Source organism: Halichoerus grypus, chromosome 5 (assembly GCF_964656455.1).
Source record: "Halichoerus grypus chromosome 5, mHalGry1.hap1.1, whole genome shotgun sequence".
NCBI lineage: Eukaryota > Metazoa > Chordata > Mammalia > Carnivora > Phocidae > Halichoerus > Halichoerus grypus.
Window position 1 is genome coordinate 33,784,190 of NC_135716.1, and position 144,179 is coordinate 33,928,368.

The 144,179-nt window shown below is 45.8% G+C and overlaps 1 protein-coding gene and 1 long non-coding RNA gene across 4 annotated transcripts; both read right to left on the reverse strand.

Moving 5' to 3' along the window:
- Positions 1 to 20,324: 20,324 nt before the first annotated feature.
- BAALC (BAALC binder of MAP3K1 and KLF4) lies at positions 20,325 to 96,256 on the reverse strand. Of its 3 annotated transcripts, XR_004925863.2 has the most exons (5): positions 95,934 to 96,256; positions 92,067 to 92,120; positions 34,761 to 34,927; positions 33,543 to 33,709; positions 20,325 to 21,666 (listed from the first exon to the last, which is right to left on the reverse strand). XR_004925863.2 is itself a non-coding variant. In XM_036120145.2 (4 exons), exons 1-4 carry the CDS (start codon positions 96,091 to 96,093, stop codon positions 21,556 to 21,558), a joined length of 492 nt encoding a protein of 163 aa, XP_035976038.2. In that variant the 5' UTR covers positions 96,094 to 96,239; the 3' UTR covers positions 20,325 to 21,555. The 3 variants fall into 3 exon arrangements, 2 of the variants coding, with proteins under 2 accessions (XP_035976038.2, XP_035976041.2); XM_036120145.2 differs by lacking the exon at positions 34,761 to 34,927 and having other exon boundaries at positions 95,934 to 96,239; XM_036120148.2 differs by lacking the exons at positions 34,761 to 34,927; positions 92,067 to 92,120 and having other exon boundaries at positions 95,934 to 96,234.
- A 5,375-nt stretch (positions 96,257 to 101,631) lies between these two features.
- Positions 101,632 to 112,825, reverse strand: LOC118553158 (uncharacterized). Its single transcript, XR_004925864.2, has 2 exons — positions 112,569 to 112,825; positions 101,632 to 101,915 (listed from the first exon to the last, which is right to left on the reverse strand). It is a non-coding gene; the product is annotated as an uncharacterized LOC118553158 (long non-coding RNA).
- Between the last annotated feature and the right edge of the window lie 31,354 nt (positions 112,826 to 144,179).

Here is a 144,179-nt window from a genome sequence, read left to right on the forward strand (position 1 = left end):
TCTAGTAGCATAGCTTAATCCCAGCCATTTTAGAGAAAACCCAGTCAAATCAGAGTTTTTTCATTCAGATCCGGATTTTTTTTTCAGTCCATTCAGGATTTTCACCACCCTCCCCACCTCATTCCCTGGATTATGGCTAAATTCTGGAAGCTCTCACAGAGCCACAGTGCTTGAGGACCAGGAGGTGTATGTCCCAGCTGGCATCTATGGAGATGTGCGTCACCCTTCCTGGACATTTCTAGAACATCTGGGTTCTCCATCTGGTCTCTGGTAGTAGGTCCAGGAAGGTCACCCTGCCTCCCTCTTATCTCCATTTCAAAGTATCTTCAGGCCTGCTGACCTTTGTCAGCTACCTTTGAGCTCCTCCGAATGGAATGGGAAGGGCTTGCAGACATTGATTTTGGATGTTCTCCCAAACTACCCTAGGGTCATAGGCGATCTATTAATAGTTGTCTCAGGCTCTCCCTGCCTAGACACATCAGGCTGCCATTTCTATTACGGATAACTCACCACATAGGCCTGGGGCAATTCCATGAGGCTTGTCACCTCCTGGATTTTCACCTGGGAGCAAGGCACAGAACCTCTGCTCTTGCATCCCCCAGTCTATCTGAGGTTTTTTTGGAGGATTTGGTCATGAATCTTTGGGCATAGGAACCTGCTTGGGACCCACAACATCCATTTTCTCCTTACTTCCTTTCTGTTCCTCCCCCATCACCCAGTCTGAAGGATGGTTATCTCATCCTGAGTGAGAAAATTTGCCATTGCATGATCAAGGACTACTCTCAATTTGTATTTATGGTATCAACTTTATACCTTGACTTCTTCAGGGTTGTGGCAGAAACTGCTATTTGTGACCCTATATCCACTCTTTCTTTCTACTTTAGTAACAGAGTGCTGATTTTATTTGTAGTGTGTATGCCCTACAAAAGATTACGTTTTCTGGGCTCCCTTGCAGCTAAGCATAGCCATGTGACTAAGTTCTGGCAAATGAAATACAACATGAGTGTTTGTGGGACCTCTGTGGTGCCTTATGTAAGTGATCTGACTCTGTAGAAGGAATCCTTTTTCCCTTCCCTAGTTCCTATTGCCTCAGATGTGGATATAATGGTTGGAGCTCTAGCAACCATTTTTTACCAGGAGGTAATCCTAAGGCTGTAAACCAGTACTAGGAGGGAACTAAAATACAGATGGAATCTGGTATCTGGTGACAATGTCAGGTCTACATGACCAGGCTTTTTTTTTTAATAAGAAAGAGAAATAAACTTCTATATTTAAGTCTTTGCACTTTCTGTCTTACGCTGACTCTAACAAGGTTAACAAGGGCATTCCTGAAAACCCTTTTTTCTCAAGCCATTTTCTCTGCCCTAAGTTTACAAGATCTATGTTGAAGCCCAAAAGCTAAAATTGAACTCTTTCTGTTTCTTTGAGTTTATATTGCAACAATCCTTTTCTGAGAACCATGAGGAGGACATCTTCTTGCTACCTGAAAGAATAGAGCAGCTGCAAATAATATACTCCAAACTCTCTCTCCCGGCTCCTACTCAACGCCTGAGCATTCTCCCCTCAACGGCTGAGGAGTCGATGTCTGTATCCTATTTCTTTGTATCGCCTACTGAATTTCACAATGTGCCCTTAGTTAACATTTGCTTATTGGTCTGGGGCTTGCCGGGCTGCCCCTTTAATGAATGGCACAGGTAATCAACCTCATGAGTAACTTACTGCTCCTCTGTGTTGCAAATTCTATTCCTTGTTAAGGAAGTAATGGTTAGTCAACCATGGTTAACTAAATTAAGTTTCCTCAAATAGATATATAACATAGGGCAAGTCTGCCTTTCTTGATTTTATTTTTCTGCAAGGTTGTGAATGGAAGCACAACCTGCCACCCAAAAATATGCCACTTTGGCACATGATTTTAAACTAAAGTTACTTGAGAAACAGCTGGTGCAAGAAGGACACTCTGACTGTCCTTCGTTTCCCTGAAAGCAGGAAATAAATCTCCCATGTGAAGGTATCCTCCCTATACCAGGAGGACAGAAGGCATCCTTATGGCCAGAGATAGGGAATTCAAAGCCAAGAAGGTTGTATAAATAAACCTTGTTGCTTCATTAATTTGCCACCCGAGCCTAAACCCCATCGTTGTGTTAATTCTTCACAAATGTGTTGTTTCTTTGTCTAAAAGGTATAAAAGTTGCCTGCTTTGGTCACTTTTTTGAGCCTCATATCTTTGACGCTCCCATATGTAGGAAATTAAATGTGTTTTTCTCCTGTTAATTTCTCATGTCAACTTAATTATTAGACCAGCCAAAGGCCCTAGAAGGGAAGAAGGAAAAAGTTTCCCTCCCCTACAGTTGTGATTAATATGGTTGCCTAATTTGGTGGTATGGATGTTGAGTTAGCTCAGCAATCTAGTGAAGTAGAATTAGTTCTAATAAAAGTTCAATTTATATTAGAATATAGTCAAATAAAAGAAAAGGTATTTATGTTTCATCTCTAGGAATAGATGCCCCTGTGAAGACTTACTTCCCTCCTTTTATTAGATATTCATAAGACATAATTTCAATTATGTAGTATAATTTCAATTTTATAGTATCAATGCAAATGAATTAACTTGATTCCTTGATCAGGCATTACAGGGATGACCATGTTGACAAGGAGGCCATGTGACTTATATTTTTTCAAGACAGTCTTGATTCATGTTTGTTTATACTCCGCCCCATTCCACAAAGAATGTCATGTCACAAGAACATACACAATAATACCAATAAAATTCAAATACAGAATCAGGACCGAGGAAAATCAAGATCAGATAAAAGAAAACATAAATACGTAAAATCCAGGAACCTGAGCCAGCAATTGTTTCCCATTTGTCTCTGAGCTTCCGGAAAGCCAAAGCAGAAGAGAAGACACAGTAAGTCACATAATTCTCATTATTAGAAAAAAGGAAGCAGACAATTTCCTCAGGAGGTGTTTATTTCGTCCTGGCCCCAAATTCTCACAGAAACTGTTTTGCGATTACATAGGTTGCCCTGAGTTGTGTAGGGGACAAAATCCTCAAGAATATTCACAAAGTAGCAAATTGTTTGTGACTTACTTTCTTCTACTTTAAGACAACACTAAGGAAATAACTCTTAATTAAAATTCAGTGAACGACCTCCCAAATTGGTGTTCCAGGGAACAATGTTCTGAAGGAAACTCAAAGGATTGTCACTTTTTAAAAAAATGTGTTCCATAGGCAAATATGTTTGGGAACCTCTGAGTTAACCAGTCAGGCAGGTTTCTTTGTTGCAGAATTTTTCAGAAACTTTGATATATTGTGCATTGAGGTTCTCAAAAGCAAAAACAAAAACAGGACCATAGGATGAAGTGTTTCTTATTTTACCAGAGAAGTTTTTCTTCTGAGGTTCACCTATGAATAATCTCTGAATTCTGTGACACATAGTTTGGAAAGGATGAGCCACAACCCCCTGATGGAAATACGAGAATGAGAGGGCAGTGCAGTGGTTTTTGTGTTTACTAGCATGTGCGTCGGTCTTGGGCAGATTTGGGTATGAATCCTTTCTCTAACACCTACCAGTTGCATGACTTTGAAAAAGTTACCCAAACTCACAGAGCCTTAGTTTCCTCATCCATAACATGAAATGCATTAATTAGACATGTATTTGGCCCAAGGAACAGAAAATTTGTCAGAGTTACTTCATGGTTTATTTTTCTGATCTAATAATAAGTCCATATTTGGACCATTCGGGGCCCTTGTAGCTGCTCATGAATGTTGTGGGGCTCTTTCTGCTTTGACATCCTCAGCATGGAGGCATCCGTCTTCCTGCTTGCTGTCCCGTGGTTGCAAAATGGCTGCTGCACGCTCGTCCTCACATCAGCATTCCAGTCATGAAGAAGGAAAGGGATGTAAATGACTTTTGAGTAGCCAATCCACAGTGTCAGCCATAAGGGGTAGTAAGAGAAACTTCCTCAAAGAATTATTTTGAGAATTAAGTGAGATAATGAATGTGCTTGCATAAGTGCCTAGTACTGGTTAGTGGTCAAGAAACATCAGTTATTTTGGGGCGCCTGGGTGGCTCAGTTAAGCGTCTGCCTTCAGCTCAGGTTGTGATCCCAGGATGGAGCCTTGCATTGGGCTCTTTGCTCAGTGGGGAGCCTGCTTCTCCCTCTGCCTGTCACTCTGCCTACTTGTGCGCACACTCTCTCTGTCAAATAAATAAATAAAATTTTTTAAAAAAGAAAGAAATATTAACTACTGAATATGTATATTAAGTACCATGAGTCCAATATTGTCTCATGGTTGTGTGGAGCTGACTGACACCTTTGTGGGTCACTTTGGGAAATAGTGGGATAAATATCTATTTATATAGATTCACAACAGCCGTGTTTTGGTTTCAAATAGGAAAGAAAACTATTATTATTATTATTATTATAGAAACCTAATAGAAACAGAAGAAGAAAGGAATCTACACATAGACGAAGGGAATAATGGGCAATAAATGAGAACGAGGCAAAGTTACATCAAATCGGGTACTTACAACATCCCACCTCATCAGCTGGGGAAGCCCTGGGGAGACAGCCAGGCTGGAGTCCCATTGAGAGGAGCGTCCTCCCCGCAGGTGAGACTTCCAACTGACCATCCCCATAAGGGTCATATTTATAGGGCAAATAACAGGGTTTGAAATTAAACATTTGTTCGCCTACGTGCAATTTGGAGCGAGCTGCATTTTCATGTGATCATGTTTCTCTATTTTCAAGGAGCCTGGGCTATGTCTGCCTCCCCTCCCGGATTCCATTCCAGGGGGCCAGCCCCGCCTGCAGCACGAGGGGGATGTGAGAAGATTTGATTTGTAGCTCTTGGCGTCCAGAACAGAAGGGCCAGTTCTGACCTGGAGGCCAGATAATATATTTTAAACAATTAGGTTCCCAAGGTTATTCACACAGCAGGAGTCTCACAAACAACATTCTTTTAGCCTGCCTGTGTGCATGCAGGCCCGGGTGGTCGGTTATGCAGGACAAATCACAAATCTTTATCTATACAGAACAGTATCCTACGTATTAGGAGAAATGCATTGGCAATTAGAGGGAAAAGAAGAAAAGCATTCCAAAAGTAACTCGGAACTGAGTATCGTTACAGGTAATGAAATCAGCTACTAGGGTGATGAAGAAGAGGGGGGCAAAGGGGCGCCTGGGTGGCTCAGTCGTTATATGTCTGCCTTCGGCTCAGGTCATGATCCCAGGGTCCTGGGATCAAGCCCCGCATCGAGCCCCGCATCGGGCTCCCCGCTCACCGGGGAGCCTGCTTCTCCCTCTCCCACCCCTCCTGCTTGTGTTCCCTCTCTCCTGTCTCTCTCTCTGTCAAATAAATAAATAAAATATTAAAAAAAAAAAAAAAGAAGAGGAGGGCAGGGCTGCTGATGATAATGGCTGAGGTTCAATCAACACCATGCCAGACACTGTTCTAAGTGCTTTGCAGACCATGAATTCCAAATATGTAACCCCCCCCCATTTTTAGTATCGATAGCTCACTTGGAGTGACTGCTTTGTGTCCAGCACCAGCACCTCGTCCTCACAGCAGATCTCTGATAAGATTCGCACTACTATCATTCTCATTCCAAGGATGAGGAACCTGAGGCTTAGCAGGATAGCTACCTAGCTAGTAACTGGGAAGCTGAGATTGGATAGAGATCTGTCCTCCTGAGCCCAAGCACTTAGACTGCACCGTAGGACATAAAATATATACACTATGTATATATTGTATGTATGCTATGGGTGCACATAGCTTTTATAAGAAAATGTTAACTTCTTTTCTTTCAAGAAAAATATGAACTGGGGATTTATTTCTTATGAATTGAGCATTGTTTTGCTGATTGAACTGAACCACCCAGGTTCTCTTACGGCTACATGATTTTTTGTTTTCGTCATAGTATCTAATATCCATATCCTTTAAGTAGGGGTGGGAGAGCAATACAACATTGAGTCATCCCCTGGGCTAGGCAAGCTCCTCAGTCTTTGGGACCAAGAGGAAAAAGATCTCTTTGACCCTCTGCTCAGCTGACTTCCAAGAGTTTCTATAAGGTTATTCAAAGCCAATCGGCTGGGCCATGTTCCGCATTACCCGATTTATAACTAAATAAAGTTATCTTGTTCTATTGGGTATTTTCAAGTATTGTTTTGTTCTTTAATGTTGTGAACATCCAACTGATAGCCATCATTGGCGAACAAGCAAATAAAAAAAGTAAATGGAGCAGAAAACCCAAGTAATTCTTGATTTCTAAAAATACCTCAGAAAAAAGTTTGTTAGATGTTTAAAATATAAATTCTGAAAAAAAAATAAATTCTGTAGTATGGTACTGCAAAATTTAATTGAAAACAACAACAACAATAGAATATTCTGAGACCTGTGATTTGCAACCCTTATATGATTATCCATCACAGAGTAAAATGAGATTTGACCTCATCCTTCCTTTATCTACCCAGATCAATACCAATGTGCTCTTACTTCCATTCTTGACAGAAGGTCAATGGGGTTTGCCCCCTTTTCTGTAAGGATTATCACTTGAATCTGTTAAAAATGATTACGTATTAAAGGGAGAAAGAGCACAGATATTTATAAGATATTCATTCCGTGCCAGGCAATTTCATATTTTACCTATGTTAGTTATCTCATTTAATCTTTAATGCAAACCCATTAAGCTCTACTTCATCTTCCTCGACAAAGGAGAAAATTGAGGCTTTAAATCATTAATAAATCCACCTTAAGTCACACAACTAGAAAATGCAGACCCAGGGTTTGAACCAAAGTCTAACTCCACAGCCCGTGTCCTTTCCCCTCCACGAGCAGTTCTCAACCCCGGCTGCAGACCAGAGTCACCTGGGGAGCTTTTTAAAATATACTGACACCTCGGTCCCACTCCCACCCAAATTAGTACAGATCCAAATCTTATGTATGACTAGTGTGTGGCACACTCCTTAATTATGACAAAAACTTCTCTGACATAGCAAAAGAGCTTGACTTTCAAATGTATTCACTGCTGTTAGAAATGTAATTAGCATTGTTTTCTCCAACTTGAATCCAGAGGAGGAAACTGAGCACAAAGTCTCAAGCTATTTTCTCCAGATTACCTCAGTGGTAAATAAGAACTTGGCGGGAGAATGAGAATTTTCAGCCTTCTGTGTCATCCCTGGAGCCCTGAGCTTCTGCTGCCCACTGCCCATCATGGTACAGCAAATCGATTCTGAAGGACCAGGGGCAAATGCATCTTGAAACGGGAGCAAGTCAGATATTGCTTCCCTGTGAAAAGTAGAAAATATCTTCAGTGCTGTGTTTCAATACCCATATTTCTTCTTCTTCCTGAAGCCCCTGAGTGGTGCTTTCAAAGGCTGTACTTCCAAGAGGCACTTTGTGTTCAGGTCTCAAAAGGACCATTCTTTCCTGAGTTGTCACCTGGCATGTCTTACCTTTCCTGGTAGAATAGTTCCTCTAGATCTTATTGTCTCCAGGCCAAGTATCCCTGGTTCCTTTGACGTCTGGGTCTTCAGGGCAAGGGGCAAGTTCTCACAGCTCCCGATCAGTAGTTCCAGTCCCTAGAACAGACGCCTACACGACGTCTAGGCCACTCAGGAGCCTTCAGGTAGTGGTCTGACTGTTGACTGGAAAGGGATATCACAGGCCGAATGATATCAGAGAGTCCTGGGTTTAAAAGCTGCCTAAGAACTTCTAATTGTACGACCTTCTCCGAGTTACACAACAAATCTTAAACCAAGTTTCCTCATCTATAAAATGAAGATACTAATAATGTCCCCCAAGATCTCTGACAATGAGATAATGTTTATGCATTGCACGGCACTTAGTAGGCAATTGGAAGTAAAAATTCTTTGCTCCCTTTTCTAAGCTACCATGGCTAGGTGTATATATCTAGATGCTGGGATTTTACAAAGACTAAAATAGAGTCTTTTAAGGAGTTTTATTATGGTCAGCAATAATAAAGTCTTTATACTCGTGTTTATCTTCTGATTTCCTATTGTGTTTATCATTCTATATTTTAGCTGTCTGATTAGGCTATGAGATCATGAGGAGCTGGATCTCTGTTTAAAATTCTTTCTATGCCCACAGGACTTAAAAGCACTCAGTAAATGCTTGATAAATGACAAATGAATTCATGATTTCCTAAGTAAGCATTTAGGTCATGGACTTCGCTAATCCCTATGTCCCACTAGTGCTTTCAGTCTAATAAACATTTGCTGAGCATACAGAATGCTCAACACAGTACCTTCTATGGAGCTAAGGCCCTTACCATAAAGTGAAGTATCTTTATCACTTTATAGACGAGCATAAGAACATCTATGATATGGATAGATTGGTGCCAGAAGCTCTAGAGAGAGCCCTGGGGCGTTCAGGGGAAAGAGAGGTTACGTTTGGTTGAGGGGATTAAGAAATTTTCATTGAAGAATGAGTTATCACTGGCACTGAACCTCGGAAGATCAGTAAGATTCCCATCGCGGTGGGGAGAGGATGCTCCAGAGGAGACTTGAGCCAAAGGAAGAATGTGTAATGGGCACTCGGAGGGCTGCAAGGAGCCTGATTTGAAGCACAAAATATGTGCAGCTTGGTTAGAGCTGCAAGGACAAGGAGGGCTTTGAAAGACTGAGAAACTGGTTCTTAAGTCAGGCAATGAGAGCTACTGAAAATTTAGAGCAGGGAAGTTTCTGATTTACAGTAGCCCCCTCCTTATCCCCGGGGGATATGTTCCCAAACCCCCAACGGATTTCTGACACCGTGGAAAGTAGTGAACCCCATATACACTACGGTTTTTCCTATACCATATATACCTGTGAAAGAGTTTAATTTCCAAACTAGGCATAGTAAGAGATTAACAACAACAGTAATCAAATAGAAACAATTATAACAATATACTGTAATAAAAATTATCTGAATGTGGTTTCCCTCTCTCAAAATCTTCCTGTACCGTATTCACCCTTCTTGTGATGATAAAATGCCTATGGGATGAGATGAAGTGATGTGACTGACACATGACTCAGGCACTGGGACATCGCGTTAGGCTACCATTGACCTTCTGAGGACAGGTCAAAAGGATTATCTGCTTCCAGAAGCAGTGGAAAGTGAAACCACAGATAAGGGAGGACTACTATAATCAATGTTTATTGAGTGTCCTTGTTTTACAGATTAGATAAACGAGGCTCAGATAGATTAAAATACTTGGGCGGATTTGAAGGTGGCAGGGATGGAAATCTACAGGGGTCCCTTGATATTCCCACCACACCGAAACCCTTCCTTGGGAAGATTGCATCGTGGAGCTGGGTAGCTTGGGCTGGAGCCAGGGAGACAGAAGCTAGATGAGAGGACATGATTGATGTTTCCTTTACATGCATCCAGCGAATCGCTGCCACACATAAAGTGACCTCAAACATAAGATGGTCTTCTATTTTCCCCACGAGAAGATGCAAAAGGATTTTCTGATCCAAATGCAGACACTGGCTAAAGGTGGTAGAAGGAGCCAGAGTTCGAAGTGAATATTCAGTAAGCCAGTCTTACTGAGTCTGGATCTTGAGGGCAGTGAACAGTTCTAGAAAGGTCATTTTGTCAGCAGTGTGGAGTCTGGATTTCAGGCAAACAGGGAGGCAGAGAGGTAAGGAGAGGTCTGCAGAAACCCAGGAGGCGTGGTGGCCTGGGGGCGAAGGTGGTGGTTGGGAGGCATGCTGGAAAAGACGGGTGGGAAAGCCGTTGTCAAGGGTATGAGACAGGATTCCATGACAGAGGCGGAGGGAAGAGCCAAAGGCGACTCCAGAGTTTCTGTTTCGAGCACTCTGGTGGACAGAGGGCCACTGACTGTGAGATGTAAGGTACACGGATGAGGACACATTTACAGAGCTAGGCACGGGCATTAGGAAGGGAGAGATAAAGGCAAAGGATGGGAGAGAAAGGGTGTGACCAAAATATAAGCAGAAACTGAGTTGGGCAAGAGGCTGGGCTCGGGGGAGCTTCATTCTCTCCTGTGCCCCCCCTACCAGCTTACGTTTCCACATTGTCTGGAGGGTTAATCACGTGGTACCATCCAGAAGGATTCGCTTTCCTGCTCTGAGCATTCCAGAAGGTGCAGGAAAACATGGTAATTACTACTCATATTTTCCTCTCAGGAAAAGCTAAATCTCCTCCAAAATGAACATAATAGTTCATGGACATAGAACAAAAATGGACATAGAACAAGAATGAAAACAATCTTCCTTCGAAAACAAGAATAAACAGAGTCACGGACTATAATCACTCAAGTCTCAACTGCCGTCGCCAAAGGAGAAAATGGCCAGAAGATCATTGGTCTGGGACCAGGGTGATCAGATGTCTGGGTTGCCTGGGACTGCCATGATTTTAGCACTGAGAGTCTCCCATCCCAGAATCCTTCAGTGTCACCCTAGCCAGAAATTAGACTTGGGTCCTAGTCCTGATTCTGTTGCTGATTGGCTGTGAAAACTTGGCACACAGCTTCTCTGAGGGGAGTTTTCTCATCCATAAAATGAGAGGAAGGGCTTCTCTTTGTACATCCCCCACTCCAGGTGAGTTTATTCAGTCCCATGAATTTAAACATCGTGTATTGCTGATGTGATACTGCGATATTATAATGTGAAGTGTATATTTGGTCTTCATCCCCTTGCTTGGCTCAGAGGTCCTAAAACCCTTGGAATTTCTTAAATGACAGGAACCATAAAGGTGTCTTTTGTTAATGAGGTGACTTTTGGAAAGTCCTTAGTGATGTGGGAAAGAAAGGCTGAAGAAAAATTATTAAATTTCCTTACTACTTCCAGCCCATTGACATGGAAACAGGCAGAGTGACCTTCCTCTGGTCACTCAGCTGCCTTCGATGTTGACACTTTGCCAAGGGCAAAAGACAGTCTTAGCCTGACCCTCCAGGATCCTGTGAGTCTACTTTAAACATATAGAAATTCCCTTGGAAGCTCCCTTTTTCTCTATGCCACCCCCCCCAAAAAAAAACACATGTGAGGAATCATCCTCTAAGCATGTGACTCACTAATACACATCTGAAGGGTCTCCCAGTTGAGGGTTTACTAAACCAGTAATATAGTGAGTAAAATGTTTATCTCAGTTCTGGGAGCTGCTCTAGCAAATGAATGGAACCCAGGGATTGGGTCCTGGGAACCTCTGATCTATAGCACAGGTGACAACCTGGACTTTTGATTGGCATCTGAAGTGGGGTGGGGGCAGCAGTCTTGTGGAACTGAATCTGAATTCTGCAGGGACATAATGTCAGAATTGAATTGAACTGCGGAACACCCATATGGTGTCGAAGACTTGCTTGGTGGTGTGAGAAAAAGCCCACATTTTGGATCAAATGACCCTGAAATCTGTACCTCCGGGTGTGACCATCTCATCTCACCCTCAAGCTACAGAACTTGAATTTCCAGCTGCTACTCAATATCTTCACTGTGTAATAGCCTCCAGACACTGCAAGGGCAAAAAAACCTCTTGATTTTCTCTCCCAAACCTGTCCTTCCCCTAGTTTCTCTTTCTTAGGAAATGACGCCACCAAGCAGCCAATTGCTTGAACCCAAAATGTAGGGATCATCTTTATTTCCTCACTTGTTCTCTGTCTCGATTCTAAGCCAAAGAGCAAGTTCTGTGGCTCAACCTCTAAAATGTATCCCAAATCCATCTACTTCTCCAAATAGCAGCCAGAGGACCTTGTAAAAATAAAACTCCAACTCCTTGCCACGGCTCGTGAGGCCCTCCCGATCCGGCCTCTGCCTTGCTATCCCACCCGACCCCCGCCCCTCGCCCCGCTCTCCCTTGGCTCCAGCCACACTGGCCTTGCCCAGTCCCCAGCTGCACTCAGAGCCCTTGCACTTGCTTGTCACTTCGCCCGGACTCCTCTCTGCCCAGATGGCAGCTTTGTGCAGCAGGTTCCCTCTAGTCACTCAGCTCTCGGCTCAACTGTCCCCTTGGCAGAGGCCAGCTCTGACCACCCACCCTGTGCCAGGCCAGATGCTGTCCAGGGGGAGCCAGAGCTGGGCCTGAGTCACGTGGACTCCTGCCCAGACGGACAGCGTGGGGGGATGGGCTTCAACAGAGTGAGACTATATGGAGTGGATCCCCAGAACCGAGGCAGAGCGGGATCAACAGCCACAGGGCCCCAGCCCAGGAGGTGCGCTTGGAGGGGTCCAGCAAGGCAGTTTATGAGAACACAGAAATGCCCAGAAAACAAAACAAAACAAAAACACCAAAGCAGCAAAAATAAGAGCTTTAAGTATTACAAGAACTTGAGAGCTGGAAGCAAACCTTTTTTTTTTTTTTAAAAGATTTATTTATTTATTTGAGAGAGAGGGAGAGAAAGAGAGAGAGAGAGAAACTCGAAGCAGGCACGGAGCCTGACACGGGGCTCGATCTCACAACCCTGAGATCAGAGCCTGAGCCAAAACCAAGAGTCAGATGCTTCAACCAACTGCACCACCTGGATGCCCCTGAAAGCAAACTTCAAACTGTGAAATGAGAACTCTCCATTCCCTTCCCCCTCATCCTTTGGCAGACTCCGGAATGGAGGAGAGAGGAGGTGAGCAAATAAGGGGCAGGAGCTGACCTGGACTTCTCCCCGTGGCCGGTCAGCCACTTCCTCCAGGCCCTCCCTGCGGCCGCCAGCCCAGCGGGGCAGAGAGCTTACCTTTGAGTGAAGATCCACATCACTGTTGGTAACTTCCCTGGGACTTGCTATTCTGATTTCTGAATGGACATCACGTTTGTGACTCCCAGTGACTAGCTGGCTTTCTGATATCTAAGAGTGCCCAGAAAAGTCTCAGGGCTGCTGTAGGTGCCAAGGAAAAATCTTCCCTTTTAGGATACACTTTTAAGAGACAGAGAAAAATAAAGCCACATTGGGATCCCAGCCCACGAGCTGTGCTGCCGCACGGCGAGTAGCCCAGCCTGGAGCCAAGCCGGGGTCTGTCCTTATTCCAGGCCTTTGGCCCGAGGCTGTAAGAATGGAGTCAAGGCTACAGCAGTAAATGTAGGGTTACCAGAGTCTCTCTCCTCCACTCGGTCTTCTTTGTCCAGAGGCTTTTCTGCGTCTCACAAATTAGCCTTGATTTTACTCAAGAATTAGGTGAATTGCCACTATTCTTTGTCTTTCAGGGATGTCAAATAAATCTGTTCTAGAAGGATCTTTAAAAGAATTTAATTTTCCATGTCCACGTAAGTGATCTTTTTTGAATATACGTATTTACTTGGGTCTTTCCTGGGTCTGACAGCCAGGAAGGAAGCTAAGAGGCCTTAAACAGATGAGGAGAATCCAATGAGCTTACCCTGGGCCTGCAGGGGACATCACCAGCTTTGGCACACGGGCTGGAGCTGAGCATTCTCCCTTCCCAGAGAACAGCTTTGCATCTTTGATGCCAGGTTCCAGACATTTTATTGGTGCAAAACGAATATGTGAAAATCCCCAATCCACTGCCAGACAGCTCCTCACTAGGGACTCCTTTACATCTAAAATCATGTCTCACTTGCTAGTTACCAGTTTAACTCCAGAGAGCTTGCAAATGGAAGCTCAGACACCTTTAAAGGGAAACACCAACCCCTTACAGCCTAAAGCCAAGGAAGCAAGTTTTCTTCTGCATTATTCGGAGTCAGTTTTCCTGCCCAGAGCCAAGGACATGTTCCTTAGACGATCTCTTGAGGGTGGCTGCTCTCCTCATCCCATGGTGCCCAAGGTACATTTTGTATTGAATAATGACCAAGAAAGAATTCACTGAAAATTTAAGTAAACAGGCATTTATGTGGGCAATTAGAATTGCAATTCAGGAGGCACAGCTTCAGGTGGAAACTTGACTCCTGTTCCAAGGAAGACAAAGAGGAGGCAGAGTTAGAAAGACAGAGGTCATGCGTGCAGTTCTCATTTAGATCCTCTGTGCAGAACAGGGACTGAAGCTATGGTGTGGGATTGGTTGGGTTAATACGAAAATGAGGGAATGAAACTTGTCAAATCACGTGGGCTCTTTTCAAAGTGAGGAATGCGAATGAGTCAGGTGTCATGGTGAGGAGGGAGTTAGGTCCTTGCCAAGGGCTTGCAGCTGACAAAAAGTTCATAGTTTCTCTGATGAGGACGTCCATAAATTCTTCCTCCCTTATGGCCTCCCAACCCAATTTCAAAGAGATTTTTCTCAGCTATGCTTGCTAGCTCCATTTTGAAATCTCCTTTATAATAAGAAGTGCCTATCTTGAAAAAAGGTACATTTGTGGTGAATTGGAGGATACAACGTGCTCAAATAAGGGCCCAGCTCTCTGGTACATTTACCCTTGAGCTGAGTTTTATATGCCAGGCCTTGCCCATGTCCTGGAATTTCAGGGCTGTAGCACAGTTCAACAGTAATTGATAACCCTGTGTTTATCTTCATATGCTGGGCAGCGTGCTAAGGGCTTCACAGACAGAGGCTTACTAAATGCCCCCGCTACCTTGGGCTACCAATTAGCCCATTTTATGAATGTGCAGACCAGAGCATAAAGAAGTTAAATGACTTGCCTGAGGTCACAAAGCTAGTAAGTGGTGAAACTGGGATTCAAACCCAGGGATTCGGATTTAAGATCCCCTCACGGCGTTTTGGAGACACTAATTCTGTCTGTGATCAGCTCAGCCAGGTCCAGACATTTTATTGGTGCAAAACAAATATGTGAAAATCCCCAATCCACTGCCAGACAGCTCCTCACTAGGGACTCCTTTACATCTAAAATCATGTCTCACTTGCTAGTTACCAGTTTAACTCCAGAGAGCCCTCAGCCCTGGCTGTGCATGAGAACCCTCTAGGGAATTTTGAAACCTCTTCCCGTGCAGATCTGCACCCCAGACAAATTAAACCAGAATCTCTGGGGTGGGACCCAGGCATAAATTGTTTTCGAAAGCTCCCCAGGTGATTCCACTGTGCAGCCATATTGCAAACCATCCATGCCAAGCGATCCTAATTCTTTCCACCTGCTAAGTTTTTTTTTTAACGAGGAAAAAATTCGATTCCATTTTGTTCCTTTCCAGAAGCGGTGGCTGAGAGGTCTCCATGGCCCGGTGCTACCATCTGCATGCTACCTTTCTCCTTGACGACCCAGCTGTCTCAGGCCATCACTTCCCTATTCTGGAACAAAAAGGAAGGAGTGATCACTATGGTAGATCTATAATACTCAGGTTTGCAATACGTTTTAGAAAGATCCCCCAAATGTATTAGTATTACCTTCAAAGGAATTTTAATATTACAACACAATTCAAAAGACGGCCACTGCCTTTGTTGCTGTTAAGAAAAAAAAGAGAGAAAAGTTGAGAACAAACGAGGGTGAGATTTCACAGATTCGTATGTAGGGTGCAATCATCGATCCGGCGTTAGCGCTGGCGGCTTGGAAGTGCTGAGACACGGACGCTATAACTGGGGCTGCGAAGTCACTCGCCATCCACCGGGACAGGAGGGAAATTCACATTCATGGTGCAATGGACCGAGCACGGGGTTTCACAGGCAGGCATGTCCCAGCTCCCCGTTTGCGGGCGGTGGCCTCCTGCCTTCCAGTCTTGGTTTCTTCATCTGTGACGGGGGCCGGCGAGGCTCACCTGGCAGGACTGCTTTACTGACTAGAGAGAAGAGCGTGTGTGCGAGGAACCCAGCTCTACCTGGCGTGGGGCCATAATTATTATAAGGTGACCGACACCATGTGACCTACATTTGTTGTCTCACTGAACCCTCACAACACACCCTCAAAAGATGCTATTATTTCCGCTGAAGGGAAGTGAGCCTCTGAGAGGCTCCACAATTTGCAACGCCTCCCCCCGGGCGCACAGGTGGAAAATGACACGTTAGGATTTGTCTCCTGCACCTGAGGCCTGTGCTCTGTTTCTCCTGGCCGGCTGGCTGCCAGCCCCTACTTCACGGTCCATCCCATGGCTGAGGTAGCTATTAGAACAGAAGGACATAGTCTCTCTGGAGAATGAATGAAATAAAAAGGCCAACAAAAATTTTGGGCTCTCTCCCTGGCACATGGCCATGTTATGGAAAAGGATCAGAAAGGGCAATATTAGTCACCCCTTTTTCTTTTTTTTTAAGGTTTTTTTATTTATTCATTTGAGACACAGAGATACAGAGAGAGAGAGAGAGAATATGAGCAGGGAGGAGAAGCATGCACCCGGCCTAACAGGAAGCCCGATGCGGGGCTCGATCCCAGGACCCTGGGATCATGACCCGAGCCGAAGGCAGACGCTTAACCAACTGAGCCACCCAGGTGCCCCACCCCTTTTTCTTTTAAAGTGGAGTTCCACCTGGAGAAGGCCTAGCTAAGAAACTAAAACTGCAAAGCTCGGGCTGACAATAACACAGACATGCTCTCTGCTGGGTTAAAAAACCTGGGTGATCCGTTGTCTGATTGTGTCAGGATCTTCTAATAGGTCCCATATTCTTACGAGAATTAAGAATACACTCCAAAAAAAAAAAAAATACACTCCTTCTGATGCTAGTTTCTACAGTCTTCCCTGCGGGGTGGCTTGCGGGAACAATCCAAGGTAATCGAAGGAGACATAAAGTGCTGAAATAGTTTAGGAGCTCACTGCCAGAGAAATGGGGAAGGATAGCCCAGCTGTGTGAACCACTAACAACAACAAAATGTCTCTCACCCTGTCGTACCCTGTCTTACCAAGAACCATGTTGAACTTTGGAATCTTAGCAATCTTTGGATTCTTAGGAATAGCCCTGATTCCTTCCTTCTTTCCACCTCCTACACCCATTCCATCAGCAAATCTTAATGTTTCTATTTCCAAAATAGAAACTTCTATCCATCTACCCTCTTCCTTGCCACTAACATCCCTCCCCAGGGCCACTGTGGGAGTCTCCTAAATTGTCTCCTGCTTGCATTCCTGCCTCCTTCCAGTCCATTCTTCTGTTAATAGTCTTGTATTTATTTATTTAGTAAAAGATTTACTTATTTGAGAGAACATGTGCACGTGTGCACGTGGGGGAAGGGACAGACTCTTCAAGCAGACTCCCCGCTGAGCACAGAGGGGGGCCCCCCCCACTTCGCTGTCTGTCCAACAACCCATGATGAGATCACAACCTGAGCCGAAACCAAGAGCCTGACGCCCAAACGACTGGGCTACCCAGGTGCCCCTCCTGTTAATGTTCTTTTAGCAGTTATCACCATCTTAAATTATCATGATGATTTATTTCTTTTCGTCTGTTTTTATTGTGTTTCCTTCACTGGAATGCCAGCTTGATGAGGGCAGGGGGCCAGGTCTGTTTTATTCTTCACTCACATTGAAGCTTCGTGATAAATACACATGGAGTAAATGAAAGTGTGAGTGAATACATAACTTTAAATATTAAGTCACGTTTGGGTTTTTTTTTTAAGATTTTATTTATTTGACAGAGAGAGAGAGCGAGCACAGGCAGGGGGAGCTGCAGAGGGAGAGGGAGAAGCAGGCTTCCTGCTGAGGGACCCCGATGTGGGGCTCGATCCCAGGACCCTTGGATCATGACCTGAGCCAAAGGCAGACACTCAACCAACTGAGCCACCCAGGTGCCTCTTGAGTCACGTTTGTAATTTGCCTGCCCAGAAAATTCTTATGAGAATGGCTTCCCAGACTGCTGGGATGGGGAAAAGGACCTCCTATATTTTGATGACTCCTGAAAAGAACACGTTGGGAACACAATTTGGGGCAGGGGTTGCAAATGCCAATGTCTCAGGGCTCAGGCAGGTAACACCAATCTGGAAGCTGCTGTGTGTAAGCCACAATGAGTGGTGGGGGCCATGACAATCTAGAGACCTCGTAACTTAGCTAATGCACCCTTATCAGCTGCAGCCAACTGTAGCCGAGTGGCAGTAAGAGACCAGAGGTGTAAGATCTCCCAAATTTTCAAAAGAAGACGGAAAGTTTGTATATCAACTAGAATTGGGTTTGGCTGTGAGTAGTGACATGAAACAGTAGCTTAAATGAGGTAGAAGTATATTTCTCTCTCACAAAAAGAGGTCTGGGGTGTGCAATCCACGGAGACTCAGTGGAACGAGGAACCTAGGCTTCTTCTAATTTATTGCTCAGCTCAGCATGGCTTCCATTCTCAAGGTCACCTCATGACCCAGCAGACTGCTGTGGCTCCAGCCATTACCTCTTCATTCCAGGAAGCAGGAAGGAAAAGGAGAAAAGAAAGGAGACTTCCTGAAGGCTTCCATGCCCCACTATTATTTTTCATTGGCCGGAACTAAATCATATAGCTACTCCTAGCTGCAAAGGAGGCTGAAAAATATAATCTTTTTTCTAAGTGGATATGGGCCCAGCTAAGGAAGAACGGGAGGATGGATATTGGAGTTCTAAACTAGAAGTCCCTGCCAGAGCTGGCTTTTTCTGTGAAATTCTCGGGTTTTAACACCATGACAGACAAACAGCATGTCTGTCATCTGGTCCAGCAGAGATGCTGCTGGTTTGTGACCCTGCTTGGGGGAGCAAACATGGATGGGATACATTTCTGTGGCAGGTGGGATAGCCGGCGAGTGGGGCTGGTGAGGGTCATTAGCAGGTGAAGGTTAACAGGGAGTCCAAACAGGAGTGTGTTCAGGTAACCTGGGGTAGCGGGGAGCACTGTGGAGGTGATGGCGGGACAGGGCGAGGAGGTACAGTCCTTGGCCTGTGCACCCAAGGAGCGCTTGGGGCCTGGGCAGATCGGGGAGCTTCCTGGTGGCCCCTGTTCCTCTCAGCTTGAAGTCTTAGCAGCTCTTCTGACAGGTGCGATGTCAAGCTCCTCTAAATCGTGAGGTCTCTCCTCTTTCTGACCTTCACCAAAGATGCCCTCTTGAGCTAGGTCAGGGTCACCCTCTTTGGAGGGATAAGGAAGCCTGGGCCAGACCCAAACTCCCCAAGCTCCCCAGCCCTTCTCAGTCACTGCTGTCACCCTCTCAGACTGGGGCTCAGCTTCCTCTCAGACCTTGTGAAATGGCTCAGCCTCCCAGCCACATTAGACCTTCTTGTCAGGAAAGGCACCACGCTATACATCGGAAAAATCCCAGGATTTGCAGGCAGACTTCTCTCCCTTGAGTCTCTGCTCCATCGCTTACTAGTTAAGTGACTATAAATACTTTTGTAACTGTCAATTGGAGAATAGTGGTCTCCTTACCTACTTCATAAGGCTTTTTGAAGGGTTCACAGAGATCACTTATATAAAAGACATCTCTATCAAAGAAAAAAATCTAAATAGCCCTAAATATAAATTTAAGGTTCCAGTAAAGACTCTCTGTATTGTCCATATGGGCTTGAAACTGATGACTTTATCGACACAAACTTCACGATAGAAAGTGATGGTAATAGGATTGTGAGAATCAGTTCTTGTATCACACACACATGAAAAAATTGCCAGATGAATTTCCAGTAGCATGGTTTAACTTCTGATCACTATCTTTGTGAAATCCAGATTGTTCCAGGGAGAGGCAGATCATATATGCCCTTCATTCCCTTCTCCCCCAGAAGTGAGACCTTGTTTCTACACGAAACAGACGCTCTCTCGAGTTAAATCCAAACAGCGTGCAGCAGTGAGGCAAAAACAAGGATGTGAAGAGAAACTGGTGTTGTCCATGACTGATAGCACACGGGGCGGGGGGGGGGGCAGGAACACCCCACACAGAAACACGACGCATGTGCCCTGGGAGAACGAGCCCTTGAACTTGCAGGACCATTGCCAACCTTTGGCAGTTGGGGGCTCCTGAGTAATGCCGGTGGGGCCATAGAAGTCACAGGTTTTGCTTTTATTTTATCATTATTTTTTCATTTTCAAAACATGAAGTCCCCTAAAAGCCCTTTCTCAAAGAACCTCAAAATGATGGAGGTTTGGGAAAACTAGTTTTGTGCAGGGTAAAGGCTTGTGCAGTGATTAGGAGAACGCCCAGATCCAGGGTTTAAGAGAGAAACCTATTCTGAATGTAAAAGTGAGTTCCACTGCGGAACAATTCACAACATACCCTATACCTTAGGGTTGAATGTAGTCACCTAGTTATTAAGTCCACTGTTAGAGTCAGGATATACAAGTGTGACCGGCCAGACTCCAAATCTCTCAACATCTGCAAGGTGCCTGGTGCAGGGTTGGTATTTAATGTTAAATGGATAAATACACAGTCTACGGAAGGAAGGAAGGAAGGAAGAAAGGAAGGAAGGAAGGAAGGAAGGAAGGACGGACGGACGGGCACTATTTTCCTGTGTTTGAGGAATAACAAAATTGGCAGGTCATGAGGCTGTTTCTAAATTGTAATCTAGGCACGTCAATTCTCTGGACCATATTACATAAACACACCATCAGGCTGCCTATTTCTGCTAAACACGGAGTTTATTGGTACCGTCTGGTACATCTTTAGTCCTACCTTTCCCAATCCAGGCTATGTTAACAGTCCTTTAAAAATCATGTTACATTACTTTGGAGGGAGTACTTCCACCTGAACATGTTTAAAGAAATGTTAGATAAGAACATTTTCCCCACCTCCGATGTCTAACACAGGGCGCATCAGTCTCACGTCAACGTGAATGCACAGCAACCAGGTCCGGGCTTCCTAAAGCAGCTCCTTCAGAGACAGCACATGGCACAGTCCTGGCGCCGTGGTCGAGAGGCCAGAGCGAAGCCGTGTGTGCTGCTGGTGGGTTCTGGATCATCGCCCTCTTGTGAGCTATGTCCGCGCTTTGATCAACAATTGCAAACGACCCAACTGGAGAGAACAAACACCAAGAGCACAAGCAGAGAGACCTGGAAAGCTCTGTAAATGCGGTGTCTGGCTGAGCCCTGAAGGGCGTCCCAGGTTGGGTGCGTGGACCACGGTGACCGCGGTATTGTGGTACGGAGGCTGACGTGGACACCGGTATGGGGGGCGGACATGGAAGGCAGATGAGAAATGGGTGTGACTGCCTCATGGAGAGCTCCCAAAACACGCTGTGGGTGTCGGGGGGGTTAGTTTGTGTGACAGGGGATCTGAATCTGTCTCCTACTGAGCTAAGGAAACAAGTAGAGCCGGGAGTTTTCCTGGTTCGTGATTTCTCCTATATCTGGGTTTGCAGTTGGGTGAAAGACAGCTGTTAAGTGAACACGGTAAGCTTTCTGATGGCGGTATTGGCGGTATTCCGAAGGAACGAATGAAAGAACTAGCTGGCCCGCAACAGCGCACACGACCACGCGCAGGAGAGCTCAGAACCCACGTGAGCATCTCTCACCAGGGAACCTACTCCTATTGTCTCTGTTTCATCACCCACCTGTGGCTTTCGCTCACCACTTTTCCATCAGACCACACTGCAGGAGTTGCAAAGAGGCAAACTGCACATTTGCAGCTTATTACCCTATGCAAGTACTGTGCCAATTCATCAACGTGGTAAGTAGGAGGCAGAGAATGTCCCAAAAGCCCAGGCGGCCACTGGCCTGCCAGGTAAGAGTGTCTCAAGCAGCAGCATTCTTCACACCCAGCAAGGGCCACCCACTTCTTTGAGAGTCCTTAATGGGGTCCAGCATGTGGAGGGCACCAAAGAAGTCCGTCCGCCCTTCTAGTAGAACACTCTGCTAGTTAACACAGTTCTTCGCCATTCTTCGATTTCTGTCCACCTGTCGGATACTGTCTGTAACGTTAATGGTGACTTCTTTTGCAGACATTCGCTTAGCATCTCTTTTAGCCTGTTAAAGTTTAACATCATGAATTGAGTTAGTAGAAAATATTCAAATTTGCATTCATCTCTTGAGATTGTTACATAAACGTGCGCGTGTGCACACACACACACACACACACACACACAGAGGCAGGAAGAAGAACCCACGAGAACACATGCATATATACTCCTTTTCAGAGGTTTCTCTGCTGAAACTCTAATACTGACCTAGCACAGAGCCTGGCATAAGGCATGCTCAGTAAAACATTGCGGAATGAATGCATTAATCGCTAAGGTCCATCAAGGGGTAGTGTGGAAGGTTTCACAGTTAGCTTTAGTAAAGCAGTGAAGGAGTGGAGCTTTGGAGCCAGACAGACTTTGTGGTTCAAACGCTGACTAGATAATTCCACCATGAGCAAGTTTTTTTCTAACCTAACCCTCAGTTTTCTCATCCGTAAAATAGGGAATATTAATAGTACCTATCTCACCAGATTATTGTAAGGATTAAATAAGGTCATGCATTAAGGGACTCAGCATAATGCCTGTCACTAAAAAAAAATGACCAAGGGGGCCCTTGGTGGCTCAGTCGTTAAGCGTCTGCCTTTGGCTCAGGTCATGATCCCAGGGTCCTGGGATCGAGCCCCGCATCGGGCTCCCTGCTCAGAGGGGAGTCTGCTTCTCCCTCTCCCACTCCCCCTGCTTGTGTTCCCTCTCTGGCTGTCTCTCACTCTGTCAAATAAATAAACTCTAAAAAAAAAATGACCACAAAAAGATTTAGTAAGTATAATAAGCAGAAAGTAAGATAGATTATCCACTTCTAAGTAAAGATAAACCAATGATAAAAGTCCAGAGTTCATATTAAATACTAAAGCACTGACTAAACTGTAGGTTCTTCAACTACATGTGTCCCGCCTCAAGAGTAAACTTTAACTAGTGGGGAATGATTTTGTGCCCGTTCTGCTCCACTGCTTGGAGCGAGCGCGGGAGGGGTCACAGGAGTTGCCCCCACAGTGATGGACAGACAGGTGCCGCCCGATCCCCAGTCCAGGAGGACCTGGTACCTAGCTCCTGGGAGCGTAGTCAGTAAATAACTTCCAGGTATCCCCCTGGGGTGCTCAGCTGCAGAAAGCCACCTCCCCCGGGTCCTGCCCTTGCCAGGGTGGCCCAATGCGGGGGTACAAAGGCCTGGCCATTTGGACACAAAGCAGGCCAGCTCTGACAAGGCGCTAGGCTCTAGAGGTCCCCACGGGGCGGGGTCAGCTGCAGCTGCTGCTCAGCCTGCATCTGGCTGGCTCACCTCCTCCGTCTGGCCACTCCTGCTTCCATCCGTCCTCACCACAGTGGTTGATGCCCGATGAGCATCCTGTATAATGACATCTCAACGTCTGCCTCCTGGAAAACACGGTCCGCCTCAGATCTGAGGGAGCATCTCCCAGGGCGTGAGCATCTCCCCATGCTGGGTGTGAGTGTCGATAAATGCATATTCTTAATATAATATGACCCCCGAATACAAGACAACTACTTTATCTGTACTGCATCCAAAGACATGGTGGACTATGGGGCCACTGGAGAAAAAGAAATTGGCCTGTTTGATTTACTAACAAATGATCTGTAGTTTGTAACCTGTCACATAAATCCTGTGTAGTAGCTGCTGGGATGCCCCTTCCAGATTCTCTTACATGCCTGCTGCATCCATCCCCCAACTGCTGTGAGTTTTGGCAGCTAACTGCTCACAGCAGCACCCATGTTTTGAAAATTGCCCTCATCTGATCAGAGCCACCTTGCTCAGAAATGCGACAGAGGTCACACACTAATTCCTGGAGACAGCCCAAAGCCAATGTCTGATTGTTGCGGATACAAAAGGCTGGCCATTTTGCCTTGAGGGGATATAAATCTATGGCATCTTCATGCTCCAGAGCCCCTGTGGGATCAGGCTCCATGTGGGATTCAGCAGAGCTCATATAAGGCTGAACTGGGTCCTCTGCCCCTCCTGCTTCCCTTACTACCATATGGGCTTCACCTGAGACTACTCTTTCAATCAATTGCTTGCACAAGAATCCTCATCTTGGGCTCTGCTTCTAGGGAACCTGACCTAAGAATACTTTATGGGTGATCTGAGGGGCGTTTAGGGGATAATTTTGTCTATATGCAATGTTAGTCCTGTCCGTTGATGTCATGAGCTAGGACTTCACTGTTCTCCTCTTCATGTTCCCAGTGCCTGGCACCATCTGAGACAGAGCAGGCTCTCTATTGAAGTTTGGTTGAATTAGTGGATGAATGAATGAATGAGCACACTGCATTTGTCAATGCGCCCTTGTTTGAACAACCAGAAGTCGATGCTGTTTTAAGGACTTAGTCTTACTCTCAGCTCTTCCAAGCCTGAACTGGCACCAGGGTAAGCAGTGACTTTGATGGGTTTATTTTTCCCTAAAAGCAGAGAACTCCTAAAGTCCCACAACCAATTTTGTCTCCTAAAGAAAGAAAAGTGCGGCAATTAGGAGGCCGATTCCATCTGATTTGCGTTCCGGGTGTTGCTGCATACAGGCCTTGAGGACAGGGCATGGAATGGAGACACAGAGGCTTTATTTGAAATGAGCCAAGTTGACAGCAGCTTTCCCCTCAAACCGGTAGGCAGGAAGAGAGCTTTCCAGAATGGAAATGTAAACTTTCCAAACAGTATAACTGCTTTTCTTTAGAGTTCCTGGCAAGATTTCACAAAAGGTTATTAAAGATTATACACAGAAAATGCTCTGTTCTATATTTTAGTCTGCTTTTCTAAGCTTAAAAATATAAGCAAAAATTCAATAGTTGGATGATTCTTCATTTCCTTGCCTGTTTAAGCGTCCAAAGCTACACAATAGTCACTCCCAGAACAGCCACAGAATATGTATGGTTTTAATCTCAAGAACAACGGAGCAATTTCTGTTTTTTCTTTTTGCAGTTTCTTAAATCTGGATATCCAGAGCCCATCCAAAGTGGCATTATTTAGAGCACAAGCTTTGGGGCCAGACAGAGCTCGCCTTAGGGCAAGGCTTTGTCACCAGTTAGCTGCTGCAAGATACGCTGCTTTAGCCTCTCAGCCTCAGTTCCCTTACCTGAAACACGGGGCACTAATGCCTGATTCTTTGTGGGCCTTTTTGAGAGAATTAAGCATGTCACTCAGCATTAATAGGGTGACCAACTTTTCCCAGCTGGCCCAAGATTGGCCCGTTTTAAAACTGGAAGTCGTCCGTTCTGGGAACCTGCTCAGGCCCCCGCAAACCAGGATGGTCGGTCAGTCCAGTCAGAGCTGCCATTAATTCTATTTGCAAAATGATGATGTCAAACATTCTAAATTTCAACTGCAAACCTTCTTATTCTACCAGAACTATGGGTCTTGCTGCAGCTTCTTCTAAACAACACCCACGGTAAGCCTGCGCCGTGTGCATTTGGATAAAGGGCAACTGAAGTTCTGTACTCCCGTGGTGGCTACAGGCTCTAAGCCATAAACGAGTCCACTCTCAAATAATCACGCTGTATGAACTCTCTCAAGTTAAACAGAACAACAAGGCATTCTCTTGCAAGTGCCTTATGAAAGAGCAATGCAGACATTCGGGGGTGGGGGGGGTCGTTGCTGGAATCTAGGTACAACTTGGAAATCTCAGATTTCAAGCCCAAATGAGAGGGAGAAAGAGAACTACAATGCCACGTTATTTTCTCTAGAAGCCCTCTTGAGAAGTTGCGTTGCCCTCCTACAAGAGAAGAGCTATCGGGATACACGGAACAATTTTCCTATTTAGTTCCTCAGACAGTGTGTAGAAGAGGCCTTTTCCCCTATGATGTGCTTCTCAGCCAGCCAAACCTTTTTATTTCACAGCCCACTCCCTTTATTTAACTACAGGAAAAGAAAACATGTCCCATTTGCAATTACTGGCTTAAAAAAAAAAAAATCTCCTGGTTTGCAACTCAGTGATGAGAGAAACCTAGTTGGCACCTTTTTCTTCTGTGGCTCTCTGCTCATTCAATCCTTCTCCCACTTCTAAAATTCTTGCTTTGTGAGTTTTATCACCACTGACTCTTGTTAATGGGCCACCTCTTGTTTCTCACTCAGCTTTACAGCTTTTCTCTTCTTCCCTCTGCCTCATTTGCATTTCTGCAGGTTTAGAACTCTATGAATCATGGATTTTAGTCCTCTTGAGGCTGCCTCTTTAATTAAAAGTAATTTATCGGCTGCCGTTTCTCAAGGGTAACCAGATTGACCGTGATAACTTCCTGGCAGCCTCGAACCCAGATGAACCTGTTTCTCTTGGGGTTTTAGAAGTCGACGACCCAGCTCGTTCTCTATGGAAGTAAGGGCAGTGTGCCTGGACTCAGGGGTGCAGCTGAGTCTGCTCACCATTTCTCACGTCCCCCCAACATGGGAACACAGATGTTCTCAACTTTACTTTGACTCCACAAATACATCTATACCTAACACGGGATCATCTGAACCTTTTCACAGTTCCTCACACACAACAAAGATAAGCAAGGCTTACTGAGATTATGATTTAGCAGACATCGATTTTTCTATAACTGTATTTTTTATTTATAAAATCAATACAGAATTATAGTAAAAGAAATTCAAAGAGTAGAGAAGGCACAATGAAAGGCATTGTTATGCTCTGGCCACACTTGTGCTTTTCCCAGGGGTAACACAGCTAATGATTTCTCTCTCCCAGTATTCTTTACTTCCTTCCTGGCCTTAACCGTGGTTTGGATTATGTATTTGCTTTTTTACTTGCATATTTTCTACATCCTCATCAGATTATAAACTTCAAGAAGGTAGGGACCCAGTGTGTTGCATTCACCAGAATATATCCCCAGAATATAATTTAGTGCCTACCACATAATAGACACCCAACAAATAACTTGATGAGCACATGTATAAAAAGAAATCTTCAGAAAGAAGACAAAAAAATGTCCTGGGAATAGCACACCTGTTTGCCCTGCCCTAGAACTTTCATACAGTATTTACATTATGCTTACAATTGATTGTTTCTTGCACCATCCCTGAGAGACAGCCAGAAATAGTACTGCACTCCCTTTCCCAATGAGACAGGGGAATTCACTCAAGCCAACATAATTTGCCCAAGGCCAATGTCAATGAAGACGGTGGGTTGAACTAAAGATGGTGGACCCAGGTCCCACATCCAGCCTCCCACAACTCTGCCAAAGCTTACTCTGAATTCTCCACTGTTTTTTGGTAATGGGAAGGAAGAACATGGGGTTTGGAGGCAGACAGATCTGGGTTTTAAGTCTAACAGAGCCACATCACTATTCCTTGGGCCATGTTGGCCAAATACCTAACCTTCCTGAGCCTGTTTTCCCGAGTGGGAAACGCTGCTTCCCCCTTAGAGTGAGGGGTAAAGATGATGCCATATGCAGTGTGTTTGGCTCATGGCAGACACTGAAAATATCAGCTCCCCCCTCTTCCTTCCCAAAAGATTAAAGACTGAGCCTTGTCAGCTGCAACTCAAGACATTTTTCTTCTTTTCAGTCAAGCCCCATTAAAGGGAAACAGATAACAACTAACGTCTAGCTATTCCTGAATTCTGTGATTTTACTTGCTGCTGCTTCATGGCATTCATTCGAGGTCATCAGGAAACATTTGATCGTAGCAACTCCACCCAGGGCCAGGATGCTAGGCTCCCAAGGCAGGGGTCAGGTTATGCCTCAGGCAAAACTCTCCAGAACCCCCCAAGCCTGGAGCAAATCCTGTGCCGACCACAGCCTCGTGCATGGTACTCACTTAGGCTACTCAGCATAGGGGTTTAGATCTATCTGGTAGCAAGTGCCAAAAGGAGTTGTTGCTTTTCAACTTGAACCTCAGGTAGATCAAACACTAGGAAGGCAGCAGAACCTGCTTGAGAAAAGTACTGGGGATCCCACAGTACAGTCATCAATCATATGATGGTGGCGCTGGGTAGGAGTGGTGCTGTGGGAAAACTTTCTAATCCTAGTGAAGTTCTAGGCCAGCCTCATTCAATCAAGGAGACCCAGTCAAGGATTTCTCAGATGCTGAGATGTCAGGAAGGTCCCAAGGAGTTAGTGAGTACATACTAGATTCATAACCCTGAAGTAGGCTCAGGGGGCAAGGGAATAACGAATAAGGAGGTCTCTGCCCTGAGAGTCTTCCAGTAGGATTGGTGTTTCTACAGACCCTTAGATGAATAGTGAGTCTTGCAATTCTTCATGTATATAAGGTGGCAGCCAGCAGATAGATAGCTGCAAATATGGAGGTAGTGAAATCACCACACACACACACACACACACACACACCCCTCCACATCCCTATACTGCTAAATTCCCTCCTTTCCCAGGCTCAAACGAAAATGTGCATCAAAGTGCCCTTCTGACAGGTCTCCCTCTCTGGTTTTCCTTAATGGTTTCTTTTGTTCTCGCCCTCCTTTTTTTTTTTTTTTTAAAGATTTTATTTATTTATTTGAGAGAGAGAGAGAATGAGAGACAGAGAGCATGAGAGGGAGGAGGGTCAGAGGGAGAAGCAGACTCCGCGCTGAGCAGGGAGCCCGATATGGGACTCGATCCCAGGACTCCAGGATCATGGCCTGAGCCGAAGGCAATCGCTTAACCAACTGAGCCACCCAGGCGCCCCTCTCCCTCCTTCTAATGGCATGTTTTTGTTTTGCAAGGAGAAACTCATATTTACTTTCCAAACACTTCTCATATATCTCCTATTACCACCACCCCAGAGAAATTCTGGGCTTATCCTATCCTCCTTTCTGGAGCAGGCCTCCCTCTTTGGCCACAGCCATTTCTGGCCGAAGTCCATCTTTCCCGGACTGGACCGAGGCTGGCCACCGGTCAGACACTGGGTTGGGGCGGGGGGGGGTGGGGGCAGGAGCAGAAAGAGGAAGCTCCTCTGCTGAGAACCAGTCAGGACATCGGTGGAGTTCTTCGGCACGGTCTGGCCCCTTTGTCAAGAATAATAAAGTAACTCACAATGATGCAGCTTCCGAAGACATGCGGGCTCATTGGGAGGCCAGCCACACACTCAAGTTTCATCTGCTCAGAGCTGTATCCACACATACATTTCTACCTTAGCTGAATACCTGAGGAGATAGTTCTGGGGGAGAAAAACAGGAGTCCTAAGGCTGAGGAAACGGCACATTCAGCCTGGAGAGCAAATGTTTGGAGGCAGCCCAGAGTTTCCTGAACGATTAATTAGCAGGGCAGAAGAGCAGCTACAGGACTTGCTCCTGGGTTTTTGTCAAGCTCAGGGAAGAGGCTGGGGGAAGGAGACCCAGTCAAGGATTTCTCAGATGCTGAGACATCAGGAAGGTCCCGAGGGACTGGAAGGAATCCCAACACACAGTAGAGAAAGAGAAAGAGCTCTCCACCGAGACAGTTCCAACTTGCCGAATATCCTTACCGTCACATTCCTCTCGCTAGTTAGCACCTATTCACACCAGGCGGGAGACAGGGGCCGAGGGGATTGCAAGAAGGAAGCTATGGTCTGTCTGCTGGGACATGAAGTGGCGAGGGGCTCAGAGCAGGAGATGCTGCTACCCACAGCCATTAGCCCCACTAGCTGTCCCCAGCGCCCTCCAGAAAGCAGGGCGACGTGTGCGGAGGTGTCTACCTTAATGGGAGGAGTTGCCATCCCCTATTAATGGCCTTTTATTTCCTTGAAATAAACAGCACTGCTTCAAATCGGTGAAGCCCTTGTTCATGTATTCTGTAGTATCTGACCCCCCCCAGCCTCAGCCCCATTAAAATTGGCAGTCGCTTCAGAGCACAGGACACGTGTTCCTTTTCCACCCCTGGGTCCCTGGCATCAGAACAGTGCCTGGCACCTCGATGGCCCTCCATGGAAGAACATGACACGAATGAATCCAAGGAGTGCTTATAGGAACCGAGCAGAACTTTTCCAGGCCTAGCAAGGATTGCCTCTAACACGCAGACCTGTTTTCTACATCGGAATGTAGGCAGGTGCATAAAGATGCATGCTTCATGAATGGGTTCTTCTGGAGAAAGACAGCTCTTAGAAAGTGCCCAAAGCCATCAGCCCGGTGGCCGGATGCCATACAGGGGAACGCGGTGAAATGGTAATAGGTCATCTTGGGGGGGAGAGGAAGAGAGAAGAGGCGAGTGGATACTGCCTGAGCCAGTCACTGAAAAGGCAGGAAGCTTTGGCCCAGAGTATAGGGGAGCAGCGAGGAAGAGGTATGTCAAAGGCCCTGGAGGGTTTAGGAAGAAAATGATTTTCCTTGAGCAGATTCACCGCCGAGAGCTGTGTTGGGACGAGATAGCGCTGCTGACGGGAGCTTCAATCAGAGGTAAGCTTGGCTTGTGAACCACCACTGTGGGTAGAAGAACCTCTGCCATGGCTTTTGGGGGGGCGCAAGACGTCTGGCGGCTGGTGAGATCCCAGGACACAAAGACCACTGATGCCCTTGAGCAACTGTCTGAACACTCAGAACCGAAACCCGCTGCTCCCTGATCCTGTTTGGGAAGTGGCTACACCACAGCCATTGCTCCCCGGGTTGTGAAAACAACCTGCATGGATGGCCTATCAGCGGGTACCACCTGCTCCCAGGGATGTGCTGGTCAGGTGGGCTAGCTCCTCACCCCCCCCCCGCCTCCAGGGGGGCCCCACCGTGTGTGTGTGTGTGTGTGTGTGTGTGTGTGTGTGTGTGTGTATGTGGTGCGGGGGCTGCTTCCCTCGGCCATCGCTGAGTTTCCGTTCTCCTCTGTCAACTGGTGACAATATCAACATTTTACAGTCATTGTGAGCATTGGGTGAGATAATAGAACAAAGTGCTTAGTGCCCTATGCCTGCCTGCAAGGCTGCTGTCACGGGCCTAAGGAAGACTAAGCACAACTTACTGGCTTTATTTATGTATTTGTTAAAAGATTTTATTTATTTATCTATTTATTTATTTGAGAGAGAGAGAGAGCAAGGGAGGAGCAGAAGGAGAGAGACAAGCAGACTCCCTGATGAGTGCGGAGCCTGACGTGGGGCTCTATCCCAGGACTCTGAGATCATGACCTGAGCCAAAATCAAGAGTCGGTCCCTTAAGCAATTGAGCCACCCAGGGGCCCCAACTTCCTGGCTTTAAATTCTTATGTTCCATAACTGGAATTCATCTACGGCTCGTTAGCGTGTAAAGCTGGTTAGCGTGGAAAACTACTTGTCAGTATCTATAGAAGTTGAATATATCCCCATCCTATGAACCAGCAATTCTACTTCTAGGAATATACGGAAAAGAAATGAATGTCCACCAGCAGGCATGCACACAAAGGTTAACAGCTGTATTGTTCACAGAAGCCCCAGACCAGAAACAACCCAAGTGTCCTTCAATAGAATGGTTACGTTCACATAATGGGATACACATAACAATGAAAATGAGCAAATCTTTGCAACTCATAACAGCACAGATGAGTCTCACCAGGCCCATGTTGAACAAAAGAAGCCAGGCACAAAAGAGCACATACCATATGGTTCCATTTACAAACGTCTAAAAAATAAGCACAACTGGCCTAGAATCTAGCTAGCTGTCAGAAGAGTGGGTAGGCTGCAGGGGTGGACAGTGACGGGCACATCCCAGTCACCACGGTGAGGGGCACAAGGGAGATTTCTGGGGTACAGAAAATGTTCTGTGTTTTCACATGGATGACGGTTACATGGGTGTGTCGCCTTATAAAGATTCATTGCACTTACGCCCGATGTGGGCGTTTTTCTGAATGTACGTTCTATGTGGTAGATAGCATGATTGCCCTTAATCCTTTGCTGTCTCTCCACTGGGGACAGTGTGTACTTCCTTGCCCTCTTGATGTTGGGCTTGTCCATGTGACCCGCTTGGGCCAAGAGGAGGTTGACAGGCAGGATACGAGCAGAGACATGAAATGGGTTCGGATAGTTTGGGTTTGCCCTCTTGGGTCTCTACTGTAGTCATGAGAAGACATGCCTCAGAGATGCTGCTTTTCTGGCCTGATTCCCAAAATAATATACACGGAACAGCTGGAACTACACGTGGAGCCTGGGGTCGAAAGTCAGGCCTAGCCACTCAACTTGCAACTGATTGTGAGGGGAGAAACCAAAGCTGACTGCTCGAAGCCACTGAGCCTGGTGTGCTCTGGTATGCAGCATTACCGCGGCCATAAAGGACCAATCCCTTATTCTTCAGTAAAGAGTCCGTTCACATCTCTCTGCTCCATCTTTATAATAGCAGCCTGTTTCAAGTGCTGGAGGTGGGTGGCACCCGCCTCCAGCACTTACATGAACAACTCATGTCATAAGTCAAATGAATCGGTTTCCTTTTCTATAAATTGGGGATGATGCTTACTTTACAGCGCTCTTGGGGGGATTTAATGCCCCAGCAGACCTAAAAGCACTTTGTAAATTGCGGAGCACAATTTTAAAGGGCTGAATGCTGGGGGTGGGGGGGCAGGAAGCCAGTGTATGGATCATGCCACACACCGGGCAAAGCTGCCTCCTGCCTACCAGGACCCAGCCTGACTCAAAGGGTGAGGGCACATGCGTGGGAAGGAGGCTCCGGAACAAATGTCAGGCCTGCGCTAAAGCAGTCACCCAGCTTTTGAGCATAGTTCTGTGGGGCCTACCCTTGGGGGACAGGCAATGATGCTCACGTCTCTAGAAGGCCAGCTCATGCACAGGCCGAGTAGGTGATCCAGGACCCTCAGAGGGCCACCCTCAAGTTCAAGTCTATCCCCTCCCCTCCATGTCTTTCTTGAGTCTAAAGAGCTACCCCCAGTGCTTCATTCCATCCTGTTGGGTGCTGTGCGCCTAACCATCCCCTGCTAATCCCTACTGCCTGTCTCACAACACTTCTCAGTGTACACAGAGCAGGCCCATCTGTTCTCTCATTGTGCTATTATTTCCATTGTGTGGATAAGGAACCTGAGATTCCGAAAGATTAAGTGGTTCCTGCCAGGCCACTTAGTTAACAAGCATTAAAGCTGAATTGGCAACAAGTTTTCTAACCAAGGGTTAGGGAGGTAACTCACTCAACCTAGCAAGAATTCCATCATTAAAGAACCAGTTGTAGAATCAGGAAACAGGTGGCCCTGGCCTGAGGGGACAGGACCAGTAAATTTTGACAGGGGAGAGTTGGGGGGGGGGGTAGGTTTGGAAAATCAGCATCAGGTAAGCAGTGGACTTTGAGGAGGGTGGGGAAGGGGCAGATGAGGAGGTGGGGGAGGAAGGAAGAGGTAGGAGGCCGACCCCTGGTGGGCCTACTAAGGGCAGTCTCTCCCGCGGGAGGAGCTAGGGCCAGCAGGGGGAGCACTTCCCCACAACAGCTCTGGGAGAAAGGAAAGACTCCAAAGGAGGCCCCCTGGCTCTGTGATGCCACAGCCCTGCCTCTTCTTCAACACTAACAGTCTGAGGGTGATGCTGCCACCACATTCTGCAATGATAGCCCCCCCCTCCACCACCACCGTGGGGATGCTCCCACTGCCTGCCTCGGCGGAGGGTGTGAGGTAAAAACGCCTGGCCTGTCTCCTACCACACCTGTCTTCTCTCTCTCCTTCCCTGCCCACTGCCTGGCCCCAGACGGGTTCCTGTGCCCAGTACCATCCTCAGTATGAAGATGGTGAGAGCTGTGCTGAAGGGATCCTCGAACAAAGCTGTATTTAAGCAAACACACGCTTCCTTTAGAGAGCAGACAGCAAGGGCCCATCTCTGCTGATTCAACAAAACATGGCAACCCTCGAGGCAGGGATGGGAATAGGGTGGGGTCCTGCCTTTGCAACAGTTTTCCCATGGGTGGAGTAGAAGACTCTCCATTGGCATGGGGAGCCGTCACTGCTCCTTTCCTGGGCACCATCTCAGCGTGGCCCTGTTCTGAAGCAAGCTTCTCCCCGTTTCTCCAGAACCAAGTGGCTTCTGTGGCTGTGACCTACCTCCGTGGTCCGAAGGCCATTCTGTTTCTGGGTCAGAGGGCCTAAGCTGAGGCTCTGGGGATTCGGGCACTGGGTCCCACAGCTCATCTTCTTGTCTGGGTTGGAGATTCCACCTGGGGCTGTAGATCGGGGCACACCATTGGAGGAGAGTCCATCTTCCAGCACACCTTGGGGAAAGAAGCAGAGGATGGCACGGGAGTCTTGCACATGACAGTTGCTGCAAACAATCCCCAAGCGTGTGGGGGGGAAAGCCACAAAGAAATAAGTCACCACAATCCCACCATGCGAATTACCCTTTCCTAAAAGAACATGTGTGGGGGGTTTTAAATATATATATGTATGTATGTATGTATAGGCTCCACGCCCAGTGTGGAGCCTGATGTGGGGCTTGAACTCATGACCCTGAGATCAAGAGTCAGACGCTTAACTGACTGAGCCACCCAGGTGCCCCTTTGTGTGTATTTTTTTTTTTTTTAACAAAAATGAGACTTTAAAATAATTTTGTAACCTGAAACTTGACATTTTTCCATGCCTTTCAATATTCTGCCTTGTTAGTTTTCACACAATAAGTTTGCCATTGTACAGATGTGTCACCATTTATTTATTTTTAATTTTTTTTAAGTAAGCTCTATGCCCAATGTGGGGCTTGAACTCATGACCCCAAGATCAAGAGTTGGATGCTCTACCGACTGAGCCAGCCAGCCAACTAATCCCCTCTAGCTGGTTATTTGTTTTCACAATAAATGTCACTGTGGTTGAAACTCCTTAGGCTTTAAGCTTTCTTCTTCTCCTTTTTTTTTTTAAGATTTATTTATTTATTTGAGAGGGAGAGAGAGAGCAAGAGGAGGGGCAGGGCGAGAGGGAGAGAGAGAATCTCAAGCAGACTCCCCAATGAGCTTAAAGCCTGATGTGGGGCTTGATCTCACGACCCATGAGATCACCACCTGAGCTGAAATCAAGAGTTTGACGTCAATGGACTGAGCCACCCAGGTGCCCCTTAAAACTATATTCTTAATTACCTCCTTAGGATAAATTCCTGTAAGTGGAGTCACTGGTTTGAAGGTTATACAGTTTTTTACACCATTCCACCTGCAGGTGTTGGACTGAGCATATGTTCCTTCCATAACAAATGCCAAGAAATGATAGAATGAGGTTTAAATAAATAGCCTCACTGAAAAGCAAGAGGGCTACATCAAGGAATACTTGGTTGAAGAGTACCTGACTGGACAGAGCAAAGGCGGCCCAGGAAGCATGAGCGGGACGAGCAGGTGGGAGACCAGAAGCGGGCAGAAGCTCTGCAGCAGCTACAGGGGGCCAAGGGCAACCAGGTGGACCGGTCATTCTACTCCTCAGCAGCTGAGGCCGGTCAGCAGTCACAGAGCGGTCTGTGAGGTGGGATGTTGTGACAGAACAAGAAATACATAGGTGGTCTTTCCCCCCAGTTCCCAGCACAGATCTCCAAAAACCCTGGTAATTACCTGAGTGACAGGGGGATAGGAGCATCTTTTGTTATAACATTTGGTCTTTGCTCCAGTTCATGACACAGAGCTCCTAAATTCCTTGGAATTTTGTGAGTGACAGGAGAGATGGGAGCGCCATTTATTCTAATGAGGCAACTCTTGGAGGTCCCCTTGATAGCTTCAGGATAGGCGCCGGTTGCCAGAAAAACCTAATCTTGACTAAGAGCTTGGAACTTTCAGCCCCACCTCCCAAACTCTGGGGAGGAGGATGGGGCTGGAAATTGAGTCATTTGATTATGCCTACATGATGAAACTTCCAATTAAAAAAACCCTTAAATAACAATATTGGGGGAGCATCCAGGTTGGTAAAAGCATCCATGTGCCAAGAGGGTGACAAACCCCAACTCCACAGGAACAGAATGCACTTACGAATCTTCTAGACCACGCCCTATGTACCTCTTCACCTGGCTGTTCATTTGTATCCTTTATAATATCCTTTACAATAAACTGGCAAACATAAGTAAAGTGTCCCTGAGTTCTGTGAGCCATGCTAGCAAATTATTGAACCTGAGGAGGGGATATAAGAACCCCAACTTACAGCTGATTGGTCACACGTACAGGCGGCGACCTAGGACTTAGGACTGGCATCTGAAGTGGGGGACAGTCTTGTGGGACTGAGCCCTTCACCTGTGGGGGCTGTGCTGACTCCAGGTAGTTGGTGTCAGAATTGAGCTGAATTGTAGGACACCTAGTCAGTATCCGGAGAGTTGGAGAACTGGTTGATTTGGTGGGAAAAAAATCCCACACATTTGGTGTCAGAACTGTTGTAAGTAGAAACAGCACAGAGAGGGGCCTGCCTCAGAGAGAAGAGCAGTACTCTCAAGGGCTGGTGACCCCTGAGAGAAAGAGAAAGAGAAAATCCACACCATGAGGGCTGACTCTGGAAATAGTGCCAAGAGTTAGGCCAATAGTTTCCATCCCTGCCTTCCAAGTGGGCTTCTTAAAAGAAGTAGGTGCAGCTGACGTTCTACATGAAATTTCAGTTACAGAAATTAGCACAAAACAAGAATAAACAAACATTTGGAGAAGGCCAATACCATAGAAGAGAGACAGCAAACTTTACGGTGGAGACCCTAGGAAATGTAGCTAATAAGGTATGTAGCAGAAAATCTTAAATAAGTGTAGTTAATCTGCCCAGAAAAATGAGGGAAGATAAGGTAAGCACAAAACAAGGACAAGAGTGACTAAAGATATTTGAAATAATAATTTTAACTGTTGAAATGAATTTTTAAAAACTCAGTAGAGAAGCTGAATAGCAGGACAAACATAAAGAGCAAGTGAATGAGCTGCCCTAGGGATTCTCCTGGAAGGAGCAAGTGAAGGTATGAAAAACACGTTGGGAACACAGGATCAAAATCCAGACATTACAACCTCAATCGAAGATTGGTTCCAGAAGGAGAGAGTAGAGAAAAATGAAGGGAAGTGTTATTCACAGAAATAATAGTATTTCTCAGAACTGAATGAAGAAAGATGTGAAACCCCAAATTGAAATAGCCTACCAAAAACTTGACAAGACCAATGAAAAGAAAAGCCAACCTAGATAGAGCTTAGTGAAAATTCAAACCCTGTCAATAACGAGAAAAGCTTCAGAAGAGGAAAACAAAAACAAAAACAAAAAGCGGAATGAGACTGACATTAGACTTTTTATCAACAACCAATGGATGTAAGAAAATATGGAACAATGACTTCAAGATTTCAAAGGATAGGCACATTGTGAAGTCTTTTGCAATACTTCGCCAGATTTACCTCTCTAAATCTCCAATTACCCTACTGCCCTCTGCCAACAGTATATGAAATGGCAATATTCCCCAAACCTGCACAAACCCTGAATATTTTCTTTTTTGTTTCTCATCTTTGCCAATTTAAGAGGCAAAATAAAGTATCTCACTGCTTGGATTTACACTTCCTGATTTACTAGAGATACCATATAATTTATGTGCCTATTGGCTAATTGTGTGGGGCTTTTTTAAAACTGTCAAGTCATTTGCCTATCTTTCTTTTGGGGTGTTAGCCTGCGTTTGCTTTTAATCAAACTTAAGGAAAACAAACAAAATCCTTTCCCAGAGTGTTGAGAAATTATTTGCCATGAGGCACGCATCAGAAGCACAGCGTGTTTGATGTACAAAGAGAGGGAGGCTTGGCTGACTAGGCAGAGCTGGTAAGGCCACAACCCCAGCGCAGCCGAGGGAGCAGTGATCCAAAGAACACACACGTCCACCTAGGACAGTGTATGTAGCCTGCATGCCGGATATATTCCTTCTGTTCCTCCACACTCACTTTCCCCTCCTCCCTACCCTGTTCTATGTCCCAGGACACTGACCTGAAGAAACCATGTCAACAGGCTCCCCCATCCACTGGTTTCTGTTTGGGTTTGCCAATGGGTACCACTAGCTCCTGAGCAGAGGGGTCTAGAATAGCGTACTGAGGTCAGGTCTTTGTTCCCCTAGCTGCCTCCCCGCAGGGTCGCCATGGGTGCACTGTGTCCTCTATACACTCCTCCACCAAAAAAATGTACAGAACCAAGAAAAGCTAGAGAGACCATGCAATTAGGAGGCTCCTGGTGACTTCTGGGAAGGCTCAGAGTGGTAGGAACAGAGGACAGATGGCAAGTTGTTGAGTAGGAAGTTATAGATGCTGCATCGGTCAGGGTTCTCAGCTACAAGCAACAGAAATTGACTCTAGGGAACTAAAGTAGGAAAGCAATTCATTTAAATGCTCGGGGAGGCTCTCAGACTTTCTGGGAGGGCTGGATGTTGAGTCACAGAGGTTATCTATCCAAGCACAATGTCCCAAATCCCTCCATAGAGCTTGGTCTCCGAAGCCCTACACCCTGGAAACTGGCCTCAGCATTGCTGCCACGCTTGTATTAAAAAAATTATTGTTGTTTTTCTGAAATTCCTGAATTTTATCTGACAACCCTACTGGGTGCCAAGTGCCCCAGGCAGGGGGACATTGTTGTGAAAGCTGCATTGTGCTAGACCCTAAGCTGCACCTGCAATTCTACTCCATGCCAGCCCTCTCAAGTCTGAAAGATGGGAGAGTGACTCTTATTTTACAGCAGAAGAAACAAGTTTAATGCAGGTTCTGTATGTTTCCAAAGCTTGTGGTCTTAGCAAGTATTCACATAACCTTCAAAGAAAAAATCCGAAGTAGGCAGTTCTCAAATTTTAGTGGGCATGAGACCCACCTGGGGTGTCCGATAAAATGCAGATCCCTATGTCCAACCCCCAGAACTTCTGATTCAGTAGGGGCCCAGGAGTAGGCAGTTTAACAAGTTCCCTCCACCCCTACCCACTTCCAGTGATTCTGAGACATGGAATTCTAAAAACTGCACTTTTAGGCTCCTGACATGGAAACTGATGCTCATGCTAGTTTTGAGGGTTACATGCAAAATGCCCAACTATATTTCTTTCCACAGTGAACTCTGTAGTAGGAAATTGAGAGACATCTGTGTGCCCCTGGGGTATGTCTTTTTTTGACATCCTTCACAAAATTTTCATTCCATCCAGAAGACAAGCCAAATCACCGACTTTGCCAAAAGATAGGAAACAGCTGTGTCCAAAGCTTGCTGAGAACTTGCAACCGATGACTTCTTGCCAGTTTCTTGCTATTTTGGAAATGGAGCTGGGAGGGGGTCAGCACAGAGAAATTAAAAATGATAGTGGAAGCCATGTGGAGAGCAGGACAAGGGGCAACTCCTCTGTAACCCAAGCATCTGGCTTTCTTTGGTGAAGGTGATCTCAGTGTCCGAAGTCATTGAAACCACCTGCAAGTCAGACCCTCGATGACAGAAAACCAAAGTATAAGACACTAGCAGTCTATTTGGGAAGAATCTCCTAAAGCCACATCAGATGAAAACTCTGGCTCATCAGCGTCTGGGCTTAGGCCCTAAGCACGTGGCTGATGATAATTTTGCCCGAACTGAGGTATATACTAAATAAACTGCAACTACCCAGCCACTTAGAATTTGTCTCCTTATTTTTCAAAATGAACTAAAATGGAGAGGGAGCTGTCATTTCTTCAATGTAATGAGTAATTTCTGAGCACACACTATGTGTAAGAAGCTGGTATGCGGCTTTTTGTAAGGCTAATATCAGGAAGTCCTTTAAAAATGGTGAGCAACCCTTACATTTATTGTCAATTGATTTTGAACAAGGGTGCCAATGGAGAAAGAGTTTTTTCTTCTTTTTTTTTTTTTGGTGGAGGGGGAGATGGGGGAGAGTTTTTTCAACTAGTGTATGGGGCAACTGGATATCTACATTTGAAATAATGAAACTGGACCCCTATCTCATACCATATACAAAAGTTAACCCAAAATGGATAAAAAATGTAAATGTAATTGCTAAAACTATAAAACACTTAAAAGAAAACACAGGCATAAATCTTCATGATCTTGGATTAGGCAATGGTTTCTTAAAAATGATCCCACAAGCACAAACAACAATAGCAATTGGGCATCAAACCCCCAACCAAAATTTGGTTGGACACCAAAATTTAAAACTTTTGTGCCTCAAAGGACATCATAAAGAAAGTGAAAAGACAATCCACAAAACAGGAGAAAATTTTTGCAAATTTATATCTGATAAGGGACAATTAACCAAATGAAAACATAGGCAAAGGATATGAATAGACATTTCTTCAAACAAGAATGCAAATGGCCAATAAGCACATGAAAAGATGTTCAACATCACTAGCTATTGGGGAAATATAAATCAAAACCATGAGATACTACTTCACACCCACTAGAATGGCTTTAATAGAAAAAGGCAGATAATAACAAGTGCTGACGAATATACGTAGAATTCGGAACCCTCACTCACTGCTGGAAAAACAGTGCAGCCACTTTAGACATCGTCTGGCAGTTCCTCCAAAGGTTAGACGTAGAGTTACCATATGACCCAGAAATTCCACTCTACGTCTATGAAATGAAATGAAATGAAAACCCACGTCCACACAAAGACTTGTACATAAGTGTTCACAGAGCATTATTCATAGTAGCCCCAAAATGGAAACACCCCTAATATCCAACAATGACAGATGGATAAATAAAATGTGGTATACACATACAATAGAATATTATTTGGCAATAAAGAAAACAAAGTACTGATACATGTTACAACACTGATAAACCTTGAAAACATTATGCTAAGTGAAAGAAGCCAGTTACAGGTCACATAGTATACCATTCCATTTATATGAAATGTGCAGAAATAGGTAAATCTCTAGACAGAAAAAGAGATTAATGATTGCCTGGAGCTGGGGTTGTTGGGGGGGAAATAAGGAATGACTACTAACAAAGGATTTCTTTTTAAGGTGATGAACATGTTCTGAAATTGATTGTTCACAACTCTGAGAATATACTAAAAACCATTTAATTGTACACTTTAAGCAGGTCAATTGTATAGTATGTGAATTATAGCTCAATAAAGCTGTAATTTAAAAAAATGTCAGCAACGCATTTTGGAATATTATATTGACTAAAGAAAAGAAAGAAGCACATTTGGCTTTGAACAGCAATGGGCTGTTCCTGGTCAGGGAGAGAGACTGACCAATGGACTTGTACATCTACAGGGATAACGGCAATTCAAGTCTAACAGTTGCCAAAGGCCATGGGTCCTGGGTAGGAGGGTGTCGGAGGGCCCCTGTTCCCTGAGATGAGTTGCCAGCCTATCACATCTGCCCTTGGCAATGGGGATTGGTGGTGCAAATGGCTTCCCCCTGGTATTCCGCAGCGTGCAAGAAAGACTCCTGCTGAGAGCAACAGCTGAACTGAAAGGATCCCAAGAGAACCAAGGGGAGTCCCGTCTGTCCGCACTGAATTCAGGCAGGCCTGGATGCCTCTCTCCCCAGAGACACCCAAGGACAACAAACAAGCTAATGAACTGGGAGGCAGACAGAAGGAAAGATCAAGATCTCACTCTCCTTCTCCGTGCTGATACTGTTAGAATCTGTCAGTCTTGCTTTTCCCTCTCTCCCTTTGATCCCCTCCTTCACGTGCTTTGATCCCCTCCTTCACATGCTTCTTCCTCATCATCATAAGTGATCACTTATTTGTTCTTTTATCCTCTGTCTTAGAATTAGCCAGTCATTTGAAAAACAGTTGTTCCGTGCCTACGACGTGCCAGGCACTCTGCTGGGTGCTGGGTTACACCCGAGCTTATGGTGCAGGAGGATGGCAGTCTCTCAGCGAAATCTTCCCTCCACCCACTTTCCCTTTCTTCCTGCCTCTCCCAGTCTGCACTAAACCCTCCAGGTCCACACCAGAGAGGGTAATGGGAGATGGATGGCAAAGGCTGAATTCCCATTGGCGGGGGGGGGGGGAGACAGAAGACAAGAATTTGGACTGGTGTTGACAATTATCTGTGACAGGTAGAGGGCGAGGCGAGGCAGCAAACATTTAGAAGACAATGCATCATATCCATCCGTGCATCTAACTTTCCCTTCCTTTTCCATGAAACCCAGTCCGGATCCCACCTTCTTACTCAGGCTGAAACTGCCTCTCCAGGGAATTGTCTACCTGAGCAATCCCAGGCAATCCCCGACAAGTGGCGCCCTTAGCATGGCTGGGAAGGCAGTCCCGGGAATAGGGTGGAGTCCCAGGAGGCCCCTCCAGTGCCTGCTGCCATCCTTGGCCATGGCCCTGCCCATCATGGCCCCATTTCTGCTTGAATGGGGAGGCTTACTTTGATCTTTCATTCCTACCCCACTTCCTTATGTGTGCAGACAAGGTGTGCTGGCTTGTGGCCTGGCTTCTTCCCACAAAGTCAGCAGATCTAATCAGTTAGGGTTTTAAAAACACTCCAGGGTTGCACCCTAATGCTGCTCCCAAGATGCCTGGCCCCATGCTAGTCTTCATGGCCTGCCCTTCACTCTTTTACTTAGTGAAATTTTTCTTTAGGGAAAGAGTCACCCAATGAAATTTTCCTCTCTGTTTTCTTTTATTCCTTGGTTCATTTTGGGGGATGGTTAGCCCTTTAAGGAAGTGGCAGCTTGTTTCCTGGTGGTTGTTTTTTTTTTTTTACTCCTTGACACTTTCTGAGTTTAGTACAACTAGCTTTTTCAGCAGGCTCTTTCCAGGCTGGCTGTAGCTGCACTAAATCGTCCTCCTAGGTGGATGTTAGAAATTAGGCAAGACATCCTTATTAGACAGAAGAAGTATATGTGGCTCAATCAGAATTAGGAGATTTAAGTCAATTGTATTGTTTTAATTCTTGACATTTTAAAATGATCCAAAGCAATCAATCAATCCTCTAGCATCTATAAGTGCCTACCCTGTCTAGCACTGGGCTGCTATTAGTGGATATAAAGCATTTGCCTACCTGAATTCTTTATGCTTCTGTCCCTTAATTGGAAACTTCACAGTTTATTTAAAAATTACTGAAAAACAGAGCCGTGCAAAATTTAAAAAACAAAATACTGTTTCTTACCTATCAGAATGGCAAAAGTTAAGTCTGATAATATTCAATGTTGAAAGGGTGTGGGTCCATGGGTTCTCTCATAGGTTGCTGCTGGGAGTGTAAATCAAACTATTTTGGAGGACAATTAGCAGAATCTATTCAAGTTTAAAATGTGCACACCATCATGAGTCAGCGATTCCAGTCGTCAGTGTCCACTGTGGAAAAGCTCTTATCACTGCACAAAGAGGCCTGTTGAGGACACTCTTTATACCACTGAAACAGTGGAAAATGGAACCAGCAGACCAATCAGTTTACTAAGCCAATTTACTAAATAAACTGTGCTTTACCTATCCTACAGAATTCTGTACAATTTAAAACTATAAAGATTTATACAAAAAGAAGTCCAATATATAATAATGAGTGTAAGGCAAGTGGAGGATAAATATATTAAAAATGACAGCTTTTATGTAGGAAAAACACTGTTATATACGTTATTATATTTTTTCGCACAGCAATACACACGTGTGTGTATATATCTTTATGTGTATATATGTATTTATATGTATACATATATGTGTATGTATATATGTGTGTATGTGTACACCCAACAACCTGATAACGATGTTTGTCTCTGAGGAAAAGGCAGGGAACCAAGATCAGAGGGTGGTTAATGGGGCCTTATCTATAACATGTCTCCTTTTAAAATATATTACTTCTGAAATAAAAATGATTTTTTAAAAATAGAGCTATGTCATATTCTGCCTTTTCTCATTAGTAGTGGCTCTGGACCCACGTAGAATATCTGGCTATTTAACTTATAGTTATTAGATTATATTTGATCATCAAATACGCTATCAAAAATAGTAATCAAATATAACGACACACAAGAACAAGAACAGCCCACAAGCTGTTGCTTAACATGTTGCTATTAGTCCATTCTACAAAGAAAGGTCAACCATTTTAAAATCAAGAGATGAGATGTCTAAGTCTCTGTAGGGCCGTCAGACAATTCACTGGGGCATCCTAACAGTGAATGTGGATGGAACTAATTCTAGATGTTGGTTAGAACCTGGGGATCACTTACATGACTGAAATCAGGCATGGTTAGTCCCCACAGAGGAGAGGATTCTTGCACAATGTTTAGAAGGAAAGACTGGGCATTGCTGACATGAAGATAATAAAAGAAATGAAATGAAACTCACATTTGTGGGCTCCCATTGAGTGCCAGCCCATGCTAAGAACTGAGGATCTAAAGACAGGAGGACTCCTGAAAGGACTGGTAGCTAAGAGCATGGCATTGGAATTTGGTTCCCAACTCTATTTCTCTGTCACACCAACCATATAAGTAGGTCTTACAATCCCTTATTTTCCCAGAAGAGGAGACTGAGGCTCACGGAGCTTAAGTACTCTGCCTGAGGTCCTACAGCTGGGGCCAGAGCCAGGCTTCCACCCCAGGTCTGTCAGACTCTAAAACCTTTGCTTTCAATGCATTTGTGTTTACTCCCATCATTTAGAAGAAAAAAAAAAAAAAGAAAACCTACAATGAATCATGTTCTCCCTTTTCAAGGCTAGGCAATAACAGAGGTGTATGGTATCATCAAAATAAATGAAAGACTTTTTGTTTGTTGTTTAAAAGATAATTCCACAGCTCAAAGGTCTTACTCCTCAGGGTGGAGCTGGTCTTTAGAAAGACTTAGAATCTGGGCGCCTGGGTGGCTCAGGCAGTTAAGCGTCTGCCTTCAGCTCAGGTCATGATTCTAGGGTCCTGGGACGGAGTCTGCTTCTCCCTCTCCCTCTGCCTACAGCTCCCCCTGCTTGTGCTCTCTCTCTGTCAAATAAATAAATAAAATCTTCAAAAAAAAAAAAAAGAAGAAGAAGAAGAAGAATACTTAGAATTCAAGTAACTTGCCAACAGATTCAAGTGGGTGGCAATGAAGTACAGACAGGGAGAAGATGAGTGTATTTAATTAAACTACCTTGGTGCATTTTCTACCCCTCGGAACCCTGAAATGGTTCTGCCAGGTGCGCAGCCCTCTGGGTCACCCACTACACATTCATCACTTGTCCTCGAACACTCAGAAGCCACGGCCAAGGCTCATTTTCTGCACTCAACATCTCCCGTTTCAGGGGTGCAGCCAGCTGGCCTCGGGCAGTCTCTGCTCCAGGTGGGATCATGACTGCTTGATCCAGGATGGGAAAGAATTCCAGGGAAGCAAACAAAACCACAGCGTTGCAGACACTTGGTGATCCAATCAAGGGGACGAGAGAGGCTGCGGAACAAAGGGTAACGGCCTGGGGATTCCACTGCACAGCCAGGACAATCTTTTAGGACTAGGCATCAGATCCTAGCCCATCCCTTCACTGACTTCTCCATGCCTTTGGGATAAAGGTCCCAAATCCCCACATGTCCCGCAGGGCTCTATGTGAGCACTCTTGCCTCTCCTGGCTTCATGAGTGTATGCTGTCCCAACTGTTCCCTATGTTCCAGCCTTATAAGACATCGAAGGCACCTCACTGCCTTTATCATGCTGTCCCTTCTACTAGATTGCTCCTCCTTTGGCCTGGTTAGTTCTCTGCCTCAACTTAAACATGACTTCCTTGCAGGCGGAGGGCAAGGGGGCTTCCCAGACTCCTTCCTCCCACTAGGTCGCGTTCCCCTAGTTCTGTCCCATAGCACCTTGTACTTCTTGGGAGCAGCCAGCCCGGTTGGAATTTTTTGTTCTATGCCCGCCTGTCCCATTAGCCTGGTTGCTCCATGAAGACAAGGACCATGCCTGTCTTGTTCATTACCATGCTTGGCATATATTAGGCATTCAAGAAATGGTCCTGAAGCACTGAGGAGGATGCCAGAGCTAGTACCATCACTGCAAGGAGAAGCCGCCATACAGACCTCTATACGTTGAGTGTTTTCTCCCTCCTGTACCAAATGGCTGAAATTCCAAAGGAAGCAAGTGCAAATGTGAACCATGCTTGCTGTTCTGATTACTGTGCAATTATCAGGGAGTGAAGGAAAGTGCACGTAAACAGTGAAATCAGCCTCCGACAGCCCTGTCCTATGACGCAGATCACTCTCCCCACATCCTTTCCAGGTTGCTGTGGCTCCCAAGGGCCCCCAGTCAAGGCCGGCGTCTTTCCAGGACCCAGGGCTAAATACAAAGACAGTACTGTAGCTCTCCCCAGACTCCATTTTCACTTTAGGGGTTTGTGCTGCCAGACAAAGGGATGGCAGCTCATTGTGAACATCACAGCCCTCTGGTGAAAGCAGTCCTCTGACGATCTCAGCTAAGGGCACCCTGAGCCGAGGAACAAGAAGGGTTGGTAACAAGGCTGGGCAATGCTGCCTGGGGGCTGGCGACGGTACAGAGAGGTGAGTCACACTGGGCTGTCCCTTCCTCTCTCTGCAGATGGCGGCACTGCTGCTAGGAAGGGGAGCTTTGATGATGGGGCCCTGGAAACATGCTGATGGCCTGACCCTTGGGCCTCTGATTCCAGGATGGAAAATCTCCAGGGGCAACTTTGTGTAGAAAAGGAAAGACCCTCCAAGCTTCCAAAATGTTCCCTCCTTTCTGCTGATGCTTGAAATTCCTTGCCCCGGGGGAACAGTAACCTTTACGCCGCAATTAGCACTAAGTCTTAAAATTGAGTTAATTCCAGGAGAGTGACGTGGTAACTTAAATTCACCTCTGTCCACTTCTCCCAATCATTTCAGAGCAGGAAGGCTTCTTGTTTGCTAGAATGACCTCACGGCTGCTTCTGGGTTTAAGAATTCATGTAAAAAAAAAAAAAAAAAAAAAAAAAACCCAGTGGAAAGGAAGTCAAAGAAAAGAGCGACATTCAGTTGATTTACTTAATAGGGTTTAGGCGGAGAAGGAATAGGAAGCAGAAGAGTGGTATGGGCAGAAGGAGAGAGGAGAGAGATTTGGGGAGAGAGGGGCCACTGCCTGGTTTGTTTAAAAAAAAAAAAATGTCTGCGAGTCAGAAGATTTCCAAGAAGTTTTGTTGTGCATCAAAAGTAAACTCCTTCCAAACTCCTGCCATTTGTGACAACATGGATGAACTTGGAGGGCATTATGCTAAATGAAACAAACCAGACAGAAAAAGACAAATACTGCGTAGTATCACTTTTATGTGGAATCTGGGGGAAAAAAAAAAAAAACAGGATAGAGAGAAAGAAAGAAAAGGAAATAAAAGAAAAAGCTGAACTCAGAGAGATTAGAAAAGTGGCTGCCAGGGGCTGGGAGTGGGAGAAATAGGAAGAGTGGGTAAAGGACAAACTTTCAGCTGTAAGGTGCTTAGTGTGAGGATCTAATGTATAACGTGGTGACTGTAGTAGATAACACTGTACTGGATCACGAAAATTTGCTAAGACAGTAGAACTTGAGTGTTCTCTCTCACACACAGACAAAAGGTAAATATGTGAGGTGATGAATGTGCTACTTAATTCAATGGTGGGATCCTTTTATAATGGATTTCAAGTCACACTGAACACTTTAAATATCTTTTTTTTTAAACATTTTATTTATTAATTTGAGAGAGAGAGCATGGGGGGGGGAGCAGAGGGAGAGGGAGAAGCAGACTCCCAGCTGAGCAGGGAGCCCGATGCGGGGCTCAATCCCAGGACCCTGAGATCATGACCTGAGCCGAAGGCAGACGCTTAACTGACTGAGCCACCCAGGCGCCCCGAACACTTTAAATATCTTACAATTTTGTCAGCTTTGCCTCAGTAAAGCTGAAAAAATAAACTCCTTCCCTTGTGATACTTTTCTTTGTGAGACACAAGATTTGAATTACTTTTTTTCTTCATTCCATCTCTCTGAACCTGACTCTATTTCTTTAAAAGATTTTATTCATTTATTTGAGAGAGAGAGCACACAAGCAGGGAGGAGTGGCAGAGGGAGAAGCAGACTCCCCACCGAGCAGGGAGCCCGATGCAGGACGCGATCCCAGGACCCTGGGATCATGACCTGAGCCGAAGGCAGACGCTCAACCGACTGAGCCACCCAGTGCCCTGAACCTGACTCTATTTTGACACTGAATCTCTTGGGGCCCTACGAGTCTGTGAGTTGAATGACTTAAGTCTATGTTCATTCAACATGTCTCACTGATGCCTGGCGACCGTACGCCCAGGAGGAATGTGCTAGAGTGGGGCAGGCACTGCTTCTGGAGCCAGGCAGGCCTGGGGTCAAAGCTCAGCTCTGCCCCTTGCAAGCCATGTGACCTTTCTTGAAGTGACAAAATAATAACATTTATTGTTTGTTTGTCAAACTCTCCACTATGATGACTCCCATTTTACTCACTGCCTCAGAGAAGCAGTAACTCAAAGAGGAACAAACAGCCCACAGTGCGGCCAGGACTCAACACTCAGATCCATGTGACTCGAAAGACATCTTGTTCCCACCTACCGTCTCTGTCATTGCCCCATGCCTTAGCCTCACTGAGCCTCGATTTCCTTGGATATAAAATGAGAATGCTGATGCTGGCATCAAACAGTGGTGATCGAAGAACAGAACAGGTGCGCCTGGCACACAGTCGGGCTTGATTTCACAACCCCCCACCCCCAGGCACAGCGAGGTGCAAAGGCTGATTTCAGATCCTTTCTGGAGAGCGAGGGAGGGCACTGGGTGGATGGAAAAGAATGCAGAAAACCATAGCGACAAGAGAGTGTCATCAAAGAGCAACGTGTCACATGGACCGCTTTGTCCCAGATCTGGTCAGAGTGTAGCAACCCCTAAAGGGTCTGAGACCAGAGCTAAGGGGCACCCAGGAGGCCAGTCAAGAGGACAGAAGGTTGAGCTGCAGTGGGAGCCCCGGACTGCAGAACAGATGCTGTTATCTTGGGGTGTGTTCACTGCGTGTTAGCAGAGGGCTGATATGGAACACACGTGACAGAGACAAAAGATGAAACATACTATTCACACCCCTGCTGTGCCTCCCCTTCTTTGAAGGACAGACAAGTTGGGCTGAAAATGGCTGATTTTTTAAAAATATTTTATTTATTTATTTGACAGAGAGAGAGGGAACACAAGCAGGGGGAGTGGGAGAGGGAGAAGCAGGCTTCCCGCCGAGCAGGGAGCCCGATGTGGGGCTCGATCCCAGGACCCTGGGATCATGACCTGAGCCAAAGGCAGACACTTAACTGACTGAGCCACCCAGGTGCCCTTTTCCTTTTTTCTTTTTTTTTTTCAGTTCAATGGATTTTATTTAGAGGTGAAAGCTTGAGGCAGGGTGACCAAGCTGTTAGCTATTCTAATTACAAAAGAAACCTTAGAGACAAGGTGCCAGAAACCCAAGGTTATCCTTGAAGCATTTCAAGGGATTCAATAGTGATTTTAAGTACACAACAATGGAGAAGACTCCATTAGATTCAGTTTAGCATACTAGAACCCGGGGATGTGAAGCTTGAGAAAAATCAAAATTCCTTCCAGAGCCAGAGAAAAACAGACCACTGGGGAGCGGGCCGTGCCGCCACGCGCATTTCCTGCACCTTTCCGATGTGCCAGGCTCTGCTCTAGAGCTGGGGATGTGGCGGTGAAGGGGATAGGCACCATCTTTGCCCTCTGGCGGTGATATTGGGGAGGTGGGGAAGAGAGATGTCCAAGGGGTATTGCTGGTGGCCAAGTACAAAGCAGGTCAAAGAGAGGCAGAGGGCGAATCATGGGTAGCCATCGGCACCTCGTTAAGGAGTTTGGATGGTGCCCTGTGGGCAAGGGCAGCCTTGGGACAGTGTGGGGGATCCATGTGAAGGGCTCAAGCCTGGAGGCAGGGAGTCCAGTAAGAAGAGCCTTGCCTTTGGGGATCTGCCTCCTTCCAGAGCTTCCCTAGCCCTCTGAATGCATTTTTGAGATGATTATCTTCCCAGCTGCACTCACCAAGTTGGAAACCACTCTCAGAAGGCTGTGACTGGTAATTATGCTGCCTCAGAAAGACAGCTTTTGCCAAAATACGCATCTGACAAGTGCAATGGAGTATTTAGAAAGAAAGAGGGGGAAAAGAGAAAAATAATAGTAATTTAATTAGGATAATCATCTGTAACCACAATCTAGATGACAAGGATTTTGGTAACAATTTTGAAAGGACACAGCCAGAATGAACAGGATTAAGCTTGAGAACCTACTCACTACGTAGCTCACTGTTAATGTTTAAGTAGTTGGTAATATCCAAAAATCTCTTCTGTAGCAGCCACATAAGACAGAAATGCTGTGGGTTTTCTGTAGGAAGCATACATTTAAGAACTCCAAATGGGCCAATCTGATTTTGTATTTCTGAAATGCAGTAACTGGCTCTTAAATCCCCGGTTCCTGTCTGTGCAGTTTTCCCCAGATAAAAGCAGGTTTAAGCTTACTTTTTTCTCCTAAGAAGTCAAGTTCAAGCTTCCCCCTTTTGACAAGTTCCTGCAAGGTTCTGGGAGTAGGTGCAGTTGGTTTCACTTTAAATCATGTTACCATTTTTGATATTTACAGGAGGAGGTGGCTTTTCCAATGGTGTTTGGACCACATCATCTATAAAGACAACAACCTGTTTGTGTGACCTGATCCCACCCTAAATGCACAGAATCCATTTTGAAACAGTTTTGCTTAGTTTAGCATACTAGAACCAGGGGATGTGAAGCTTGAGAAAAATCAAAATTCCGTCCAGGGATTTTCCTCTCAGGCAGTTTTTCTTCGGTGTAAAACAATAGCAAAACTGATTTTTCTCCAGCACTCCCATTCAAACTGGATGTACGAGAGGGTAGCCAGCCCTGTGGAAAAGTTCATGAGTCCCAGGTTCACACAGGGATCCCACAGATGCAGTACGGGGACTGGCTTACCCAGGCCCCCCACTATTGACCCACATGGTGTCATAGTTTCTGTTCAGGGAAAAAACCCAGTACCTGGTGGTTCGTGCATCACTGAGATGGCCACTTATCGAAACATCTTATTCCCTGCTCTCTCATATGCTCCTCAGAAATGACATCTGTCCTCACTGGAGTGGCTCACATTGGACACCGAGCTCTCTGCTCCTTTCAGTTCATCTTACCCGGTATCCGCTGATGCCCAACACGCACCAGACATGTCACCAGGCTCCGCTGACTCACAGAGGCATACTTTGCCCCGCAAGTCCTCACATCTAGTGGGAGAGTCAGAAACAGAAATCAATGCAGTCCTTCTAAATCGAGTCATCCTCATGGTCCAGTCTTAGAATGACATTATACTGAAGAAAACAACGGTCAACGCTCGTAAGTTAGTCAAAAGTAATCTAAAGCCTTTACTTGCTTTTCTTAGAAAAAAGCAAAGGGAGTTCCCAACAATTTATACTATTCCTAGATAAATACTGAATTAGTGATCTGGAAAACGAAATTATGGGCATAATGAAAATAAGATAAAAAGTTCAAAGACGGGGAAGATGGCAGATTAAAGAGGCTGAGCCTGGAGGAAGGAAAATTGGTCACGACTGCTACACTATCTGGAGGACCTCAACTCGAGCAATGGGATGGGGAACAGGATGTTTTGAAGACATGGGGGGAAGAGAGGAAGAGATTCAGATAGAGATGTAGACAGCCCTGCAGAACCAGCTGCAGTCTAACTTTTCCACTTGGAAGTCCCTCAAGTCACTTTAGACTCAATATGTCCAAATTGAACTTATTACCTTCAATCTGGTTCTCCTTGACTCTCTCCTCTATATCAGTCACACCACCCATTTTCTAGCCTCTGGCCTTAAAACATGTGAGTTATTTCCTTTCCCTTCTCCTTCATCCCCTATCATCAAGTCTGACACTAAGCCCTGTCACTTCTTCCTTTTACACATCTTCCCATAGAGCTCTTTGCCCTCCACCTATGCTCCCAATGGAAAGGTCTAATGCACCTCACTTCCAGATTATTGCAGTAGCACGCAGCTGGCCTCCTTGATTCCAGTCTCTCTCCACTGTCTGGAATGTCCACGTCATGACAGGAAGATGAGTCTTCCCCAAACATGGCTTTCTTCCTCACTGCATCAGATCCAAACACCTCTGCCCGGCTTTCAAGTGCTCCATTGAATGGGCTCACTGTAACTATCTTGCCTTGGTTCTCATCACATACGTTATCCTCCAGGCAGGCTGGTGTCCTTTGTGCCCCATAAGTGCCAGACTCCTGCCGACTTTGGTGTTACTGCTCAGGATGACCCTCTACCTGCAGTGTTCTTCCTCACTCCTTCACCTTTCCAACCTGGTGAGGGCAACACTGATTGGTGTTTGCTCCACAACCTAGGCATCTGTAGTCAATATCACACAAGTAGGGCTCATTGATTCCTTGCTTGTTCCAAGTGCCCAGGTTTTCTCTCCCCAGCGAGGCTATTCATTTGTTCAGGAACAAAATCTATGACTTTGCCCAGATACTTTTACTAACCTGGGAAGAAGAAAGATCTCCAGGGAGCTTTGGCATTTTGGTTTTTGCTCTCATTTACCTATATTATTCTCAAATGGAGCATGGGAAATATAACAATAATTTGTGGCCAATTCTTACAATTTGTTCTTTAATTCATTTTTAATTATTAAATGATATATTTTATTTAAACTGAAACTATAAAGCAGGTTCAAGTCTTATAACCTCCTGGCTCACATGAACATCACTATCTCTACAAACTGCAGTGAATAATTTTTTTTCATCAGAGATTTTTAAGGGTTCTAAAAATGAGCAGAAGGGAGTTTCTATTTATAAACAGCCCACTGCATGTCAGGCACTGAATTGGGTGCCTGGCTTTTAAAAAGCCTCATTACTATCCTGCAATAGGTGCAAAGACATTTTTTCCTTAAAATTTTTTTTTTATTTTAAAATTATGCTTTTAAAAAGTACTTGGATATGAAGTTGAAGAAAAGCACTTTAAAGTCTAATGGAAATTAAAAGTACTTTAATTGCCACATTTCCACTTTACAAAGAAAATAATGAAACATTGTTTTAGAAAGTTGCCTACTGAAATGAAGATGTGAAATTTCACAAGCAGTTATAGGAAAAATCTAAAACATGAATAAATTAAGATATAGAAAAATATAAGTACTCATTACTGTCGAATACATCTTGGCATATCATCAAGCAAAAATCAAAGTGTTCATAAATTTCATGTACTGAAAGGTTTAGGAAGGGAAAAACACTCCAAATTATGGGGCTATAAAAAGCATAACTGGAGGAACAGGCAGGTAGTATTTCCTTTTCATCAAAGTTTCCTTAGAACTTTCTACACCTTCCTAGCTCCCAGCTCCCCACACCATGCATTCCAATTTGCTTAAAGATAAAATCATCAATCCTTTCTCATTTTAAAAGGATATATTCTTGCGGCACCTGGGTGGTTCAGTCCACTGAGCTACTGATTCTTGATTTCAGCTCAGGTCATGATCTCAGGGTCCACAGATGGGATCCTCTGAGCATGGAGCCCGCTTAAGATTCTCTCTCTCCCCTCTCTGTCCCTCCCCTACGCACATACTCTCTCTCTCTCTCTCTCTCTCTCTCGGATAAATAAATAAAATCTTAAAGAAATAAAAGGACATATTCCTCCTTAGAGAGTCTTCCGGATCTCCCTAATGATCCCACAGTTTGTTTGACAGCCCCTAAGATTCTAAACCACGTGCAGCGGCCTTTTCCCCACCATTGGGCTCTTTTTCCCAGGAACCCCACCCTCCCACTCTCAGACCTGGTGGTCTGGGTAGGAGCACGTGACCACGGGCAGAGCCAATCACCATTCTGTATTCTCAGGGACCATGTGATTGGTTCAGGGGCATCACATGACCCCAGCCAGTGACACTCAGGCCGTCTGCAGGAGCTATTTTAAGAGTCTGTCTCTTTCCCAGTAGATTTGAGTCTAGGAACTGCACGGTGGGTCTGTGGCAGTGGTCTGACCTGTACAAGGGGAGACCATTTCCAAGGATGAAACCCACACGGAAGAATGGGCTTGAGAGAAAGAGGGAGACACGGGTTACTGGCACCATGTGAGCCTTGAACCCAGCCTCACCCCAAACCAATACAGTCTTTGCTTAGTGTTTTTGCTTAGTGTTTTGTTTTGGTGGATGTTGATATGTTTATTACTTGCTCCCAAGAGTCCTAACTGACACAGAAAGTAAACCACAAGCTTTACCCTTCAACTGCGCTCATACAAGTTCTGTTGCACCTGGGCATCGACTCACAAAAAAATCCTCTCGTTTGAGCGTAAGCTGGAATCCAGACTGGAGTGCAGACACAGCAGGACAAACTGGTGGGGGCTAGCAGCATATCTGCCTCAGGGCCTGAGGAGCCTCCTGAAAATAACTTGCCCTAAGGGAAGAGGAGCCAGGCCCAGCAGGCCTTACCCAGCAAGAAGAGCCAAGCCTCAAGGTCAGAGGAAGGAACAGTTTTAAAGACAATCAGTGCTTGTCCCTAAGACCTGTCTGCTGTCCACGACCTGACCCCAGGGAGAGGACATGGGCCATAAGCAAAAACTCAGAAAGCTGCTTTTCAAAAAATTATCTAAGATACAGGGTGCAAGCAATGCTACGTGGGGGCCCCTCTAAAATCACAGCATAACACAAAGTGGGGAGCGAGGTTTTCTTTCCTACTTTATAGCTCTGCTTATTCGGAATATCCTGGCTCTAGAGCAGGGTTTCTCCACCTCAGCACTACTGACTTTTGGGGACAGATGATTTTTTGTCATGGGGGACTGTCCTGAGCATCGTGGGGCGCTTGGCAGCACTCCTGATCTCTACCCACTAGATGCCAATAGCACCCACCCCCTGTGGTGACAACCCAGTCTCCACACCTTGTCCAGTGTCCCCTAGGGAGTGAAACGGCCTGGTTGAACACAACTGCTTTAGAGTATTGGTGGCGGGGGCACTAAGAGGGGACGAGTGCAGACTGGAAGTAGCAGTGATGCTCCGCCACAGAATTAATGTGCCTGGAAGATGGGCCAGAGCCTTGGGGGGCGGGGGGGGGGGAGGAACGGTGAGGTGGGAGACAGTTTCCAAAGCAGAAAGTCAAGAGACAAAAAGCAAAGACAGAACCCCATGGGAGCGGACAGCTGCTGGTTGGTCTCACTGGTGAGCCGCTCCCTGGGGACCCCGGAACTACTGTGACAAACTGCAACAGAGCTGGGGCCTGAGAGAACAAGTGGTGGCAAGAAACAGTGAGAGAGGCTCTTTGCTTTTCATAGGAACCCATTTGTCCCCAGAGACCAGTGAGACCTGAGGATATATGGATTGAATTCGGACAAATCCCCTAACGTTGAACCCTATCAAATAGCTTAGCTCACCATTACCCACAATTCTTCTCTCTGTCACAAGTAAATTTCCCCCCGGCCAGAGGGGAATACACTCCAGACTCCACTTCTGGGGCTGGGGCATTCGGGTATGTGTACCAGGAGACCGAGAAAGCAGGAAGGTGTCTTCTGGGCAAATTTAATCAAGAGTGTCCAGGATAGCAGGGAGATCAGTTTGGATGCAGAGGAGGCATTGAGGCAGATGCAAAATAATCCCTGTGGGCAACAGAAGGAGTTTGGTGAGGGGCGCCTGGGTGGCTCAGTTTGTTAAGTGTCTGCCTTCGGCTCAGATCATGATCTCAGGGTCCTGGGATCGAGCCCCACATTGGGCTCCCTGCTCGGCGGGAAGCCTGCTTCTCCCTCTCCCACTCCCCCTGCTTGTGTTCCCTCTCTCGCTGTCTCTCTCTCTGTCAAATAAATAAATAAAATCTTTAAAAAAAAAAAAGAAGGAGTTTGGTGATGAGAAACAAAGCCCTTTGGGATTTTCAGAAGGAACCAGATTCTTCTATTCACCACAGTTTTCTTGACCTCTTATGTCTGGGGCCGAGGTGTTACAGTGTAATGAAAATTGACTTCGCCACCAGACAGAACTGGGGTCCAATCCCTTCACTATCCCCTATTTGTTAAATGAGCTTAGGCAAGTCACTTCTCAAAGTCTCAGTTTCCTCATCTTATAAAGTACCAAGAGCAGGTCTGACACTTAGTAGGTGCCTTACCACACACTAGCTGACCTTCCATAAAGGGAAACAGGAAGTGACTCCCAGACATTGGCTCCATGGACAGTGATCGTGGGTGCTGTTACTCAGCGGCCTCTGGGGCAGGCCCTAAGGACCACAGATGGATGAGGCTTGGCCCTCTGGGCTGAAGGGGCTTAACATCTCATTCTTCAATCCCATTCAACTAACATTTAAATTGTGTGCAAGTACAGAACTGGGTGTGTGGGCTCCAGTGAGGACTAATGCAAGACCCTGGCAATAAAAGAGGTCTCATACAAACAAAGAAATGGAAAGTGGGCCCGATTCCACAGGCATGTACCAAATGGGAAAGGAGGTGAGTTAGTGAATGTAAGGTTCCCATGGTGGCCACTCCCACAGTGCTTTGTATTTCAAGTTCAAAGCCCTTAGCACATTTGTGACTCTCTCATTAATGACTTGGTTAATGTTTGTCTGCAGTGTAAGAGGATAAAGCCCTATGAGGGTAAGGACTGTGTCTGACTTTTCTCCATTATAACTCTTAGCACCAGCACTTAGAAGATAACTCCAAAATAGCATATATCTTGAATTCCAAACAACACATTTTTGTTTCTGAAATTATGGTATATTTTTAAATTGATGTGCATATTTAATCTGCTCAGCATTTTCCCTGTCTTAAAAGCTGTTATTAAATTGATCTCACAGGACTCCTGGGTGGCTCAGACAGTTAAGCATCTGCCTTCGGCTCAGGTCATGATCCCAAGGTCCTGGGATCAAGCCCCGCATCAGGCTCCCTGCTCAGCGGGGAGTCTGCTTGTCCCTCTGCCTGTCGCTCCCCCTGCTTGTGTGCGCTCTCTCTCTCTCTCTCTGACAAATAAATAAATAAAACTTTAAAAAAAAAAATGATCTTACAACCTGCAGAGTTCTCAGAATTGCAGAAAGGTGTTTTCTAGCCAATTGAACAACGCAGGCAGGGAGTGATGTTTAAACTGCCCCTGTCTGCTCTCCTCCCTTTAGAGATGAGGGATGGGTTTCCATTACAGTTCTAGTGAACAAGAAAACTCAGGGATTGAGATGCCCCATCATTCAACCATTTCTAAGAAAGACACTGTTTGCCCTAGGTGGATTTGGGAAGGGCAAAGAAACACAAATTGAAGACAGGTACACTTAATAACACAGAGCCCTCGGGAAGCACATACGGTACCTAAGGTATGGCGAAGCCTAACTATTCCCTGGAGGTAAGAGGTCTTCCATAGAAATGCAGCTGTCCTCCCAGAACAGAGCCCCGGCAAGGGTAGGGTGCACATCTGACTTTCGATGGACGGCACACCAGTCTCCATTCTCCCAGGCCACCTATGAGACACCAGTGCAGGCCAGCTGGGTGGGGAGACGCTGGCATGAAGTATAATGCTTTATTAGGGAAAAAGACAGCCTTCAACAGATGGTGTTGGTAAAACTGCACATTCACATGCTGAAGAATGAAACTGGACCCCTGTCTTACACCACTCACAAGAATTAACTCAAAATGGATTAAAGACTTCAGTGTAAGACCTGAAACCATGAAACCCCCGCAAGAAAACACAGGAGAGAATCTCCTTGACATGGGTCTTGGCAATGATTTTTTGGATTTGGCACCCAAAGCACAAGCAATAAAAGCAAAAATAAATAACTGAGACTACATCATACTAAAAGCCTTCTGCACAGCAGAGGAAAACATCAGTACAATGAAAACGCATACTGTGGAGTGGGAGAAAATATTTGCAGATCCTCTATCTGACAAGGGGCTAATATCCAAAATATATGAGGAATTCATACAATTCAATAGTAAAAAAACCCAAACAACCCAATTTTAAAAAATGGGCAAAGGACCTAAATAGACATTTCTCCAAAGAAGACATACAGATGGCCAACAGGTACATGAAAGGGTGATCAACATCACTCATCATCAGGGCAATGCAAATCAAAACCACAATGAGATATCATTTTGCACCTTTTAGAATGGCTAATATCAGAAAGACAAGAGATAACAAGTGCTGACGAGGATGCAGAGAAAAGGGAACCCCCTGCACTGCTGGTGAGAATGCAAACTGGTACAGCCACTGTGGAAAACAGTATGGAGGTTCCTCAAAAAATTAAAACTAGAACTACCATATGATCCAGCAATTCCACTTCTGGGTATGTATCTGAAGGAAAGGAAATTACTATCTTGAAGAGATCTGCACCCCTTGTTCATTGCAGCATTATTTACAATGGCCAAGACAATGGAAACAACCTAAGTATCCATTGATAGATGATGGATAAAGAAAATATGGTACATATATACTCAATGGAATATTAGCCACAAAAAGAAATCTTAGCGCTTTCAATAACATGGATGAATCCTGAGAGCATTATGTTAAATAAGTCAGAGAAAGACAAATACTGTATGATCTCATTTATATATGGAATCTAAAAAAACAACAAAACAAAACAAACACAGAACAGAACTCCCAGAAACAGGGGGGTGGAAGTGAATGTGGTCAAACTTCCAGTTATAAGATGAGTAAGTTCTAGGGATCTAATGGACAGCTTGGTGACGATACCCAACAGTACTGTCTTGTATACTTGAAAGTTGCTAAGAGAGTAGATCATAAAAGTCCTCACCACACAGAAAAAGGTAACTATATGAGGGGATGGAGGTGTAAACTAATCTTACTATGGTAATCATTTTGCAATATATGCATATATCAAATCATAATGTTTCATACCTTAAACTTACACAATGGTGTATGTCAATTGTATCTCAATAAAGGGGGAAAAAATGAATTACAATGTTTTATTAGTACCACTGAGGTCAAACCCTCAGGTTCAAAAGTACCTTTCAGATACACTGTAATTTTTTTTTTCACAAACGCATTAGAAAGTATAAGTATACTTACTATACTTAGTAGTTTACTTAGTGTATTAGTCTAATGGATGGTGTCTCCTAAAATTCAAATGCTGTAGTCCTAATCCCCAGGACCTCAGAATCTGACTTTATTTGGAGACCATTGCAGATGAAGTTAGTTAACTTAGTTAAGATGAGATCATGGGGCGCCTGGGTGGCTCAGTCATTAAGCATCTGCCTTCGGCTCAGGTCATGATCCAGGGTCCTGGGATGGAGCCCCGCATCGGGCTCCCCGCTCGGCGGGAAGCCTGCTTCTCCCTCTCCCACTCCCCCTACTTGTGTTCCCTCTCTCGCTGTGTCTCTCTCTGTCAAATAAATAAATAAAATCTTAAAAAAAAAAAAAAAAAAGGTGAGATCATTAGGGTGGCCCCTAATCCAAGACAACTGGTGTCCTTTATAAAAAAGGGAATTTTGGACACAGACCCATGCACATAAGGAGAAACAACATGAAGGCAGAGATTGGGGTGATGCTGTTACAAACCAAAAAAACACTAAAAACTGCCAGCAGACCATCAGAGCTAGGAGAGGGGCACGGAGCAGGTTCTCCCTCCCAGCCCACAGAAGGAACCAACCCTGCCGACACCATGATCTCAGACGTCAGCCTCCAGAACTGGGAGGGAACAAATTCCTGTTGCTCTAAGGCCCCCAGGCTGTGGTACTTTGTTAAGGGGCCCTAGAAAATGAACACACTTAGTAACTAAAGAGAACAGACTAGCAGGAATCCAAGGTGGTGGCAGGGGACTGAGTCCTTTCGCAGTTCCTCCCTCTGATCCTCCCAGATCACACCCCGAGGTGTCTCCGGCCACAGTTTCTTGGGGTCACATAACTTTGAGGCCTGAGGCACAGCCCCATGTGTTGCTCTCAAGTACAGATGTCTTTTTTTCTAGGAAAGAAGGAAGCTAATATAGGAACAGGAGAAGTATTGATAAACATTAGATCTTGATAAATGAAGCAGATGTGTGGAAACTTTAGGATAACCACACGAAGAGAAAGAGAATGCTCATAGTGGTTAACGAGAAGGAACGAGAGAAGAGGCCAGCAGAGATTGAGTCAAATGTTCCACCCAGGCTTGGGAGTGGTGAAGCCACGGACAGGGACTATTCTACCCTCCCTCATGACACTGTGCCCTCCCTTTACAGAGGGTTGAATAAAAACCTGAGACCTCTTTATGACTCATTCTTATGCCTTGATCAGACTCCAAAGGTACCCCGGCATCAGGCAAGTTATAAACCAACTGACTAAATGACAGCTCTCGGCACTTTCGTCCAGATGGGTCTCCTGGGCCGGCGCCCTGACGACCCTGTTGTCAGCAGCCGAACAGCCAACAATTCCTCTCGGATGAGTCACTGCACCTGCTTGCCGCTCTCATCTATTTTAAGTTGATTCTTTTTCGCTTCAAGTTCAGAAGGTGACTTCTCACTGTGTTTTTGTCCCTCAGCCTCACCCCCCACACACACACACACATGTTCACATACATCTGGAAGCCTCTGGGCCCATTTGGGAGGGAGCTACGGCTAACCGAAGGCAGCACGGACTGGAGGACATGCAGACAGAATTCCACTGTCACCAGCTCTGGACTTTGGGCAAGTCACTAAACCTCTCAGGGCCAGCATTTTCTCACTTGCAAACGAGGCGCTGCATGTTGGGAGACTAAATGAGATCATCTGTAATGGGCCCAGGTTACTGTCCGACACCTAGTAGGCACTCGATAAACGGCGGACCTCTTCCTCTGCAGCTCTGTTTGACCACAGCTCTACCAGGGACATGGTGTGGTCTGCAGAATAATACCCCCCAGCCCCCCCCAAAAAGTGCACTCTTAATCTCCAGACCCTGTGATATATTAAGTTACTTGGCAAAGGGAAATTAAGGTGGCTAATCTAATTAAGGCAGCTATTTTAAACTGACCTTTAAAATAGCCGAGCCTGGATTATCCAGGTAGGTCCAGTGTAATCACAAGAGTCCTTAAAAGTGGAAGAGGAAAGCAGAAGAGCGAGAAGCAAAGGGTGATGGGACTATGAAAAAAACACACAGAGGTGCAGTATCACAGGCTTTGAAGATGGAGGAAAAGGCCATAAACCAAGAAATGTGGGCAGCCTCTAGAAGCTGGGAAGGGGAATGAATTCTCCCCTAGAGCATCCAGAGAGGAGCACAGCCCTGCTGACCCCTCAAGCCAGAGAGAGGAGGTCAGGCGTCTAAACTACAGAGCTGGAAGAGAACAAATCATGTTTCGGCCGCTACATCTGTGGTGATTTGTTACAACAGTAACACGAAACGAATACACTGGCACCGTGGGAGTTTTCCCATCCTGCTTTGCAAACCTAGGTATTCCAATGACAACCCTGACTTCTGTGTCTGGGACCGATCTGGGTGATGAGATGCCTTCGCAGTGGGGCAATATAGAGTGGGGGCGGTGGGGCTGCACTGTTTGTCACCCCAACCTCTGCCAGAAAAGCACTGCTGGCAATCCTGTGGCTGCTGCGCGGAAGCCTACGTGTCCGCCTGTCGCCGGGAAAGATGCCCGGACACACCTGGGCCACGGGGCTCGCCCAGCGTATGGATCCCCAGCTAAGTGCCTCACCCCGAATCTTTGTGAGGAGGGATCAGGAGTCGGCCACAGAATGACACTGCAAAATCCAGCCGGTATATAAAGTATGGTTACATGGAGGGGCACCTGGATGGCTCAGTGGGTTAAGCATCTGCCTTCAGCCCAGGTCATGATCCCAGGGTCCTGGGATCGAGTCCCACATTGGGATCCCTGCTCAGCCGGGAGTCTGCTTCTCTCTCTCTCTCTGCCCCTCCCCCTGCTTGTGCTCTCTTGCTCTCTCTCAAATAAATAAAATCTTTTCTTTAAAAAAAAAGTATGGTTACATGTATTCAGGTCTAGCAAACAGGGTTTATTTTATAATGTAGGTTTGGAGGTTCTCAGCTTCCCTTTGTTGCAAAGTCCCAGGTTAACCCATACCAAAGCGGGCCCTATCACTGGTCGGCGGCAGCCCAGGGCAATGTCTGAACAAGGTTCATCCTGGTCTGGTGGGCCAAGCCCCATAGCAATGGGACAAAGCAAGAGATAAATGTGACCTCTTCCAAGCAGCAGAGGAACCACCATTCCTAAAGGGTCTGACTTTTGGCTCTTCCAGGTACTCTGTGGACCTTTTGGCAAGTTGTTTATTCTCGCTAACCCTTAGTTTTCTCATCTATAAAATGAGTGTGTGATGGCTGTGAGACCCCAATGAAATAATCCATACAGCGTGCGTGAATTGGCCCATAGGGAGTGCCAAGAAATGTTAGTATTTATATTAGCTATTATTAACCAAATTCTCATTTATTCTGTTATGGCTATTAGGTAGCTGCGGCCCCTAGGTCCTGGGAAATCAATATAGACTAAGACAGATAGATGCCAGATAGACAGACATACAGCACAGGGGGAATTTTATTAGTTAGCAACATGGAGTTACCACAAACCACTTACACGACTCCCTAGTCACAGCATGACCTGCCCAGGAAAATTTTGCAAAGGTTAATGCTCTAAAATTACAACTTCCCACCAATCAATTCCTGCCTCTTCCACCCCCACAGCATAACCAACCCGCCTCCGTAAGACGAGGGGAGTGGCGGAGAGGGACCCTTCCAAGAGAGCCTAACTGCTGCATGCTCTCTCCTAAGGAGAGGAAAACCAACTCTCTCCCCCTTTTCCCCTATCAAGCTTTGTTTTCAGGAATGCTGTCACTGAGGTTTATCAGGCTTTTCTAATCTAAGTATCCAGAGAGGAAAAGAAAGTAGAAAAACCACTACATAGATGATAGATGTTTGGTTAGCCAGAGTCTTAAAGAAGTTGGACTGATAAAAATCTGGGGATGGGAAAATCTTCGACTCGGTTCCTTTGCAGTGCTATCTTTACCTGCATATAATCCTGGCGATTCCGCCTCCACATATTTTCCTCCTTTCTGGAAAGGATCTTCCCCCAGGAAAGCTTGCTGCCCGCCAGAGAACTTCCAGGCAGCGCCTCACCTGGCACCTCTCGAGCTCCCTGATTCTGTCTGATCCTTTCCAGAAATCCCACGGGGGCCTATTTTCCAGTTTACCTCTCGCTGACCCTGCAGTGAATCACGAGGAAGGAGGCAAGGGCTGGAAGGCGAGAGCCTCCTTCCTTTAACTGCTACAGTGGGAGAGGTTGATGCTCTGCATGCGAAGTATCTCGGAAGCAGCCCCCCGCCAGCCCTGCCCTCCCTCCTCTCCAGGGTTTTGTTCAGAAGGTCGAGTCTCGGTTCCAGAGGCCGGTTCCTCCCGGGAGCCCGCGGGAGCCCCGCTGCAGCCAGCATGGAAGTCCCAGCTTCAGACTTTCGAGCCTGTGCCTGTGAGCTCCCCACGGCCCCATCATGACCTGTAACAACCAGCCCCTGGCACCGCCAGGCTCCAAACGCTGAGTGGCCTGACCCCATTCTCTTCTCCCTCAGCTCCAGCTATCTTCCGTCTCCATCTGGGGATTGCATTCCTCCCACTGGCCCACCCTGTCCTATCTTTGGCCTTTTCTCTTGGCTGTCAATCGGCTCCTTTCTCCCCCTTGTTCTTCACAGGTCCCATTTCTGCATCCCCTCTCTTATCATTCTTTTCTGGCTCCCAGTCATCCCAGAACCTGGCCCAGGCCTGCCCTGTGGGCAGATCCCTGTCAGACCTCACATTCCCCCTGGGCCAGGAGTGACAACTTCGGGCTCCTGCCGAGGATACGACCACCCCTCCTTGATCAGGATCTGGGAATTCTAGGCCTCATTAGGTTTCCCTAAGCCCTGAGACCCTAAGGCCATCGTGACCCTCTACCAGCCCCCATCCACCTTAGTATTATTTCCAAGTCTCACAGTTGTGATTTGCCCATAGCCCCATCTCCCCAGTCAGACCCCAATACCCTGAGGACAGGAACTCAAATGTTAGTCATCACCCAAGCCTGGAGCCTAGTACAGGACCCGGCACCTGATTGGTGCTCACAAAGTTTTAATGACTCCATAACAACTGCCTCAAATCCATTTTGGAACAAGAGAGGGTTTCACTGAACATACTCTGCCACAAACTAGCTGTTTGCCTTTTGGGAAGCCATCTCCACTCACATTCCTCAGCTGTAAAACGAGGAGGTTGGATCAAGCCTGGTGAATCTCCAAGGCTCCTGTTGTGCTGAACGTCTATGACTCCTGACAGAGCACACTGTGCTTCTGTCCAGCACAATGACCCTGTAATTGGTGGGTTTATTTGTGAACAATTATCCAAAACCTGGGAATAATGCCAAAAGATGATTTATGTCACGCTAGGAGCACTTAATAACAAGTTCACCTAAAGGTCTTCTCGCTCTGTGGGCCCTAAGAGCCTAGCATCATGGCTCTCAACCAGAACGACTATACCCCCAGAAGATATCCAGAGACATTTTGGTTATTGACTGGGAGAAGCTACTGGTATCTAGTGGATAGAGGCCAGGAATGCCACTAAACATCCTACAATGTATGGGACAGCCTCCCACAACCCAGAATTTTCCAGACCCAAAATGTCAATAATGCTGAGGTTGAGAAACTCTGCTCTAGAGTGTGCAACTTTGTTCACACATTTGACTGTGACCCGAGTATGTTACAATTCTATGAACTGAAAATGTGTGGTAAGTTTCTTTTCCAGCTGCTAGAGAGGATAAACCCAAAGACGATGGAGCTGCTTTTTTGCCCATAAGATAGAATGAGTTTTGTATTTAATTTAGCAATATTATCTCAGCTTTCCTTCTTTCCAAAGTCTATTTAAAATAAACCAACCAGTTTCTCATATTCTCTTTTTTCTGAGCTATTTATTTTGTTTTGTCGTTAACCTTTTATTTGAGATCAGTTGGAAGAAATAATACACAGAGATCTGTATGCCCTTTAGCGGTTCCCCCCAGAACTATAGGACAAGACCATATCCATGATGTTGACACTGATACAATCCACCCAGCTTACTCAGATTTCCCAAACTTTACGTGGACTCTTTTCTGTATTTGTTTAGTGCTGTACAATTTCATCACGTGAGTAGGGCCATGTAGCCACCACCACAGTCAAGATACAGAACAGTTCCATCACGACAAGAAGCCCTCATGTTGCCTTTTTAATAACCACACCCTCATCTTCTCTTTTGACCAGGCTTTATCATCCTGCTGTGACCCTCATTAATGAGTCCAATAGATAGTGACACCTGCTCACTATTTCTATGAGAATTAAGTTTTTAACAATTTGAGAAACATGCCTTGATATATTCCTTTTCCATTAATGAAATTTCCCTATTAAGTAGCAGCTCCAGGCTGAGCTCTGAAGACAAGCACAGACCAGATGGTTCCTAATATCTTCATCAGAGACTATATTAATGAAAACCATCACCCTTTGTGTGAGGAACACAGAGTAATCTTGAGAAAGCTACTTAACTTCTCTGCGATTCAGCTCCATCTTCTGTAAAATGGAGACAATAATGGCTCCTATCAGAAGGAGTTTGTGGCAAACTCACCTGGTTAATACACACAAAGCACTTAGACTGGCATGTGGTGCATAATAGAGTCTCAATCCATTTTAGCTACCATGCATGCTCTCATTTAATACCCACAACAACCCTATGAGGTAGACACTCTTATTATCTCAGCATACCAGATAAGAAAACCAGGGTTCAGAAAGTTCAAGTCACTTTCCCAAGGTCTCAGCCTAGTCAGAGGCAGAGCTGGGATTAGAACTCTGGGCTCTGTGATTCTAAGTGCCAAGTGGCCCTACTCACTTCATGAGAATTTGGGACAATGTACTCAGAGAAAAAAGACAGAAACTCAGGTTCTAGAGGAACCCAGGCTGCTGAGAAGGTGGGAAACATTTCATGAGTTGGGTAGCTATAGAGAGAAACTGATCTTCTGAGATCCGAACACCTCTACCATCTTATTTCTAGTTTGAGAAACACCTTTGAACAAAAACTTCAACAACAAAACCCAAAGGAAAACCTTCCTAACACGAATGAAAGGATATTTTGCATAAATTTTCTTCCCCCAGGCAGCTGGAAACACGTGGGGAGAACACACCAGTCCTCAGGGGCTCAGGCTCCTTTAGCAAGTCTAGCAAAGGGAAGGGAGCCCGGTAGAAGGGCAGGCGGCACAGTGCCCCAGAACCTCTGTCCTCAAGAAGCAGAAGTCTTTGATTCATAGTTCTTTCCTGGTAATATTGATTTGCTCTGAGGCATAATGAGAAACTTCCTGGATCATGTCTTAGGCAACACAAGACCTCAGCCAATCAGTAGCCTAGGAAATGAAAGCCAACTGTTAGAAAAGGCCGGGGGGTGGGTGTGGGTGGGGGGTGGGGGGATGAACCAGCAGCACAGCCTGAACCACCCTCACCAGTGCCTCCCATCCCCACTTCTATGGAGCTAGGACAGCCCAGCGTAGGGGTTTCCACACGCCAGGTCCTAGACACAAGCTCCCCAGTGTGTGGTAAGTGAGAAAAATGACATCACGTCGTGGGTATGTGTGTGTGCTAGGACTGCACACAGCCTTTTTCAGCAAGAATGGTGTGCTCCTTCACTTTCAACAAGGCCTTCCTCCCCCACACTCGTATCCCTCTTCCCAGCCCTATTTTTTCCCCTATAGCACTCATTTCTAACATACTATGTGCTTTCTGTCTTTTTTTTAAATTGTATCATGCCTTATTAGAATTTAATGACAAGGGAGAAATTTTTGTTTATTTTGTCACTACTATTCTTCAGTGCCTGGCACATAATAGATGCTCAATAAATACTTGCTGAATTAATTTAGAAATGTTTTCTCTGTTTGTGAGAGAGAGAGAGAGAGAGAGGAGACAGAGAAATATTCTTTCCAACAAAATGGTAATAATAACAAATGACAGACCTTTTCCATGCCCTGATGCAAAATTAAAAATTAGCTCCTCTATATTAGCATGTATACATACAAACATACAAACACATCTTTTTTTTAAGTTAAAAATTTTTTTTAGGGGCGCCTGGGTGGCTCAGCCGTTAAGCGTCTGCCTTCGGCTCAAGTCATGATCCCAGGGTCCTGGGATCAAGCCCCGCATCGGGCTCCCTGCTCCGTGGGAAGCCTGCTTCTCCCTCTCCCACTCCCCCTGCTTGTGTTCCCTCTCTCGCTGTGTCTCTCTCTGTCAAATAAATAAAATCTTAAAAAAAAAAAAAAAAATTTTTTTTTAAATTTTACTGGCCCAAGAATTCTAAAAGTCTGAGACTCTTATGGCTGCAGGGAAGGGTTTTTGGAGGAAGGGCTTGGTTTGAATCTGTCTCCACCAGCTGGGTGATCTTGGGCAAGTTCCTTTCTTTTTTTTTTAGATTTATTTATTTTAGAGAGAGAGAGAGAGTGGGAGAAGGGGTAGAGGGAGAGAGAATATCCAAGCAGACTCCTGCTGAATGTGGAGCCCGACATGGGGCTTGATCTCATGAACCCTGAGATCATGACCTGAGCCGAAACCAAGAGTCAGACGCTCTGAGCCACCCAGGCGCCCCCCCCTTCTATCTTTAAGCCTCCATTTCATGACCTGCAAAATGGGACTAGTAATTGAGAGGATGATATACATAAAGTAGGGACTGGTAAGAGTAAGTTTAGTTCAGTGAGTCACTGTGCTCAGCCATGGTCGAGGCTGGCCTTCTCCACCAGAACCTCTTCACAAAAGCCCACTGGGGGTGGCGGGGTACACTCTGTGCTCCTGGTCCACAGCCCAACAACTGGGGCCAAGCTGGACAAAGGCCACCCAAAGGCAGTTTCCTGGCATTCAAAGGAGCTAATCTTAATTTAGTATTCAATTCCATTGCTATAAATATGAATGATAAAATCAAAAGATTTCCAGGTACCATTTCCAAATTGCTGGAGTCAGTCTATTTACATGAGGGTGGCAACTTTGGAGACCCTTAGAAATGAATAGATTTATACATAAATTCCTTTCCTCAGTATATCTAGGAAAGAGAGGAATCAGGTCAGGAACCACTGCCACAGGGATATTTTTCAGAAATGATAAAATAACCCTGAAACTAGAACATAAGCAAGAACAGGAATTTTTTTCACAGCAATTTGATTTGCATGCATTTTCAATTTTTTGTTTTGCTTTCATTCAAGCATAACCTTGCCTTTCATTGGAGTTCATGCTATCGGAGAATTATGTTAATAAAGGAAAATGAGTAAACCAAGGGTGGTGGAAACCGAGGGAAGGTGAAGGCAGAGGTGGGAAGAGAGAGTTGCTTTGCTTTGAGAAAGAGCTGAGTCAAAGCAAAGAGAGAAGTCTCTGGGCTTTCCAGTGTTTGGGGAGGGAGGGCATGATGAATAACGGAAGAGGCTAGAGCAGTTCGGCCACACTGACAGGCTCTGTCCTGGGGTTTTGCTGAGTGGATAGCAACCTATATAATTCCAGGCAATAGAGACAGAGGGGGAAAGCCTCCTTCAGCCGTGGTTCCCATGTTTTCTAAATGACTCAAAAAGGTTTGGGGGGCTGTGGGCATACTGCTAATGGCCATCTGATGTTAAGCCTTTGCTTTGCCTTCGTCACAGAATCTTGGTTTTTAGCCTGGTATGTGGCCAATTAGCTACAAGTCATTTCCCATCTTCCCTGGCAGCTAGATGTGGTCATGTGACTACATTCTGGCCAATGAGATGGAAGTGATAGTGGATGCTACCGGAAGGTTGCCTTTCTTTTTTTAAGTTTTTATTTTAATTCCAGTTAGTTAACATACAGTGTTATGTTCATTTCAGGTGTACAATACAGTAATTCAACATCAGAACGTTTCCTTAAAGGCAGGAGGCAGGTCATTCCCTTCTCTTTCTCTACCCTGGAATGTGACATCACGCCTGGACCATGAGTCCAAAGGCCCCCCAAGCATAGCAGAGGAGTAAGCTCATGGCAGAGCCATGAGGTAGAAGGCTGAGGCCCTGAGAACTTTTGGAGCCACCCTACTAGCCCTGGAGGGAAACAGACCTCTCTCTCATTTTAAAACACAGCTCTTCCGGTTTCTTCTTCACCACTAAACCAAACCCTAACTGATACAGAAAACAACACAGGGTTGTAGACTTTTTTGTCACATAAAACTTAGCAAATAAAATCAAACTACTGTATTCTATCACACTAAGAAAGTGACATCAAAATAAAGAACCGTCTTTTAAGTTGAACAATTTTTTTTTCATTTACTCAATAACCATTGAGCATTTACAATGTGGCAGGCACTGTACTAGGGCTGAGGGTATAGCAGTAAACATATACAGAAGACATGGGCCCTACCCTTGTGGGGCCAACACTGTAGTGAGACTACAAAGAGCTCCATACACTGGCTGTGTTTCTGACATTTTTGATATTATAAAACATTGCTTATACTCAAGGTGGTGAAAACTATGCTGGAACAGTTTATTAATAAAAGTGACCTAATGTTTTTCTGGCTAGAAGCATCTAAGTTTCTCTGGTTGACCATAATTTCATGGAGATGGGATGCCAGTAACCTAATCCAACAATGTTCTCTTCTTCCTAAGCAGGGCTTTTCTGAAGCTCCAAGGGGTTTAGCCATGGTAGAAAGACCAAGGCACCAAGAATGGGCCTTTTTTTTTTTTAACTCACAGAAGAGATAGGTCTTTATTTCCAACACTGTTATCAATGCACACACGTGGTGACCAGAACTGTCAGAAGTAAAGTGTTCTGTGTGAGTAGGAAAGAAGACACACAGGAGGTAGACCGAACTGAGTCTTTCTAATAGAAAAAGTCCATCTTGGGGAAGAAGGCTGGATGAGGAGATTCAGGATCTAGCCCCCTTTCAGAGTCTAATCAGCCATTTGCTTCTGGAGTTTTATTCCCCTGAAAGCTGTGCAGTGTCCTCTCTGAGTATTTTTCATTCTCTGGATTGCTTATGGATCAAGTGTTCTCTACAAGGGGAACCAGTGCTCTCCACATGGACAGTTGATGCTCCTCCTCACAGCATCTTCCTTCTTGATGCGATAGGGTTTTTTTAAGAGTTGTTTTTGTTTTGTTTTGTTTTGTTTTTTAAAGTAATCTCTACACCCAATATGGGGCTTGAACTTATAATCCCGAGATCAAGAATTGTACTCTCCACTGACTGAGCCAGCCAGACGCCACATGTGATAGGTTTTTAAAAGAAATTTCTCAGGGGCCTCCTGGTGACTTTGAGAACTGCAAGACTGTGGGGCAAGAAGCATAACTAAGTTTGCATTCCTCAGATCACTTTACTCACTTCTGGCACCACTGTTACTAGTTATTTGAGATTCAAATTCAACTCTGTCAGGGTTTAATTTGAATAATATTCTTCCTAATATCTTATTAATCTTTTGGAACACGGAGTCATTGAAATCCGGTTGATTTAACCTTAAAAATACAGGTTGGCAATCTCTGGTCTTAGTGGATGGTTCTGATGTAAATTTCACAACAATTTCCCTTTACCAAGTGCCTTCTACATGCCAAATACTTTCCTACATTTTGGCCAATGTGCCTAAAAATGCAGGGCCAGCAAACTCCTGGGGGAACTGAGGATATATTCTCGTGCTTCCATCTGGATGATAACTGTAACTTATTATTTACAATTTAATTTACAATTTAATTTATTTTCAATTTAACTAATTAAAAAATTATAATCTTCATATTTAAGGTCATCCAGATGGATGTAGTAGAATTCCATGATTTTGGTGCCCCCGTTGGTATTGTTTTTAAGGCTGTATTGGCACCAACTCCCTTAATAGTCTTGAAATGCAAAAAAAATGTATAAATGAGACCTCTGCACTACATACATAAAAGGGAAATGACATCATAAATGAAGACTTTTGAGTCATTTAAATAGAGAAGAGAGTGGGAGAGTTGAATAATCACCCAGCATAAGGAAATACAGGGGTGCTGAGCTGGAAATGATGGCATCCCATTGTAACAGATGTGTTATGCAGTTCCCATCCTTCAAGGTACTGACTTGGTGGATGATGAAAACTGGCATTACTTTTAAAATGAAAAAGAATTACAATAATGATGATGACTCATCGGATGGTCCACTGTGCTCCCAAATTAAAAGCACCAAGTGCACAAAAGTGAAATAGAAAACAAGTGAACATATCTTTCTACCACTAAAATCAACAGTATAACTCATTTTCTACAAAACAAAATTATCTGCTAAATTAATACTATTATTCACAATGTTACTGGCTTTCTAGTTTGTAGGTCTCACCTTTGTAAATTGTTTTTTGTTTTATGACTGAGCTGTAAGGGGTAGCTCTACCTAATTTAATATGTGCATTTTTAAATAGATTATGATTTAAATTTTTTTTAAAAATCTGTTTAGGTTATCTTTGGGGTCAATTAACCTTTGGCATTATTATCCCCATTTTATAGGGAAACTGGAGCTTAGGTGATGTGGAAATTTGCCTCAGTAATAAGAAGCCAGCCAGAACAGAATTCAGGATACCTAGTCACCTAATCCTTACAACCTTCTACTGATTTCCTAAAGCAAAAAGATGGCCTCTGGGTCATTTTGTCAAAAAACAATTCACCCAAATCAATTCACTGAAAGACCAATTTGCCAAAAGCTAACTGATCAAATACTCTTTTCACTGGGGCAGAGGTGGGGGGAGTGGAGCCCAATAATTAATCCCCTAAGCACGATCAGACAACAATTTTACCTGTGGTCTAGGAAAGTTCACTGGAACTATATGTGGTCCTACCCAGCAGGAGAGCAGTCAAGGACAGGGGCAGAAGTTGGAGTGGATACAGGAACCCAGCAGCAATCCAAAGAGGGAGGGCAGACAGCAACAATGATTTAAGGAAAAGCCCCATTATTTACACTTAAAACAATCCTGGACTAACTGTTCTAAGACAAAGCAGCTGCAGGAAAGTTGAGGCAGGACCCCAAGTTGGGGAAAGCCCTTAGGCAGTCAGTGGATTTCCTACCTGGCAAATTGACTTGTGGAGAACTGGCCTTTGGACTGATAGTCAATTCCTCTCTCGTATGCAATCTCGATTTGGGGTGGGAAGCTCACTTTGCCCAGGTTTCCTGAGTTCATCCAGGCCCTCGCTCTGACCTGAGAGGTAAACAGAGGTGGGGGACACCTAAAATCTGCTGGTGAGATCTTTCCTCCTCTCTCCTTGTTGCTGTTCTCTGCTCTCCATGGGTCCCTGTGGTTGCCCAGCACTTACTAAAGTGTTCTTTAAAATGAATGGTTCCACTGTTGGTGGGATTGCAAACTGGTGCAGCCATTGTAGAAAACAGTACAGAGGTTCCTCAAAATGTTAAAAACAGAACTACCCTACAGTCCAGTAATCACATTACTGGGTATTTCCCCCCAAAATACAAAAACACTAATTCAAAAAGATACATGCACCCCTATGTCTATCATAGCATTATTTACAATAGCCAAATTATGGAAGAAGCCCAAGTGTCCATCGACTGATGAATGGATAAAGAAGATATGATATATATACTCATTGGAATATTATTCTGCCATAAAAAATAATGAAATGTTGCCATTTGCAATGACATGGATGGAGCTAAAATAATGCTAAGCAAAATATGTCAGTAAGAGGAAGACAAATACCATATGACTTCCCTCATATGTGGAATTTAAGAAGCAAAACAAACGAACAAAGGAAAAAGAGACAAACCAAGAAACAGACTCTTAACTATAGAGAACAAACTGATGACTACCGGAGGGGAGGTGGGGTGGGAGGATGGGGGAAATAGGTGAAGAGGACTAAGGAGGGCACTTGTGATGAGCACCAGGTGTTGTATGGAAGGGCTGAATCACTATATTGTACCCCTGAAACTAATATAACACTGTATGTTAACTATACTGGAATTAAAAAAAATAAAATAAAATGAGTGTTCCCAAGATAATTGAAAAATCCTAGTGGATGGCCACCAGTAAGGGACTTGTCATGGTGGCAGAATTAGATAATATCAGGTCCTTAGAAAAATCCATGTGGAGGAACTAGAATCTGGATTGCATGGAAGAATTTGGGGGACCCAACTTAGATTCTGGGGGTTCCCAGTAACCTCAGGAGGAAGACACAGCAGGAGGTGGGGAGAAAGTCCTACTAGATTCGTTGTTGTTAGAAGATCCAGTGTTGGATCAAGAGGAATCAAGATATATTTGGACTCTCTCCTTTTTTCAGATTGGCTTTCCTAAACTTCAGCTGGCTCTGTTTGACTTAATGGTTTTCCAAAGAAATCAGACAGGCATTTTAAAAGCTAGCCAGAAATTAAGATACATACAGATGTGTGCTACACTATGACAATTTTTATAGTTTCAAAAAAAATTAAGACATATACTCAATGAAACTGACAGATAAATGATATAGAGAACAAATTCCTATTTCAGGGTAAATCACCTTTCATATCCGCAGGCACATTCAATTTCTAGGAAAACTGAAAGTTTCTCCAAGCACCTTCCATTTCTAAGAACACTAAATCGCATAATTTAATACCTACCCTTATTAGTTTCCTAGGACTGCCATAACAAAATACCACAAACTGGGGGTTTAAAACAACAGAAATTTATTCGCTCACAGTTCTGGAGGCTGGAAGCCTGAAACCAAAATGTGGGCAGAGTTGGTTCCTTCTAGAGGCCCTGAGAGAAAATCTGTTCCATGCCTCTCTCCTAGCTTCTGGTGGTTGCTGGCAATCCTTGGTATTTCTTGGCCCGTAGATGCATCACTCCAATCTCTGCCTCTGTCTTCACATGGTGTTTTCTCCTCTCTGCCTGTGTCCAAATCTCCTTTTCTTATAAGGATATCATTCATTGGATTAAGGCTCGCCTTAATCCAGTATAACCTTATCTTAACTTGATTACACTTGCAAAGACCCTATATCCAAATAAGGCAACATTCACAGGCACTGGAAATTAGGACTTGAACATATATCTTCCTGGGAGACATATTCTACCCAGTACTTCATATAATTAACACAAGGACCAGGAACCACCAAATCCATTTTCCACACTATAACCAAGGTGGTTTTTTTTTTTTAACAAAACAAAACAAAACCAAAACAAAATAGGCTCATTGAATTCCAATTTTTAAATGAAGAATTTTATCATTGCAACTGCAATTGGCTCTGTTCTACTCCCCAGTCCCACAAAAACACATGTAAGAGATCCTCCAAGGACAAAGAGAAGGGAAAGAAGAAATATTATTAAATTTTCTCAACAGCAATACTGGACCCTAGCAGACATGGACTAATACCTTCAGACCTCTAAAGGAATGGGATTTCCGTACTAGACTTTTACATCTAGCCAAACTATCAATTGAAGAGAGAAAGCATAAAGAAATTTTTTTAATGCAGTCTCAAAAATGTTACCTCCCACACAGGAAGCTACTAGAGCATGTTCTTGGCTAAATAAAAAGAACCGTCTAAGAAAGAGGAAGACACAGAATCCAGGAAATATGGTATCAACTCAACACAAGAGAGAGGCTAAGAGGGTCCTTAGGTTAATGGTGAAGATAGATTCCAAGCCAAGGGCTGTGCAGTGAGCCTGGAAAGCAAGCAGCCCAGACTGGAGCAGGTCAGAAAGCGCCAAGGGCAATTTCTTCAAAAAGAAAATTGATAGAATTCCTAATGTGCTTAAACATGTTAAAAGGAAATTTACACAACCAGAGGATAGTTTAACGTGAATCAGCGATGAGTTCAAATTTTTAAAAAAATTCTTAGTGCAAAAATAAAATATTGTGTGAAAGAAATAATCACAATAGATCATATGTTTCAGCTGCGAATAGTGTTGACAAAGTCATAATAATACAAACATTGACCATCCATCTAACCAAATTATGTTACAACTCTATTGGGAGTGGCGGGGGTGGGGGGGCAGGGAGAAAGAGTGACATCTTCACCCTCCCTGTGGGTAATCAGTAGACCAGGTCTTCAACTGCAACATTGAGAGAGAGTAACACTTGCAAAGTATTTAGAGACACAGAAGTAAAAACCAAGAGAATCAGGTGAAAGAACTGGAAGTAGTTACCTTGAGGGCACTGAAAACTGGAAAGTACAGCAGGGGACCTGTTGATTTTCATAGCAAGCCTTGTAGAAACTGTTTGACTCTAAAATCTGTGCATGTATATAACTGGAAAATATTTAAGATTACAAATATATATCATTGGATCAAGTTACTTTCCTGCTCAAGGCTTCTCACTGTTGTTAGGATAACATCCAAGATCCTTAATGTGGCCTATGGGGTCCTAATGTGACCCAGCCCTGCCTCTTCTCCACTCCTCACCCCCAACCCTTCCAGCCCTCCAGCCCCTCTTCTGCCTCCTCTCATGCATTGCTTCATGATGGTTTAATCACACTGGTTGGAGAGTGCCAAGCTCTTCCTGCCCCCAAAGCCTTTGTACATGCTCTTTTTTTTTTTTTAAGATTTTATTTATTTGAGACAGGAGAGAGCACAAGCAGGGAGGAGGGTCAGAGGGAGGAGGAGAAGCAGATTCCCCACTGAAAAGGGAGCCAATGGGGGGCTTGATCCCAGGACCCTGAGATCATGACCTGAGCCGAAGGCAGCTGCTTAACTGACTGAGTCACCCAGGCATCGCTATGCTCTTCCTTTTGCTAAAAATGTTGCCCACACCAACCCCAACCTAGTGAATCTCAAGCACTTCAGTTTTTAACACAAACATCAATATCTCAGAGAAGTCTCAGCCAAGCTTTAGATTAGGTTACGAGCCTTAGATTAGGTTACACTTCCCAGTTTCATCTTCCCAGAGTACCTGTCTTCTCTTTTGTAACATTTACAACAATTGTAATTAACTGTGTGAATCAGGTTATTATCTCTTCTACCTCCCTTTCTAATATGGTAGTCACTAGCCATTTGAGCTATGTAAATTTAACATTAAAGAATATGAGGGTGCCTGGGTGGCTCAGTCGTTAAGCGTCTGCCTTCGGCTCAGGTCATGATCCCAGGGTCCTGGGATCGAGTCCCACATCAGGCTCTCTGCTCAGCGGGAAGCCTGCTTCTCCCTCTCCCCCTGCTTGTGTTCCCTCTCTCGCTGTGTCTCTGTCAAATAAATAAAATCTTAAAAAAAAAAAAAAAGAATATGAGAAATTCAGCTGCACCAGCCCCATTTCAAGTGATCGAGAGCTGTAGCTAGGGTATCAGACAGTGCAGATACAGAACATTCCATCATCACAGAAAGTTCCATTGGACGGCACTGCGCTTAACTGTAAACTCCACCAAGGGCTCTTCATGGATCTCTCCTGACTGCTTAGGACTATATTAAGGGCTTTGAAAGTGCTCCCTACGTAACTATTGAATAAAGAAATTCATTCATAGAGGGCAAAAAGTAAGGTCACTTCTCTAATGGGAAGGATAGAGATATTTGATCCATCTTAGTCTCCAGTCCTTTGATAACATCTATTTCCATATCATCCCAAAAGCAAAACCTGGACCAAAGAAAATTAAAACCTAGGTAACTAAATAAACACTCTGGGCACCATTTGAGGCAAAATAGTGCAGTTAAGTGACTCGTGAAGGCAAAAAGATTATACATTTCAAAAGGATTATCATTCCTAGAATGAGACTCTTGATTTGTCTTATGAACTAATCATTAGAATTAACTGTTAAAGACATGTATTTTCAGAGTCCATTTAGACTTAAAGCATCCTAATGTGCCTTGTGACTGTGGCAAGCTAAGTCCCTTTGGGCATCAGTGGAGTATAAATCCAGTTTAGATGCTGTCTTTAGTATTACACACAAAGAAAGAGATTAAGTGGTTATGCTTTCCCTTTAAGAGGATTATTACCAGCCTTTCAAAGAGGCACAAGTACCTCATTAATGGTTAATGTGTTCATTGGGTTTCAATAAATTCAACAACCCAGAGATATATTCAAATATATTTATTTAAGCACTCTGGAGATTTTTTAAAAAAATAAAAACAGGTATTTTTTAATAACAGTAAATCACTATCTGCCTCTTCCCAACATGCTGGCTAGGGGAGTCTCCTTACCAGTACTCTTGCCCATTCCAGAAAGCGGTATCTGCCCTCAGGTGCTCCCCCTCCCCATCCATACCTCTTCTCCATTTCAAGCCCAGATTCAAGGAGGTCCCTGGCAATGTAGAAAGTATTCCTGAGGCCTGCAAAAAGCAGTCTGGGAAAGCAGGGCTCTCTCCTACTCTTTTCAATGACGAATATTTTGCTTCTGCCTTCTTTTTCATCTGCCTCCCTTCCCTCTTGTTCTCACCCTCTCCGGAACCAAAACAACCAAAGGGAAGCCTACAGCCTTTCAGGAGCAGGGACTGGCAAAAAAAGTGCGTACAGAAGCAAGTGGATTCTGAGAATCAAGCATGACACAAAAGGCAGAAGTTTAAATTCAGGGTCCCTAAAAAAACCTTGTGTGAAGATGACCTCCACTCCCCAAGACAGATCCATGTCCTGTACCCATCATGTGTGGTCATTTCGGGGAAAAGCAAACAACAGAGGCCCTACTTGGATGACAGACCTAAAACATCTAAAAGGACTTGAACTTGTATAGCCTAGATGAGGGAAGTACATTGGGAAGGGGGACAGGGTCACAGCGTAATGAATGATGGCCAGTATTCAGAGAGCACATATGAGAGCTGTGTCCTTGACATACATTACAGCATTCAGTCGGCCCCACAACGTTCTAGGGTTGTGCTTTATTATAAGACAACCGTGTTGTAAAGTGCTGTGTGGCCTCATCTGCAAGGGCCGGGGGGTGAGGGGTAATGTGACCTCACAGGGTTGCTACAAGTATTCCATGATTAGAACAGTGTCTGGCCCAAAGTAAGTAAAATATGTAAGTACTTGTTATATGGAAACAAGTAAATCTCCAATTTGCAGATCACAGGTAAGAAAATACATTCTAGTCTGCATCCTGCTGACAAGCTGGGGCATCAGGAAGGCCCTATGCTCCCAGGTCTTGAATGTCTCATAAAAACTTTAGGGCTTATTTGGATCCGTTTTAGCTATAAACTTTTGCTGATGAACACAGTTTCTCTGTAATTTTCCTTCACTTTATCCCCCTTGTGCTCATGATCTCGGGGTCTTAGGTGGAGAGAGAGGTAGTTTAGAAAGGTATGAGGGCATTCCGGTGTCTTAAAGGGAGCCACACTGCCATTTGGTGGTTGGATCAAGAGATGCTAAATGTCCCGCAATGCACGCAGCAGTCCCACCCCAAATGCCAATGGCTTCCCTATGGAAAACACAACCAGCCTCAGAATGTTGCTGGAAATCCTGATGTAACTCACAGAAAAAGCAAAGGGAAGGTTTTCCGTCAAGCAATGGAGCCATATGGGTATGCAGCCACACAGTCCCATGGTAAAGTAGCTACCCAGCCATCAGCCATGCAAACAGTGGCCAGACAGCTAGGTTTCTATATATTCGTGCAGTTAAACAGCCACACAACTATGCAGCCATGCGGTCATGCAGCAAAGCAACGGTGTGGTCACTGGAGCATGGAGTTCTGTAGCCGTGCAACCACCCAGCTTTACGTCCATGGAGCCGTGCCTGAAATCTCAGTTTTATAGCCAAGCAATAGCCCGTCATCTTCTTCAAATGCAAGATAGGATAACAAAGTATGTGTGCCGATCTTGTCAATCTCAGAAAACATTAACGGAGCTCCTATTTCATGCAAGGCTTCATAAGGGACAGATGATGAGCAAGACACTTTTACCCCCAAGGAGCCCTCATTCCTATGGCAGGGTGGGCCTGTGCACAGGTACACAAGGCTGACTATACAACAGTGGAAATAATGATAAAAGGGACAAAAAAATAGAATGGGGATATGGGGAAACAGATTAGTTCCACCTGGGGAGAACTTAGGGAGGTTTTGCAGAGGGTTGGCCTTTGGGTTAGACTTGTACAATGAACAAGTGTGAAGGTGAAATGTTCCATCTGGGGAAAATGTAAGACTAACGACAGAACAGAAAGAAAAGGGCAGGCCTAGGAAACAGTAAGGACTCAGGAATGTGGAACTGGTAGGGAGAGAAGGCTCAGGCCAGGTGGCCAAGGGCCTGGAATGCCATGCTGAAAATTTCATCATTTGTCCAATAGGAAACAGGGGTCATAAGACGTTTTAGGGCAGGAGAGTGACAGGATCACATCTATGGTCAGGCAGGAGTGTGAGGAATGACCAGAGAATGGAAAGGTCAGAACCTAATATGAGACTTCGAGTTGTAGCAGGGGCACCTAATCTTAGCCCTCCTTCCTGCCACCACTGGAATGAAGCCCAAACTCCGCCCATCATCCACAGGCTATTCATATTCCATCCCCTACACAGATCCTCTCCTACCACACACTCCCTCTCAGTTCCCTCCCAACACTCTGGCCTCCTTCTGTGCCTCAATCACATCAAGCTCATTCCAGCCTCAGGGCCTTTGCACTTGCTGGTGGCTCTTCCTGAGGAATTCTGGCTCCTAACATTCCTGAGTCCGTCCCCCCCCACACACTTTTCACTCACAATTTAGCTCAAATACCACTTTTCATAGAGGCCTTCCCTAACCACTCAATCTGTTATTTCCTCCAACCCTCATCCCAGTTATTCTCTATTTCATTATCTGGGTTGTTTCTCCCCCTCCGCCATGGTGCTTACCAATATCTAAAATTACCTATCTTATTTATTTCTCTGCCCATCACCATTACCCCCAACCTGAATGTAAGCTCCAAGAGCAGTCTTGGCTGTCTTCTTTACTGCTACAATATTTAAAACAGTGCCCACCCCACACTGAGTGCTGAAGAATATTTGCAGAAAGGGAGGAAGGGAAAACTAAAAAAGAGCATTCTCTATCTGAGAAATGCATAAGATTAAACTGAGCTTATGGTTTAGGGAGAGATAAGCAGGAGCAATGAGAGAGGAGGGGGATGCCTGCCTAGCTATCAAGATGCCCCACATCCAGAGAGGTCAATGGGAAACAATTTGAAGATGAACATTACTAAGGGCCTGAACTAGGGTAATATTCCTGGGGCTGGAAAGATGGAAATGATTCATTACAGGAGATATTTCAGAGGCAGTCTGTGGGATCTGATACCGCATTAGATGTGCAGAGAGAGAGAGAAAGATGGGAGTGAAAGCAAAATAACTGCCAAGTCTTGCACTTGGCCACTAGAGGAGGACCATGGTGAACTGCGTGGGGACACACAGCAGCAGGGACCGATGTGTGGAAGAAGAGGTCAATCAGGCCTCGGGCAAGTTGAATTTGATGAACCGGGCCGACGATGGTCAGATGTCTTGTGACCAGCTGGAAATGTGGGTCTAGAGTCCAGAGAATCATGGAGCCACCACCAGGGGAAAACTGAAGTCAGAGGAGTGGATGAGCTCATGCTGAATGAGGGAAGACTACTGGAGGAGGGTGTGAAGAGTCACATCTCCATGGGTGGGGGTGACGGGAACCAGGAAGGAGGGAGCCAAGAAAGGAGGGGGAGGCAGAGAAGACATAATCAGAGGTAGAAGAGAAAGTCACCAGCAGTGGGGGCGGTGAAACCAAGGGGAAAAGCCGATTTCCAAACTGGGAAGGAGGGTGTGGGCAGAGGAGATGAGCCAGATCCACAGTGCTGAGAGCTGCAGAGAGCTCACGGGGAGCACTGACTGCATTTATAAGACCACTCTTCGTGGGAAGAGTTTCAGCAGATTAGTGGGCACAGAAATCTCCGGTAATGCAGTCTACTGCATGTGCAGACATCTACCTGGACTCATCCCCGTGGCCCCTGTGAGACTTGGGGAAAGGGGATCAGAGACAACATGCTGACACTTGTGAGGCTTGCTGTGCCTTTGTTTCTGACCCAGGAGTCTCGTGTCTCACTTACCTCCAAGAAACTCACAGCTAACTAGTCGAGTAAAATCTCAGACCCTTCACAGTTCTTAAAACTGCCGTGCTCTTCTAGAATCTTGTCATCCCTTCATCTGGGATGGGGTCTAATTCCCTCCCTTTGAATCTAGGGAGGCTTGTGACTCACTTGTAACCAAGAATGCAGGAGAAGTGACACTGCGTAATTCCGTAACTCCGAGGCTAGGTCATAAAGAGGCAATGCAGCTTCTCTTTTTAGCTGGGACTGTGCTGGAGCTCAGAGCAGTTATCTAAAGAGTCCAACTGCCCTGAGGTCACCATGCTGTGAGGAAGCCCAAACTAGCCCATGCAGAAAGACCATATGGAGAAGCCCAGCCAGCCCCCAGCTGCTCCATCTGATAGCAAAAAACCAATAATTTTATTTACCAAATAACATTAGGGACTTTTTTGCTTTTCAAAATATCTCAGTCAATGTCAAAGGACAAAGATTTGCAACTACTAAATATGATCAAAAGAACAGGCCTAGAGATATGAACAAATTGTATACAGGAGGGAAAAAGCAATGTGCCCATAATCATGTAAAAAGACAGCAACCTTACTCATACAAATGCACAGTAAAACTAACTGAGCTACAATGTCTTATCTATTAAAGTGACAAAGCCCCCTAAGTTTGACAATATACTGTGTTGGCAAGGATGTGGAAAAATAGGCACTCTCATACACTGCTGGTGAAAATGCAAAATGTACAAGGCCTGAGGAGAGGAATTGGGCAATATTGAGCAAAATTACACTTGCATTCAGGCTTTGGCCTAGCCATCCCACTTTTAAGAATCTACCTAAAGATAACACTGGCAAAAATGAAAAAATAGGTGGATAAGATTATTTGTGTAGCAAAAGTCTAGAAACAATCCCAATGGCCATTAATAGGAGACCAGTTTAATAAACTATAACATATCCACACAACTGAGCACCACACAAATGTAGCTATAAAAAAGAATGAAGAACTTATCTATATACTGCTTTGAAATGATCCCTGGAATACGTTAAGTGAAAAGGTATAGAACAAAGGGTATAGTATGTGTGTATACTTTTTTTTAATGAAAAGATAAAACAAAAAACTAATAAAATGAGTATCTATAGGAGGACAAAGGGAACAGAGTAAAGGGGGCAGAGATGAAAATTAGACTTCTTAAATGTAACTTTTGTAGATTTGCCATTGGAATCATGTAAACTCCTTACCTAAATATAAGACAAGACAAAATTTAACTGAAATGAAGAAAAAAAAGAAAATTTACCACAAAAGCAAAATGAAACATATGAACCTTTAAAACAAAGCAATCTAGGGGTGCCTGGGTGGTTCAGTCTGTTAAGTATCTGACTCTTGATTTCAGCTCAGGTCATGATCCCAGGGTCCTGGGATTGAATCCTGCATTGGGCTCCCTGCTCAGCGGGGAGCCTGCTTCTCCCTCTACCCCTCCTCCCAGCTTGTGCACTGCTCTCTCTCTCATGCTCTCTCTCTCAAATAAATAAATAAAATCGTAAAAATAAAATACCTGTTGATCCCCTTTGAAGAAACTAAGGAATGCACTGAAAACTGATCATCAAAGGGAAATAAAGAGGCATTTACTCCACCTTTTCAGGGAAACCAAAGCAAAAGTTATTATTTTTTTTTTAATTTTATTTTATTATGTTATGTTAGTCACCATACATCACATCATTAGTTTTTGATGTAGTGTTCCATGATTCATTGTTTTTGTATAACACCCAGTGCTCCATTCAATATGTGCCCTCCTTAATACCCATCACCAGGCTAACCCATCCCCCCACGCCCCTCCCCTCTAAAAGAATTCCAGCTAAGAAATGTTGGAATATTATTGTTTTGCAATTCCTAATAAAATAATTGATGTAGGGAATGATTATCAGCAACGGGAAGCTGAGATGCTCTATAACGGATGGATCGGGTTGGCACAGCTGACCGTAACCTCACAGCAATGAGAGATAACCAGATACTGTTCGGTCCGATAACCAGATGTGTGCAGCGGGAAGAGTACATCATCACTTACGATGCATTCTTGCCCCCAAAACTGAACCTGAAGCCCTTCAAGCATGCAGTTCTAATTACTAGTTTACAGGGAACACAGGGACACATTTTAAACAACACCATAGGCATGCAATCAGCAAAATCCCCCCAAATGGGAAACCCTACAGAACAAAAAAACAGGTTTCTTCAATAAATAAAAAGTGAAAGGGGGGAGGAGGAAATGGGAAATCTATAAGTTGAAGGAAATTTAGGAAAAAGATCAATGAAATACAATGTGTGGACATCTTTTGTATCCCAATTCAAACAAACCAGTTGTAGAAAAAACATTGGTGAGACCATCGGCGAAATCTGGACATGACTGAATTTCAGTTATATTAGAGAATTAAGGAATTTTCATTAATTTTTAGGTGTGATAATGGTATTGTGGTTATAAGGTTAAAGCATATAGAATTGCTGATATGACACCATTTCAACTTAAAGAAATGACCACTTCATATGGTTCAATCTTATCTTTTTAAAAAGCATCCCCATCTTTTGGCGATCCATACAAAAGTATTTATGAACGAAGTTACATGACTTCTGGAATTTGCTTCAAACTAGTCCAATTGGTGAAAGGGAATGGAGGTAGGGAGGAAACAAGATTTGCCATGCGTTGATAATTGTTGAAGCTGAGTAACAGATATGTGGGGGCTTGTTATACCATTCTCCCAATTATATATAGATTTTTGAAATATGTGTGTATGTCATTTTAAGGTCTTAAACTATTGTGTGGAAATGTTATGTTAAAAAAAATGTCTGAGGCTACAGTTAAGGGATTCCAGAGTTGTTTTGAGCAATTGCAAGCAGCTGGTGTCCACTGGGAAGAGCAATGCTCAGTTGAAGATATAATTGCTGATGTGTGTGTGTGTGTGTGTGACTACATGTATGTTTAAATCACCTTCTCATGTAAGTTTTCATTACATTTCCCTCTGATTCTTTTGCTTGTGGCTGTGGGATTTGGGGGTTCTAACAAGAGTCAGTGTTTGAATTTTGAATTCCTGTGCAAAAGAAAAAAAATAAACTAACCGGCTTGGGCACACTCTCCCTGGGTCTCTTTGTTAACGTTTCTGGCAGCTTCTATTTAAATGATCCCTCTTCTCTAAGTTCACTGGGTGTTTTCTGTAGCCTTACGTAATGGCTAGAAGCCCCCATCTCTACAAAGCAACACCTGATTCAGAAAAGCAAACATCATAACAGAAACCCATTCATCAGCTGCCCAGACTCACAACCAACCAGACATGTGGCGACTTTATTTGAAAAGAGAGAGAGAGGCAGACTGAGAGAACAAGTGGGAGGAGGGGCAGAGGGAGAAGCAGACTCCCTGCTGAGCAGGGAGCCCCATGTGGGGCTCCACCCCAGGACCCTAGGATCAAGACCTGAGCCCAAGGCAGATGCTTAACGAACAGAGCCACCCAGGTGCCCATGGGCAACCTTTTAAACACTCCCAGCAACGGCGTCACAGGCTGCGGGGGAAACTGAGTTAAGGGAAGGTGAGCAAAGCTCCGAGAAACCCAGGAAACTGACTATTCCTCACACCTTCTGGAAGCAGCTCCACACCCTTAGAAGAGTTGCCAGCTGGGAAATGCATTTCTGGAGGCAATGTTCCCAGCACTGAATCAACGTGACCTGTGCTGAAGGGATAGAAGAGTCCCAATTCCTGGAAGCCCGAGGCAAAGAGAGCTCCCCAGAGAGCCGGGCACCTTACTCCGGGTGGTGCCAGGATACTGTGCTTCCCAGACCCCACTCCACTCAGGAGCATGATTTGCATAATAAAATATCTAATGCCTTAATGACCTAATGTTATCAGAGATACTTTCACAACCTTCAAAAATTGCCCTCAAGGTGAGAAATGCTCTTAGTCCCATTTATTTGCTCATCCCACCAATATTGCTAAGGGCTTGGTATGTGCTAAGCTCTTTAGAGGTGCATTTGAGGGCTGGGACTTGTAACTGCAAGCCCTGTTCTTTTCTCTCTTCCACGCTGCCTTGAGGGTTAAAGACCGCGGCTCTTAAACCTGGCCGAGCCTCTGCATCACCTAGGACAGGAATCGGTGTTGGCACAGGGCCACAGCCAGTCATTTATGTATCGCCCTTGGCTGCTTTGGTACTAAAAACATCAAGTTGAGTAGTTGCAACAAAGATCACATGGCCCACAAAGCCTAAAATGTTTACCATCTGACCCTTTACAGCAAAGGTTTGCCAGCCTGTGATTTAGGACCCGCTTCTCTGAGAGGTCCCTGGGCCGGCAGCATCAGCATCACCTGGGACCTGGGTGGCTCAGTCGGTTGGGTGTCTGCCTTCGGCTTGGGTCGTGGTCCCGGGGTCCTGGGATCCAGCCCCATATCAGGCTCTCTGCTCAGTGGGGAGCCTGCTTCTCCCTCTCCCTCTGCCTGCCACTCTGCCTACTTGTGCTCTCTCTCTCTCTCTCTGTCAAATAAACAAAATCAAAAGAAAGGAGAGAGGAAAGAAAGAAAAGAAAAAAAGGAAAGAAAGAAAGAAAAGAAAAGAAAGGAAAGGAAAAGAAAGAAAAGAAAGGAAGGAAAGGAAGGAAGGAAGGAAAGAAAGAAAGAAAAAGAAAGAAAGAAAGAAAGAGAAAGAAAGAAAAAGAAAGAAAGAAAGGAAGGAAGGAAGAAAGAAAGAAAATGCAGAATCCTAAGCCCCACCCCAGACCCAGGGAATTCCACTCTGCCCTGACCTAGAGAACTTGTCAAACCTGCAGCCTTTCTGGCCCCTACAGAAGCCCTGGGGTGGGGCCTTTTGTTTACATTGCCCAAGTGAATCTGATGTGTAGCCTTAGGGAAGCTGACTGAGAAATCAGGAGTATGGGCCCTCCCAGGATCTCCCTGCAGGACAGGGACCAGATCCTCAAGAGGCCGGAGAGGTGACCACTGAAGGCTCATAGCTGAGCGCCTCTCTAGGAATTGCCCTCCGTGGAAGGAAGTGATCCCACCCAAGATCCCTTCCCCTTGCTGGGGGCAGCCTGTGGCTAAAACTTGGCTGGTAGAGGGTGAAAACGCCTCTCATTACAATATCTGAAGGGCCATCCCTGCTCCCTTAGCCCAGTCCCGCCCTCCTCACCCCTCACACGTATTGGTCCCTAAAGCTCGCCCCAGTAAAAGTCCACCTCAGTCTATTTCCTGACAGTCTGTAAGAGTATATGGCGTGATAGTAGACATGACATGGCCATAAATAAGAAAATGCAAACCAGAATAAGCGTGCTAGGTATGTGTTAGAAGGGAACACAGGACTGAGGTGGGCACACAGGAGCTGTGGGGCTTTCAGTGGGGGTGGGGCAACAGGATAAGGTGCTTCAGGCAAAGGGCAAACCCTGCGTCAGGCTAAGTGGAGAGGACCTGCAGACAGCTAGCGGAAGGGAAGGCTGAAGAGAAAGCCTTAAATGCCAGGCTAAGACATTTGCATTCAGTTGGCAAAGAAAAATCATGAAAGAAAGGCTCTGAGCAGGAGAGTAACACAATAATGATCCCAGTTATGCCTCAGGAATATTCACCTGGCAATGGTATGAAAGATACTGGAGCGGCAGTGACTGGGGTCGCGGGACAGGTCACAAAGCTGTTGCAGGCGTCGAGCTGCAAGGCAATGAGGCCCAGAGCTAGTGATCAGTTAGGCGGCTGGCATGAAGGAAAGAGCACAGGGCTCAGAATGAAGACAGAGCTGGGTTCCAGAGCCCCCTCAGCCACTTACAACTTTCAAGCTCTGGCGCAGGCCACCCGGCCTCTCTGACTTCTCCCACCTGTAAAACGGGGATAACAGAATTAGGTAATACAGATTCCGTGCGGGGCCCACACTGGGCACGCGGCTAAGGGAAGCCAGTGGCTGTGTTTATCTGCGTTTGCACACACACCACTTATCACCCCAGCCAAGCAAACCTGAGCCTGGCTGCGCCGGAGACTGTCCCTGAAAAGCAATTCTCACACGTAGCAATTTAATGAGGCCTCGGTTTCATGCTTCAACTTGAACCGTCCCCCTTATGAAGGGTGCGCAGGCAATTGGCACTTCCATTGTAGCTGCCGCTGTGCCCTGTTGTTATGGCGACCGGTTTCCCAAACAGCCCTGCTATTTTCTTCAAAGCCTTTCAGTTTCCTCCTGCCCTCAAGTCCACAAGCCCGAGAGACAATAGCGGGGTGGTTTTTTTAGATTTCCGCAGGAAATACTGTCAAGGCTTTAAATGAGCCGAATGGCTGTCTTGCTTCTCCACCAGAAGCCCCCAGCCTGAGCATCCGTGTGACCCTGCACAGCGGACCTCCACAAACATTCCTGCCCACTGGGAATTGGTGCCACTGAGTAGCAGGGGGCACATCAGTTTCCGGCTGGCATTAACTTTGCAGGAAAATGAAGCAGAAAACAAAGGAATGCCCACGGCACATCTCGTGTACACCACACAGGGTCTGATGTTAAAAGACTATTCCAAAAGATTTAAGTTTAAGCTATTGTATTATTTCTCAAATCAGTTCAATATTAGCACATGTAACTTTCCCAACAAATATCAACATTTGTGAACTCACTTAACACAAGGTAATACTAAAAACACTGTTTTATTATTATTATTATTATTATTATTATTTACTACTGTAAAATCTTCATACCAATAATTATGTTGCTCTGGTGTCTAGCAGACCTCCCTCTCCTCGTTTTCCTTTCCCCTTCTCCTTCCTTTCTTTCCTCCTTCCCTTTCTCCTACTAATCTTCTCTCCCCTCTGAGGTAACCTTAGGATGAAAGGTGTAGTTACCCTGCTGGCAGCCTACCTGATATCCATTCTCCCCCTTTTTTCTTTGCCAAAAGGACCACGAGACTTTTAGGGTGGTGTGCGCCCAACTAAAAGTCCCGATCTCCTAGACTATCTCGCAGCCAGGGATGGCCATGTAACACAGTTCTGGCCAATGAGACTCAAGCAAAGCTTACTGGCTTCTGGGAAAGCTATCATTTTGCAGATAAAAAGGAACAGACTCGGGCAGAATGCGCCTTTCCCCCTTCTGCCTATCTAAAGTAAGATGCAACAACACCATGCAACTATGAGGATGAAATCCACACACCACGGATGGCAAAGCAATCAACTCGGGTCCTTGACAGCATTCCCGAGCAGTGCAGCTGCTTCCCTCCAGACTCTCTGTGAAGCACAGAAGCTAAAGCCTCTACTTGCTAACCCACGTTCCCCTGGTTTCTGTTCCTGCCACCAAAAGCAGTTCCTTACTGATACAGAAGATGAGGAGGGTTCCCTCCATTCAACAAATATTCTTTGAGCACCTAGTCTGTGCTGAGCACCATGCTAAGTACTTGGGCGACAGTATCGAATATGACCTGCAGCCCTTCACCTCCGAGAGTGAAGGAGTAAAGACATAAACAGTAAATGAAGGCTCGGTGATCAGAAGAAAAAAAATAATCCGATGGTAACTGGGGAAGGCTGGTCTCTCTGAGGAGGTGCCATCTGAACTGAGAGCTGAAGGGTGAGGTGGAGTCAACGAGGGGGAAGGGGGAGGGGCCACATTCCAGCAGGTGCCCCAGGAAAGTGGAGGAAGCCAGCGTGGCTGGAACACTGTGAGCCAGAGAAAGAGAGAGCAGGATAAGCAAAGCTGGAGAAGCAGCGGGACCAGGTTATGCAGGTCAAGGAAAGGGGTTGCTGGGGTTTTATTCTATATATAATAGATTTGGAAGCTACCGGAGGCCGTTAAACAAGAGAGGGACAAGAGCTGATAAATGTTTTTAAAAGATTTTTCTCCCTCTAACATGAAGATGACTTGTCAAAGGCAAGAACAGAAGCAGGCTATTGCTGAGGTTCAGGTAAAACATGACGGTGGCCTGGGCTCAGGGAGGACCAGTGGAGATGCAGAGTAGCCCTCACCCTGTGGATGGCACGGCCTGTGATGTCCTCACCTATGAACAACCTCATCAGTGCACTTAGAATCCAACCAGGCAGAGATGAGGGCAGGGTAGCTAAGATGTTTTTTAAATGCTGAGGTGCCCAGAACATACAACAGGTGATTGGAGGGAAAGATGGGAGAATTCATAGCAAGTCTTTGATTTTTTTTTTATTTAGTATTCAGAGGGAAAGAACAGCAAAGTGTTGGGAGCTATTACATGGGGACTGTCACAGCATGTTAATAAGGAATTAATAGAATTGCCAAGAAGTGGTAAGAACACTGAGGTTCTCAAGAATAAACTGCTATTGGGTGCAATCACCAACACCCATGACTTGCTCCAGCAACACCAAGCAACTCAGAACCAGGGATGTAAGGAGCACAGGGGAAGAGTACCCCAGGTTTGACACTGAGCCCAGGGCAAGACTGAAGAGGTGAGGAGAACCTAGGTACCAGAATGGCAGCTCTGAGAGCCCACACACTTCATATTTGTGAACACATTCATTCTACAATGATTCCTATCCTACATTGTGGAAACAGAAACCCAGACAAGCTAAGAAACTTGCTCAAGGTCACAAAGGTGGTCAATGTCTGCTGTCAGAGTCTAATTCCCTAACCACTGAACTATAATCTTCAAGCAAAACAATAAGGAAGATGATGATGATAAAGAAGAAAGCCCAGAAAGGTCCAGAGACTGGAGGTCATGATGGGTGTGAGAAGCTGGCTCATCAAAAGGGAAGGAAGCATATGAAATTATAAACCGACAGCAGGTCAGGCTGGGTGGTCCTGTGCGTAAGGATGTGTTACAGGCTGATGCAGCGGCTTGCAGGAGAAGCTCAACAGGCTCTGGGTAGGACTTTGGGGCTGAAGGGCATCTGGCCATGAGCCACCCACTCAGTCTTGCCCAACTGCCCACTAAAATGCCTATGAAGACAGAAAAAGACCAAGACTCACAATCACCCAAATGAAGACTAATAGAAAACCTAATCCCAGACTCTGGGAGAAATTGGCACTATTCATAAAGAAGATGGAGCTGGATTAAGAAAAATCTAAGGCTTCTGGTTTTGCTTCCTTATACAGACACCACACGGCAGGATGTAGGTAGACACTCTGTACTATTGCTCTGACACAGATCCAGAGCTGGAAGGGAATGGGGTTGTACCTGAACCAGAACACTGAGCAGCCAGTCTACATGACCTCACGGGCATCTGAGGCTCAGACAGAGAGCTGGCCCCTACACCCCCCCACACACACATACACACACCATAGACCACGTTGCTACAACCATAAAGCAACCATAAATCCCAGAAACAGCTGGGCAGAATATAAAACTCAGCCTGAGCCAACTGTGGGGGGTGGCAGGGAGGTGACAGGGGGATATGATTATCGTAAACGGTGGAGTCACGATATGCATTTGCCTTGTATGTTATTTACCTGAATTCAACTATATTTGCTTAGTATTGAAAGGAAAAAGGGGAGAAAAATCCCTTCACTTATCCAGGGCCTTCCCTACCCCTCACCCCTCCCCCGTTCAAACTAGCCTTTCGCTGCCATGACCTCCAAATAGTTTCCAAAACACAAAGAGAAACAGAACTACTTTTTTTCTCTTGGCCTTTGAGCTTCCAAGAAATTTGAGGAAGTTCTCCTATGTCCCCCAAACTTTAAACATAATCCCCACAGAAGATACCAGATGCCCCATTGGCACCTAGATGCAGGACCTGAAGGGTAAAACACCCAAATGCTGACAGAGGTGTTCTTTCTTTCTGCGCGTTTCTCTAACACTTTCTAAAGTTTCTTAAGCAACATCCTTGTATTTGAAACCAAAAAAAAAAAAAAAAAAAAATCATTCTGCCCCGAGACTGCTCATCTTTAAGGAGGCCATCAGGTGACTGGGATGCAGGTGATTTTCGGGGCACTGTCTGCAGCCCGCTCAGGGCGCTCAGCAAGGCGGGGGGGTAGCGCTCGTCCCACAGGGCTGCCGGTGTCTGCTCAAGGACTCCTGTCCTCAGCCTTGTAAATGCTGGCAGGAGGCTCCCACTCCAAGTATTTTTTCAAAACCACTAAAGGCAGATGGGGTGGAGGAGGGCACTAACTCCGTGCTCAGCAGTTATGGCATGATGGCCACTGCCCTGGATTTAGAAACAAGACACCTGGTTTCCGACGCGGGCTCTTCCACTCCCTCTGCCGGTGACCTTACTCCCTCTCCTCATCTCACTGAATCTCAGTTTCCTCATCCAGTAAATGGGGGTCACGATGGCTTATGAGATTATTTTAGAGAGTTATGTAAACTAATGTCCCAAAGAAAAATTCTCACATACATTAGATGCTCAATCAATGGTATTAGAATTTAAATGACAAGAGAATAGACCCAATCTCTGAAGGAAGTGTGAGGTAGTGACAATAGAAATTCATGATTTCCAAATGTTCACAATGTTAGTGCTCATAAAGACACTCACATTAGTTTTCCAGGGCTGCTGTAACAAAGGACCACAAACTGGTGGCCTAAGCAGCAGAAATTTATTGTCACACAGGTCTGAGACCAGGAATCTGAGATCGGGGTGGTTCCTTCTGGGGGCTGGGAGGGAGAATCTGTTTGAGGCCTCTTTCTTAGCTCCTGGTGGCTTGCTGACAATCTTGGATGTTCCTTGGCTTGGAGAAGCATCACCCTGACCTCTGCCTTCACCTTCACATGGGGTTCTCCCTGGGTGTCTATTTGCGTGTTCAAATTTCCCTTTTTATAAGGACGCCAGTCACATTGGATTAGGGCCCACATTAATGACCTCATTTTAACCTCTGTGAAGACCCTATCTCCAAAAAGGTCCCATTTGGATGTACTGGGGGTTAGGACTTCAACATAGAAATTTGGGGGGCAGACAATTGAGCCCATAACAACAGAGCGATGGAGGTGGTTGGGGGGCAGAGTGGGAGGAGAGCATGTAAGGTGAATGTTGGTGGCAGCTAAGACGGAAGGTACTAGATCATAATGTGGGCTCACGATACACCATCCAGCCTCCTTTCCAGATGAGAGCTAAGGAGGTGTTCAGACTAGCCAGAGAATCTCTGTAGGAGTCCCGGCAGAGATAGGATTTTGCAACTGAAGCAAAATGGTCTCCTGAGTGTGGCTAGAGGCTGTGGGCCTGACACAGAAAGGCTCCCGGGATACAAGCCCAGGTCATCTATCCGATTGCACCAAAGGCCAGGACGGCCTTATCAGCAGGAAGGGGTTGTGGGTGCAGAGATCCCTAAGCAAAGGCAGGACCAGTAGGGGTCTAAGCCTGAGAGATTGCTGAGTACAGGACAAGCCCGGAATAGACTCTGTGCCGACTGAGAGGGGACGATGTTCCTCTGAGTGGGGCCCAAGTCTGGAACCTTAAATTCATCTCTGGTTAGAGTCAAAATAGTTTATCTAGTGTCTAAAAAAGACACAGTTCAGTGGACTGATTTCTAAGACAAAATCATCTAAGATAAAACTCAGGAAAGAGGATATAAGATAAAACTTCACTTGCTTAGTGGGATCATTTCTCCAACCATTCATTTATTTCTACAGGCAGGGGTGCAATGGTCACTCATGCAGCGCCCAAGCCGGCAGAGCTCCCAGGCTACCTGGAAAGACAAAACAACGCAGTGTGACCGGGGCCACCACGGGACTGGAGAGCCTGTGGCAGGCTGTATGTCACTCTGCCCAGGTGGGGCCTGGGCCATGAGCACAGGAGACTTCCTAAACTTCATGAATTGCCTGGGTTTGCTCCCACCTGTTTTTGTAGTGATTTTTGCAAAACAACCCTGGTAACAGAGGCTTGTGTTTGGCAAAGGGAGCAGAGAAAAGTGGAGGTGTTTTCTTACTTTGCAACCAATCAGGTAGACAAGAACCCCAAAAGGATGAGCAGATGGAACTTCCGAGGAAGGAAAACATGATCTCTGGGGAATCCAGGAGAACGAAATGGACACAGAGCAGCGTTAGGAGATTTAGTCATTAAAGAAAGATCACTTGAGGTCCTACTCCAGACACGGTGTTAGGCACAGGGATCCGGCGGTGAGCAAAAAGACCCCTTACCTGACTCATACAGCCTGTCACGCTTGAGGGGGCAGGCGTTCATGGGTAAATTATCTGAAAATATAACCACAACTGTAACAGGTAGATAGAGGGAGCTGGGGGGGAGCGGGAGGGAGGAGCCTTATTCATCAGAAAGCCCCAGGTGGGCTCTCTACTGGTACTCCCTTCCCAAGGAAGGAAACAGGATAACCTTCCTTCGCCTCGCCCATGGTGACAGCCATCGGGAACAGTCCTGCTTCCTCTGCCATGCTCCTGCAGGGGTCTGTACACACACTGCTCCCCGCCCTCCACTCCCCTGCAAAATGAACTACTCAGTCTCTTGTACTCCTCCAGCATCTTTCCCCCATGCTGTTCCAGGATGGTCCACAGGCTGACCTGAAGTGCATCCACCTTTGTATCTGTCTCCACTATATTCTTCATTTCTTACAGTTCCAGGAACATATCTTAATCAACTTTGTGCCTAATGTATATTGAATGAGTAAGAGAGCAAATAAATGTCTTTTATCTTTAGTCTGTCAACACAGGGAAACAAAGACCTAGAATATTGTCTTCATGGCACTATCAAGATGAATCAAGGTCAGCACATTTAAGTATTAAACTGAAACCAACAAGATACCTTTTAATAGGAGTAAATACAAAATCTCAACTTTGGATGACTGAAATCAATAGTATGACTGCAGGATTCATGAGGGGGAAAAGCCATTCATTTGGCAAACATTTACTGAGTGCCACCTATGTTCCAGTCACTGTTCCAGGTGCTGGATTTATAGCACAGACAACACCTCTGATGTCATAGGACTTAAATTTGACTAAAAAGTAGGATCTGAGGGTTTTAACTCATCGCAAGTTGAATGTGAGTCATCAAAGCAATACAGCCCCAGGAACCCCAGCCGGAAACCACACAAATCCTAACCTGATTTTACCTGCATTAGGAGAGCTTCAGCGCCCACGTGTTGCTCCGTGCTGCTCGGCTAATACCCAAGAGCTTGGAGCTAACCACAGGTCTCTTGTATCAAGAGGGACTTTGACAAACCAAATGGCATATTTGGAAATAATATGGTCAGGTCCCCACAAGTCTGAGAGATGACTGAAAGATTTGCATGTCTTTGGACTGGAGAACCAATGGTCAGAGGAGATGCAACAGCTCTCTTCAAATATTGAGAGTTGTCTGTACAAGACTTGATTGCAAGGGCATGGAGTTCACCAGGTAGAAATTGCAAGGCAGCCAAAAGAGTTTCTCACAAGGGGAACTGCTCCACTAAGGTATGGGGGGGCCTCCTTCCCTAGGGAAGACATACCCCATCCTCAGGGATGCTGCAGAAGAAAACTATGCTATCTGAGACCAGACTAGAATATCAAGAGATCACAGTAGACTTTGAGTCCCATCAACTGTAAAAGCAAGAATTCTATAGTTACTCTCCCATCAATCAGGAAGGCAATATTTAGGAGTATGGGCTTTGGATTCAGGCAGAGCTGGATCCCAGTACTGGACTGGGCAGTCACTCCCACACTCTACACCTCATTCCCTTACTAGTAAGAGAAGGATGGTCACAGCTCCTACCTCATCCTGGCCGTGAGGACTTGTGAGATGATTTACGTTAAGTGCTGCTTTGTACAGTCCCCAGCCCTCGGTAAGTCATCAATAAACATTAACTGATGGTAATATTAAGTGTTCTTCATTTTATTTTACATATTTCAATTTATTTAGGTAAACTGTTTTCCTGTGAGTCTCTAACTTTGTAATCCTCCATCCTGCGTTTACTAAAGCAATTATTATAGCAATCTAAAACTGTAAAGTAGAAGGACTTCAGAGAAATTTGATTTCAGTTCAGGTCTTGATCTCAGGGTCCTGAGATGGAGCCCAGTTCGGGGCTCTGTGCTGGGCATGGAGCCTGCTTAAGATTCTCTCTCCGCTTCTGCCCCTCCCTACCCCACCCCAGCCCCTGCTCAGGCTCTCGCTCTCTCTCTCTCTCAAAAAAAAAAAAAAAAAAGAGCAGCTGTGAGATGAGAAAGGCACTTTGAAGAATCTAGGTTAAATGGGTCCAAGTGGGCAAACTTCAGTAGCAAGGACATCTTGAGGACCACCTGCCTGGCAAGGCTGCCCCATATTTGGCAAGGAACCACAAATGAGCATGCTTGTCCCAGGCCGTACCTGTTGCAGGGCCCCGATCTGATGAGGCACAGTGGGATAGGAGTCAGGATGGCAGACTAAAAAGGAATAAGTACTGGAAATGAATATTTAGCCATCCCATAATAACCATCTCATACCCACACACGTAGGTACACACACACCATATACTCCCAGTTACCAAGGCAACCAGTCCTTGAAGCTGTACTTTTTTTTTCACACTAGATCTTTTCAACCATTTTTCCTTGGAGTGCAGCTCTGGCCTTTGACTCTGCTGAGAAGTACCACACCTCCTGGGGAAATGCTGTTAAATCTAACATTTACCAGGTCCCTTGTGAAGGCTTATGTCTTATCCTCATTTCTGACACTGAACTGAGCCAACACATCATTTGAAGATTTGCTGAAAGCACCAGCAACACAAAGTAACCATTATGATTACTACGGTGAGTCAGAAACATTAGAGACAAATACAGTGTTATGTCTTACACCATTTTCACTGACAGTTCTTGCTTTTTTAAAAAAAGGGACTCACCAAGTTCATATGAAAAAGGAGCCAGCTTTGGTCCTACAAGATGGAGGGACTGATTCTTAAAATTAAAACGGCAGCTCTTACATAGGAAGCATGGATTTAGGATTATTGAACTTTTAAGAGTATTTCACATTTCTTTCCTCCTCCTTATAATATACAGTATACTTCAAATTATCCTCCTTTTCTATCTCAGATTTCATTATTCAAAAATGCCAACAACATAAAGGGGTCTGGAAAGAGTTAAAATATTTTATGCAAATAAGGATCTGGCTTTTGACAACATCCATATACTAAGTAGTGAGGTATTTTCTCTTTCCACCAACACATTTATGACTAAAGGTCAGTCTGTGGCAACAGACTATTTTCATCTCTACTCTACAATTATTAGTGTCTCCTTTAAAAAAAAAAAATCTCATGTGTGACCCGAGGAGAAAGTTCTTTGCATATTCTTCTGTTAAATTTCTGCTACAGGGGGAATGGTAAGAGTATGTAATTTACAGCCCTAGTCCACGCCTGTGCCCTGCCTCATATGAAGCAGGGAGGCACCACAGGGTGGGGAGGGAGTCCTCGCTCAGCAACACCTGCTGGAGAAGTAAGCTTAAGTGCAGAATTAGTGATGCGGTGGGCAGGCGTGCACTGTGCCCTGGATCCTGGTTTTCGCAGCCCGACGGAACTCCTTCCCTGCAGGGAGAGAAGGGGAAGCGAAGAGGAAGACTCCACCCAGGCAATCTGGGTCAGGCGCCGTGTCTATAAATCAAGGCAGAGAGGGTCCAGGCGGCGGGTGGATGGAGACGTGGCCGGATCGGGTACACAAGGGCCGGCGTGGGGTGTGTGTGTGTGTTGGGGGGGAACGAAGCGGGACAGAGGCGAAGGCAGGCGGGCCGGCGCGCGCGTGGGCTGAGGGGCAGGTGTGCGTGTCAGGTGGGCTGTCCTCCCAGCGATGCATGGGTCCCCGCACTGAGCGAGCACTGGCGGAGGCAGGGAGCTGGCTTCCCCGCGGCTCCGGGGATTGGCTCAGCCTCTGTAAGGGTCTCGCGCTGACCCCACTCCCTGGGCCTGGGTCTGTCGGTCTGTCTTCCTCACCGCCCCCCCCAACCCCCTACCACCCGCACGGAAATCTCCGGCTGCCCCTGGCGCCCCTCATCCCTCCCGCTTCTCTCTCGGCTCCGGCCTCCCGGCGCCTGGGGTCCGCAGGAGCCGCCTCACTCACCCGCGTGCAGGCCGCCCGCCTCGGGGCCGCTGTCGGTGGCCGCGGCGCTGGGCGGCGCGTCCGAGTCGGTGTAGGTGAGCCAGGTGGACTCGGTCTCCCGGGTCCAGCTCTCGTAGTAGCGGGGCTCGATGGCATCGGCCCGGCTCCCGCCACAGCCCATTCTCCCGCGCTGCGGTCGCGCCCGGCGGCCCCTCGGCTCACGGCTCCGGCTCCCGCGGCAGCGGCGGCGGCTGCTCAGCCCCGGCGGCGCAGCCCAGGTGGCGGCGGCGGCGGCGACATCGTGTCCCCGCCCGCCCGTGCCGAAGCCAGGCGCCCAGCTCCCGCCGCGCCCCCCGCCCCCCACGCGTCGCCCTCTCCCCGCACCCCTCCTCCCCGCTTCCCAGGCCCTCCCTTCCCTCGTTCCCCTCCCCTCCCCCTCGTCCCCCGCTCCCTCCCTCGGAACGCCCGAGCTGGTCGGGGGCGCAGGATTGGTGGCCAGCGAACGAGAGGAAGGCGGGGTCCCAAGAGCGGTTCGGCCTCGCGGGCTGGGGTTACGCTCCCAGGGTCCTGTGCATCCATCCGTCCGCACATTCCCCCGTTCATCCATTCATCTATTCACCCATTCATGCATGTATCCTTCTTCCCACTTTCCTCCTCTCCTGCCTTCCTCCCTCCCTTCCTTCCTTCTTTCCTTCCTCCTTTTTCCCCTTCCTTCCCCCCTTCCTTCCTTCCATTCATCTATTCTGGGAAGAACTGAAGCGCTTGGGAAGGGATCCCAAGCGTTCTGGCCACTTGTTTCAAAAGCAGTAAAGCGGAGGACAATCTCCCCCCCCCCCCCCAAATGGGCAGAAAGTAATGCCACTAAGAATTAAGAAACAGTCAGAGACCTTTTCTGGTCTTAGCTGGTTTGGAGAGTAGGGAATGGGGCCTATGATTTCTGAGGGAGTTGGGCTAGACTCTATCACTAACACCTCTCCAGTTCTGTGACTTTTAACTTTGTTTTCAAGAAAGCAAAACAGGACCAGGAACCGTTGAGCATCCAGGACACCCTCTCTGGATGAGGCTGGCAGGCATGGCTGGCTTCCCTCCAAGCCCACCTGCAGCCTTGACATTCCTGTGTGCACAGCCCAGCTGTCAGCCCTTCATTCATTCCCTGTTGCACACTCAGCAACTTGTTGCACACTAGAGCTCAGACCTCGGTGGGCCAATGAATTTGCCTGTCCCAGAGAAGCCAGAACACCTGGTAAAAGAAGAAAACTGCCCTGGGCGCCTGGGTGGCTCAGATGGTTAAGCGTCTGCCTTCGGCTCAGGTCACGATCCCAGGGTCCTGGGATCGAGCCCCACATCGGGCTCCCTGCTCAGCGGGGAGCCTGCTTCTCCCTCTGCCTCTCTCTCTCTCTCTCTGATGAATAAATAAATGTAAAAAAAAGAAGAAGAAAACTGTCCTTAAAGGAGAGGGCTGGAAAGGGGAAGAACTGGAAGAATAAATCCTCAGTGATCCAGTTCTGCCAGAATAGAACGTGATGTTGAATGAATATCGTTTTCATTCATTCAACATATATTTACTAAATACCTATTATGGCAAAACATTGCTAGTATATATATAATACCCATATAATATATTGTGTATATTACCCATTGTATATAGACTGTAGTGTGTACTGTTTGATACATCTTATAAAGTATATAGAATAAAAGTGTAGTATTCATTATATCCTACATAATGTATAGAATGTAGACTACATTGTCTATAATACATAGCATCTAGTAAATAGACCAAGTCTAGGGCATTGCCTTCAAATACTGTTCATCAAATATTTTCTTAATGAATGAATGGCAAGAGGCAATATGGGGATGTGGTTAAGAGCACAGACCTAGGGCCAAACTCTCTGAGTTTGGAGCTTGGCTCTGCCACTTACCAACTGAATGGCCTTGGGTAAGTTTCCTAACGTCTCTGTGCCTCAGTTTCCTCATCTGTGAATGGGGATAATAAATGGTCTAAGTACGTGTAAAGTGCTTGGGAGTGTGCCTGGCACATAGAAAGCACTCAATCAATGTTAGCTATCATGCACATTTGGGGCAAGAAGCAAAAATGGCATTTCTGTCCCTTAAAGAGGAAATCACTGAAATATTATATTCACATGAGATAATGTCTGTGAAGTTCTTAGCACACAGAAGTTTGGTAAATCGTATTTTTTCTTTTCCCTCCTTCCCTTTTCCTTCCTTTATGATGTTACTAGCAACCTTCCTGCAAATTTCTTACCACCATTCCTACATAATCATCATCGACAGAGCAACATCCTATTTTTTCATGGAATCTCTTCTGCTGTTATATAACACCACAAATTCAGAAAATTTTTGAACCTAGAAAAAGTTAGAGATCAGCTGATTCAGTCTTTTGATTTTACCAACTAGGAAATCATAGTCCAGAGAGGTTTGTGGTATCACCCAAATCACAAAGTAAAGTGTGATCTCTGGCAGAAATGAAGTTTCAATCCGTGTGCTTGGGCCTCTGACTGCTGGCTCTGCACTCTTTTAATTATAACCTTTAGTTGGTACTGAATTTTCTCCCAAAACTTTAGAAACAAATGTAATAAATTAAATGTAAATATGTAAAGTGTAATAAATTATCTTAAACCATCTGTTCCGAATCTATAACTCAACTGGCATGAATTGGTCACCTTTTTTCTTCAAGTTTAAAAGAAACAACAGGAGGGGCACCTGGGTGGCTCAGTCGTTAAGCGTCTGCCTTCGGCTCAGGTCGTGATCCCAGGGTCCTGGGATTGAGCCCCACATTGGGCTCCCTGCTCGGCGGGGAGCCTGCTTCTCCCTCTCCCTCTGCTGCTCCCCTTCCTTGTGCTCTCTCTCTGTGTCAAATAAATAAATAAAATCTTAAAAAAAAAGAAAAAGAAAAAGAAAAAGAAACAACAGGGACATTCAGTGGGTTAAGCATCCAACTCTTGACCTCAGCTCAGGTCTTGATCTCAGGTTGTGAGTTCAAGCCCTGCACTGGGCTCCATGCGTGGAGCCTACATACATACATACATACATATATATATACATACATACATAAAATAAAAGCAACAACAAAAAATAATTATTTTAAAGGAAGGAGGTTGCAACAAGGAATTGAAAGCCTTAGCCAAAGCCATCCTGAGCAATGAAGTACATTATGCCTTTAAAAACTATTGCGGAGGGGTGCCTGGGTGGCTCAGTTGGTTCGGTGACTGCCTTCAGCTCAGGTCATGATCCTGGAGTCCCAGGATCGAGTCCTGCAACGGGCTCCCTGCTCAGCAGGGAGTCTGTTCTCCCTCTGACCCGCCCCCCCCTTGTGCGCTCTCTCTCTCAAATAAATAAAAAAATCTTAAAAAAACAAACAAACAAACTATTGCTGAATGGTATTTGTAACGTGATGGGACTCTCAGAATGAAGTATCTGTGGCTTTAAGAGCCCTGGTGGTGGGTATCACCCCTAGCTTGTTTCTGTGGAAACTAGAGCAGAGGGCTTTGGGGACCAAAGCCCTTTCACCTCCAGATCTTATTTATGTGGCCTAGCATCACAGATCTCTGCCCAACTGTCAGCGAGCTGAAGAAAGGCGACCTTCATTGAGACAGTCACAGTCCAGGACAGAACAGAGGCTCTGCAGGACCTTCAACCTGCTCTCAGGATCAGTCATCTGAAAAAAGAATACAGACGGATTCACTGCCTTCTACGTTTCCAATTTTACAAGCAAAAAAGTAACACAAATGAGCAGCTATAGCAGCAGTAATTCTGGCCAACAGGATGCAGACAGAAGTTTGGTCCTATTTTTTCACAACTATTTTTTCTCACAACTCCAAATTCAGTGAGCAAACCAGAACTGTAGCCCCATGCCCTCTGTCTGGAGGATTCTCAAGTAGTTTCCACTGAGCATCCCTCCTGTTCCCCAATCTTGACTAGCTGACACATCCTCCTGGATCTACAAATTCTAATTTTGTTGTAAAGGAAAAGAGCTCCACGTTAGCGCCCCAAAGCACAAAATCTAATTGCATTCCTCACATCTGGGTAAAAAAAAAGTGAGCGAAGTGTCACATGGGCCCATTTCCTCCTCTCTCACCCTTAAAAAATGACTCCAACCCTGGGGAGATGTGTGGCACTGGAGTTCAGGAAATACAAGGTAAACATGACAACTGGAGTAAAAACAAAGAGAAACTGAAATATTAAAACAGCAAGAAGATAAATGAGTTTTGGATTTGGTTTAAGAAGTTAGAAAGGGTGAAAGCGGAAACTTGGAAAAAAGAAAGTAATTGCATGTTACCCCAAAACACGGATATAGGAAATTAAATTTAAATGTGAAACTAAACACTGTAAATTCTTCCCCATGAATCTTTAAACCAAGTAAGTCTCAGGAGAGGAGAGGTCAGCTCCTCTGGGTTAATTCTAAAGAGATTCAGCAAATTCCTTCAATGTCTGCAGAATTTATCTCGGCGCCTGGATGAATGTCCTGTGGCGCTTTGTTATATCCCAGAGGAAAACCCAGGACAAAGCAGTTGCCAGTGTTTCCAAGTTTCTGATTTCAGTATAGTTCCTTTCTGTGTAGGACTAGCTCATTGATAAGGTGTAATGAATAACCGATTTGTTCTCTCAATGGGGAGAATAAGCCACATTCTCTTGGAAACGGCCTGGAGAGGAAAATCAGATGATGAAGTGGATGTGTGATGTTTTAAAATGACAGGACTTCAAATTGTAGACTATAATAGTTGGAAGAAAAGGGGACTGAATTAGAGGTGAGAAGAGATCCAGAGAGCCACAGTCCCACAGGACTAATTTCAGAGACAATTCTGAAAGCCCAGAGAAGGTTTTGATAAAGTGTCCACAGAGCACGACCTAGCACTTTGGCGCCCTCATTATCTATGTCCCCTAGCATCACCCTGGGTGAATTCAGTGTTGTTTCTGCACTTCCTCTTCACCTGAAACAAGGAAAGGTTGAATCATTTGCCAAAGGTTACTCTAAATGTCAGGAAGAGGAAGATTAGAGCCTAGATCTCTCAGTCCGTACACAGGGAGGCTTCCTTCTCTTTAGGGCAAAGGAAAGGCAGGTTGTAACTTCTGCCCGAGTTTGTAGAAAGAGCATTTTCTATGGCTTTGCATGTGCTGTCTTTATTTAAAGTGCAGTGTTTTTTAAGAACAATGGTCCCAATTCCACGCATCAGCTCTCTCTGATAGAGCCTTCACCTTGAACCCAGGAAGATTCTGACAGCATGTGAATCGGAAAAGTAGTTTGAGAACCAGCAGGCACTTGTCAGAATATAATCTGATGAAGAGAGAGGAACTAAAAGGGAGAACAGATTCGGTCTGCTGCTGCTGGCGGGGGATTGCGAGTTTACAATGCCAGGAGCCTAGGAGTGCAGGGTTTGGGTTTTTAAGGCGAAGCTCGAGTACAGAACAGAATGTTCTCCTCACCTCTGACCATGGCCTAGAGCACAGAGGCAAACTGTAGCTTGGAGCTCTTGACCGTTCTCAGAAATGTTCATGTAGCCCAGAGTAGGCCAGGTCATTGAGACTCTTTCTCTGAAAGAAAGCACATACAATTTTTTGTTTGCCGTTTGCTTACCTACAGGACACTTAACCTGGACCTCCAATCATTAAAGAGATGTGGTGTATCTTATTTATTTCCCTTTGCAAAGAGTTGCTTGCCTTACTGAGTCAGAGCAAATAAAAATGAGTCCCAGGCAAGTGAAAACATACAAATTAATTTTCATATTTATTATATTGCTTAGAGTGGGGCAGGCTGTTAACTGTACTTATGTATAATGTTAGACCACAGCATGGCAAAGCTCAGGGGAACAGATGGTGACTTTTGTTCATCTTTCCCAGATGAGGGCGAAAAGGACCACAGTCAGTTACTCTGTTGACGCCATCTTGGTTGTTGCCATTGGAATTGACCGCCTTCATCAGGGAAGGTATAGATGTAAGAGACAGGGGTGAGATGCAGGAAAGTCAGGTCATCTCTCAATCCTGTCCCTGTAAAATTAACATGGAAAGGAGGTTCAGTTTGCTTTCTGCTAGTCTTCAGTCAACAGAAAAGTAATCGCCTTATCCTACATGAAAAACATGACTTCCTGATTATAGTAAAGAGAGGGAAGGAAAAAAATGAGCAGGGCAGACACCAGGTCTTTCATTTGTAATAACCCAGTGAAAACACTGCCTCCTGTGAGATGGTCGCTCAGAGGCTGATGGGAGAGCAGCTGAGGCAGCATGCGGGGCATTCTGAAGACTGAAGTTGTCCAGATACATGAAGCTCCTGATACACTGTCCAGGAGAGGGGGATCCATCTGACTCTGCCTACATTTCAGGGTCATTAAATCAAGAATTTAGAGTGTTTTCAGCACTTTTTCCCCCTTCGAATGAACCTGTGTTCCAATTCGGACTCCGATGCTTACTCATGTGAGACCAGAGGCACTGTTCTGTGCCTTGCTCTCATCTATGAAATGGACATAAACACAGTACCCACTTCACAGTGTTGCTAAGAGGGGACAGTGAACACAAGTCTTAACACACAGCGAGTGTTCAATAGAGGCTAGCTATTGTTTTAATCTTCAGAACTGTTCTATTCTCATCATTGTTATTCCTTGACTGGCTGGGACGGCTAGGTCTTCTTTCTGTCCCGCTTTTGACATCACAGGGCTGACCTTACATGTTCTCCTTCAATGTCCTTAAAGCCTTGGCCTCCTCAGAGCAAGATAGAGTGGGAACAAGCTAAGTGAACCCCAAGGGGGCTCCAAATGTATGGAGGCACCTCTCCCTTGGTGTCTCCACCTCTGGCCAGAGAGGCAGAGCTCATAGGCAGGACCAGCTTTCTGCACAGATGCAGCTGCATTTTTCACCCAGAGGCGACATGGAAACCAACTGGGGGCTCTGGAGGGTGACCATCCCTGCAAGGACGTCCTTTCTGATAAACAGTATCAGATGGACCTTTGGTGCACACCGACAGGCTTCCCAGACTGCAGCAGGTATGCTCAGGGGGCAGGCAGTGGTCTTCCACCCAGCTCCTATGACTAATTCTAGCTAACAGTTAGAATTAGTCTCTCTATAACAGGCACTTTGCCTATGGATTAGCTCATTTAATCCTCACAGCAATGCCAGGAGGTAGGTGCTATTAAAAGCCCTATTTTTATAACAAGACACTGAGACTTACAGAGGTTAAGTGACTTGTCTAATGTCAAGCATAATACCAAAGCCAAGATTTAAACACAGGTATAGGCAACACCAAAGTGCACCCACTGATCACACTGCCAGTGCCACTGTTCCATTTGAGAGCTGTTCAGATGGGGCTGGCTACCTGCAAACATCTAAGGAGAGGTCTTCTCCAAGGGCAACCCCATCTGGAAAAGCTACATGTGCTCCTACTATTCACAGGAGGAAAAATGAAGATTAGTAGAGCCTTGGGAGAAATTTTCCAGTTTCAAGCAGTGTCTATGCTGTTAGTAATCCTATTTGGAATTGAGAAAAATGAAACAGTTACTGGAAATAGGATGAAAAATACTCCACACTGTAGAACTCCCTCGTAAACAGTCACATGACCAAATCCAGGAACAAGCCATGAATGTGAGAACAATGATTTGATCTCTATGTTGATTACCTATATTGCATAGGGTGTTTATCCTGGCAGTACTGGGGAGAAACAAGCTAGTAAAAATTATGTGTGGGCTGGTAGAATGTGTTATCTGCATTGTTGATTTTACCTCCTGATAGATTCCTTCATAAGGTTGAATTAACTGATGTGCATTTCAAGTTCTCAGCTAACAGCAAGCAACTCACTTAGGAATCTCAGGGAATGGGGCGCCTGGGTGGCTCAGTCGTGAAGCGTCTGCCTTCGGCTCAGGTCATGATCCCAGGGTCCTGGGACTGAGCCCCTCATCGGGTTCCCTCCTCAGCAGGAAGCCTGCTTCTCCCTCTCCCACTCCCCCTGCTTATATTCCCTCTTGCTGTCTCTGTCAAAAAATAAATAAAATCTTAAAAAAAGGAATCTCAGGGAAATGCTGCCATCACAGGTCAGAAAGCAGGTGGTATCATGCTTATCAAAGCATCTCAAATAATAACAGAAGTAGGATGGGGGAGGGGGGAGAGAAAAGGCACCTTCCTGAATAAGCCCTATACAGGAAGAACAGTATATCTCTTTCGGTCCCTCAAAAATGTATGGAGACATTTTAGGGGGAAAAGGTATGGGGTGGGGAGATGATTAGAGAATTAAAGAAACGTAAGTGGTCATGGTGAGGAACAAGTTAAAGCTAAATATCTAAATCTCTCTGGACAAAGCTCAGGGGAACTCTACTTGCTTCAGAGACTGAAAGCCTCCTGGGAAGATTTGGGAAAAGCAAGCTTGCTCATAAAGGAAGGTCTTAGCAGTCAGAAAGAAGGAAGGCTCTTAGTGCAGCCTCACAGTGGTTATCCAGATTCACCTCCTGCCCCACGCATGTCCCCAGGCTTCCGAATTCTCTTCCTTTATGAACTTGTGCCCAAGCCTGCAGAAAGGAGGCGACTGGAAGCAAAATGAGAAAATAGTTCCACTCGAAGCTGTGTGTGGTGGTTGCCAGGGGTGGGGGGTGGAGAGCAGGTGAAATGGGTGAAGGTGGTCAAAAGGTAGAACTTCCAGTTATAAAATAAATAAGTCCCGGGGATGTAATGTAGAGCATGGCGACCATAGGTAAATGATACTGTGTTGCATATTTGAGCATTGCTGAAAGTAGATGGATGGTAACTAGACTTCTTGTGGTGATCATTTCACAATATGTACAGATATGGAATCGCTATATTGTCCATCTGAAGCTAATATATGTCAATTATACCTCAATAAATAAGGTTTTTAAAAGTTTTACAGCTGTCTGATATTAGGGCATAAATTTCACTCCTCTGGCACTCTACTAACCAGATGAAACACATAGAAAAGTAAGAGAGGTGTGTGGTCTGGCATGTCTAGGGCTCCTAACAGGAGACTGCAGTGCCTAGAAGTGGTGGCACCCAGGGAAATAACAAGGGTGCCCAGCAGAGAAGCCGTGGCATCTGGTGGAGACATGGCAACAAGTGTGGATTTTGTTATAAGAACAACACAAAGTATTTTTCTCGGAAGAGAAACTAATCTGCTGTTCGGTTTTTAAAAGATCACTTGGGTGGAGAACTGATTTTAGGGAGCCAAGAAAATAAGTAGGGAGACCAGTTCACAGACTGCTGCAATCATCAAAGCAAGAGACAGACAACAACAGCTCACAGGCTCGGGAAGGTGGCAGTGAAGATGGGAAAAATGGACAGACTGGAGGCACATTACAGAGGGAGAGTCAGGAAGGCCGGCTGACGTTTTGGATGTCAGGGTAAGGAAGAGGGAGAAAACAAGACTGACTCTCTGATTTCTGCTTGAGAAGCAGGGTGGGTAAGAAAGACTTGATAAGAAATAAATTTAGAGAAAAAAAATCAGGAGTTCTGCTTTAGATCCTTTGAAGTTAAACATGTCTGGGAGTTGAGAGAAGATGGGAGATCAAGGAAGGTCAGTGGTGGAGCCACGAACAAAAGTGTGGGGTTCCCTAAGGAGACAGGAGAGAGTGGAGAGGGAGAGAAGGGAGGGTGGTCTGGGACCAGCCCTGAAGAAACCACTCTTCAGAGGATGGGTAGAGGAAAATGAACTTGAGAAGAACATGAGAAGGGGACATCAAAGAAGCGGGAGGTGGTATCCCAGAAGCAGAGAGAAAAGGACCTGCCAAGAAGAGGGCATTCAGTTCTGACAAAAGCTGCTGAGAGGTGGTGCAGATCAGGGACAAAGAACAGCATGCTGGATTTGGGAACATGGAGTCACTGGTGACCTCGGTGAGAGAGAGGTCAGTGGGGCCGGGGCCGGAGCCAATAAACAAATGAACACACGCATCCAACTCTACTCCCTCTTGAAACCCCACATAAACCCCAATAACAGGACTATCTTTACCATAAACCCAGAAGGACAGTGAGAAGGGGAGAGCACGAAACAACCACATTTGGAAAGCTGAAAATCCCAGAGATAAGCTGTAACTGATAAAGCAGACTGAAGAAAGCTGCAGCCGAGTCAGCAGTGAGGAAGCCTCGAACCAACACAACTGACACTTTCAAAGTCGCAGAGATTGGCGGCACCAGGAAACTTTAAAAGTAGAGGTAAGGCAAGGGGGCTGGGAATTGGCATGAGAACAAGGAGAACTGGTTGAAAGCAGTCTTAAAAATAATTGTATATGCAGAACCCCCACCATGTCCTGAATAGTCTTTTACTGCTCTCCCTCAGATGGGCTTCATTCTCTGGAAAGATAAAACAATGGGTCTCTAGGCTGGGGTACCAAGCAGGAAGATGAGGAGACTGTATGCTTACGTACGCTGAGACTCCTCAGGGCTCTTCCCCCTCCTCACCTTCCAGAACACAGGCAGGGAAGATTCTCTTGGGAAATTGTCCAGTCCAGAGGCAAGATACCTGCATCAGGGTTACCCAAGTGAACAGCCAGGCCAGAGTGCCCTCCTATGAAGCTCACAGTTGATAAGCTCTACTCATGTTAACAAAGCTTCAAACCAGCTTTTTGGCCCCCACTGTCAAGCATAAGCAGACAGCAACTATTACAAGATATCTGAAGAAAGCCTGTCATATGAAAGAGCTACTTAGAGAAAATAAAGACTATATAAGAGGAAAAAAACTTCCAGAAAATAATATATGTTTAGTATCCTCAGAGATATTAGAGGAGATGCTACAACCATGAAAGAAAAACAGATTGCAAGTAAAATAGGACCTTCAGAGAACAAACAACAACAAACTAGAGTCCTTGGCAATTAAATTTAAGATGGTAGAAATGAAAGACTCAGTACAAGGGCTAGAAAAATAAAACTTAGGCAAAAAAGCCATTAAGATGGAGTACAGGAAAGAAAATATATGGAAATTAGAGGCTCTGCCTAGAAGTTCCAATACCCAAATAATAGGAATCCCAGAAAGAGATATGAAAACACAGAGGGAAGGAAATCACCAATGAAATAATTCAAGAAAATTTTCTAGAGTTGAACTGTCGAAATAGATGAAGGCAAACCTATCCCGAAGCACATCATTGTAAAATTTCAGAACACTGGGGACACAGAGGAGAGCCTACAGGCTTCACGAGAGAAAATAGGTGACATTCAGAGGATTAAGAATCAGAATGTCTTTGGACTTCTCAATCATAACACTGGAGGCTAGATCACAGTGGAACATTGCCTTGAAAATTCTGAAGAAGTTATTTTCAACCTAGATTCTTTTTATACCCAGCCCAACCATCTATTAAGTAAAAGCTTAGAATACAGGCAGTTTCATTTGCAAGGTCCTCCCAAATTTACCTCCCATCCACTTTTCTCAAGAAGTAACTGGAAGATGTGCCCCACAAAAACAGGAAGGAAGAAGAGTTTAGACTCAGGACTGAAAAGAAGATGAAGAGAATCCCAGGCTGATGGTGAAGGGACCTCCTAAGAGACAGTGCCAACTACACCAGCTCAGGAAGGCAGACTGGAGAAGAACTAAATTTGCAAAGGTCAGAAGGTTCTGGAAGAGATTTCCTCGAGAGGATAAACAAAATTGATAGCTAAATCTAAATGATTTGAGAGGAGAGTTAAATAGTGACAGCTTGAAGTTGAACTGGTGATAAGTACATGGAAACTAAGCAAATAAAAAAAGGCATTCCCAGGGAAAATTAAAGACTGTGTAAGAAAGAAAAAGTCATCTAGATTTATGACATAGTCAACTCTCAATATCTTAATAAAATAAAAACTGATTTTTGAATCAAGCAAACCTGTAATGTAACCATATCCTTAATCAGATGTAAGAGTGTACGTGAGTGCTGTGGGAAGAAGAAGAAATGATGGAAAAAATGAGAGTCAAATCCTCACTCTCTCTAAGGGGGAGTCAGTAGATAAAATCGCCTAAAAGTCCCTGAAATTGAGGGATCAAGAAGCAACTTGATATTAGCATTTTATTTAAAAACACAGAATTAAATGCCAAAAAGAAAATCAGCAAAAAGAATTATAAGTAGCTGTCTTTCATGGGGGAAGCAGAGTAGGGGACTGTTTTTCATAACAAGCCTTATAGAACTACTTGGCTAAAAAATGTGTGTGAATCACCTCACTAAAAATAGAAACCAAAGAGAAAAGAAGGTAAATGGAAAGTGAAGAAGTGATGGGGGCATGTATAGCCAAGTTTTTGAGATATTTGGTTCTAAAGGGGATTAGAATAGTGAGGGTAGGGTAGCTTGGGTCAAGGGTGGTTTTTTTAAAGATGGGAAATGCAGCACATTTGGCATGAGAATTATCTACCAAGGGGGGTGGGGGGGGGGGGAGAAGCTGATGGTGTAGCAGAGGGAGGATTCCAGAAGGAGCAAAGTCCCTGAGAAGATTAGAGGGATGGAATCCCAAACCCACAGAGTGGGGACAGACGTTGATATGGGAGGAACATCTCCTTCCCTGAAATGAGAGGGAAGAAAAAGATAGGCGCAGACACAAATAACACTGTAGAATTTGTTGGGACTCTGCTTTTTGCCTTGTCAGGCCTCAACAAGATACTCAGGGTGGAACCCAGTGGAAAACACCTACAGTTACCTGAGAAGTCACACACAGACCATCTCCTGGCATGTTCCTCTCTCCTTCAACCCTCCTACAGTGTGGGATGCCAAACTGCCTCTGCTGAATAACTCCCACGATGGATGTATTACCCTTTTATCTCACAGGAATAAGCACGTCTACATTTGAAAATAAAGACTTCCACTAGTCATGTGCTGGATTCAATATTCTGGGGGGCCCTCCTGCTGCAAAATGACTACACTTACGGATGCAACACTGGGCTTATAGGAAATTGGGGAAGTTGCCAAGGCACCCCTCCCCAGAAAAAGGAGCAGACCAGAAATGGAAATTCGAGCTGCAAGCAGTGATCAGGCAGGGAAGAACAGAACTGTCCTCTGAGCAAATGGTGGTAGCAGTGGCATGGTCCAGATACAACCCTTGAGCCAGCGGCCAGGGGGAGGAGCCAAGCCTTGGACTCTTCCATTAGGCTACCATTCTAGAAGATGTCTGAGTGGTTCCAAGTTAGCAGCGCTTGGCAGAAACAGATGCAAATCCTTCCTGAAGAGAGCACCCCCAATTTAAACCTGGGAGATTCCCACAGATGAAGATCTAACAAATATGAGTGTACACTCAAGAGATTGGCAGGCCCAGGAGGGGCAACACCACCATGAGTGAGAGTCAGCAGACACATTTTTACGAAAAGATAGGTAAAGGAGATTAAAACAAACAAACAACCCCTGTGTTTTGCTTTCATACCACTATCACCTGAGTTACTAAATGCACATTCCTGGGTCCCAGTCCAGACCCACTGAGATGGGGCCCTGGGGGTTGAGCCTGGGAATCTGCATTAATATTCCCCACAGAGAGAAAACCAGACACATAGACCTGGCCTTCCTTTCCGTAATCATATTCCTGTAGCTTTTACTGTCCACTCATCAAGATATGATCACAGCAGGCCCATCCATTCAAAAGCTAAAGCAAAACTTAAGAAAATAGCTAAACAAGATAGCGCCCCCTAGTGCCAGCAAGATACAAGGACGGAGTTGGCTTGGATCCTATCTCTCCGGTTAGAAGCAACATGGCCCTAGTCTATCCAGCCCCCGAGTGCCGCAGCCATCACTGTGCTGGAATCCTGCTCACACTTTTTTTTTTTTTTTTAAAGATTTTATTTATTTATTTGAGACAGAGAATGAGATAGAGAGAGCATGAGAGGGTCAGAGGGAGAAGCAGACTCCCTGCCGAGCAGGGAGCCCGATGTGGGACTCTATCCCGGGACTCCAGGATCATGACCTGAGCCGAAGGCAGTCGCTTAACCAACTGAGCCACCCAGGCGCCCCCCTGCTCACACTTTTGTGACTACAATGCATCAAATACTGTAACTGAAGACAATGGGAAGTGGGAACCATAATAACTAACATCATAGCTTAAGGTGTTCACCGGGCAGTTACACGTGCTTAGAGAATCCATGGGTGGGCTGTTAGGAGACTCTGCAGAAGGGACTAAGAAGGGACTGGAAGAACTCACTCCAAAGAAAGATAGGCATAGGCTGGGTCCAAAGACAATGAGCCCATTTCAAATAGAAGACTGATTTTGAGCACAACGGAGGCTGATTCTAATTTACTTGGCCCAACTTCCATGGCCCTTATTTTGGGGAGAATATTGTATTGGACAAAAACAAACAAACAAGACAAAAATGCCAACAAAATATAGCACTGCTTTGAAATTTTGCATCTTAAGGAGCACGGGACAGGCTAGGAGGGTAATGTTAAGTGCCTTGTGGGAAAATTGGCGATGGCAACAGCCAGTCAAAGTCGAATGGCAGCTATGGGCCACACAGGGTAGAGTATTGCAACAGTCCTATCAGGCTAGCATTACTGTTATTATTTTACAAATAAAGCCGAGTTCAGAGAGGTTGAGTAACTTGAGTAACACACAGCAATAAATTGTGGAGCCAAACTTGAACCCAGGACTGCTCAACTTCATAAGGCACATTTTTAAGACTTTTTTTTTCCTGATGTGATTGTTTAAGTGGGTGATTTAATTTCAGGTTCTATATTTAGAAAAGTCATTATGGGATGTTCAATGAAAATTCCTTCTCTCACCCCTGCTGCCAGCCACCCAGCTCCCCTCCTGATGGACAACCAGTATCATTAGATTATGTGTGATATTCCAGAGATATTTTATGAATGTCATTTTGCTGCCCAAGTGATGGCAGATTATACATACTGTTCTGAACCTCACACTTTTTGCTGAGGAAAATGTCCTGTGGACATACAAGGGTTTCCTTGTACTGTTTTCCAGCTGTAGGATCTCATGGTGGTGTGGATGCCATGATCCTGTTTACCAGCCCCCGGTCAGCAGACATCATGGCATTTCCATTTTTCAAATAGAGTAGCTGATGCACTTTACTCTGAGCAAACTCCGCACCTCTGCAGGGACCTTGCAATTCTCCCAGGGCGATCAGGCTCCTCTAAGCTGAGAGACAGAGCAACACTCCCAAGTTACCTTAACCAGTGGGAGTTTATAGTGAAGGCAGGAAAGAAAGGAAACTGAAAACAGCTAGAGAACACCAGGAGGCAGAGCAGCTTCTCCCAGGCACCAGGCACCTTTGCGCCCAAAGCAGGTGAGGTGCACCATGAGCTACCCTCACTCTGCTCCCAAAGCTCCCACTCCCATCCAGTGCACCTGAGTCCAAACGTCTGCACAGGAGAGGGGAGGGTCTCCAGTGCATGGGCCCCTGGGGAGACTTGGGGAGTTGCTGGCCCATCAGAGACCCTGGGAGCAGGGCCCACCCCTAGTCCCACCAGCTGTAGCCAAGGCGGTGAGGTCAAGTGGGTGCAAATGGGAGGGCCTGTGCATAAGGGGCCATTTCCCTGGAAGGGCTTGGAGCCCCTTAAAGCAAAACAGATGCTTTGGTGGTACCTCTAGCCCAGCGATTTCTGAACTGCTTGAGAGGAATTTAAGTGGACTGGAACTCCTACCAAGCAAGTGAGGCCAGAGTCACAGAGTGCCTCTTAAACTTACCTTGTTCTTAGATTCAGTCTAAGGGGGAAAAATGATTACATGGAACCACTTATAAAGCTTTCTAGCTTATGAGCGAAATAAGTCAAACAGAGATGAGCGAAATAAGTCAAACAGAGAAAGACATGTATCATATGACCTCACTGATATGAGGAATTCTTAATCTCAGGAAACAAACTGAGGGTTGCTGGAGTGGGGGGTGGGGTGGGAGGGATGGGGTGACTGGGTGATGGACACTGGGGAGGGTATGTGCTCTGGTAAGCGCTGTGAATTGTGCAAGACTGTTGAATCTCAGATCTGTACCTCTGAAACAAATAATGCAATATATGTTAAGAAAGAAAAAAAGAAGAAGAATGTAGCAGGAGGGGAAGAAGGAAGGGGGGGAAATCGGAGGGGGAGAAGAACCATGAGAGACGATGGACTCTGAAAAACAAACTGAGGGTTCTAGAGGGGAGGGGGGTGGGGGGATGGTTAGCCTGGTGATGGGTATTAAAGAGGGCACGTTCTGCATGGAGCACTGGGTGTTATGCACAAACAATGAATCATGGAACACTATATCTAAAACTAATGATGTAATGTATGGGGATTAACATAACAATAAAAAAATTAAAAAAAAAAAAAAGCTTTCTAGCTTAAAAAACAAGCTCACATACTTTAGTTCACCAAAGTCTCCGGAAGTGGCTATTATCAGTAGCAGTCCCATTTTAGGGATGAGAAAACTGACGCCTGCAAGGTTATCTGGGTTACCTGGGATCACACAGCCATAAGCAGTGGAGCTGAGACGCAAATCCAGGCCCTCTGACTCCAGTTTGTGCTTCCTTCCGGTTCCTCATCGCTACAGTAGCCCCCCCCTTATCAGCGGGGGGACACGCTGCAAGACCCGCAGTGATGCCTGAAACCGAGGACAGTACCGAACCCCAGACACACCATGTTGTTTCCTGGATGCACGTACCTCTGATGCAGTTTCACGTGTAAGTCAGGCACAGCAGGACATTAACAACAAAAGAAGAGAACAATTACAACAATATGCTGTAATAAAAGTTACGTGAACGTGGCCTCTCTCTCCGAACAGCTTACCGTAGGTACTCGCCCCTGTTCTGGGGAGGACGTGAGAGGACAGACCGCCCAGCCGCGCAGCTGAGGTCACGTGAACGACGCAAGCGTGCTGACGCAGGGTGAGGCTACTATGGACGTGTGCTGATTGGTCAGGAGGATCATCTGCGGCGGGCGGGGGCGGGCTGCGGGGAACTGAAACCGCCGGAAGTGAGAGCACGGGTAAGGGGCTTCTGCACGTGCCTTTTTGCTGGTCCCGAATGGTGGTGCTGCCCACGCCCTCCGTTCGGCCCTCTGTTCCCCTCCCTGTCTGGACTCTCTCGGCCTGTTGCCCTTTACTGGCCTGGTCGAATTCTAAAAGATTGATGGCCCCCCGTTCCTCTGCGCAGCCCAGGCCTTCCTCCAGAGCCCCGTACTCGTATCGCTCATATCCTACTGGACACCCCCACGTAGCCGCCCAAGTCACCGCAAGGGCAACGTCTCTAGAATGAGACTGCCTGTCTCCCTAAACCGCTTCTCCTCCCTGCTCCCTGTCTCAGGAGCAATGGCTGCCACTTCTCGAGCACGCCGAGCACGCCGTGTGCCATTTTATACTGGCAGCAGAGCGGTACTACCATCCCATTTTACAGGTGAAGAAACCGAGGCACAGAGATGCGCACTGACTTGCACAAGGCCACGGCGCTAAGTAGTTGACAGCCAGGATTCAAACTGAGCTCCATTGTGCAGTGCTCCCTCTCTACGAGACTGCGAACTGTAGGGCCACAGCTGTCCACACCGCTGAACGAGCCAGAAGTCGCGGGGTCGTCCTCCCACTCCTCCCTCCTCACGGTCCCCACAGCTGCTCCAGAGCCAAGTCAACCAGTTCTGCCTCCTGAATGTCTCTCAGGCCCTGCCTTCTCTCCGTTCCTGTCACCCCTCACTCAGCTCGGCCCTCTATGACGGCTTCCCCCATTACTGAAACAGCTTCCTAACTAGTTGGTCTCTAGCATCAGCCCCCGCTTCAAACCCTCTCTGTGAATGAGCCTTCTAAAGTGTACCTGATCATCACACCCCACTGGTTAAGAGCCTCCGAAGGCTTCCTGTTACCCTGAAGCAGGAAGCCTTCGGAGGCTCTTAACCAGTGGGGTGTGATGAGCCTGCCATGGCCCGTCCCTCTACACAATCTCTTGCTGGGTCTCTGCGAAAGCCCGTCGCATGATTAATAAAAATGGGCTCACCTCTTGGAGGTTTCCACTAATTGAGCCAGGATGCATCCACTGTCATGGTGCATTCCACCGATCCAGGTCATCTCCACTGTATTCCAGGGAATTACAGAATGATGCCTGCGTGAGTGCCCTTCATGTGCAGCACAAAGAAAGGCTGAATTATGCAGGAACTACTGACGAGCCTCCAGTAATCCATCATGCTGTTGTTTACCCACTTCATCACTTTTATATTGTCTTTGGTACAATGTAATTTGGTGTTAGAACAGTGTCACCAGTTACCCAGGATGGCAGGATGTTAAGTGTTACTGAGTGATTTATTACTCCACACCTCATAGAAAAGTGCACTTTATAAACTTTCCAAAACTGTTCGACGCAGAGAGCATGATTTGTGCTCTGCAGACAAAGGATTCTGTTGTTGGATGCACATTAACATATTAAAGACCCAGAGAAAACCAGCAATGCTGAAAGGAGAGCAATTTTGTTCAGCTTTCTCTCTGCACATCTATTCAGTAACATCTTTTTTAAAAAATATATTTATTTGAGACAGAGAGCATGTGAGAGCATGAGCAGGGGGGAGAGAGAGCATGAACGGGGAGCGGGGAGAGGGAGCATGAGAAGGGGAGAGAGCAGGGGGGAGAGGGAGAAGCAGGCTCCCCACGAGCAGGGAGCCTGATGTGGGGCTCCATCCCAGGACCCTGGGATCATGACCTGAGCCAAAGGCAGACGCTTAACTGGCTGAGCCACCCAGGCGCCCCTATCCAGTAACATCTTCTGAAAGCGTTTTCCCTTCATAGATGTTTGGGGAAGCACTAGAACAGAATGCAGAGGCCCTAAAGCCTTCTGGAATTTCACCTACTCTGATGGCAGGATGCAAGCACAGGCCTGCCACTGTCTGGAAGAGCTTTGGTTAACTCCTACCCGTCTTTCAAGATTCAGGTCAGGCATCACTTCCTTCCAGAAACCATTACACACACACACACACAGTCTCTCTCTTTCACACACACACACACACACACACACAGAGTCTCTCACACACACACACACACACGTTTGTGACACATAATTGTATATGATCCCATAACACCCCTCGTTCATAATACCTCTCTCTATTTTCTATTGGTTTCTATAGAGAATTCGGCTCCGACTGCCTGGAGCTGAAGGAGCATTACAGGCCCAGGCACTGGAGGCGTGCTGCTAGAGCAGCCCCTGCCCCCCTCCCTCCCAGGTTCAAGTTCAGCAGGAAACCAGGCACGTGACTCCTCAGTGGGCCCAACCCCTTGGTCACATGCCTAATCATGGAAGTGAGTACAGGATTTCGGCCTAGACCTTGGATGCCACCTCTCAAGTTGGGGGAAGAAAACCTCTTGGGTAGGACACGGTTTTCAAGAGAAAAGGTGGAGAGAGAGATCCAGAATGGCCCAAACCACGAGTGCATAGCCCAGAGCAAACACAGCCTACCTCTTCTGTCTACTTACCTATCTGCCCAGGCAGACTGTGAGCTCCCTGAAGGTAGACCCGCTCTCTTTTCTCCCTACCCAGCCCCTGGAACCTTACCTGGCATACCTCATTTTGAACCAATGATACATGGGGGCACAAAATATTTAAAGCAAGACTTCTACCTTGAAGGAGTTTATGGTCTAGTTCCAGAGTTAGTATTTATATAGTAAAAATCAATTAACCATTTAAGGGAGCACTTGATAAGGGCCAAATGAGTGATTGGGGTATTGCCAAAGGAATTCAAAGAAGGAAAAGTTGAGGAAGGGGACCATGGACACCTGAAGCCACCACCCTACCCTCACGAGCCCCCACACCTCAGGAGGAAAGGGAGCCAAGCCAGCTACCCCAGCATGGGGAAACTTTCCTCACCCTGCTACGTCATTTTCCCCATGGATTTTGCCACTAGAATTTGAACAAGTTTGGTTTTAAGGGGGTTGGGGGGGTCTTCAATCTGTAGAATTTGGACAACAAACCCTGCTGGGCAGAGCTTGTCAGAAGTGAGGAGGGAGAGCTGGTGAACAGTGGTTTTTTGGAGCCCCCTGAAGACATTTCAGTGGCTCCACATCACACAATGACAAAATTTAAACTCTGTAAATGACTGCCACAGCCCTCTCTGTGACCTGCAAGCCAGGCTCATCTCTCAGCACAGCCTGACTTGCACGTTACCTTCTAGTACCTCAGAACTGCTCATGGCCCCCACATATACCATTCCATGCCCTTGCTCATGCTGTTCCCTCCACTCAATACTGTCCACCTCCTGTCAGCCTGGTGAACTGCTGTTCTTTAAGCCTCAGGTCAGCTGTCACCTCCTCCAGGAAGCCTTCCCTGATCTTTCTGCCTATCGAGGAGTAAGGGTTCCGGTAATACATTGTAAGCATCTCTATTCCTATGAGCTGAGGGTAGGAAATATCCACGCCTTGCATCTAATGTTCAGCCGGGCATGTTGTGGACATTCAATACAATCTTTGAATGACAATGAATAAATACACTCATACAGGAATGAATCTTTGTCTCTGGCACACCAATCTCTGAACCCTTTTCCTTTTGGGTGTCTGTTCCACGTTTTCACTGTTCTATTTCTTTCCTTCCTTCCCTCTCTCCCTTCCTTCCTTCTTTTTCTCGCCCTCCCTTACCCCCAGCTGCCATTAATATCTTCCAACCAGAAAGCTTCCTATAAACTCAGTCTCATTGAGTATAAATGACTAATATGATATAATAGGTCTCCACCCACCAATGCCACCACCACTGAGGATTTTTTAAAACACCACACACAGTCTGAAAGCTAAAGGGACAAAACTATAGCATTGGGGTTGAGGCACTGGCTGGAAGTGATCATCTTGGATCTGTGAGGCCCCGCTGGCCCCGCCTCTGCTCACATGCTCTACTTCTCTGCTGCTGGGTGACAGAGCGCATGTGCGTGAGGTCAGAGGAGATGCTACTACCCAGCAGAAAAGTCATGAACAAAGGGAACGCTGCATGTGCAGGTCTTGGTGGTTGGGAGCTTAGACCCCAGATCAGACTGTCATCCACTGTCGGGTGACCTTGGACAGATCACTTGACTTCTCGGAGGGTGAGTGAAAATGCTTATCTCAGAGGAATAGTCAGGATTAAATGAGGTAATCTCCATCAAGTACCTAGCACAGTGCTTGACTCAGTCAGTACTTGACAAATATTAAATGTTGTATCAGCTATTGAGACATAACAAATCATCCCTAAAGTTAGTGGCTTAAAACAACAATAATTTATTATTACCTCACAGACCTGGGGATTCTCCCTTAGGGTCCCTCCTGTAGTTAGTCAGGTGGTGAGTGGGGCTAGAACCCCCCTGAGGGTTCGCTCATGTGTCTGGCACCTGGGCTGAGAAGACTCCAATAGCTGATGGCTGAATGGCAGGGCTCCTCAACCGCCATACTGTCTCTATATCATGAGATATATAGATATTTGCTCTATGGACTCTCCTGCATGGTGGCTTCAAGTAGCCAGACTTCTCACGTGGAGGCTCGGGGCTCCAGAGAAAGTGGAGAGAGAGAGAGAGAGAGAGAGACCTTTTCTGATCTAGCATCAGAAGTCTCAGAGCATCGCTTCCTCCATACTCTTCTAGTCAAGGCAGTCACAAAAGCCCATCCAGGTTCAAGGGGAGGGAGCATAGTCCTCACCTCCCCTCTTGGGGGAGTGGCAAGGTTCTAAAAGAATATATGGGGTGGGAAAGACTGTTATGACCATATTTAGAAAATACAATCTGACACAGCGTTCTTAACAGTTACCATTTACTGAGCGCCTACCATGTGTTTTATGATTTCCATATACTATCTTGAAATATTTTAAAGCACTGGAGGGGTGCCTGGGTGGCTCAGTCATTAAGCATCTGCCTTCGGCTCAGGTCATGATCCCGGGGTCCTGGGATCGAGCCCTACATCGGGCTCCCTGCTCGGCGGGAAGCCTGCTTCTCCCTCTCCCACTCCCCCTGCTTGTGTTCCCTCTCTCGCTGTCTCTCTCTCTCTGTCAAATAAATAAATAAAGTCTTTGAAAAAAAAAAAACTGTCTTTAAAAAAATAAAGCACTGGATTGGTTGAATAAATTGTAGGTTTAGGAACTGAGCATGAAAATAGACATGCTATGGGGGATCTGAAAGAATCACAGAAGATAAAATCCTTTTCCACAGAAAGGGGAAGGAGGAGTAGTTGTTCATGACCAAAGGTACAACAGTTACACTCCATTCATAGTTCAAATTGCATTGAATTACTCAAAACAAAGCTTAGCAAATTTTGTTTAAACTGCTTGAGAAAATTAAACTAATTTATCTGTACCAGCTAAAAATGATCTGTTCTATTTCTAACAAATACCATCTTTGAGGCTCTGGCAGCCTTGCTCTCTCATACTAACCAACGTTCGAACGCATTAGCCTGATTGTGCTTTAACCTTCCCACCGGCCCAGATGGGAAGGTGTCAAAGGAGGAAGAAACACGCAATGCCCTCATGTTATCTTACACATGGACAGAGTAGATGACTGTGTCTATATGCATGGAAGCCTCTAGTTAGCCCCTGGGACTGAGATTTCCTCCATCTCTGACATCCCCTAAAGGCCTTCTTAAGAAGCATGTTTATCTAAACCAAGGAAGTAGTTTATCTGGGAGGGAAACATTTCAACTAGCTAGCAAACTAGGGGATTGGGCGATCTTACCAACATCCATGACCAGGTACAGTCACCCAGCAGAACGCAGCCCCTGGGGTGTGGGTGACGGAGAGAAAAGAATGGAAGGCTGGCAGGGTGGTGTGGAGCCTGGGGCTGCCGGAAGCATCTGGGAGTCAGAGCCTGGAAAGGTGTCCTGGATCCAAGAACAAACTTCATCCTTTCACAGCCAACCCTACACGTGGTAATCGGTCTCAAAGGGATGTGTTTCAATCAATTGGGGGCCAGTCAGGAAAACGGAAACTACATGAGTTGTTTTCACAGAAAACTTAAAACAAGTATAAATAATGTATAAATAAATGACAGATGGATTTAAAAAATAAACCCTGATGCTTTAAGGAGAAAGCTACACATACTCAAAATAGGTTCTCTTTCCAGGCCAGTCCCTCCATGATTTGGGCTCAGATGGGTAGGTCGACTCTGAGTGCAATCAGACAACAGTGGCATGGGGTAAAGGGACGTCACTTCGACTCCAGACCTAGAAAGTGCCAACTGAATAGTCTCTGTGAATAAAGAAGAAAAAGGAGCTTGTCATGTGCTAAGGCAGCATGCTATTCCATCCCCTTCTACTAATAACTTGTTGACCATTCTGTGAGGTCCATTAAATGGACTGTCAACCATTGTGCGACAGACAGCCTCCTTCGACAGAGATGGCCACATGACCCAAGCTGGCCAGTCAGAGCTTCCCATCTCTTAGCCAAAGAGGTTGGTTCGGGGTGGAATATGACTGGGTTGTCTTTGGGGCTTATAGCTCTGTGGACACTGCTGAGACAAGTTCACTTTCTACCATGGTTGCTGAGCATGGGAGATAGAAGGGGACGGGAGACATTTTCCCCACCATATTGGGGAAAGTTTGTTGAATGAAGCAAAACATCACTAGCAGAGCTGAGAGAGAGAGAGAAGCAGCCCTACATCCAGCCATGTCTGAAACCAGATCCACCCCTGGACTTCCCGGCTATATGAACCAATGCATTCTCTTTCAGAAGCTAGTCTGAGTTGGGTTTCTGTTACTCCCAAAGAAGTCTTAACTAACACCAAGAGTAATATATTACCAGATTCAAGCACTAGAATTTCTGGTACTCAAAATACGTCAGATTCTTTATAAACTATAAGGCTGTTCTAATGCTATTTTATGATTTAATGCATTCCTATGCATTTCAAGTTGCTTAAAAACCTTTAACGCTTAATTGTAATCTTATATAGTTATCTCGCAAATGTCATGCAAAGTACAACTTAAGGAATACTCACCTTCTTTGAATGCAAATAGAAATCCTTAATGGAAACCTATGTTTATTGCTAATTCAGAATTCACTCTAAATAAAATTAATGACATGCCCTTTATGTGGATATTCATTTAGCTACAATAAGGAGAGTGAGCTCTGTTGATTCTTTTATTCCCAGGAAAGGAGGTTCCAAAGTTAACATTTATCTAACTATAACCTCTTTGTTAAAACAGTAAGATGCAGGGCGCCTGGGTGGCTTAAGCATTTGATTTAACCTCAGGTCATGATCTTAGGGTCCTGGGGTCAGGCCCCTGTGGGGAGTCTGCCTTTCCCTCTCACTCTCCCTCTGCCCCTCTCCTTCTGCCCCTCCCCCTCTGCACCTCTCCTCCCCTGCTCTCACACACACTATCTCTCTCAAATAAATAAAATCTTAAAAAAAAAAAAAGAATAAAATGCAATATGGTACAAACAGAAAAAAAATCTTGATTCTTTCTGACCACTGCTTCTTTAAGCAACTGCTCTCTGGTTGTTCTTCCCTGTCCCGGGATGAATTCTGAGAAAAGTTCCACAGCTTTTCCAGTCACTCCACTGATCAGTGAATACACCTTCTTCAGATACTGGAAAGTCCAGTTCAGTCTACTATCAAAGCTAAAATCCCACAACCAATGTAAAACTCAGGACTGACTCAGGCTGAGGAACTCTAAACAGAAGAGGAAAAGCATGGTGTACTTCTCCCCCATTTCTCACCTCACTCAAATACTGTTCTGGCACCCCCAGACTGAGAGTAGGGAGGGGAGAGCGATAAAGCGTAGTACTTGATCAGCACGGGTAGTTTCAGGACAGGACCCAGGGGTGTGGCCTGCCGGACTGCTTACTCTCTCCCACAGGGAGCTCTTGCAGATTCCCCAGAGGTCTCTCTGTGAGGCAATATTAGACATCGAGGATGTTCCTTGAGCTGCCCAGTTATAACTGTCCCTGGCCCCTGGCTTCTGATGTCTGCCCCATCCTGAGTCATACTGCTGGGGTCACCTTGCCTTGCAGATGGTCCTTCAGGGCAAGCGTCCCTTTTAAGGTAACTCAGTGGCAGCTCTCCTCTGTGGGGTCCTCATGCAGCTGCAAGAAGCTCTCCTCTGAGCCCTGTGGTCACGAGTGCAGCTCACTACCCTGTCTCTCTCTCCTTGTCCTGCCATCATGGGCTCCTCCAACCAGGCTCCGCATTTGTGATTTGAAATGTGGCTCAAGTATCAGTCCTTTGTCCTTCCCACTCCAGAGGGCACCCGTCGAGCGTTCTGTGGGCAGTCTGAAGCCAGAGTCTCACTAGGCTTATTGTGGGGAGAGTACGAGGCCAAGGGGGAGAAGCAGCTCCTCACACCACAACAGCTCCCACGCTGAAGAGCTGCTCTCCACCTGTCCTGTGCTGCACCCCACCCCCCAGCCTTTTCTTCTATGGTCTCCAGGTCGGTGACAAGCTGAAGGTCTCAAAGCTGATTGCATAAGCTCTTAGTGAGTCCTGCATCGATAAGCAGCTACCTATTTCTGTTTCCCTTTGGGGTCTCTGTCGAAACTCTGAAACAACAGAAGGTGCATCTAACACCCTGTGCATGTGATTCACAAGACGCTTTCAAACTGTCTCCTCTGTTCCTCGCCAGCACCCGGAGAGATGGGCAGGCCAGGCGTCATGCTCTCCCCACCCCACCCCAGCCATGTTCCAGATGAGCAACGTGGAAAGGTGAGCTCCATAGGGACAGGCAGCCAGAGGACATGGGGCTGGGAGACTCCCCTACGGAGGTCCCAGCCAGAGGGATGGTGGAGGCCTGCTTCTCACGCATCGAGCTACGACGGCCTTGCAACCTTTCTTCACCCACGTGGGCTCTTTCTCCCACCCGTGCTTTGGTACCAGCTTGCTCAGGCTACCAGAACAAAGTACCACAAAGTAGCACAAGCTGGGAGCGCAAGCAGCTGAGCTGTATTCCCCCGTGGGTCTGGAGGCCAGAAGGCTGACGTCAGGTGTTGGCTGGGTGCTTCCTTCCGAGGGCTTCGAGGGCAAGTCTGGGCCACGCCTCTCTGCTGGCTTCTGGCGACAGCCCAAAATCCTGTCCCCAGGCTTGCACGTGATCACTCCTGTCTCTGCTTCACCTCTTTCTTCCCCCAAGCCTTCCTAAGGCAGATGGAAATCCGATGAATCCACAGAAGCCTCTTGAAAAATCTCCCTAGGATCCCATTCTGGTGTCTGCCGGCCTCGAGATGTCCATTTTATAAAACAACGAATTACAATTCAGGCCCGTCTTCCTCTGCCTGCCCCTCGAGGGTGGGAAAACCAGTCCGAGAAGGGCCATGTCGCTGCCTTCCCGTGGCATGGCTCACGGAACCAAGAGCGAGGCGGGTTTTCCCTCCGCATCTGGTAATCATGGATGAGAGTTCGGTGATTTCCCTGCACCCTACACGGTCTTGTTCCGAGGAGGGATTGCACTTAACCAATATAAGGCCTGACAGGTATGTCTCTCAAATGAGTCAGTGGGGAGGAGCTGAAATGACATTTACCAAAAAAAAAGTAATATTGAAAGAGTTTTCTGCTCCCCCCTCGAGTGGAGAAGGGAGCCCTTACTATTCCCATCAAGGTGACGCGTGAGTCACCGCCCTTTCGTTCCTGTAAGAGCCGCAGGATCATCACAACCTGCCAGCCGTGGGCTCCTCTGACAGAGCCGCCTCCCCTGGAGACGAGCTCTGGGAACACACCACCCCCAGCTGCGCGACACTGCGAGCCCGCCTCTGTCTACAGCCCTTCGGAGATGGGGACAGACCCGCATAATCTTGCCGCCGGCTGGGAGCTGGTTCCGCGGAGGGGCGGCGTCCCAGCATCCTGCGAACCGAGTCCCCACAGCTGGGAAAGCAAACTGCAGTTTGTGTTTTTATGTCAAATTTTGTGCACAAAGAAAAATTCATTTTTTGAATAAATTTGCTGAATTATTTACAGTTAACTACAGCCATTTTATGCATATAGTTCGAGTTTTGATAAAGGGATATACCCGGGCCACTTTTGCCCTAATCAAGAAATAGAACATTTCCACCATCCCAGAAAGTTCCCTCGTGCCCCTTTATAGTCAGCCTCTCCCACTCCCACTCCAGGTAAGCACTGAGCTGCTTTCCATCACTAGAGGTTGGTTTTGCTTATTACAGAATACCATGGAAGCAGACTCACACAGCGTGTGCTCTTTTGTGTCTGGCTTCTCTAGCTCAGTGGAATGTTTTTGAGACTCACTAATGTGATTGCATGTATCAGCAGTTGAGTTCAGTGGCTGAGTGGTATTCCATTGTATGGATACATCACAACTGCTTTTTTTTTTTTTTAAGATTTTATTTTTTATTTATTTGAGAGAGAGAGTGAGAGAGAGAGAGCATAAGAGGGGGTAGGGTCAGAGGGAGGAGCAGACTCCCTGCTGAGCAGGGAGCCCGATGCGGAACTCGATCCCGGGACTCCGGGATCATGACCTGAGCCGAAGGCAGTCACTTAACCAACTGAGCCACCCAGGCGCCCACATCACAACTGCTTTATCCATTCACCTGTTGATAGGCGTTTTGGTTGTTTCCAGGTTCTGGCTATCATGAATAAAACTGCTATGAACATTACTGTACCAGCCCTTCTGTGGAAATATGCACTTATTTCTCTTGCACATACATCTAGGAGGAGAGCAAATTGCTTTTTTTGTAGATTTTATTTATTTGTGTGAGAGAGAGAGAGCACGAGCAGGGGGGAGAGGCAGAGGGAGAGAGAGAAGCAGGCTCCCCACTGAGCGGGGAGCCCATCCTGGGTCTCGATCCCAGGACCCTGGGATCATGACCTGAGCAGAAGGCAGACTGAGCCACCCAGGCGCCCTGCAAATTGCATTTTTAACCATTCATCAAATGTGATGATGCAGATCATGAGCAGGAACTTGGGGAATATGTGACTATTACAGATGATTAGAAAAGAACATTATAATATTATAACAGTGAAAATCAAGTGGTGTGGGGTCCTAGGGGCTGGGCGACAGGACAGCAGATATGGAGTGTCCTGGGATTTAACGCTTCCTTACCTTTCTCCAGTCAACATGAACTCGGACAAGCCCCGCACCTTCTGCAACCACCATAAAATGGAAGTAGTTATAGCTGCTCCTTCCTTCACTGAGCTTTAAAATCATCTCTTAGCAAACGTTTGGGTCCTTTAAGAGAACTTCAGCTATAAAAAGGCAAGGTGACATATATTGTACTTATAAATATGGACTGAGTGCAGGCAGCCACAGAACAGACATAAGGTGAGGATGGCTGGAGAAATACAATCAAAACCAAAATCTTCTTTCAGCCCACAAATTCTCTCCACAAAGGGCGTATAGAGAACAAGATCAGTTTTATTACTGAATAAGCATTAAACCAGAGTGTGATGCACAGCACAGACAATCCACTAGGAATTGCAGAGAAAGCAAGCAAGCTCACTCTTTCATAGAACCAAGCAGATGCCCATTCCATACATTTTCTCAGGATGAACCATGACTAGTCCTCAAGTAAAGGGACTTCACAGCACCACTGGTCACACATAGTTCATCCTAACTTTACCTGGTAATCGAGGACCTTCTGCGCTAGCTCATTGGCTTTATCCAGAGGAGAAACAACCTTCTCCTACTTTATGATAGGATGTTATTTTGCAGTTCAGAAGGAGGTGCCCACTGAAGTTAGGCTCCTACCCTCCCACCTAAGCTGAGAGACAGAACACCGTCTCCCCTGATGTTCACATTTCAAAGAGATGGTGCCCAGGTCCCAGGAGGAAGACACTCTTGGGCCATAGCGCTGACAAAATGCCAATCTCATCTTCCAAATGATCTGTGTATCTTTCAAAGACGAGAGAAGGTACTTTCAATGGCAAGTGTCCTAAAGTCAATGCTTGGGGAAAAAAAAAAGAAAGAAAGAAAGGAAAGAAAGAAAGAAAGAAAAGAAAGAAAGAAAGAGAGAGAGAGAGAGAGAGAGAGAGAGAGAAAGAAAGAAAGAAAGAAAGAAAGAAAGAAAGAAAGAAAGAAAGAAAGAAAGAAAAAGAAAAGAAAAAAGAAAGAAGGAAAGAAAGAAAGAAAAAGAAAGGAAAGAAAGAGAGAGAGAGAGAAAGGGAAACCTTTTCCTTTATTTTCAGCAGAGAGAATCAAACCCGTTTTTAATGTGTATTGGTCCTGACAGTACACACTGAATGTTCCTTAAAATGATGCACACAAAATAAATCATTTTTGATCCCTGCTCCCCATCTGGAGCCTCTAGCTTTGGCCTGAGTAAAGCTGAGGGATGCAGCCCAAGGCTTCAAACCCCAGCAACCTTTGACGCGCTGGACTCTGTCTCCGGACTCTTCTCTCCAACCCTTCCCATCTCATTCTTCTTCATTAGGTGGCTGCTCCTAAGAAACCGCCCTCCCCTCCTCCCACTGCTAGGTCAAGGGCTTTGATTTTTGTTTGGTCCCTGCAAGCCTCCAGAAGTCCCAGTAAAGTCCCTGATGGAGCCCTCGCCTCTGGGGGCGCCCGGGGTCAAGGATAACACGAGGCAGCCACGGCGGCTGGGCACCGTTTGAGCTCAGTGAATCACAGAGGAACTCATGGGATCCAAACCCGGCATGACCTGCGCCCCCTTTCCTGAGCTCATGCCCCTTTATTGTTCTGTCCACAAAGAGACATCAGAAGCTGCCAATCCAATTACTGCAGTTTCTTCCTCTCTCGAGTGCTAGAGATTTCTAACTGAAATGGGCGGCTTCCCTTTCTAATGAACTCACGTGTCCTCTTCCCTGAAGGTGGCAGCTGTCATTACGGCTCACTTCATTCTGAGAGGACCGCTGAAACTTGGGGGACATACAGAGTCACCTTTTTGTTCCCCCTTGGTCATCTGGGCTGGTTTGGGGGGATGAGAAGGACACTGCTCAGCAGATGCCTTCCTTCACCCCGTCGGTCGAGGGGATGCACTGAGACACCCGTGGGTCGTTCCAGCCTTTTCGATCTCCCGCGGAGTGGCTGACTCAGTTCAGTGGGTGCGGGGCTGAGTTTGTGTGTGGTGATGTGTGACACCGCGGGAGGAGGAAGACGGTTGATACTGTCATTATTTAAAATCACTTCCACCTACTGGGCTGAGTCACTGGCACGTCACTGCCTGGGATTCTGCATCAGTCTCAAAAATAGATCTCTGTGGAGCTTTCCATCCTCAGCAGCATGCCCGTTCCCTCACTCAGGCCGCCTAGTGGATCTTGCACCCAGCCGCGTCTCTGCCGAGTGCCTAAATCTCCCTCTGCAGCCTCCTGAGAACAGTGATGCGGCATGCTTGTGCAACACGACCTTTCCCACCCGAGCTTGAGGGAGGCCGTGCGGTACCCCCACTTCACGCACAAGAAGGCTAAGGTGGAGGAGGCTGAAGGGCCCGCCCCGGGGTCCCCGAGAGCAGCCTGGGCCGGCTGGAATCTGCGCCCCCTGCCTCCTGGCCCAATCCTGAACCAGGAAGAGAGGAGAAAGGAGCTTTGGGTCTGACAACATGGAGCCCCAAAGTGCACCTGCAGCGGGCCAAGGAGAGAGCAAAATCCACTGTGGCTGAAGTGATCTGACCACTTGACATGTGATTTCAGAAGACATGAGACCAATTTCCTTTTTTTCCTTATACCTCAGACTACGATAAATATTCTCTCCCTGCCCCTCAAAGTCCAAAACAAGAGCTTTCCTCTAATAGGCGTGACTGGTTTCCAGAACCCTTGTGACTATGCATAAGGAAAACTAATGATTTCCCAAGCAGTGAGTTCGAATGGTTCTAAGAACACAGCTTTGGGGCTGAAGCCAGCTTGTGTGGCTTTGGGCGAGTGACCGTGGCTATCTAGTCACTCATGATTATTGTCATCACAGGGTTGCCGGGAAGGTGACACGAGATAACTAAGCACTCAGCACAGAGTCTGGCACTTATTAAACCCTCTGGAAGTGCTGATGATAATATTATACATTTTCAGTTAATTATCTCATGCTAGCTATCTGGTAGATCCTGGATACTGTAATGGCCCAGGCTTACTTTTTAAGCACTTTCTATAATGATAGTCCCTTAAGATTTATTTTACATTTGTCATATGGGTGACTGGAGCCCCCTACTGTCAGGGGAGCCCCCAACTACCTGGTTTATGGGTTTTTTTCCATCCAATTTCCAGACAAACTCTTGGGAGCCTTCAAGGAACCCAGTAAGTCTCAGGAGAGTTGGTTAACCCACGTGAACAGTTCCCACACTCCTAAGAACATGAGAAGAGCCGCCTTCTGCATAATAACGGGGCATGCTCTCCAACAGGGATGTGAGTTGGGATTTCTGGATGCTTGAATATTCCAGAGCCCCCTCTCCAGACAGGAACCTCCATCCTCCTCACCTCCTCACAGAGTCATGCCTCCTCTCATTGCACCTCTGGATCCGAGGTATCCTTGGGGCTCTTTGCTACATGGATGCCAACCAGAACTACTCATGGCAGATGCCTCATTGTCCCCACTTTGTCCTGCTCTGAGGAAGGAATGGGGCTTGGGAGCTTCCCCCAGCCTCCTACACTTCAGAAAGGAAGTTCTCAAAAGAGGCAGCAGAGGGATCTAGTCACATGACATTAGCAAGGGTTGGTGTAGAGATGGGCCATAGATGGGCCATCTGCCCAAAAGTGGCCTGCATAGAATTCAGACCAGCACTCCCACCGCTAATGACTGCTCAAATGAAAAGTCCAGGTCCATCTGTCTGATCATCTGGGGACTAAAATAACAGAATCACAACAATAGACAGATATTTATACAGCACTCACTCTGTGCCAGGCATGGTTCTCAGCACATTACGTACATTACATTAACTCTTTAGTTCTGTCCTTAGGCCCCAGAATGGACAGAAATCTGCATTCCTTCCAGGTACTGGGGTGAGGAAGCATGGCAGGTGAGAGGGGCAGGAAAGGAGAGAGCTTTCTCTTTTCCCAAATATCTGAGAACTTGGAATCCTTCCCTCCCCATCTCCTCTGAGATGTTCCTGCTTCACAGAAATCCAGCCTTTCTTCTGTTTTGGAATTCAGGCATCCCCCAAACATTCTCCCGCCCTGTTCTCCAGCCTGCAATGCCCAGTGTCCATCCCCAACACCATCACCAGACCACCAGGTGGCCGGGGGTCACATTTGCCTTCTCTGGGCCTCAGCTTTCTAGATCATCACCAGCATCCCTGCCCTAAGCAGCCACCTTCACATCCGGTAGGACATAAGGGTAGAATTCATCTGGCCCCAGTAGGACATAAAGATCCTCAGTCCACGAGGAAATTTCCGAAAGGGACCCCTGAGCTAGAGAGTAAATATTTTGAATCCTTTCGATATTGCTAAACAAAAAACCCATGAGCTTCTCCAGGGTTGGAAGTTTTTTCTTTGGCTTTCTATCTCCTGCAGCTCCTGTGACCGACACAGAGCAGGCACTCCATAAATGTCTACTCGGGAAAAGAATGAATGATATCATCGTCCCAGTCCGCACACTCGTACCTCTCTTCCAGAAGATCCAGATTCAGTATGTAGTTGATGAGCAACCGGTGGGCACTTCTAACTGGAACACAATACCTGTAACCGAGTCGAGAGACTGTGGTGGAATCATAAAATCCTTCGTCCATCTACCGAGACAGAGTGAAGGCGGAAGTGGTCCTGATAAGGGCAGACACAGGCCATCCTGTAGAAACCCGGTCAGTTCAAGGATTTCACACCAGGTCAAAATTTCAGAGAGACTCCATGATGGGTCAGTAACAGACGATGGGAAAAGACATTAGGCTCTAGGGGCGCCTGGGTGGCTCAGTCGGTTAAGCATCTGACTCTTGGTTTCCGCTCAGGTCATGATCTCAGGGTCATGAGATCCAACTCTGGCTTCACGCTCAGTGGGGAGTCTGCTTGAGATTCTTTCCCGACCCCCTCCCTTTTCCTTTGCCACTCCTTTCTCTCTCATTCCCTCATAAATAAATAAGTAAATAAATAAATAAATGTCTTAAAAAAAAAAAGAAATGGAGCTCTAGCTTCTCTCAGCGATTCCCCAGAATGAGCACTGCCCCCCAGCCCTGAACCCATCTTCTTTAGTCAGAGCCTCCAGCTGCCACCAACATGCCCAAGAGAAGGGCCCAAGGAGAAAAAATGCAAAGGGAGAAACGAACCAGGTAGAAGACAACAGGGTTACCTGCTAAATCCGTTCCCCTGAGAGGGAGGGAGAAGAGTTACCCGAAGGGAAGCTCACGTAGGTAATGGAGATGCCATATCAATGCATAGAGAGTTGAAGGTGCTGTGGAGGCCAGGCGATGTGGTGCGCTTTTAAAATAACTGATAATAAATGTATAGTTTTGATCAAATGTTATTTTACCAAGTTTTTAAAATGCAAATTTTGGTTTCCTTTAAGACAGCCCCAAATATTTTATGTCACTGTTGCCTTTGGGGAGGGGAAATGTCACTGACAAAATGAGTCCAAATGAAGCCAAACAAAATTCCATTGCCTGGTACGTGAGGGAATGTCTTTTGAATTTTCAGGGTTTTCCAGAAATCCACACACATTGACTATATGACTTGCAGGTAATTTTAAAAGCAGTCGTCCTCTGCTTTGCTGTCTACGGTGGTATAGAACCACCCAGGCAGGTGGGGACCTCCGACAACCAACTGCAGGACGCGCCATCCGCCGGCCAGGCATTCCGAAGGGCATCGGTGAAGAGGCACTAAGCTTCCCTGGCCCGAAGCAGGGCCCTCCCCCGTCTGGCTCCCGTGAGCTCTGGAACCTGGTCTGTTCCTAGTTCACCCTTGTTCACTCCATTCCAGCCACACTGACCTGAACAGTTTTCATCCATGCTGAGCGATCTCCTGCCTGAGCTTCTCCCTCTGCTGGGATGCTCCCACCCCAGGTGTCTATATGGCTGGCTGCCTCCTTATCTCCTTTGTGCACATCTCTCTTTCTCAGGAACCCTGACCTCTACTGAAAACTACAAATCCACCCGCCTATCTCTATCATGCTTATCATCCTCTTAGACTCTCCGTTTTCCTTTACTTGCTTGTGGTCTGTCTTCCTCCTCTAAAATGTAAACTCCACGAGGGCAGAAACTTCTTTCTTTCTGTACACTGCTCTATCCCTAGCACATAGATCTTGGCTCTGAAAATACTTCTTAAATGGATGAAGATTATGTATCGGATTTGAAAGTGGCTTTGCCTTTTTGACAGATCACAAAGGAACAAAGTTGAAAAGTTTTAAAATGTTATTTGTGATTTTTTACCCATGTCCTCTTTGAAATATTAATACTACGAGTGTTAATCACAAGCATCTGTAAAAAGGCTAGAGTTTTTTGAATGGATACAAGGCTTAAAATATTAACTGATATTGTTTTCTGGTTTTTTCCCTTCTACCTACCTTATCCTCTCCCCACCCCCACCCCAGCTCTGCCTTCCACTACAACATATACATGTCCTGTTGGCTTTTTCCCCATTTAAGCATCGAGGCTGTTTTGTAAACTGAAAAATGCTACAGTGGAAGGAGAATAAAGGGATATTTTTAGCTTTAAAAGCGTAGGCCCTGAGAAAATTCAGAGCACAGAAAAATCAGGATGAACATGGGCCAGCTTTTTATACACTCAGATTAGAAAAAGATTTCCCAGGCTGTTGGGGGCAGAGACTAGGAGGGCAACAGGAATAAGGGGAAGAACCCAAGACATGGGGCCTTTATACCTGACAGGGCCTTTGGTTAAGGAGCTAAGTCACCATCCTCAGCCTCTGCCCCAGCGGGCACCAAACACCACCAGGGCTGGGGAGCTCCCTGGATGTCCTTCGCATTGACTTCTTTTTACAACACTTTTGGCTGTAAGTAACATACCTGTCTAAAGATAACGTAACAACAGAGATACTTAATCATCTTATATCAGATGTCCTAAGAAAGAAAAGTTGGTTTGGCAACTTAATGTCATTTAAAAAGCAGGCTCTCTCTTCTCCTACCTCAGAGGACTGTTTTTTGCTTGTTTGTTTTGTTTTGTTTTTAGGCTTGTCACCTCATGGATGCAAGATGTCTTCCACAGCTCCAAGCATCACATCCTCATACGACTGCATCCAAAGATATAATGAAATGAGACAGGGAAGAAGCGTTCTTGTGCATATTTCTTTTTAGTGGGGAGGAAAATCTTTCCTAGATGCCCTTCAGCAGACTTCCCTTTACATCTCATTGGTTAGGACTGGGTCACATTCTCTCCCCTAGCTGCAGTGGAGGGCAGGAACATCTGACGTAGTCAGTCTCTATTGTGGGTAGAGAGCTCGTCTAACAGGGTATGAGAGGAAAGGGAATCTGGACTACTCCACTGAGAGACAACCAACAGTGTCTGCCACAAACTCTGATACCAGGTTGTGTGTCATGCATTAACCACCTCCAGCCACCATTAGACAGGGGGCATCTGTCTGTGCCCAGGAATCTGTCCCTTTCTGACTTATGTTTTAATGTCCTGAACACACGTAAAGCTTCTTCAAGAAGAGGAGGTCCCTAGACACCTGTCAAGGTGAAGGTACTGGGGGAGGGAAACATTCGACATTGTACCTGGGGCAGGGCTAACTGGAGGGTTTGCTTGGGATTCAACTCCTTCAAGCTACCCCTTCAAGCCAAGACAAAGGGGCACTCCGTAGCCCCCATCATAGTAGAACATGAAGGCCCTTAGCCACTCCAGGCCCTGCCATCACAATGGTCACCAACACGATACCGTGAGAAGTGTGGATTCCAAATCATAGTTTTTCCAATGACCAGTCTAAGTGGAATAGCCCAAGGAATAATATGGATTGGAAATAGAACGTGGTTCTGAGAAGGCTGGTAGGGGGGATTTATTTCAGTAGTAAATAAGGCAAGACTGGCTGCTGCTTTATTTAGGACTTAGAAGCACTGTTTCAATGAGTAAAAATAGGTTCAAATAACATGAGCATCTGTATCTAGCTGTATTTCCTTTTTTATTAAAATGGAAGAGCCCAAACACTGGCAGCAAAATCAATATGGATAATCAGGCATACTAAGGAAGAAGGCAATAGGTAAGTGAGAACAGAATACCAAACAGGACGTTAAAAATAATTGTACTTACACACACACACACACAATGTAATGTATTATAAAAGTAACAGTTATGTGGGATTATGGATTAGTTAAGCTGTTCTCTTTTGTAGAAAACAGATATGAAAGGTAACTGACTTACTTTGGCTTTAGAATATTGGAGCAAGATTTTGCTAGAGCTTCGCTCCCTCCCTTGCACTGAGGCTCTTTCACACCCGTTACAAGTCCCACACTGCAGTGGACGCAGCAAGAACTAACTTAGCTCCAAGAGAAGATGAGTAAAATGAGCTGGCTGGGATCAGGGAAAGCAGCGAGAGGGGACAGTTAAGTCTCCATGTGTAAATGTGGATCATGTGTGTTGAGCTCAGAAATTTCTCTTATTAAACATATTCTATGTGATTCATACAACGTATTAGGTTTAGGAGAATAAATATAACTATACTGTTGCACAGCGCAGACAAGCTGTATGCCTATCCTAGACACATGACTTCCGAAAATTCACCTTCCAAATTCTTCCTTGTATATGATATGGCTTCTCGATCCTTTGACAATCTGTTTTAAAATGTTATTCGTGATTTTTTTACCCATGTCCTCCTTGAAATATTAATACTATGAGTGTTTATCACAAGCATCTCTAAAAAGGCTAGAGTGATTCTAAATGTCTCTTTTTGATATTTTGTAACTGGAAATCTAGGTTGAAAGAAATTCTTGACAGGTTACTTAGTTGCTGGCTAGTTTCCTCATTAAGTTACAAAGGAATGATGTACTTTAGAAGCTAGAAGCAGCTTCTTGACCCTCACTTGGAGAGATTCTTGGACCGTGCTAATGAGCACTTAGAAGAAGGAGACAAAGTTCCTGCATCATTTACAACTTCTGTTGGTTCTGCTTTTCAAAGTTGAACCTATTGAGGAAATGGCAAAAATAAATCTGCGTGAGTGTTTCTTGTTTGCTTTAGTATTTAATTATTCAAGATAATGTATTCTGCAAAAACACTAAAGGAAAAAATTCAGTTTCGTTTAGCAGCCTCACAGGGAGAAAGCGAGTTAGACTGGTGTATTTTCAAACTTTTAGGGCCACAAGCCACAGTAAGAAATACATTTCACATCACAAAGTTTCACAAAACAGTATTTCTGCTTACATCTTGTGAAACACACTAATGTTTTTTATTTTATTCTATTCTGTTCTGCTTGGTTGTCTTTTTTTTTTTTTTTCCTTCTTTCTCTCTCTCTCTTTCTAAGAAAGTGCTGCTTGAACCCTTCTACACTGGTTTCACCAGCCTCTGATGGATCTTGGCCTGCATCTCAAAAACACTGGATCAAATGGTGATTATACATTAACAAGGATTAACATAAAAGATATTTTAACAGTCGTTTATAATACTGGGGCTAAGGGAATAAAAAAAGCCCCATGTTATAGACAAGATTATATTAGCAGGCTTTGTGGGATTTTATTACTTCTTCTTTTACTTAAACCAAAAAAAAAAAAAAAATCTGTGTTAATTAAAATAATACTGGACTTGAATACGGTCTCACTGTAAAAAATGCACACCATCCAACTAAAGTAAAAATCTTTGTACACCACTCCTCACTCCCCACCCTGGGCTTCCCCAGCAGTGACTCTTTCCAGGCCTTTCCTAGGCATTTACACACATATAGGTCTCTATAGAAAGATGGAGTTTTGCTCTCTGTTTTAATAATACAGTCACATATTATAATATTGCTCTTTAACTTGCTTTTTTTTTTTCATTTATTAACTTGAATAATAGCTAATGTCTATTGAGTGTGTGCAAACCCCCATGCTAAGCACATTATATTAACATGTTTTTGGAGGACTCATTAAAATGTTCAGTTGGATTGAGAATAAATTATTTCTTAGAAAGCCTTTTAACCTTTTAATGTTTAACAATTCCTGGAATGCCTAGCTCTTTGTCTATAAACATGAATCTTCATATATTTTTTCAACAAGTCTTACTCTACTTATCTGATTCATGTTTCCTTCCATGTTATTTTCTCATCCCGTTCAGCAGGCTGGTTTTCCTCAAACGTCAGGGGATCCCCGGCTATGTCTTTGTGCTGAGTGTCCTTCTAGGTCTGTCTGTGAGCACTGGGTCTGGCTAGCAGACTGCCTGGGGAACAGGCAGGAGGGGGAGCGGGCAGGGCTCCTTCCTCCTCGTCCCTTGCTCAAAGCCTGCTCTGTCCCCGGGGCATAGCTCTTCACTGTCCTGCCAACATCTCCCTAGAAGCACACACACCTTCTTATTGCAGCTTGGCACAGAATGATTCATTTAAAATTTTTAAAAAATGAATAAACAACCACTGAAACTAGAGGTGTCCCTAAAAAGAAGTTCTTCCACTAAGTTGTAGGAGCAGAGAATCCTCGGAAAAATTCTGGAGAAATAATAACAAGCACCACCGGGAGCAAAAAGTCCTTCCACAAAAATCTCAGTGAAGACCTGGAAGAGAGAGCTCCATTATCCGATCGCATCAGCTCTGGGATTCCACCTTCGCTCACGGTTATAGTCAGGACACACAGTCATCACAAACCCAACTGAACCCTGCTAAGGCCAAAAAAGGGAATTTATTGAGATGTTATAACTTAAAAGTCCAGGTACACATCAGGCTTCAGAAAATTCTAAATCCAGGGGCTCAAACTAGGTCAGCAGAAATCTATCAGTTTCCATTTTTTAGGTCTGCTTTGATTTTCCAGGTTGGCCTCATTCTCTGGCAGGTTCTTCCCTCTCCTGGTGATGTCAAGATAACCACCTCCATCTCTGGGCTGCCTTTCTATCCAATCGTCTGTCCCACTGGAAGGAGAAAGGCCTCCTGCCCAATAGTTCCAGCAAATGTCCCAGGTCAATGTCTCAGGGGCCTGGTGTGGGGCGGGTCCCCATCCCTGGCCCAATCACTCTTAAGCTGTGTCATCAGGGCCCACCAACCACCCCTGAGCTGGCCGGCCGGCTAAGTACCACCTCACAAACACTGAGAAGTGGGGCTAGAGGATCGGGGTACCATTACCCAAAGGAGGAGGACCAGATCTGGGCTACCAAAAACAACCAACAACTACCTCGCTCACCATGTGCAAGAAGAGCTATCTGGTATCACAGAAACAAAGGATTCTTTGGCAGACAATGACCACAGGATCATCAAGGAAGGGAATAACATTCACAGTGATATTTCAGAGAGTTTAGAGGCATGATAGGTGTAGCAGGCAGAATAAGGGCCCCTCAAAATGTCTACACCGTAGTCCCCGGGACTGTGCATATGTTATCTCACATGGCAAAAGGGCCTTTATGGATGTGATTGGTCAGAGGGGGCGGAATGAGATGTGATGTCTCGTGGCTGGTGCTGAGCTCTAGGGAGCCCCACGCAAGGACCTGAGACAGACTGCTATCTGCTCAGGGTGGCCCCAGCCGACAGCCAGCAAGGAAACAGGAACCTCAGTCTTACAACCTCCTAGAGGTAAAGTCTGCCAACAACCCAAACCAGGCAAGGAAACTGATTATCCCCTAGAGCCTCCAGGACACAGCCCTGCCCTTACTGGATAAGGCTGTGTCCGACTTTTGACCTACCAAACTGTAAGATGATCAAACTTGCGTTGTCAAAACTACTGAGTTTGCAGTAACTAGTTATGGCAGCAACAGAAAACAAATACAATTGGAATGGCCCTGGCTAGTGCCTCTCGGACTAAGGGCAGTGGAGAGCCCCCGGGGGCATTTTGCCAAACGATTCCCCACTGAGAACTGTATCAGGTGTCTTAATGATGTGATCTCATCTACCCAGGGAGGCAGAGAGGAGAACCCAAACACCACTCACGAACAAAGGGGCTACGTGCCAATGTCACACGCCTCCACAGTGGCTGAGTCAGGATGCAGCCCGAGGTGTGTGTCATGGGAAAGAGCCCGTGCTCCTTCGACCACATCACACTCAGCAAGTGAAGGAGAAACTGGAAATCGGCTAAAGACAACACACACGCCAAAACACAGGCACACACCTCCCACAATGGGAGCCGAGGGTCAAAGGAGGCACAGGGAAAAGACTTCCCAAAAAGAAAGGGGCATTCGAGCCGGCCTGGAAGGAGCAGGCCCTTCCTAGGCAAAGGAGAAACATGGGGATGTGAAGGGGGTGGGGTGGGGGGGCAGTGAGTCCTTGAGAGAGAGAGAGAGAGAGAATGCAAGCTGGCAGGGTGGGGGGCTGGGGGGGGTGAGCGGAGGGAGCAGGTTGACAGACAAGAGTAAGGCTGGAAGACTGGATTGGAATCGTATCTCCAAAGAGCTCTGTAGGCCACGCTAAGGAGCTTAACTGTATGTGCAATGGGGATCCATGAAGATTCCTAAGCAGAGAGTGGCCTGGCCAGGCTACATCCGTAAAAGCTCCTTGGGCGGTGCCCAGCAAGGGCTGGGGCACGGAGACTGGAGGCAGGCAGGGGGCCCCTGCACTGGTCTAAGGTGGGAATTGCCAGGCCCGTCTGCGTCAGGGAAGAGTGCTTAGTACTCACTGCCAGTCCTCACAATAACGCTATGAAGGAGTTACCCTCTTTTTATGGATTGAAGAGACAGACTCAGAGAGATTCGTTAGCTTGCCTAAGGTCATAAAGCTACCAAAAGGCCAAGTTAGGATTTTAATTTGAACTCCTGTCAAGAAGCCAGACGTTAAAACCTGTGCTTTTAACTACAGAAGAGGGGGCAGAATTAAGAGCTATTTTAGAAATCAATGGATGGAATTTGGTAACCAATTAAAAGGGAGGAAGGTTGAGGCAGAAGGGCAAGGTCTCCGCTTGATTGACCAGGCACGTGCTAGGATAGAGGAGGTGCGGGATGGGGGAACCTCGTGAGCTTCCCAACCAGGGACAGCACCACGCCCCTAGGGGCATTTGGAAATGTGCAGGGGTGGGGGTTGTCTTGGTCGTTCCAGTGACTGGGTGGAACCAAACATCCTTCCGGGCACAGGACCATCCCACTCAGCAGAGAACGGTCACATCCCAAATGCCCAAAGTACCCTTCCAAGAAATACTAAAGACAATCTCAAAGGACATCTACCTACCAGACCAGAGAGATGTGAAGATGAGAGACTGAATTTCAGAAAATAAATGATACCAGAATCCATGAGAGAGGATGACACTAAGGGGAACTCACAATGAGAGAACATTCTGGAAAACCTGCAACGTCAGTGTCAAAGTGTCGTCTCTGGAGCAGCCGCAGCATCACCTGGAGTCCAGTTAGATGCAAAACCCTGGGGCCCACCTAGACCTGCTGGATCGGCAGCCCTGGGGTGGGGCCGCCACCTGGGGTGCCACACATCGGGGTGATGCTCATGCACAGTCAAGCATGAGAACCGCAGCGGAGGGGCCGGACGGAAGGTGGGGGAAGCTGAGCAAGAGCAGAGAAGGAACGAGAGTTCCTGGGGGAAGAAATGGTCAGCAGTGACAGATGCTGTGGAGTCAAGCAGAGCAGTCACGACACGGGACTGAACAGGATGCTCTCCAGGTCTCTGCCAAGAATAGTGGATGGACAGACAGCAGCAGCAGCTTGGGTCTCAGCAGGCCGAGGACTTATTGGGAGTTAAAAATAAAGAATGGGGAGTAAAAGGAAGAGAAGGGATCAGTAATAACTTGAGAGGGACACAGGGTCAAGGGAGAGTTTTTAAGGATGAAAGAGCAGAAGGATGTTTTATACCAAATATAAAGGGGGAAAATAAACAGGAAAGAAAATTACAGGAGCAGAGTGCCAGAGGCCTGTGCACTAAGAAGCAGGCACTAGTCAGTAAGATCTGAGCAGTGCTGGGTGCTTGGAACAGGACACACCCTTCCAGAAATGGGAAGGACAGAGGCATCAAGGTTAGAGACGTTGGGGAAACGAGGGCATTTAGCGCTTGGCATGGTGTCTGGCACCCAGGGGGGCTCCCAGGACTGACAAGGCCCATTGCTTCAAATTCCACCCCAGTTTGCCCACTCAATAGCTGCGTGACTTTGGGCGAAATAACAGACCTGTCCAAGTCTGTTTCTCCCGCCCACGAAAGAAGAGGCCAGATCTCACATGGGAAGCAAAGGGGTAGGAGTTAGGAAAAGAACTTGAAAAATAAGGAAATTTGGAGCAATTCCTGTGATGCATGAGAGGCCACCAGTAAAAAGAGCATGTACAAAACATGGTGAGAGGGTGCATGACCAGAAGCGTAAGAGCAGAGAGGCGTCAAACTACAAAATGATGTCCCAGCTCTGACCTGAGGTCAGCTTCTGTACGTGTCAAACAACATACAGCTCCCAGCCCAGGAGCTGCCTTGATGTTAATCTGACAGGGCCACAGGGTTCCCAGGGAGTTGGGCAAACACTATGCTGGGTGTTTCTGTATGAGATTAGCACTTCAATTGGTGCACTGCCTTAAGTAGATTGCTCTTTCTGGTGTGGGTGGGTCTCACCCAATCAGTTGAAGGCCTGAATGGAACAAAAGGCTGACCTGCCCCAAGTAAGACAGAATTCTCCTGCCTCATGGCCATCCAGCTAGGACATCAGCTCTTCCTGGTTCTACAGCAGTTCTGGCCTCTGGACTCAAACTGGGACATGGACTCTGGAGATTCTGTACTTTCCAGCTTCCATAATCCTGCGGGCCAATGCATTATAATAAATCCCTTTTGTACACACACACACACAGTTGACCCTTGAACAACACAGATTTGAATTGTATTGGTCTACTTACACAGATTTTTTAATAGTACAGTATTATAAATGTATTTTCCTTACAATTTTCTTAGTAACATGTTCCCTAGCTTACTTTATTGTAAGGAATATAGTATATAATACATGTAACATAAAAGAATGTGTTAATCATGTTTATGTTATTGGCAAGGCTTCTGGCCAACAGTAGACTATTAAGTTTTTGGAGAGTCAACATACAGTCAACATAAAGTTACACAGAGGGAACACCTGGGTGGCTGAGTCAGTTAAGCCTCTCACTCATAGTTTTGGCTTAGGTCATGATCTCAGAGTCGTGGGATCGAGCCCTGCATCTGGCTCCATGCTCTGCGTGGAGTCTGCTTGTCCCTCCCCCTCTGCTCCTCCCCGCCCCGCCCCGCCACCCTCTCTCACTCTCAAATAATCTTCCTTTTTTTTTCTAAGATTTTATTTATTTGAGAGAGAGAATGAGAGAGAGCACGAGAGGGAAGAGGGTCAGAGGGAGAAGCAGACTCCCTGCTGAGCAGGGAGCCCGATGTGGGACTCAATCCCGGGACTCCAGGATCATGACCTGAGCCGAAGGCAGTCGCTTAACCAACTGAGCCACCCAGGCACCCAATAAGTAATCTTTCTTAAAAGAAAAAGTTATACACAGATTTCTGACTGTGCAGGGCAGGGGGTTGGGGCCTCTAACCCCCACACTGTTCGAGGATCACATGTATATCACATTGGTTCCGTTTCTCTGGAGACCCTGATGAATACACTGCCTAACTGCATGATCTTATCATTCATTCCCTCAGCTTAAGAAAGGATGTGAAACGGCTGCATAGCAACATGAAATTCCAGGCAACTCAGCTTTCTCTTCAACGGCAATCCTTGCAGGAGGAAAAAAAGCAGGTTCATGGGAAAGGGGTGTTCTGAATTCAAGAGAGAAAACAATAGAAAGAATAAGCAGAGGAATTACCAAGGTGGAACAGGCCTAACGGAACCCAAATGTTAAAAGAAAGATTTTGACCAAACAAAATTAAGAAGAAAAAATAGGGGGTAAAACCAGGAACCAAAAAGGAAAGCCAGAAAAAACAACAATGGCATCAAAGGGGGGGGAGGCGGGGGAAGAATCAACTTTGCTGTCACTTTACAATTTTAATGTGCGGTTTAATGAGGTTTTGGAAGCTGATTAAACCAGGACGACGCTGTGCACCATATCACAGCTGGGGAGTTAACTTTCCCAGGCAGGAGGAACTGCAATTGTGTGTCTGGGTGGCAAGAACGTTCCAAATCATTTATTTGAGAAAAGAAATTCCCACTCAGGGGCAAGCAGCCAACTAAGTTCTGGAAAGCTCGGACTATGGAAAATTTGACACTTCCTTTCAGCATTAGTACCTATGATACAGGCCCCATTCCAGAACCTACATGAACACTTCTCAAGCAGTCGACTCACAGACCCCAGCGTTCCCGTCTCTCCAAAGCTGCATCAGTTCCCCTGGAAGAATGTGAGGGATCCGCCGTAGCTGAGCCGGACGAACGCCTTAAATGACTGAAGAGGCAGAGGCAAGACGGAAGTTAGAGCGGCAGCAATTCACGTGATAGATTTTCACTTCCTGCATTAAGTTAGTGGATGAAGATCATATAGCCTCTGGTCTCCCAGCAAAAGGCCGGAGCAGTTTGAAGCAAACAAAAAGACAATTTTCCTGGGGCGCCGGGGTGGCTCAGTCCGTTGGGCGTCCGACTCTTGGTTTCCGCTCGGGTTGAGATCTCAGGGTCCTGAGAGAGAGCCCCACATGGGGCTCCGTGCTCAGTGTGGAGTCTCCCTAAGATCCTCTCCCTCTCCCTCCCCCCCACTCGTGCTCTAAAATAAATGAATAAAATCTTTAAAAAAAAAAAAAAAGACAGTTTTTCCCTCTAAAGAGCACGGAAGCAAGAAATTCAGACACACTGGAAAAATGAGTTAGAACCCAGAGCGCCCCTTCCATCCCCCAAAGCCCTGCTGTTGTGCTGGCTCTTAGCAGAGAACGACTCTGTTACTAGTTACTAGGTGCACTTAGCCAGGTATGTACCAAGTATGATTTAAAATGCCAGCTCATTTTATAAACATGCGATGACCGTGACTTTGAAATCAGGGCAGTTGCAAAAAAAAAACAGTAATAAGTTTATAAATTGTTAGATTCTGCCTGCATCTTCATGTACATTTGCAGGAGAATATTAAGTATGTTTACAAAACACTCTTAAAAGAGTGACAAGGTGAAGAGCTTCTGGGTCAGCACCAGGCACACTCCCCGGCGTGGCGTACACCCCACATGCCCCCCAACTGGACGGACCAGCACCTACTACCAACGTGCCCAACACGAAGTGAGAAACCGCGGTTACAAACACATGAGTAAGACTGCTGCTGGCATGATCCTTGAAAAATGTAAATTAGACCATACAATGGGTTCCCTTTGTAGAACAAACTCTCAGTTCTCCACCATGCTTGTAAGCCCCGCCCCACCTTCATGTGTTGCACTTTCTACACCCCCTCGCTCATGAAGCTTCCGCCTCGCTGACCGGCCACTCCGACTCTCTGGGCCAGTTCTCTCTTGGGGCCCTTTGCATCTGCTGTTTCTTCAGCCAGGGATATTCTCCCCCTGGCTCTGGCTGGCATCTTTCCCCGCCGTCTGCCACGGCCCCCCTCACCCCTTCCCAGCCCAGGTCACTATCACCTCACACATTCAGAAGTGAAGGGTCTTGTTTATTACGTGTCCATTGCCACCAACCCCCAGCAGGTGAGCTCCATAGGGGCAGGAGCCCTGTCCTCACTGTTCACTCCTGTTCCAGCAACTGGTACTGAGCCACAGCTAAGTATGTGCTGAGTCAATGAGGATTCTACCCTCAGGAACTCATAACGTATGTCCTCAGTCAGGAACTGGCTGTTGAAGGAAGGAATGAATGAAGGATTCTTTTATCTAGACAAGTCGCTGGGGTCATGTACACTAAACCATCAGGCCAGTCAAGTCTCAGAGAATGGACCTTTTCCTCAGAGACTGCTGGGAAGGCGGGCTGAGCGCGGACGCTGATGACCAGCGGCATCAGAGTTTCCTGAAACCGATGTGTCCCCGCCCTAGAAGCAGAGGAGGGGTTTGGCGGCTGCTGCAGCCAAGTCTCACTGGGATGATGAGTGGAACGAAGGAAAACACAAAAGATCAACAGAGACTAACAGAAAAGGAGAAAACCTCACAATGAATAGCAAGACCACGGAAAGGAGTAAAACCCTAAAACACAAAACTCTTTCACCAAAGGGAATTCAAATTAATTTTTACAACTACACTGACATAAACACATGAGCCAAGAACTGAGAGAATTTGTCGAAAATTTGATTTCATTCTTGGTAGGTTTTTTGAGAAATAATACATAGAGTGTAATTTATTCTCTTCAATTATACAATTCAGTGATTTTTGGTATATCCACAGGGTTGTCCAGTCATCACCATTATATAACCCCAGAACATGTTTATTCCCCCAAAAAGAAACCCCGTATCCATTAGCAGCCACTCTAAATCCCCAGCTTCTCCCTGGTCCCCACCAACCACTCATCTGGTTTCTCTATCTTTGGATTTGCCTACTCTTATCATCTCATGTAACAGGAATCAGACATTTTGTGACCTTCTGTGTCTGGCTTCTTTCACTCAGCACAACGTCCTCAAGGTTCAGCCATGTTGTAGCATGGATCAGGACTTCATTCCTTTTTGTGGCTGAGTAATATTCTCTTGTATGGACGTACCATATTTTGTTTATCCATTCATTCATCTTAAGTGGATGGCCACTTGGGTCTCCGCTTTTCAGTTATTATAAATAATTCTGCTACAAACTTCCATGTACAAGCTTTTGTGTGAATCTATGTTGTTGTTTTTTTTTAAGATTTTATTTACTTGACAGAGAGAGACACAGCAAGAGAGGGAACACAAGCAGGGGGAGTGGGAGAGGGAGAAGCAGGCTTCCCGCTGAGCAAGGAGCCCAATGCGGGGCTCGATCCCAGGACCCTGGATCATGACCTGAGCCGAAGGCAGATGCTTAACGACTGAGCCACCCAGGAGCCCCTGAATCTATGTTTTCAATTCTTTTGGGGACACACACACACACACACCCCTTGGAATTGCCTATCCTATGATCCTGGTGGATTTTTAATGAAGGAATTTGCCTTCTAAATAGATATAGTTAAAGGGAAACTAATTTCAATTCACATAAGCTAGAGAAGCCAAGAAACAAAAAAGAAACAAAAATCAAGTAGCATAAAAAATAATACTGGGCGCCTGGGTGGCTCAGTCGTTAAGCGTCTGCCTGCGACTCGGGTCATGATCCCAGGGTCCTGGGATAGAGCCCCGCATCGGGCTCCCTGCTCAGCAGGAAGCCTGCTTCTCCCTCTCCCACTCCCCCTGCTTGTGTTCCCTCTCTCGCTGTGTCTCTGTCAAATAAATAAAATCTTAAAAAATACTACTACTACTAACAAAAGTGGCCGTTAGCATGTTGAACCCCCTCTTCGATGCATATACTTTGTCAAAAAATCTGAACACACCATGAGGTTTAATTCTCACAATAATCCTGCAGTGTTATCACCATCCCTCTTCTGTAAATGAAGAAATGGAGTCAGACCCAGGGTAGCAGGCTGCCTAAGATCACAGTAGGATCTGGATCTAGCACACAGGGCCAGCTCCAAGGTGCCAGAAGAGAAAAGCAGACCCTTAGAGCACTCGTAACAAATACCCATAGTCTAAATTCCCCGATCAAAGAAACTGCAGACGAAATTAAAAACATTAAACAACATCCCGCTTTCAGAAAACACATAAGAGAAGCTAACTTAAAAAGAAGGAAACAATCCAACTTGAACAAAGGGACTTTCTTCTGTGGGTAAATGAGGAAGAGCTCTTCAGGATTTGTGGGCAGTGACCTGACAGTCCCCTGGCAGCCGAGCAAGGGTGCTACGAAGGTGAGCAGAGAGGACAAGGCCAGTTAGGAGGCTCTCAAAACAAACTGGGGCAAGGAAGGACTGGGAAGGGGAGAGGGGAGAGAAGCTCCAGAATGCCTGAGTGCCTGGCCGCCAAGGGGGAGAGAGACAATGAGCACACAGCAGAGGGGGAGCCTGGGGCTCGGGTGGAGGACGGGGGGAGGAGCTGGCTTTCTGACTGCGCTCCTTCCTCCCTCAGCCAGCTGTCCTGCAGGCTGGTGCCCCTGGGCTCAAGAATGGGGCAAGATCCAGGCAAACATACCACTGATGAAAACAACCCGCAGACGGGTGCTATCCTTTCATACACAACTCTCCTCTTTCCAAGGGTTGGTTCCCTGTAAATTGTCACTCTTCTTGCTAGAGACCTGGACTGCTTCACTCTTCTATGAACTTCTTAAATTCCTAAGAGTCAACAGAGACCAAAAAAACGTCGTTCAAGAACATGTGTTGAGGGGCACCTGGGTGGCTCAGTTGGTTAAGCAACTGCCTTCGGCTCAGGTCATGATCCTGGAGTCCCGGGATCGAGTCCCACGTCGGGCTCCCTGCTCAGCAGGGAGTCTGCTTCTCCCTCTGACCCTCTGACCCTCTTCCCTCTTGTGCTATCTCTCATTCTCTCTCACTCGAATAAATAAATAAAATCTTTAAAAAAAAAAAAAGAACATGTGTTGAGCATCTCCCTGATGTCTCCCTACAGATGCGAGTGCCCTGCACACAATGAGTACTAAGTGAGCACTGACTGACAGAAGAAATTATATCCCCTTCAGAACCACACAGCTGTGTTTCCAATTCTGCGGATTCAATATTTCCCATCAGAAACA

What these genes read in the sequence shown, in the direction of transcription:
- BAALC (XM_036120145.2), bottom strand. Translation starts at nt 96,093, where the DNA reads ATGGGCTGTGGCGGGAGCCGGGCCGATGCCATCGAGCCCCGCTACTAC. An exon ending in TGACAGGCTGTATGAGTCAG is followed by an intron (nt 33,710 to 92,066) that starts GTAAGGGGTCTT and finishes TCTTTCCCCAAG; the next exon opens with GTGTGCTGGAAGATGGACTC. An exon ending in ATGGCCTTCGGACCACGGAG is followed by an intron (nt 21,667 to 33,542) that starts GTAGGTCACAGC and finishes AAACTTTAACAG; the next exon opens with GCTAAAAGAGATGCTAAGCG.